Consider the following 121,896-nt stretch of genomic DNA (forward strand, 5'->3'; position numbering starts at 1 on the left):
AAACGTGCCTGTGGTGAAATTTCTGTAAAATTATAATCCATTTATTTTTGCATGTTTCGCAACACACTAAAATTGAAATTGTGGATCTAGTAATAGTTTATTCAGGAGGTGTGGACAGGAACGGGTACTGAAAACAATATAGACCCAGCTGGAGAGGCGAGCGACGACAACCCCGGAAGCTGTACAATCCGGAGGACAGGACCTGGAGGTAACGAAACACTGGCAGCAGGTAATTATGAAACTGGGTCGAAATAAGGTCAGACCTTCGGCAGAACAGAGACTAGGCAGGCAGGATTTGACAGGACAGGGCACGAGGGCTCGGAGACACAAAAGAGACAGAGGTCAGATACGGGCAGCTGCCCACTGTAACACAATAATCTGTAAGAGATGCTAAGGCAGACACAAAGAGAAATAGGGAGGTTAATGAGCGTAAAAAAGGTGCCATCTCAATCAGCGCGAGTGCTGATCATGATAGCGAACAGCTGAGTCTAAGATAGCCAAATAAGAAGTAGAAGGGAAAAAAAGAGACAAGAATCAAACCCGGTTCATGACAGTAGCCCTTCCTCTGGCGCTCCAGTGGGTGGAGTCTGGTAGGAGCAAAGGAAATCCTCGATGAGTGAACAGTCTGGAATGTCCCGGGCTGGAACCCAGCTTCTCTCCTCCGGGTCCATAGCACTCTCAATTGACCAGTTAATTGAATACAGTTAGCGGCATCTCCTTGGCCAACGGGGGCTTGGGAAGGGGAATGATATGGTCTGCTTTAGAAAAGTGATCAATGAGAGTAAGTATTAACGAATTACCCGCAGAAGGAGGCAACCCCATCACGAAATCAAAAGCGTTGTGTGACCATGGACGAGACAGGATGGAGAGAGGCCGAAGTAGACCAGCCAGGTGAGATTCATCAGCCTGGGCACAAACGGGACAAGAGGTCTTGAAGCGGCATATGTCATGGACTAGGGCTGGCCACTAAAATCATTGACAAATACAGGCTATAGTTCCTTTAATACTGGGATGCACAACAAGTCAAGAGGCATGGCACCAACGGAGCGCCATTAGACGAACGGACTTGGGAACAAATATTTGATCTGTGGGGCATTCCCGAGGAACAGCAACACAAGCAAGAGCTCTCTTTACCCTCCGTTTGACTCCCCAGACCACAGCCCCTACCACATGACCCTCAGGCAGAATGGTCTCCATTGTAGAGATGTCCTGAGAGGAATCGAACAGACAGGAAAGAGCATCAGGTTTGGTATTCTTAGGGCTCATTATGTAATGATACAAACGGAATATAAATAACTCAAGAGCGCAAGGAGAAAAGAGTGTTTGCCAACGAACGACTCATCAAAGCTTTGAAATGAAAGCTTCCAAGTTTGGGTTTGCAACTGGAAACAGTTTGATCACTTTCTGTCTTTTATTTCTTAATTTTTTATTTTCATTTTTTAGGTGATGAAAGCAATCAGAATCCCCTGTGATCACAACTTGGAGTTAAGCATGCAGGTTACCCGAATCATGAAAGGAGCCAAGCGATGGCAAATAATTAAACCATCCCTGCACTTCATAAAGGCCAAAGTAATGAGATGCAGGCTTCTTTAGCTCCTTAACCAGACTATTAAGCAGTGGTGTAGCAATATTAGAAACCAGCAAACTACTCGTGTACCAGAGCTACATTATATATTTGCAAAAATGCATTAGTCAACAGAATCATGCATGCCCCCTCCAATTAGCAGCAAAAGCACAAAGAGCTGTATGCTGCTGTATGTTTCAGCTGTGTGTGGGGTAATGAATGCTGTATGTTTCAGCTGTGTGTGGGGTAAAATAACACTGTACTGGTAATAAAGGGTTACAAAATATTCGAGCAGTGAACCTAGTCTTGATCCAAATTAACACTCTCAAACATGAGTAAAAATTGGCTTTGGATGGATAAAAGGGGTTCTTCACCAGTTGACTGATAACTTTTTTGTGAACAGCAGAACAATAGTCACAAATCCAACAGTAAGCATGATAATCAAACCCTTGCTAGTGGAAGTGAACTGAGGGATTCTACTTAAGAAAACATCTGTCATAACACATTTTCTAACATTTACATTAGTATAACATTTATCAATAGAAATCTATCTACGTAGGATGACAAAAAAAATAGAAAAGAGTCTTAAAAGAGTCATTATACATAAGTCATACAATAGTCAACAATTAAATAACTAAGACTTTCACATATTTGTGAAATAATGTATTTGTTTTGTTTTGTACTGTACAACGATCATTATGACTACCTTCCTAATATTGTGTTGGTCCCCCGTTTGCTGCCAAAATAGCCCTGACCCATCGAGGCATCCCCTCAAGGTGTGCTGTGGTCTCTGGCACCAAGATGTTAGCAGCCAATCCCTTAAGTCCTGTAAGTTGCAATGTGGGACCTCCATGGATCATTTGTTCAGCACATCCCACAAATGCTCGATTGGATTGAGATCGGGGGAATTTGGAGGGCATGTCAAAACCTCAAACTCGTTTTTGTGCTCCAAAACCATTCCTAAACTATTTTTGCTTTTTAGCAGGGTGCATTATCCTGCTGAATGAGGCCACAGCCACCAGGGAATACTGTTTCCATGAAATGGTGTACATGATTACGAATTAATTAATTAATTAAAGAGGCATTTGACTGGGCATTGCTGCGCATCGTCATGAAAGCTTATAATTTAAACTTGTTTTTAAGCCTTGCCAATTTAAACATTCAAAAGAGTTTAAAGCATTCAAACACAAGACATGGAAAAACTCAACTGAATACTTGTGCGCACTCAGAGAGTCGTGTCTCACGGACAGCAACATCAAACCAAGCACTCCTTCACGCATCTGAAGGAACATATACAAACCGCAGTTTAAACAAAACAAACAGAAAAAGATGTGAGAGAGCCCACTCAAGCTTCCGCACGCAGTGTTCTCTGCTCACAGGGCGCAAGCAAAGAGACACATCTGAATTTGGCTATTCTTGCTAAATTATTTCAAAATACCCAACTTTGATAGTATCGTCAAAAAAAGTGTACAGTTAAAGTAAACAGTGGAGAAAGAAAGCAATGTGAAATGTGTATCATTATAATGGATGTACTGATTGTCTCTTAAAGTGACCACGCCTAATTTACTAGCTGCTGTCGGTGTCCTCCATGTAAATCCAAGAAAATTAAAGAAATAAAATCACTCACTACTCTTGATTGAATTACTTTGTAGTTTTTTTTTTTTTTTTTTACTAGTGAGCAGGACCCTATGGTTCATTTATGTAAGTGAGGATAACATAATAAAGTAAACTGTGACATTATACCACAAAATTCTTCATACAATGGACTACCAGAAAAATTTATAAATAATTTGGGACCAAAAATGATTCAGACACTTTGACCTGAGCATGTTTTGTTAAGCTTTTTTTTTTTTTCTTTTCTTTTGCTTGGTAATTGGTTGAGCTACATTGGTATAATCTAACTGTGAAATTAAATTTAACAGTTGACAGCAATTCAGCCGAATTCATTATTTACATTTCAATCAAAGTTATCTGACATTATCAAGATGAATTTGTTCAGACAAATTTTAACTCTGAGTTCTTGTCCTTATTTTATTACCATTTTCTAAATTATAGCTATAATAAACTGATAATGTGTGAAATGTCAGAATAAATTTTGATTTGACTGTATATTTCATTTTCACAGTGAAGACTATGCAGTGCCATTTTACATTTGATTATTCAGATTCTGAACCTGGACACCTTCAAACTTGAAAAAAAACTTAAACTGTATGAATGGCACAAATAAACAAATAGAACAAATATACAAATGAAACAATTTCTATAACAGGGCCCAGTGGTACAAGCTGCACTAGGGCCCCGCAGACCCCAGACACTTTTGAAATAATTTATTTATTAGATTTTTTTTTTTTTTGTAATTTAAAATAAAATCATATGTATCGTTTGTTTTATTATTTTCGTTTTAATAGTATTTCAGCAAATATATGTACAGTAAAATTTATGTATATGAGTGATATATATATATATATACCAAATACAATTACCCCAATCCATTTAAGAAATATTCATTGCTGGTAAAAATTTAAATTCTCAGTTCACTCGTCATTGGCAGGTAAGTCCATTAAGGTGATTCTGGCCCCTGATCCTGCTTGTCCCGAGAAGGGTTCTCAAACCTACGCTCTATAATAAGACCAAGAAGATGGACAGGGGAACAGAATGAAGAGATGAGGTGCAGGAGGGAGACAGAGAGAGAAAAGCACAGAGGGTTGGGGATGAGTGTAAGCTGGCAGCATTTTCAGCGCTCTGGCAAAAAGGCTGAGAAGAATTCCATCAGAGTCAGGCCTGCCCAGAGACTCCACTTATCTATTGAGAGCAGGTGTGTATGTGTGTGTGTGTGTGGGTGTGGCATGAGGTATGAGTCAACAGGGAGTGTGCTGTTCCCTTTGAGCCATAGCTTGACGAGGAGATCAGAGCAAAGCAGACAAAATGTTTTTTAATGCTTGGTAATCAGGCAATCAAGTCTTCTCTCATAGCTTACCAAAATATTTCCATGTGAAATGAGCTGCAATGTTCATCTAGAGTACATCTATCCTCAACCGCATAGACATGCGCTCACCCTAATGCACATATGTGACCCTGGACTACAAAACCAGTCTTAAGTCGCTGAGGTATATTTTTAGCAATATCCAAAAAATATTGTATGGGTCAAAATTATTGATTTTTCTTTTATGCCAAAAATGTTAAGAAAAGATCATGTTCCATGAAGATATTTTGTAAATTTCCTACTGTTAATATAAAAAATTTGATCAGTAGTGATGGGATTTATGGCTCTTTGAGGGGATCCGGATCTTCGCGATCCGTTCCTTTCAAAGAGCCGTTCAAAAGAATGGCTCTTTTGGCTCTTTTTAAATATTTAGTCAGTTTTAAGAAGCCAGCTTGGGAGCATCTCAGTTTATCCTGGAAATAATCACTGGGAGGTATTATGAGGTGAGATTTGTAGTCAAATAATTAAAGCTCAGATATCACACACCAATATCTGAGTTTGAATTATTCTGAAATATTGATTATTACCTCATTTCTCATGTGTGGACTATATTCCATAGGGTTGCACAAATCCCTCTGCTTAGACAGTGACATCATTATTTTGATTTACCTTTAGTACAAAGTGTGTGTGTGTGTGTGTGTGTGTGTGTGTGTGTGTGTGTGTGTGTGTGTGTGTGTGTGTGTGTGTGTGTGTGTGTGTAAAACTACGTTGACTTATGTTATTCATACAATACCTACTCACAAATAAACATAAAAAACAAAGCCGGCTGCAATGAATTTCTGTGCAAAACAGCTTTTACTACAAACACTTCCACACAAGAACATTGTTATCACACAAGAACATTTTGATAGAAAACTATTTTATTTTTTAAAGTAGATAAAATTAGAATAAATAAAATGGAAATGTCTACATACTACATACTATTACTACTGTAAACTTTGCAAATAGGACATCAGCCCCTTCAAGTCAATGAACAATAACAAAGTGGGCTGCAATGAATGTCTGTGGAAAACAGCTTTTAGTGAAACATTTCTATACAAGTACAGTATCACAAAAGAACATTTTTAATGATTTTAAAATAAGTTTTAAATGAACACAAAATGCAATGTAAATGCATGCACAACTAATAACTAATATCATCACGCTATAAAGGGTTGGCCTGCGCTGGGTGCGCCCCTCCCCCTATAACTGTTCTGTCTCCTGGAGGAGCTCATTTGTATGAATCTGTGTGAAACACGTATAGGAAAAAAGAATGATAGAAAGAACGGCTCCTCTCCAGTCGCGACTCGGCTCCCATCGTTCATGTTTATGAGCCGTTCAAAAGAATCGATTCGTTCGCGAACGTCACAACTCTATTGATCAGTAATATGCATTGCTAAGAATTCACCTGGACATCTTCAAAGGCAATTTTCTCAGTATTTAGATTTTTTTGCACCCTCAGATTCCAGATATGCAAATAGCTGTAACTCAGCCAAATATTGTCCGATTCTAATAAATCATACATCAATGGAAAGCTTATTTATTCATTGTATTTATTGTTTAAATCTCAATGCCGAAAAACTGACACTTAAGACTGGTTTTGTGGTCCAGGGTCACATATTTTCTCTCTTATATGAACAAAGCACATTGTCTTTGCTTTGATGTTCATTTACAATGGCAGATCGTAAAAAATGTCACTGCAGCTTAGTCTTCTAACTGATATCTGGAATAGAATATAATTCATTATATATTTTAATTAGATTGTATATCTCAAATTTCTGAAAATTAAATTCAAAGAAACTATTGAAATGACTGTCAACATTGCAATACTGGCACATCTATTGTATAAAAAAAGAACTAATTAACACTCTTCATCTCCTGATTTACTTTTAGTAATGCTGTTTGCTTAAAAATAACTTAAAGAATTAAAATAATATCATAGATTTATTTTATATTTAAATTGTTCTGTTATGTTTCTCTTATTTATTCAAATGAAATGTATTCCAGTAGGCAGATGTATTTAGTATTGTATTTAGTAAGGCTTTACTTGGGAGACCAAAAAATACACTGCCATTCAAAACGTTTGGTATTTGTAATATTTATCCTAATGTCTTTGAAAGTCTCTTATGCTCACAAAAGCTGTGTTTATTTGATCATAAATACAGGACAAACAGTAATATTGTGAATTACTGATACAATTTGAAATAACATTGTTGTTGTTGTTTTCATATATTGCGTTTTCAGTGTCACATGATCCTCAATGCTGCCCAGGAAACATTTCGATAATACTTTAGAATAACGGTCCATTAGTTAATGTTAGTTAACATCTCGGTTACGTACGTAACCCTCGTTCCCTGATGGAGGGAACGGAGACGTTATGTCGACCGACAAATGGGGTCTCACTTGGGAGGCCAATCATCTCTGATTTTAAGAGAAAACGCCAATGAAATTGGCAAGTGGATTAACACACCTGAGCCACTCCCCGTGCCAACGGGTATAAATAGGGCGACAGGTGCATCCACTCATTAGGTTTTACGCTGAGGAACCGAGAACGTGTCCCGGCAACAGCGAATGGTTCAGGGTTGTGGCATGGGGACATAACGTCTCCGTTCCCTCCATCAGGGAACGAGGGTTACGTACGTAACCGAGACGTTCCCTATCTGTCGGTCACTACGAGTTATGTCGACCGACAAATGGGGTCCTATGGAAAACGGCATAACCTGAACCTCGTCACAACCCTGAGGCGCTGCAATTGTTGACAAGCCTTGGGGTGCCACAAAAGCTACACTTAAGGTCGTAACCTTCCCAAAGCCCCAGCGCAAATTCACTGACCTTGGTACCGAAGGGGCCAAAGGGTGAGTACATCGCTGCTGGAGAAGGCCATGCTGCTGTTCCGCCCACATAAAGTAAATGGAAGGGATTTCAACCTTCAGAGAAAGATTGCTTCAAATCTTCCCTATTTGTTCTTTCAGCTGGCAAGACAATGGGGAAGCAAGCCTTTAGGAAAAGGTCGCTACGGAGACCACATCCTACCCGTAGGGAGGTGACATGTGGATATACCGCTATGGACTGGCCCAGAGGGCAGTACTACATATGGAAAGGGTCTCTGAAGCAGGTCCTACCTTGGAGTAGGGATGGAACAGCTGCCAGAAGAGACTGACAGAGCGATCTGTCAAGGGAAGACACGGGTTTGCCAAGAGGGAAACCTTACCGTGGAGAAATACACATATGGGATTACCCGTAGGGAACCCAGCCATATGGACACCTAGCCCAGTACAGGGGCTGACCGGCTCCGGGCATGCTAACGCCAGTACTGGGCCTGGCGACAGACTGCTCCGCCAAGTCTGACGCCGAGGGTGCTGGAGGATGCTCGACCAGGGTACGCCAACCGGGGAACTCTACTGGGAGAAGAAGGCGCTCACATCCCCGTGTTAGGGGGAATGGCGCAGCAAGTGAGACACCCAGCCAGCCCTTCCCGCCAATTACCTGTTACCCAACACACGGGAGGAAACTGGCTCTACACGGAGGTTGTAAAACCTCGCAAAGGTGTTAGGTGTCGCCCAGCCCGCAGCTCGACAAATGTCTGCCAGAGAGGCGCCGTGCGCCAACGCATAGGAGGAGGCCACACTCCGTGTGGAGTGGGCCCTCACCCCCAGGGGGCACGGCTCGCCTTGGGAATGGTAAGCCAAGGCGATGGCGTCCACTATCCAGTGGGCCAACCTCTGCTTAGAGACAGCCTTCCCCTTCTGCTGACCTCCAAAGCAGACCAGGAGCTGCTCAGAGCTTCTGAAGCTCTGGGTGCGGTCCACGTATATGCGAAGCGCTCTTACGGGACACAGCAATGACAAGGCTGGATCTGCCTCCTCCAGGGGCAGCGCTTGCAGGTTCACCACCTGGTCTCGGAAGGGAGTGGTGGGAACCTTGGGCACGTATCCAGGCCGGGGTCTCAGGACAACGTGAGAGTAGGCCGGCCCGAACACAAGGCACTCTTCACTTACCGAAAATGCTTGGAGGTCCCCGACCCTCTTGATGGAAGTGAGCGCGATCAGGAGCGCTGTCTTGAGAGACAGGAACTTCAGCTCGACCGAATCCAGCGGCTCAAAGGGACCCCTCTGAAGTCCCGCCAGGACAATAGAGAGGTCCCAGGAGGGAATCAAGGGTGTCCTAGGAGGATGTAACCTTCTGGCACCCCTCAGGAACCTAACGATCAGGTCATGCCTCCCCAGGGACCGGCCGTCCACTGCATCATGATGGGCTGCAATGGCAGCCACATACACCTTCAGGGTGGAGGGTGACAGCCCACGCTCCAGCCTACCTTGCAGGAAAGAAAGCACGACTCTGACCGGGCATCTCCGGGGGTCTTCTCGGTGAGAAGAACACCAATTCGTGAACAGACTCCACTTCAGAGCATAGGCCTGCCTCGTAGAAGGGGCTCTAGTCTGAGTGATAGTGTCTACCACCGCTGGGGGCAGATCACTTAGGTCTGCCGCGTCCCGTCTAGAAGCCACAAATGGAGGTTCCAGAGATCTGGACGCGGGTGCCAAATGGTGCCAAGCCCCTGAGAGAGAAGGTCTCTCCTCAGGGGGATGCGCCAGGGAGGGGATGTCACGAGGAGCATGAGTTCCGAAAACCAGGTGCGGGTGGGCCAGTAAGGCGCAACCAACAGGACCTGTTCCTCGTCCTCCCTGACCTTGCACAGTGTCTGTGCGAGCAGGCTCACTGGGGGAAACGCATACTTGCGTAAAGCCCGAGGCCAGCTGTGTGCCAGTGCATCTGTGCCCAGGGGGGCCTGGGACAGGGAATAGTACAGCAGGCAGTGGGAGGACTCGTGGGAAGCGAACAGGTCTACCTGGGCTTCCCCGAATCGACTCCAGATCAGCTGGACCGTCTGGGGATGGAGTCGCCTTTCCCCGGGGAAAGTGAGCTGTCGTGAGAGCGCGCCGGCCGCACGATTGAGCTCCCCCGGGATGTGGACAGCGCGCAGCGACTTGAGCCACGTCTGACTCCAGAGGAGGAGATGACGGGCGAGTTGAGACATGCGATGTGATCGTAAACCGCCTTGTCGGTTGATGTACGAAACAGCCGCAGTGTTGTCCGTGCGGACCAACACATGCTTGTCCAGCACTAGCGGACGAAACCGTCGCAAAGCTAGATGCACTGCCAGCAACTCCAGGCAGTTGATGTGCCAAAGCAGTCGAGGTCCTGTCCTGTAGCTTGTGTAGGGCCCGATTCAAGACTCGCAGATCCAGGATAGGTCGAAGGCCACCGCTTTTCTTGGGCACGATGAAGTAAGGGCTGTAAAACCCCGTCCTCATCTCGGCTGGAGGGACCGGCTCGATTGCATCCTTCGCCAGGAGGACAGCAATCTCCTCGCGCAAGACAGGGGCGTCCTGGACTGCCACCGAAGTCTCGAGCACGCCATTGAACTTGGGGGGTCGCCGGGCGAACTGAATCGCATAGCCGAGTCGAACCGTCCGGATGAGCCAGCGTGACGGGTTGGGCAGCGCAAGCCACGCTCCCAGATACCGTACAAGTGGCACCAAAGGGACAGTCGACATACCCGCAGTGGTGCAGCGGCCAGTGGCGGAACAGAACAAAACAGAAACTGAAGATTCTCCACCCGGCCCTCCTCCGGGGGAAGGAGTGGCGCTGTCTTCGCCATCTCCTGAAGAGCAGTTCTCCGCATCTCCGAGTTGCCCGTGTCAGGTCCGCTTGGTCGACTTCTTCGAGGACTTCGCAGCCGGGAGTGACACGGGGGGCTCCGCTCTCCTGCGCGGGGCTCGACGCGCCGGCCTCGAAGAACTCTCAGCACGGGGCGGAGCTGGCGTAGAGGACGCAGGGGGGCGCCCACGGCGACGAGCAGGCTGAGGCGCTACCCGCGACGGAACGGTGGCAGCCGGAGAGACACGTCGGGGCAGGATGTGCTGAATGGCCACAGTCTGCTTCTGTACCGCCGAGAACTGCTGGGCAAAGTCCTCGACAGTGTCGCCGAACAGGCCTGCCTGGGAGATGGGGGCGTCGAGAAAGCGCGCTTTGTCCATGTCCCTCATCTCAGCCAGGTTCAGCCAGAGATGCCGCTCCTGGACCACCAGCGTGGACATCGCCTTCCCGAGGGACCGCGCCGTGACCTTCGTTGCCCGTAAGGCGAAGTCAGTCGCCGTGCGCAGCTCCTGCATCAACCCCGGGTCGGTACCACCCTCGTGCATGGCTTTGAGTGCCTTGGCTTGGTGTACCTGCAGGATAGCCATGGCATGCAGGGCAGAGGCAGCTTGGCCCGCAGCACTGTAAGCCTAGGCAGTGAGTGCGGCCGTCAGCTTACAGGCCTTGGACGGGAGACGCGGACGATTCCTCCAAGTGGCGGCGTTTTGTGGGCACAAGTGCACCGCAACCGCCCTCTCCACCTGGGGAACCTCTACGTACCCCCTGGCTGCCCCGCCATCGAGGGTGGTGAGGATGGAAGAGGGAGAAGAGCGGCTTCTGGCCGTGAAAGGGGCCGTCCACGACTTCGTCACCTCTTCATGCACCTCCGGGAAGAAAGGCACCTGAGCAGAACGAGGTAGTGAGCCGCGTCCCGCGCCGAGAAACCAATCATCCAGCCATGAGGGCTTGGGACTGGGCGGTGTAGTCACCTCCAGTCCGATACTCACGGCTGCCCGGGCAAGCATGGCCGACAACTCCAAGTCCGATTCGGCAGCAGCGACAACACCCGAGGGGGGCAGCCCCGCCGAACCTTCATCCTCAGAGGTCGATAACCCATCCCCCGATGCAGCAATCGACATCTGGTCTTCGGGCGGCGCACCGAAAGACACGCTGGGACCGCCATGAGACGGCCCAGCAGAATCAATCGGCAGCTGCACGGGACAGTCGCTGCGTGAGGAGTGAGAGGTCCGTGGGGCGTGGCCCGGCGGAGAAGCTCTCACTGTGATCCTCAGATCTCCCAGAGCGCCAGCCGGCGGCCCTCTGCTCGAGCCAGAGAGACCGGGACGGGTGGCGACAGAGGGGTCTGCTGCACTCCCCTTGAGGAGTGAGAGACGCGATGGCAGCGCTGCCATGTTCATACGCCCACAGTAGACGCATGAATCATCCACGAGCGCAGCCTCAGCGTGTTGGACGCCCAGACACTGCAGACAACGCTCGTGACCGTCAACCGAAGACAGGAAACGACCGCATCCAGAAGGACACGGACGAAACGGCATCTTGAAAAAGACGCGAATCGTCCGTGATTTGCTCTTTTAGAACTGTCTCTTTTAGCCGAAGCGCCCAGGGGAATCGCCGTCTCGCAGGGACACCGCTGTAACGCGCCGCCACACCGACCAGGAACAGTTTAAGCAAAAACAAAGATGATGGCTTTGTAGTGATTTTCTTCATCGACTACTCGGCTCCGAAGCAAAAATCTAATGAGTGGATGCACCTGTCGCCCTATTTATACCCGTTGGCACGGGGAGTGGCTCAGGTGTGTTAATCCACTTGCCAATTTCATTGGCGTTTTCTCTTAAAATCAGAGATGATTGGCCTCCCAAGTGAGACCCCATTTGTCGGTCGACATAACTCGTAGTGACCGACAGATAGGGAACTACTTTAGTTAACATGATCTAAGCAAGAACAATCCTTCTACAGAATTTATTAATCTTAGTTGATGTTAATCTCAACATTGGTAACACTTTAGAATAAGGTTCCATTAGTTAATGTTAGTTAATGTTTTAATTAACATGAACAAACAATGAATAATACATTTATTACTGTATTTATTCATCTTCGTTAATGTTAGTTAATGAAAATACAGTTATTCATTGTTAGTTCATGGTAATTCACAGTGCATTAACTAATGTTAACAAGCACAACTTTTGATTTAAATAATGCATTAGTAAATGTTGAAATTAACATGAACTAAGACTTATAAATGCTGTAGAAGGATTGTTCTTGCTTAGTTCATGTTAACGAAAGTAGTTAACTAACATTAACTAATGGAACCTTATTCTAAAGTGTTACCTCAACATTTACTAATGCATTATTCAAATCAAAAGTTGTGCTTGTTAACATTAGTTATTGCACTGTGAATAAGCATGAACTAACAATGAATAACTGTATTTTCATTAACTAACATACACAAAGATTAATAAATACAGTAATACATGTATTGTTAATTGTTTGTTCGTGTTAATTAATTAATGAACTGACATTAACTAATGGACAGTTATTCTAAAGCATTACCAACATTTCTTATTATAATCAATGTTCAAAACAATTGCACTGCTTAATATTTTAGTATTCAAAAGAACAGTTCAGAATGTATTTACTGTCATTTTTTATCAATTCAATGCGCAATTGATGACACTGTGTAATGCATCCTTGCCCTAAACTTTTAAAAGGCATTATAAATAATAACATTTTTCAGTAACAGTAAAATGAAATTTTGCTTCAGTTCTCATAAGGTTAAGAGAAGTCATATTTTTTCTTTATTTAGCTGTTGGAGCATGAGGGTTAATTAAAAGTAACTTATAGAGCACTTAACAGAACCGAATGTATAGTAAGAGCTGAAGGCTACAGATACTGCTGCAGTCTTATGGGAAGGTTGACAGCAGCGGCTCATCTTCATACTGTAGAGCAGAAATGTGCTTTCTCTGTTTTGTAGAGTCAGGCCAGGGGCTGTAGACATTGCTGCACTGCTAATGTATAGGTGAAGTAAATTTTGAACAATGTTGGACTCACTTCTGAGTAGAGAATTCTGTAAATTCTGCTGTTTTTACTGCACATTTGCTGTATTGTCAGAATGCATTGATCTGATTGCCATCTTTACCCCTATGTCCCCTTCTTGGCAGAAGTTGTAATATAATCCATCATGCCAAATCAAATCAATAAGGCATGAAAGTATTTCTAAATTTTTTAGTGTGGTTTAGTTTTCCTGACAGTAAAACTGTCTGAACTAAGTCCAAGGTTGAATGATTTGAGCTCAACCCTCTGCTGCTCAGGTGTCTGTTTTTGAACATTTCACCCATCATTCTGTCAGAGACCAAGAACATTTTTTACATTCCTCAATTTTCATGCCAGGTTTTCTTATAAAATTGGCAAAGCAGTCCATCCTGTGTATTCACCATTCAAATATTTCTTTATTTTGTCTGACATATTTTTTTTTACCCATTACAGAAAGACCACATGAATTTCACATGTAGACAACATGTGCAACATAATAGTACAGATGTAAAAATTAATTTTTTTTATTAAAAATATATATATATGTTTAAAATCTACTTTGGCTTAGTGTCTTTATTTGTATTTTATTTTAAAGCAGGGCAGGGCTCTATACACTTATGTTTTAGGCTTGTACATGCATTTATACTGCACATACAAATTGCATTAATAATGTTATGAGATAGATATTTTAAATAGAAAAAGCAGAATACCTGTAGGTTGTGGCAAGCCACTGTCATACTGAGTGAGCTGTTAAGGTCATTTATTCAATTGATTCTTTCAAAACAGCTGATTCATGCAGGAACAAAGTAAGAAACTGTTTTTATAAATGGATCAGTGAATCATTGACTCACCCGATTCTTTTGATGCAAATTCAATTATTAAGGAAACACTGCAGAGATGCACAGCATGGTTTTTTTTTTAAACCATTTTCTTTAGCGAAAAAAAAAGACAATATTGTCTCACTTAATATTTCATTTAATATAACGTATTATTAATATAATATATTTAAATATTTCACTTAATATAAAAATAATGTATCATATTAACTAATATTATTAACTAATTATATTAATTAATATCTCACTTATTATAAATCACTTAATATTTATGTCTTGTTTACTGAATTGTTGCCCTGACAGAGAGAAAAGTCAGCCACAGAATGCATTATATATATATATATATATATATATATATATATATATATATATATATATATATATTTTTTTTTTTTTTTTTTTCTTTTTTTTTTTTTTTTTTCTTTGGATTGGTATGTGTTGCGGATTTGTTGTACAGACATTATTCCACATAGAAATGTTTTTATTATTATTATTATTATTATTATTATTATTATTATTATTATTATTGATTGGTCTATTTCTAGCTTTTGGTTAGAATTTTATTTTTTATTTTTCTTGTAAACTTGAGCAGTCTGTCCATGAAAATGTCCGTATTGTTGGTTTCATTAATTCATTAATAAAAGGGCAGGGATCAGGCTGTATCCATTGGTTGTGGATTGGATTTTTTGTTTGTTTGTTTTGTTTGTTTTTACCAGAAAGAACCAGAGAACCAGAACCAGAGAAATCAAACTGTAATAAAAATATATGATGTCAAAAAAATTATAAATAAAAAAAAAGTATATATATTGCATTGAGAACATGAATGAATTTTCATTTTATGCTGATTATGCTTTATTTTTTACTTTTTTGCCCATTCTTTGTCTATTTTTCCTTTTATGTTTTACAAGCTGTATTTATACTGCATAATATTACATTTATCTAAACCCATGTGTAACAATAAAACTTCATATTCATAGGGAAGAAGGCGGACAATCATAATGACAACTTTAATAACAAAATAAACACGAACAAAATCAAAACACAACTAAAGCCCAGGCCTAGTCCTCTCCCGTCCGTCACTGTCGTCGCTCCTGTTTTATATCCTTCCATGTCCTCCGTGGGACTCGTTCCCACGACTCTCGGCCCCGCCCCACTCGTCACACCATGTTTGTTTACATTTTTACGTTTATAAATTTGGTGATTTCAGTAGTCAGCTCTTTCTGTGGTTCTAAACGTAACTATAAGACCTGAAGAACATGTGAACCTCCCTGAAGAGTCCTCTCTGATCCTTCCATTACAGGCCTGAGGCTCAGCAGAAGTGCTCTAACTTATTTACAGTGCACTCAAGATTGTTTCTTTACGGAAGAGTTTGAGTGAGACTCGAGGGTTTCAACCAAATACTTTGTTTGTTCCCCTTTGGGTCTTTATTATCAGGTTGAGTTCTGGTTCTTATAGTCTCCACACAGCAGCATGTTTCCCAGAGCCTGTAAATGGCTGATCAAAACACACCACTCCACACTGCTCAAATACTCTGGTCTGGAACATTTAGTGCTATTCGACTGCAGTCTTGGACCACCAAGTGACCAATCAAATTAGAGGACCAGAACTAACTGTTATAGAAAACTATGAAGGCACTGCATTGCACTGCCCTGCGTCATATTTGTTGAATGAAATCCAACACTTGCTTCTTAATATTTCTAATTCCTGATAATTCCTAAAAATAGTGTTGTGTCATACTTTTTAACAAAATATGTTGTCCATTTGTATATTTAAAAAGTCTATGCCTTAATCAGCAGAAAAACTACTACAAAAACATGATTCCTGTCAGCCAGGTTATGAATGTTTGTTCAATTCTCATCCGATCTATACATATATGAATGATTCTGAAAATTATTTTATGAGTATTTAAAAAAAGGCAAAAATGACCCAGATGTTTTCTGTGAGATCAGTGGGTGTTTTACAACATTTAAACAGCATCATTAAATTAGGTAATATAGGCCTTTTTTTGCAAATAAGCAGAGTTTTTCTAAAGATGCAGAGCTTTATCTTTTAAAATAAATAAATAAATACTCTTTTCCTGACAGTTCTGCAGTTAAGCTCTGTGATTTTCTGCAGTGCGGACTTGCTAATATTGTTACAGCCTTGTGATTAATCACTTTAATCATATTTTCTCAGCTACGTGTCTAAATTCTAAGTGTTCAAAGTTAATGCAGCTACTACTATTAAATGAGAAAGGCCCGACTGCATGCTGCAATCGTACAGAACAATGACCAGAGATATATATCCTCACAGCAGATTGTGTGAGTGTGTGTTTGAGTGTGCATGTGTAGTGGAGTGGCTCTGCTCACATCATTCCTCTGTGGACCGGCAGTTTGTCAGCGGCATGGTAACGGGGTCATGCTCTGAAAATGAGCATCGACTGGATGAGCTCTGTGGTCACGCTACGCTGAGTGTCAAACACACATTCACAAACACACAAAACACACAGCAGTAGACACACAACAAACATAAACTCAAGCAACACAGAAATAAAATAAAAAATAGATATTTGCCAGTTTTGGACTTTTGCACTAACGAACATCACAGTATGTGTGTATCAGTGTGGCTCCATGGTACCTTGTAAACAAGACTCTGTGCCCTGGTGGAGTGATAACGGCTTATGCACCCCGGTGTTGGGGAAGCAATTTTGAAACTGTAGCTTGTTGAAATACAAGCTACCAATAATTTGACAAGCATTAAGCAACTCTTCTGAAAGTTATCTGCACTGCAAGCTGCTAATAAAATATATTGAAATATTAATATAAAATATAAATAACTATATTAAAGCAACTGGAATTATTTACTTCACTGTGAAAAATAAAGGTGATTAATGTTTTCTTTTTTCTTTTTCTATTTTTTTTTATGCCAGAGATTAACTTTTTTGGGGTCCCGAAAGAACTTTTCAGTAAGAAGTTCTTAAAGATTAATTTGGTTAGTGTGCATCGATCTGCATTTTTAATTCTAAATGGTAATATTAGACCATTCGGGTATCTTTGGCATACCCATTTTAACATACTATGATTTGGTACACAACAATTCTGTTTTCGAGTACTATTTAGGATGGATAGCATACAAGTTTGGAAGAACATTTTATCAAACCTCTTTTTCCAATCTACAGAACATTTTGTGTAATAGAAATGTTCCACTGTTGTTAAAAGTTCACGTTAAAAGGTATATGGGCTATTCTTTAGCAATAATAAATAAACAAAAAGTAGTAAGTAAAAATAGATTAATTTAAAGGACATACTACTTTGCTAATTAGCAACATTATAATTATTTATTTTTTAATTGGGAAAAATAAAGTTTCCACAGATTTTTGTTGATTTTTTACACAGATTCTGATTTCATTTGTTTATTAAGAGCCTAAATTATTAGCCTCAATTATTATCATAATTGACTGATTAAATGTAAGAATTTGACTCAGAAGATAATGCTCACTGTTGAAAAAAAAATGGCTTTATCAATCTGAACTTATTGGAAAAGATTAATTTCTATCACTGCTGTGAATTGATCACATAGAATGTAAAATATATCAAAAAGTTTAGAAGTCAGTTGTCCATGGTAGATATCAGCAGAATAACACCAAATATCATCTAATTAGCGTTATAAATAAAATTCCAGAAAATATTGATATATAATTATTTGTATATATCACACACCCCTAGTACTGACACAAAATGATTTGCAATGGTTGCTTTATCACATCCAGTGTAGACAGCCTCAAGCTTTTGGCTTATTTATTCATTTATTTATTTATTGTTTGTTTTGTTTTGGAAGTAACCCAATAATTGTGTAGGAAAATTGGTTGGTGAGTTAAAAAGTTATCAATAAAAGTCAATCCTGAGTGAAAAAGTCAATCCCTGAGTATAATATCTATTATACTTATAATAATAATAAAAGTATAATGATATTACATTATAAACATTAAGTAAATAATAAATATTGTAATGTTATATTGCAACAGAAGGCCAGCAGGCATCTAGACATTCAAAATGATTCACAAAACTAAACAGAACTTCTTAGTGCAGAAGAGATATTTTAGTTTCTTACCAATTGCTGACAATTGCTTACAGTTGTGTGTGAAATAGCAATGTTACAAAAATACATGTGGAAAAAGTTTGTGAAAAGCTTCTCAAAAAAAGCTTTTGAAAACAGCAGAGCTGCTGTTACAATACTGAAAAATGAAGTTAAATTGGAAGCATTGCTACTTTTAGCTGTTCTCCCAACACTGTTACGCACAAGCAGACTGCAGTAAAGGAAATCAGGGCACATGACCTGGTTCACAGAACAAAGACCATTTAAGGACATGTCAGTGTCCATCACTCACATACACTAGCCAGAAGCCATATAACAGCAGATGAGACAGAGACAGAACAAGCCAGGCAGATACAGACCAGAAGTGAGCATTGGAGGGTGGAGGGGTAAAGAAAGTTACCAAGATAAGTTGCCTTACTACAGTGAAAGACAGGTTACATTTCTTTCCAATGAAATCCAAAGGTGGGGTTGTAAGGTCGCTAGAAGCAATGCATGGCTCCTTAATTAAAAGTCACCAGTGTGTGTGTTCAGTGAGTGTGTGTGTGTAGTTTAAAAGGGCTTGCTTGGCTTTCTAATTAGCCTAGGCCAGATAAAAGGCAAAATACCTGCTCCTAGTGACATTCATACTCTCTCTCTCTCTGTCTCTTTCTTGCTATCTCTCTCTTGGTCTCTCTCTCTATTCCTATTTGAATGTGTCAGTGTAATTACGGTTCCTGTGATCTGTCTGACAGCTGTTTAATGTCAGGGAATCAAGAGGGGAAAGGTTATCCTGTTTGTAAAGTGTGTGTGTGTGTGTGTGTGCGCACATGTAAGTGTGTTTCTCTTTCATTAAGCACTGAAATCCTCCTTCTATTGCCTGATACCTTTTGCACTTGTCATTGAGCATAAATTTGGATCACATTTGAGGACGGTGTTGTCTAAGAAACAAGATAACAAAGAAAGATTGATTCTTCTGTCCCCTAATTATTAAACACTTGACACAGTGATGTGAAGAGGTTCACTTACCAACTGATCCCCATCATGTTTCCAAACCCAGTATTCTGCTATATTAGGCAAGGCAAGTTTTATGAATCAGGTACACCTTGCATTACCCCCCTCACATTCATCGCAAATAATAAACTAAATTTCTTTCTTTGACATCCTGCATACTCAACTGAGGGAATTAAAAAAAGGAATGTCTTTATTTATGTATAGATTTTGTATATTTATTTTTGCAGCGTATATATATAACATTGCAAATAACAATAAAATCAGTCTTTCCACATTGCATTGTTACTGCTAATGTGACTCTACTAATGGCTGTCTAATGTAGTGCACAATCTTTCACAGATTTTTTTAACTCAGTTATTTTTATTTATTTATTTATTTATTTATTTTTATTCTGATGTTCATGAGAACAGGACAAAGATTTTAGAGGTGAGCCTTTCTTCAGGCCTGATGAGTATGTGGTAATATGAAGGACCTTAATAGGACCCCTTTAACACAGGGCGCCAGACAACATTCCTATTTCCATAGAGATATAGTTCCCTTTCAGTCGGTCACATTCTACGTTACGTCAGACGTTACGTTACGTCTTTTTAAAGGGGTTTTAGGGTTACTCCATATGAGACTAGGGTTACTCCATATGAGACCGGGTTACTCCAAATGAGACCTCTTCAGCACTGGCTTTACAACCGAGACCCGAGATGGACATGGCAACTGGGCACTCTCTGAGTGACCGTCACTCCGGCCTGCCTCCAAACCTTCACCCCATGGTTGGACCCCTCGTTTCTATTTGCTGGCTTGCCCCTAGAACCTGTGTCCAGACATAATGTTGTGTCCACAGATGCCTCTGCCACGGGCTGGTGCAATGGTCATGCTGCGTCAGGCTCCTGGATGGGACCCCGACTTCAGTGGCATGTCAATTGCCTTGAGTTGCTAGCAGTACGGCTTGCTCTGCACCGCTTCAGGGCCCTGCTGAAGGACAAGCATGTTCTGGTCCGTACGGACAACACTGCGACCGTAGCATACATCAACCGTCCGGGTGGTCTATGCTCCCGCCGCATGTTGCAACTCGCTCGCCATCTCCTCTTGTGGAGTCAGAAGCATCTGAGGTCTCTTCATGCCATTCACATCCCGGGCAGGCTCAATCGTGCAGCCGACGTGCTCTCACAGCACCAGTCTCGCCCCGGGGAATGGAGACTCCAGCCCAAGTCAGTTCAGCTGATTTGGGAATGCTTCAGAGATGCTCAGGTAGACATGTTTGCCTCTCCAGAAAATTCCCACTGCCAGTTGTTTTACTCCCTGACTGAGGGCACCCTTGGCACGGATGCTCTGGCACACAGCTGGCCGCTGGGCCTGCACAAGTATGCCTTTCCCCAGTGAGCCTTCTTGCACCGAAATTGTGCAAGATCAGGGAGGACGAGGAGCAGGTCCTCATGATTGCGCCTTTTTGGCCCAGCCAGAAGTTGTACTCTTCGCGACAGCCCCTCCCTGGCCAATTCCTTTGATGAAAGACCTTCTTTCTCAGAGACAGGGCACCCTCCGGCACCCACGTCCTGAACTTTGGAACCTACATGTGTGGGTTCTGGACGGGGCACGGAAGGTTTAGGTACCTTGCTACCGCAGGTGGTAACTACCATCACTTCAGCTAGAGCCATGTCCCCCAGACATGCCTATGCTTTGAGGTGTAACCTCTTTGTTACTTGGTGTTATTCACTACCATTACGCCTATTCTTTGAGGTGTAACCTCTTTGTTACTTGGTGTTATTCACGGCGTGAGGACCCCTGGAAATGCCCGATCCGGTCAGTGCTTTCCTTTCTTCAGGAGGGGTTGGAACGAAGGCTGTCTCCTTCCACCCTCAAAGTCTATGTGGCCGCCATTTTGTCTCATCATGACCCTGTTGAAGGTAAGTCTCTTGGGAAGCACGATCTAATCATCAGGTTCCTGAGATGAGCAAGGAGGCTCAATCTGCCTCGCCCTCAGCAAGTCCCCTCTTGGGACCTCACAGTGATTATATCGGCATTGCAGAGGGCTCCCTTCCAACCTTGCTCTCAGTAGAGCTAAAATTTCTATCTTTGAAAACTGCGCTCCTGACAGTTTTGGCTTCGGTGAAGAAGGTCGGGGACCTGCAGTCGTTTTCAGTTGACGAAGCGTGCCTGGAATTCAGGCCGGCTGACTCTAATGTTATCCTGAGACCCTGGCCTGGGTACGTGCCCAAAGTTCCCACCACTCCTTTTACGTGTGCTCCACATTTACATAGACAGAACTCAGCCTTAGGACCTCAGACTAGCTCTTTGTCTGTTACGGAGGCCAGCAGAAGGGAAAAGCTCTCTCCAACCAGAGGTTATCCCACTGGATAGTGGATGCTATTGTCCTGGCTTATCAGGCTCAAGACCTGCCATGCCCCCTAGGGGTGAGAGCTCACTCAACTACGAGTGTAGCTTCCTCCTGGGCGCTGGCGCATGGCACATGGCGGCTCGCTAACAGACATCTGTCGAGCTGCTGGGTGGGCAACACCTAACACATTCGCGAGATTTTATAATCTCTGTGTAGAGCCCGTGTCCTCCTGGGTACTCACCCCTTTGGGCCAGTAAGGACCTGCCTGGTGTTAATCCGCTTGCTGCGCCATTCCACTCTGGATGCATGTGATATTCCCCTCATGTGAGTTCCTCAGTTCAGAACCCTGGGTTCCTCCAGCACTGTTGATGTCGAGCACTTGCATACATGCCCATTAGGTCAGCCCTGTTTGGGACTAGGTGCTTCCATGTGTCGTGATTCTTCTTTCCGGGCAATCCCACATGTGTATGTCCACGGTAAGTCTTTTCGCAGCATGTGTCTTTTCTTTGGCAAGCCCCTTGCCAGCTCTGTCATTAAAACTTCCACCCTGCGGGCTGGGTACCTCAGAGTTCATGTGTATCACCACCTTGGTAGATACCTGCCTTTTGTAAGCCTTTTGTAGAATGTGACCGACTGAAAGGGAATGTCTCGGTTACGTATGTAATCCCCGTTCCCTGAAGGAGGAAACAGAGACGTTATGTCCCCTTGCCACATCACTGTCCCGCCGAACGGCCGGGTCACTGGCTAAGCTCCTCAGCGAAGACTTGAATGTGAGTTGATCGCGCTGCTCCTTATATACCCGCTCTGCGGGGTTGAGCAAATTCGTGATGCAAATTCCACAGACCAAGGTACTCAGCGTACCATTGGATTGTTTTGTAACCACGCAAAGGTGATTGGGCTCTTGGGCAAGATTCAATTTCTTCAGTCTTTTTCTGACATAACGTCTCCGTTCTCTCCTTCAGGGAATGAGGGTTACATACATAACCAAGACGTTTTTGAGATTCATTACAACCAGCAGCTTATATTAATAACCTGATGGCACTAAACTGACATTTTGGTCACATTTTGAACCAAATAATTTCCATTGCCAAAGTTTTGAAAACCTTGCCACACATTTATGTATTTTTGGCTTTTGTTACTTACCATTCCTTTTCTTATTTTTTTATGTCAGGGAGTGTGTGTTTGAAATGAATGTCTGTTGGATGTGGTGCATGCTTTTCCTCTTTCATTTCCCAGAGGGCAGTGTGACACTTGTGAGGACTAGAGATTTTTCTGGGAAATGTGTCAGTGTGTTTGTGTGTGTGTTTCTGAGAGAGAGATAAAGAAAGAGGCCTTTTCACTGCCTCATTTCACCAGCTATCTAATTAAATGACTTATTTCTCTGGAGTATATTACACTGTGAAACCATCATACACATAACACTGAGTCACACCCTTTTCATATTTATGACCATGTTTATGCTGTTTACAGACTCTAAACTATGTATGCATGCATACGTGTGTGTGTGTGCGTGTGTGTGTATGTGTGTACTTGTTTTTCTATTCTGGTGGGGACTTAAACCTGAATACACACAGACTCATGGGGACTTGTGTCACGGTGGGGACCTAAATTGAGGTCCCCACGGGTAAACAAGCTAATAAATTACACAGAATGAAGTTTCTTGAAAATCTAAAAATGCAGAAAATTTCCTGTGAGGGTTAGGTTTAGGGGTAGGGTTGGTGTAGGGCGATAGAAAATACGGTCTGTACAGAATAAAAACCATTACAACTATGGAGAGTCCCCACGAGGATAGCTGACCAGACATGTGTGTGTGTGTGTGCGTGTGTGTGTGTGTGTGGTTATGTGTGGCAAACAGATCCTGCTGTTTCAGGAGGCTAATTAAAGCTGTTGTCCTGCCCTGCTCAAGAAAGAAGAAGGTGAAGGAAAGGTCATTCACAGCAGTGAATTTTTACTGAATCAATACAAAAAAAGACCTTTCACCACTGGACCCTCAAACTGGAGTTGAGCTTATCTACAGTCTAATATAAAACCCATAAAATCTACTAAAAGTGTTAGGTTACCCCAATATTTTTTTGTTTTGATATAATTGAATCACCCTTCTGTACTTCCAAAATATATAGGTATACAGCAGAATTTGCGGTACTTGGTACATGTATCTGACATTAAATTCAGTGTGCACTTAAGTATACATTTTTAAAGTATATTATTTCTGCAATACATATATATATATATATATATATATATATATATATATATATATATATATATATATATATATATATATATATATATATATATAAGCTACTTTGAAAATGTCGAATGCAAGGCTACAAGCAAACGTAGACGACTAGCCAGTTTTCATTGTAGTTTATGAAGCTGCTAACCAGAAACAGCTAACCACTGAAGCAACTCAACGGGGTGATGCTTCTTATGCATGATATGGTTAGATTGAGATTCCCAAAGCTACTTGAGAGCAGGGATATTCTCAGAGAGTGCTCTTGATACACTTGTTCAGCTGTGCCTCTGCTCGCTCCATGTACTGTGTGCACTCATTCGGTTGTTGGCTGTGTTCTCAACAGCACCTCTACACACTGAAATGATGCCATATTGTATAATGTGCATGCCATAAAAACAGATATGTAGGTTTTTTTCATGTTATGCCAATGCTTGCTGGAAAAAGACTGTCACACTCTCATACTGTACAACTAACCACCATAACTGTTTTACTGTTTTACCACATTTTGGATTTTGTGTAAACGCGAAGTGCCCAGACTTTTTACTATGAAAGACCATAAGTCATACTCAATTTAGGCCTGGGCTAAAAGTAAATGATGCATTATATAATGATGCATTATATCCAATAATATAATATTAAAATGTATATTTTTAACACATTCACTTATAATATCTACTAGGGATCTCATGGATTGGGATCTGGGCTGATTTAGCATTATTTTTTTACTGATTACTGATTACTCTCAGTACTCTGAGGCTGAGCCCGATCCTTATTTTATGTCAGCTGTCCTGCTAGTGTCATGCTGTAGTTGGAGGTATGCACCTTCACGTAGGTTTGCCAACCACCATTAAAAGGAAAAGATGCTCGTGACGCGTTAGGGGTCAAATGTACGTGACGCGTGAGAAACAATGAGGTCTGTGCTAGCAACTTAGGCTAGCCACACACTTGAAGATTTTAAGACTGATTTTAAGCCCGATTTACAACACCGAATGATGGGGGGGGGGGGGGGGGCATGGCTTGTCGCAAAAAAAGCATCCATAGTTTGTTGTTATTACGATTATTTAACTGCTCCCGATGTTTTATATTTATGACTCTTGATCAGGCTGCCTCTGACGTGATACACGCGATAGCAATAGCTGCGTCCCAAATTACTTTTTGCATTTTTTTTAACAAATACATTTTTGGTTAAGTGCATCATCCGGGTTTTTAAAGTCCACTTTTATTTTTGGAATTTTCTGTGTGAACACAATATTCGCACTATTTATTGTACAAAACATCATAGAACAGTGCATAAGAACACGATTTGGGATGAGAGTAAGCAAGTGTCACCTACCAGCTGTTTCATTTCGGTTGAAACTGTCTTTATGTCTGTGGTCTCCCATGGTTTTAAAATCAGTTAAGTTTTGAAAATCATCTGGTGTGTCCCAGGCCTAACACGCGTTCAAGCTTCCCAATCACTCTGAAGTCATTTATTTACATTTAACTTTTATCTGCCATCAGACTATTTTAGGCGTCATTGTCTTAACGCATTTCAATGGCTTGCTTCTTGCTTCGGACTTTACTGACAGACTAGCATTCTGGCATTTGATGATTTGCATGCTTAATTACTTTGTGCCCACCTTTGTCTTTTTCTTATAGTTTGTTTCCAATGTCTATCATTGTAACATGTTTACATCTACCAATGTCTCTCTCTTTATATATAAAACTACTGTAGTAATTTATAGATATATATATATATATATATGTTTTACATTTGAGCTCAAGTCCCTAAGAAACTCTCTGCACATCTGTGTATAAATTGGATTGAATTTAATAAACTTCATAACCTTAGTGTACTTGAAGTGTGCACCAAGCACTAGAAAAAGACTATCGGATCTGGACTTGTTATCAGCAGATATTCAATATTCAGTGAATTGGATCGGATCAGGGGCACATAAAAACTGATCAGGACATCCCTATTATCTACACTATCTACCCTATGTTTTTTAAAGAAGTCTCTTATGCTCACCAAGCCTGCATTTATTCAAAATACTGTAAAAACAGTAATACTGTGGAAATTATTACAATTTTAAATGTTTTCTATTTGAATGTATTTTTAAATGGTATTTATTCCTGGGAAAATTAAGTGGATGTAGTTCCTGTAACTTTAAATATGTGTCAGTGCAGAAACAGACTTTGAAAAATATTCAATAAAATGAAAAATGAGTGACAACCCTTTCTCCGTCACACACCCAAAAGCACATAGATCACCTACAAATTTCAAATGTCCCAATTTATTTTGTGCCAGCTTATCTAAATGAAGAACATGAAGATGAAATGCAAGATTAATCTTACTGGGAGCCAGACTTTGTACGTTTTTTATTGTATTGATTGTTAACTATGCATAAATCAGAAAGATGTCTAGCCGTACTTGAACTCTTTCGCATGTCAATCTGGTGGCTCAGCAGCGGAAATCGCAGCGGGTTTGTGCCTATCCCAAGGGCTTATCGATAAACCTGCATGGTCATTAAATCGCGAATGAGAGTATTCTTCACCAGCAGTGCTAGTCTCATAGCAATTGGGGCCACCGAGGGAATCAGGTTGCTAAATTAAAGAAGAGCACGTCTGTGACTGCTATCTTCTGTGATAGGCTGATAACTTAATATCTCAAAGGATACTAAACCAATAGAACAGAAACTTTAAACCCCATCAGACAGCAAACTCAGATGTGAATGTATCTAGTGTATTTTGGTTAACATCCACACATGACGTTTAATAAAGAGTATTGATATACGCAATAAAAGAATCCTTTTTCTTCTGTAGTATATAGTATGTTTTCTGACCAGTTGTCATGGTACAGGTACACAACTGTCTACTCAGAATCCATTTCCACGTATAACATTCATGTAAAATTCAGACAACTGAGAACAAAAAAATTGCTTTCTTTTAATAAAACGTTCTCGATTCTCTGTCCTTTGCTGTACACTGTTGTAGAGGAAATGTGCAAGAAGCAGGAAGCAGAAACCAGAAACAAAAGCTGAATTGAAAATAAAATACTGGTCTCAGTATTTCTGCAATGTACGAACACACTGGTTTAAAAACTTGATAAAGTAGATTATGGGGTGCAGGTGTTGATGTTCAGTATCCTATTGAAATAACACAACTTCCTTGTCAGATGCAGGTGATAGAGGTGGGACATTACCATTCTACAGAGCATTTGATTGTTTTTCTTTTTTATGCCTGAATAGATATTGCTAAAATGTTCCCTTATGTTTTTATAATATTATTAAATCCAGTTATGTTTCTATGCACAAAACAATTCAGATGCTTCTGTTACTATGTGAAATCTGGTAATTCAAGTCAGTACTGCATAATGCATGCAAACATTTTGTAGTTTAATGATACATCCATTTGTGGGAGGAAAAAGGTGTGACATGAAATATCATCCAGTGATCATTAAGTGAAGTCACATGGCTATATCAATTTCAGTTATAGGAAATCTACAATGTACACGTCAAAAAATGGACATTACGTTAGCGGCATTCAAGGGTGTTGATGAACAGTTCAGTAGCACTGGGACTTTTCACTTTTGTGTCATACGGCCGTTCCAGACAATAGTGTGGATTTTACACAAATGACAGTCTTTACAAGTTGATAAATCATTAATTCAACCGATTCATTAAAACAAAATGATTCATACAGGAATGACACGAGTGAGTCATTGAATTATTCACTCTACTGATTCACAAATCTTAATTCATTCAGGAACAAGACTGTCTGGGTCGTTCAGGTCAATGTTCCTTCTATCAAGGAACATTTCAGAAATGAGTGTTGATTCTAATGGTGCTTGAATGGATATCCCATTTAGCAAAAATATGCTGTTTAAAATGTAAGTTACTCAAAATTGTTTGCGTGTCCTGAACAGTGGTAGGGGATATTTAGTGACTCTTTCTACAGCTTACAGGTGAATGTCTTTATTAGTTGTTAAATCGTTCACTTGACTGCTAGAACACAATGATTTACACAGGAATGACACAAGTGATTCACTGAACCATTCACTCCACTGATTCAAAAACACAGATTGTTACTGATTAAACTGACTGTATCACTAAAAGATTTCAGGAATTTGTGTTAATTCTAATGTTGCTCTGTGGATCTTTCCATTGCATAAAATGGAAGTTCCTTGATATGAATGTCTTGTTTGCACTTTTAAGACTTCTAAGAAGACTTCTTTTAAGAGTCATTACATCATTCACTCCAACAACCAATATTAAAATGCAATGATTCATTCAGGAAAAACACAAGCAAGCCATTGAATCTTTCACTCCACTGATTCAAAAACATTAATTTGCTTATTTGCATCGTCCTTTGGTGTAGCAAAAATAATATCTTTAAAATGTAATTTAAAATATTGATTGTATATGTGTGTGTATGTATATTGTAACATCTTTTTTTTTTATAGCATTCTCACACACCCAAACACAAACTTCCTGGCTGCTCTATTGCTTCCCTGGAGCAGTGGAAGTCTGTTGCTATGGTTACTTATCAGGAGTAGAACTAAATTGCTAAATGAGTATTGAGTGGATCAAGTGTATGTCCTGGGTATCTGATTTTTTTTTTTCCTGCACCGTAATCTCTCTAGCTCTTTCTGTGTCTGTCTGTCTGTCTGTCCATCTGACGGTCAGTTTTTCTCTGTTGACACTAACCCATCTGAGGCTTGTTTGGTGAAGATGTAAAGTCGCTCATGCAGTACAGTCCTCTCTGCCTCTGCTGTCTGGTGTTTGGGTAAAAGGATATCTGCATTCCTGCCAGAACTAGTGGAGGTTTCACAAATGCTATTGATCCACATTTTTTCTGTCCACACTTTTTTTCTCTTTCTCTCTCGCTCTCTGAGATAAGTGCTCAGGGATTGCCCCTCCACCACCAAATGTCAGGTGTTAACTAGCCAAGCATGAAGAGGAGAGTGAGCCAAGCTTTCTGGGATTTAATTCTGTTTCCCCTATTTTAACCAACTCATATTTACAGGACTGAAACACACACACACACACACACTCACACATGCACACTCACTTGCACATGCACACTCACATAATCACAAAGAACAAAAGCTTTTGCTCACATTTAAAATGTCACCAAAGCATTTCTCTTCCAGGAGACAGAGAAGTAGTTTCTGGCTGAAAGGGAGTGTGAGGACTGATTGGGACTTTAAAGGTTAGTTCTTTGTTCACATGCTTTTGCCAGACTGGAAGACCGGGATATTGATTTGCGCTTTGTGAATGTGTTTTGCTGAGACATCTTTCTTATTTGTCACTGTCTCTGCATTTTTTCAAAAGCATTGTGCTTCAGCCTGTGAAACACAGCTTGGTTTTTCAATCCTGTTTAAAAATACTTTTATAAAGGAAGGCCTGGGCAGGTTGTCACACTCCAGTGAACATGTCTCATTATCTAAGTCAAATTTTGTATAGACATATACTTTAAGGCTACCAAAAAGCTTTTGAACATGTCCATCATTACTAAATAGGGAAAAAACTTTTCTGACATGTTCCAGATTTTAACAATGGGAACCTGTCATTACTTTGGGCTTTATAAGATATGATAGGCTATTTAGCTTTTAAACAGAAAAAAAAAAAAAAAATTATATATATATATGTATATATATATATATATATATATATATATATATAGTTAAAGTTAACCATCCATAGAAATATTTTTAATCTACAATGAAATATAACTTTAGTTTGGAGGACATGATTAATAATTTACATTTAATAAATTAGTATGTAAAATTAAGTTAATTATATTAAAAAAGCATAAAAATAAATTTTGAACTTTAATTTAATTTAATATTTTTTTAACAAACATGAACATTCATGTGTGATGGATATTTATTTTTTATTATTATTATTATTTTAAAAGTGGTTATATCAACCATATATCAACCATTTTATAAAGCGCTGAACATTTTAAGCTTATAATTTTTTTATTTAATTTTTTTATTCAAAGGGTATGTACTTATTTGCACATTAAATGTGAGGAGGATGTGCTTCTGTCTCCAACTGAGCACTGAAGACGCCATAATTAGCGTAATTCTATTCTCTTTGCCCTTGAGTTCAATTAGTCACACTGACTCACTGATGACTAAAGCTTTTAATCACTTCTACTACCAAAATAAAATGACATCTCATACCGATATCTGTCTCCACCTCTAACAATCAGAGAAACATCCCTGTTGACTGCATGGGTGATGTCATACTATCTCCATTCGTGAATATGATGGATCAGTCTTTATCAAGCAGCACAAGAGGATGCATTATTGAAGGATCAGAAAGGTAAGAGATGGCTACCTGCTCATATTTTAACGAACTATATTCATGACTCACCGTAATTGCTCCTATCTAGGATAGAATCAAAAGACATCAAAAGAAGACTGATGACAACATTGATCAAATGGCAAAATAGAGCAGGGGTGTCCAAAATGCAGCCCACCAGTGTTATTAAATTCCTCCCGCACATTAATTTAGAAATGTAATTAGGTTTGGCCCACTAAGAGAAAGAAATAATGCAGTACCAGTTTTGACCACCACTGCAGTAAATTGCATTTAAAAACAGATGTTCCCTTTCAGTTGGTCACTCTCGATGTCACGTCGGGTTACTGACAAATTGGGATCTCATTTAGAGAGACCAATCTACTTCCATTGTAAATTAAATGAGCCAATGCACATTGAGATGCGATTATTATATCCAGCTGTCGCTGATCACAGCGTGAGAATAAGTAGGAAGCTGGTGCAGCGCATATTCGGCTTTTCGCTTCGGAGCCAAGTGAAAACATCTTTCTGCTCCAAATTAGTCGCTTCATGTGATTAGTTCAACGTGCTCTAGAAAGCTTCTTGTGTTGGCGGACGGCGCTTCAGGGGTGGTCGTTCCTGTGTCAAGTGGGTTGCTCACTTCAGGCTGTAATACCCCCTGTTATGCTGCAAGCAGCCATTTCTTCTGTGTGCCTCAGCACTAAAAGAGCATTTCCCTGAAAAGCTATTTCTCTTAAAGAGCTTACATGGGTTCGTCTTTGTGAGACTTTCACCTTTCACTGTAAAAAACCATCCCAGTGGTTCGTCCTCCCTCACCACCCTTGATAGCTTGGCAGCGCGGGGCTATATGGAGATCCCGCCGGTGGAGCAGTCAGTTGCGATGCAATTGTGTCCAAATACCACTGCCGATAAGCAGAGGATGGCCAACTGGATAGTTGATGCCATCACCCTGGGATATCAGGCAAAGGGTGTGCCCTGCCCATTCATGTTTATAGCCCACTCTACTGGAAGTTTTGCATCCTCCTGGGCACTGGATCATGACACCTTTCTGGCAGATATCTGTAGAGCTGTGGGCTGGGCAACCCCCAACATGTTCCCTAGATTCTATAGCCTTTTAGAACCGGTAATGGGCTGGTGTCCATATGTAGAGATCTAAGTGGATCCCATATGTGTAAAGTCCACGGTACATCCTCAGAGCCTGTGTTTCCCCAGCAGACTTCTGCCATTTCTGAGGGTTCAATCACATCTAAACTTCCATATGCACCTAAACAGTCGTTTACATTTTCACAGTGTTTTCAAATCCTACTGAGTGGGTAGTGCCATAGTAGCAGCAGCTGGTTTTCTTGTGGTAAGCCCTGGTCTGCACCAAAAATTAGGGGCACAGGTGGCCTCTGCAGGACACTGGAAGGGGTAGTAGCTATGGCCCTTTGGTAGGGATCCTAATTCGTCGGGGATCCGACGTCATGTCGAGAGTGACCGACTGAAAGGAAACGTCTCGGTTATGAATGGTAACTCTCGTTCCCTGGAGGAGGGAATGGTGACGTAATGTGCCATCACCATAGCTCTGTACCACAGCTGACCAGCTGAGTTTTCTGGCTCGGCTCCTTAGTGAAAACCTGAATATGCGCTGCGCCAGCTGCCTACTCACACTGTATGAAATAATCCAATGCCAATGTGCATTGGCTCGTTTAGTTTACACTCAAAGTAGATTTGTCTCTCTAAGCGAGATCCCAATTTGTCGGTCATCCGATGTGACGTTTCTGTTCCCTCCTTCAAGGGAACGAGGGTTACCATTGGTAACCAAGACATTCTACATCAAAAATGTATTTCTTAAAAGTCAAAGGTTTGATAATGTTATGTTAGCTGAATGAATACCTTTTCACATGGAGGTCTTCAGATATCAGCATGTGTATGTGTGTTTAATTTCCAAGAATATGTTTCTGTAGGGATGTCTTCCAGGAATTTCTTTCAGAAATTGATGATTATACAAGTGATATAATAAACCATTTGGATGTATTGTGGCTTAAGGAGTGGCTCGTTTCTTTTATTACATGTAATCTGAAGTGGTTTATGAGAAAAAAAACCTTTCAGTTAGATGAATATGATATTTTTGTGTTTAGAATAACTGTACACATGAAAACATCAAAAGGATCCAATGATTTTGAGTTTCTGTGAGCTGATTGATAGTTTTTTCAAAAGCTTACATACAGATGAATAAATATGTATCAATGCTTTTATTTAATCATATATTCAAGCAGCAGTTTGCAGTCGTTTATGGGGACTTTAATTTGTCCTCAAGCTCTCTCTCCATTGTTCATTTCAATGAAATCATTGAAAGATTGAATTTGTTGGAGTGAAAGCTGGAACTAAGTGAAATGGATTTTGAAGACACTCTTGACAGTCCCAATACCAGAGCCTGGAAACATTCCAATGTTCACTTATAAGGCATCGCGTCGCAAGAATCTTGGGAATGTTTGGCTACACATACATATGTAAATAAACATTTGCTTCTAATGATGCTCAACACTAACGTCATTAGAACTGTCAATTGTTGGCGCATTCCATCTCCATGAGTTTCAGCAGTCCTCCATTCATTGACATCTGAATGGGCTTTTGTGAGATGTATAATACAGATTTAACTTTAAATGCACAAATTATTTTTCTGTTTTGAGGCCTTGAGATTTTCTTTCTGAGAAAATATACTGATTAATTTGTTTTGTCCTTTTGTTATGTAGATTGTTTTTATTTCATTTCATTTTAATCCATGAAAATTAGAGAGAAATGATATGATCTCCAACATTATAATTAAAAAATAAACATTTTTTACAGGGTTTAAAAAGATGGATGGACAGATTGCATTTACATGAATAGTCATACTAATATTTGTATTTTCATTATTCAGGTCACGATACACAGTGGGTGCCAGTGATGCAAATGATGCGCCAGTGCTACACATCATGATCCACTTAGACAAATATGTCCAATTTATCATCTGCTCTCTTCATATCTCTTGTTGCACCCAGTTGTTGAAGAAATTCACTTGGCAGCGTGCTACATCATCACTATAGCAACAGTTTGGATATAGCCAAAATTTGACTACATTGCCTGGCACACAAATCCGATTAAATTTGAAAAACAAATTGTCTGTAGTGTGAACACAGACTACGTACTGCATGAGCTTGTGCTTTCATCTGCCATAGGTGTAACACTAAGGCACCAGAAATGGAGTTCAGGCCTCACTAATCGCGCTTTCACTTTTTCTATCCTTGTTTCTCTTGTCCCTCACTCCCTGACTTTAATTACTGTGAGCCTGACTTCATACACCTTCACAAAAGGGCCAATTAGGCTCAAGTGTGTTTTTGTATCTGTCTTTTAGAAAGAAATGCTCACAAGCATGAGCAGTTCTCACTGCGTTTACCGTTGTACCAATTTCTTTGTTACTAAATCTGTCTCTCTTTCTTAGGTTTCCTTACTGTGTATATATATGCACTTATTAAGGATTTTTTTAACTGAATTTATTGTTTGCAATTCACACTTTTTGCCCATTCATGCCAAACACCTGACATCTCTTGCTAGAAACGTGGCACTGGACAATCTAAATGTGTCTCACTTTGCCATCTGTTCTCTAAGAAGTCATAAACCAGAAGTTAAGATGTGCACAAACTGTTTCTGGGGTTTTCAAAAATGTGAAAGGAAATCCCAACCCAAGGTGTGGACAAGCAATTTAAAAAAGGTTTTTTTTTTTTTTTTTTTTTTTTTTTTGCTGCATGAGGCTGTATGAGGTATTTCACAAGCAACCTACAATGCAAAAGAAACATGTTGGTGTAATCTGAAATATAAATAGCTTGCTCAGCCATATTTTGACACTGCACCTATAATGTTAAATCACATTGTAGCATCGATAAATATCCGTCCACACATTTTATAATTTTGGGACATTTTAGCTTCATCAGCACTATGAAATAAATATTTTATGTGATTATTTAAAAAAAAAATTATATTTCAAATGTGATAGCATTATGCTCAAATCACTAATGTAACATCTCAAATATAGCACCAGATAATGAGGGGGGCCTCTAGGGATACTTTTTGTTTTAGTCTGTCTTGTTTTGTTTATTGTCTTTGAAAATTTCATCATATTTCTGTTTAAAAAAAATATATATATATATTCCATTATGGAGCTGCTGTGCCAACAACCCAGAAAAGTTTTGGTTGAATAGCTGCCGCATAAATAGTTGATGAGCTGTGATCTGTTTTTTTCTTCTTCTTCCTATGACCTTATTTTTTACATCAGCTGAACCTACTAACTGGGATGGCACATGACACACCCAGTGACTGTAAGGGACTCTCATGGCATCATTAGAAGTTAAAATTTAGTCCTGGTTTGCTATGCATTCACACTTTAATGTTTATCACTGAACCTAAAGTTTAAAAAAAGGCATAAGGTTACGGTCACTACCTGATTGGATATCAATTTTGTGAACTTACTGAAAATACAAAACCTCTGAGCATTGGCCTAAATATGCTCATTATATGTGTACATATGGTGGAATTATTAACAGCTTATAATTCACAAAGAGCATATAAAATGTGTAAAGGAGTCAAAACAGTCAGTGTAATTCCTCTGCTGCACACACAAACAAATAAACGGTACTGAACTGTAATGAGCAAAATCGGTCATATAATGAGAAAAAACAGTTATGCTTGAGCATTCTGTCTTGTTTAGGGTTAAATCTTCTGATGTCATGTCCACTTTTTGGTTTGTTTGCATTCATATTTCAATCGAACAAGAGTTAGCTTGGAAAGATATCGAGACTCACCTTTTCAGAGGGTTATCAGTTTATGGACTCTGAGACCAGAATATTGTACCAGTAGCTCAGTTAGTATCAAAACATATATTCAGTATCAGTAGAAACAAGAGGAGAACACACATGAATTTATAGAAAAAGAGAGAGGGAGAGATTACGGCTAGAGTTTTGATCCTTGTGTCATCATATAATAATTTTAATTTAGAATTTTCATTGTTTTTGTATGTGAATGATTCAGTGTCTTTTGAGAGAGGAGCACTATCAAAAAGAGTCTAAGATAGCGAATCCTGGGTTACTAATTATTTCATAACAGTTACAGGGCTATTTTTGTCTTATTGTTGCATGAATACTGTATATTCTGAGCAGAAGTACTGAAAATTATGAATATTGGCACTTGGGAGAATTTTATAGACAAAGTATTTAGATGCATGTTTAGAAATAGCGATGTTAATTGAATAGCTATCTTGCATAACCAATGGTGATTCAGTGCATTTCATTTTTCAGGAGTCTGAGTATCTCTGGTTTGCCAGATGCATGATTTCAATAACTGTGTGCCTGGAAACTGTGTTTTTATTTACAGTGAGCAGTATGTAGATGTATGTTAATGGATATGCAAATAAGGCCATCATCATCATCAGGACTCTAGCGAACATTTATCATGTTTCTATTTTGATTATGAATCTGCTAGTGTATAGAAATGAACTGATCAAATGACAGAGGCATGAGAGTCTGTCCGGATAACCTCTGTCTTTAATCTGTCCACAGCTGATCCACTGTGAGCCTGATAACAGAGTAGATTATCACTGACCAGGGGTTAAATGTGTAGAGACGCTGAGCATATTGTCTTTGTAAATGCTATGTAATCCCTCTTTCTCTCTCTCTCTCTCTCCTCATGAGCAAACATGGACGAACACACAAGATATATTTACCTGTTTGGTGTCTTAAAGTATTTCAAACTTTGTTTTTACATAACTGGGGTCTCTAGGGCCTCAAACATTTTCAACGACATGATGATTCTTTTTGTTCACATGACGACACAAGCAGCTTGTAGCAAACAAATGGTTCTCTCTTTAGCATAGCTAATAGCTTTATTGTCCAGTATAGCTTTTGTTTCCTGGATGCCTGTGACTTTTTTTTTTTTTTTTTTTCAATTACTAGTCGTTTCTCATCCCAAGCGACCAACCACAAACAAATTCCAAAAGGAAAACCTGGGGTTAAGAGGCTCATGGCAGCTGGGCATGATGGAAAACAGGAGCAGAAAGTGACAGGACCGTGATATAATTAGCTCTCCTACGGTCTCTACTACTTGTTATTGAACCTTTAACCTTAGCAGCATAGATCATCAATCATCAGGCTACCCACCGTATTCAACTGAATTTAATATAAACAAAAAGAGATTATTAGCATATACGAGATTAATTTATAGGCTGTGGTACAGCTTTTGATGATAAATATCCAGCATTCAAAAACCTGAACTTTTTTTTATTTTGCTTCAGAAAGGGAAAAATCTGATAATGTAATTGCTTATGCCTTTACAATTATATTATGGGTGATTTAATTTGCGGAACAAAAAGAAGCAGAAGAATGAGAGAAACTTTAGAGACATTTCTTGAGAGATGTGACTTTGCAGGTAGGCTACATTATGCAAATAACAATAAAAAAAATCTATAAATAATAATGATGATGATGATGATGATGATGAAGGAATGACTTTAAATGAACCAAACAAGCTTTTTCAATTCAAAAATTTAAATAAGATTAAAAATGTTAATGAGTAAACAATAGTTTATATAGTTTAATAGATTATAGTTATATAAAGTACAGTATTTGAATTGGTTTATTATCTAAATTTGTTGCCTTGAAACAACAGAGTAGAAAAGATAAATTAATGCAGGGAATATAGATGGATGTTAGGCACATCTGTGTGTTTCGTTAACAAGTAAAATTCTATTTTTGTTGCAGTTTACAATTTTTAATCAATTGATTTGTTGTTTTGAACTTTTTTTGTGTTTGTATATAATATATATATATATATATATATATATATATATATATATATATATATATATATATATATATATAGATAGATAGATAGATAGATAGATAGATAGATAGATATAGATACAGATAGATATGGAATATTAATAAGCGGGTGGGTTGTATAGAGCCAACTCCTGCCCTAGATGTGAAGAGAACAAGGAGTAGCTACAGACATCAGAAAAGGCCATTTTTGTAATAGCACTACTGTGACAGACTGGAGCTGTCTGTGATTTACACTTGATAGTTTCATAAAAAAAAAATAAAAAAAAGTTAAAATGACAAAAATCATAATAATAACAATTAAGTTGAGCTGTGTAGATGTGATGTGCTTGTTCTGACGGGTGCACCAAAGTACACACACACATGTGTTCTTCACACAAAGGTGAAGAGAAGTCACGGTAATTAAGTTGTTCAGGCAGTGAGCTGTGAAAGACTTCTCGTGAAAGAGTTCTTGTTTCTTTTTTCATCTCAATTCTAACGCCAAGTTCTCTTGACACAATCCCACAATCCTGCTGCCCTCTAGTGCCAAACCCCTTGATTTTTTCCCTCTGCTCCTCTCTAGACCACTGACTGATGTGTCACAAAATATTTGTTTGCTCCTTGCTTTTTTTCCAAATATGCTCTATGGATGATCTCAGTTTCTCTGTGTGGGCTCCACTATTAGTCTTGTTGAATAAATGAAAGTGCCTACTGTGATAATTATGTATTCTGTTAAGATTTGGTTTAATTCACGTTCTGTTTAAATGAGGCCACATTTGAAGTACATTTAGAACATGAATCATTTTTCTGATGTTATGTTGAAGATTATCCCAGTTACAGAAACCCAATTAAATCTTAGAAATAATTATAACACATTGCTTTCTGGAATATCTGATTATGATTTGACAATCATTCTGCTATCACGTATCAGTCCTCTCATTTAGATAAGCAAAGCAGACACTACATTCATGTCTCACATATTACACTGCATACTTTTTATTTCATACAAATGCAACTCTCATCGTCTTGTGTTCTTGATTGTCATGCAAATGGCATAAATAAATAGCTCACTCAAAAATTATTATTATTATTATTTTTACCTTCAGGCCAACCAAGATGTAGATGAGTTTGTTTCTTCATGGGAACAGATTTGGAGATATTTAACATGACATCACTTGCTCACCAATGGATGCAAAGCTGCATGTTTGTGACAAACAAATTTATCATTTATCATTGATTCCAACTAAATTATGAGTTTCCTATCCATAATATAGCTTCAGTCCTCTGGTCTGAATCAGGAGAGAAATATGCACAGATAAAGCGCCCAGTTTTTTACGTTGTAATCGACCATTCTTAGTGTAAGCTTTAAGATATAGAGGTAAGATAATAAAATAATTTCTGATCAATCTTTCATGCACGTGTAGTTTTTAGGTTTTTTATTTGCCGGGTGGCCGCAACAGGCATCAATGTGTACAGTACATTCAGCTGCTCGATATTGCAAAGCAAACCATTTCATGATACTAGACTGTTCCCGTGCACAGGTATTGTAAGATAATTACAGACTGACTGTATTGTTTTTTATTTTTATTTCAAGATGATTTTAATTAGCCACACTGGATTTTCAGAAGTCGTGTCAAGTCTGTTTACAGTGTGACAGTGTGACATAATTTTTTTTTTACTTTCTCTAACACAAAAATGCTCCCTGAAAGGGCTGACATTTTTAAATGCCTGTGTGGCTCCTGTTTGTGCATCTAAGATACGTAATAGAGATTATAGGAGCCGTGTTTATGCGGTACTGTATATGTGCGTATGCTCGCGGGTGTTTGCATGCAATGTGTACGTGATGCTTTCCTGTGGGTGGAATATTTACCTCCTTCCCTGTGGATGAGAAGTTCAGTATAAATCACTCTGCTTACTGATTGGTTTGAGGGACTTCTGCAAAATACAATCCGACCTCAATAACGGTGCAGGCCATTGCTTATAAACAAAACTAATGGAGTATTGAACCTTGATACAGCACCGGCCAGCTCTAATCTAACATACAGTCACACGGCATTAACAGATGAGTTCTGGAGTGGCCCGGTTTAGCCCAGTCAGCCCTGCCGAAGAGAATGTATTCATGCCTCCTGCTGCATGCAGGGGCTCTGTCTCATCAAAAGCTATCAGCAGAAAATCACTTCCCTTTCCACAGCTTTTGCAAACACGCTGTAAATCTAAGATGAATAAAACATCAGACACGCAAACAAACAAACACCCTGATCAATGAGGGTGGGGGGTGGCTGAGCCAAGGGTACACTGGGCAGGGTCCTGTATGAGTGTGTGCGACAGATAATGCGTCCTAGATAAAAGTGTGTGAGGTTGTGTGATTTGGTCCAGTGTGTTTGCAGGACTAATTTTGTCACAAACACACACACTGAGAGATATCACAGGATGCCAGAGATAAACAGCTCACTGAGCTGAAACACACACACACACACTCATGGTTTTGTGACTGCCTGGAGAGATGGATAAAAGGGAGGAGTGTGATATCACATAAGAGAATGTGGCTTTGATAAATGAATCAATCTCTTTTTTTCTCAGCAGTGTTCAGACAGAAGGACAGTTTGGGGAAAATCATGCTGAGAGTTCAAGGATATAAGTATGTGAAGGCGGAATAGTTAAAAGAAAGTTTGTGAGCGATACTTTTTGCCTCTATAAAGCAAACTGCAAAATATATGTCTGAGCTTGAACTCTTTGTTCTATGTGCTTAATTAAAATAGCTCCTGAAATTGTGACATTTGTGTAAACATATAACACATCTGAATAAAGTTCAACAAGGAACATTATTTAAAATGCTCCAAAAAATGAAATATTGCAATATATAAAAAATATTAAAGAGTATTAAATTATTATAAATATAGTTTTGATCTCTAGGAGGCCATCCACAATTGTATTATAAAAAATATATTTTAACTAAATATTTAATTGAACCGTTTCAGTGCAGTTATGAGTAAACTGATTAATATTTTCTTATGACTGACTGATTAATCTTTGTAGTGTGTTAAAAAAAATGTCTTAACACACAAAATCACACAGGTGATGAAAAATTAATTATTCCCATTAATTTGGCTTTCATCACGAATAATCACTTTATCCCGATGATTTGGCTTCTTATTTTTTTAATTGGATTATCTAATTTTGCCCAAACATTATAAACTATTTAATTCATGAATAGTAAGCCAATGAGGAGTCATCAGGCTGAATTAATGAGCTCTAAATATCCAGCACTGCAGCAGAGACGCTAAACAGACCGTGTAGCCAAGAACGCCCCACGCTGAGAGCTATTCAAGATTCATACGGCATCAATAAATGTGTTCTTTTACTTTTTACCATCTGTCGTCTGATTGCAAAGGTTTTATTCAAAGAGTAATGGAAAAAGCAAATGTTGCGTTAAATAGGCTGATATTGACAAAACATTTATAGCCTACGTTCGATAAGGCTGGATTCTCTATATGCCGATTAATAACTGATGCAGTAAATTGTGATAGAAACTATTCACTCTGTGAATCCTTAAGGAGTGAAGTTCTAATCACAAACCTACACACTTTGGGTGAATGCACATGGAAGTTATTTGTATTCATTATGAGTTTTATTGTTCTTTTGTCATTATTTTTATCTCACTTATATTTGCATCAGCACGTTCCATCGCTCTGGGGCACGCGGCTTAAAATTGTGAGTTGAATAAAGTTTAAGCAAAAGCCCCCAGGCAGCCGTGTGCTCTCTTGAAAATTCTCATCAGTAAAACCAACAAAACATCTCTCAGAAGACCAAACCTAAATCCTCGATCGTAGTACGCACTAGTGCTTTGTTTTGAAATGTCCATTTCTGAATGAATGAAGTTGTAAAATCCAATCAGGCCTAAGCAGAGGGAAGCATGTTTGACAGTTTTGGTTTGGGATCAGTTTGATTTCAACAAAGTTGTGGCAGTTGTTGTTCTGCAACTGCCAGAATGGTTAGGCTCTGTATTTTTCTCAAAGAGTATTTTCATTAAAGTTCAAGCAGGCATTGGTTCAATAATTTAACCAAGGTGCAAGAAATTATAATAGTGAACTTGGGGTCTAATCAATAGTCATTATGAGCTGAGTGCTAAAGTACTTCAAATAATGCTGCACGGACACATGGCAGACTGTTTTGAATCTTAATCAAGGTCAAAAGTTAAAACCACTGAAATTGCATTCAGGATTTTCAAAACATTCAGATTTAGTGCCATGAAATGCTCCATTGAATTGATTTCAGGCAAAGATAAGCTTATCTCATGCTAAAGTGAGTGAAACCCCGTCTCCAATCCTATTTAGATCCTATCTACGTAGACAGAATCTTGTCTTTTAAAGGTGATTGATATCAGCGAGTAATACCAAAAACCAGAGCCAACATCAGATTTTAATTCTGAGTGGTATGAAGATGGTTTGGACTGTTAATATGAATACAACTTTAGTGAATAAACTACAGTAAAAAAAAAAAAAGAAGTAATTGTTAATTGAAAATATTATTACAATATAAAATAACTGTTTACTATTTCAATGTATTTTTTAATGTACATTTTCAGCATCATTACTCCAGTTTTCAGTGTCACATGATCCTTCAGAAATCATTCGAAAATCTTGATATGATGCTCAAGAAACATAATAATAATAAATCTAAAAATGTAATGGAATACCATTTATTTGAAACTGAATGTTTTTGTAACAATATAGAAAAAACTTTACAGTTTTTTTTATTATTATTAGTTGAATGCCCTTGTTAAACAAAAGTTTTAATGCACTAAACAAATATTAGATGATCTGTATGAAGAATTTCAGTCAGGTTTCAGGCCCCACCATAGTACAGAAACTGCACTTACAAAAATTACAAATGACCTGCTTCTTGCGTCAGATCAAGGCTGCATCTCATTTTTAGTCTTACTTGATCTTAGTGCTGCGTTGGACACCATAGAACAAGACATACTCATAGATAGATTACAAAACTATACAGGTATTCAAGGGCAGGCTCTAAGATGGTTTAGATCCTACCTGTCCGATCGCTACCATTTTGTTTACTTAAATGGGGTGTCATCTCATTTATCATCAGTAAAATATGGAGTGCCACAAGGATCCGTCCTAGGTCCCCTTCTATTTTCAATATACATGTTGCCCCTAGGTAATATTATTAGAAAATACGGAATTAGCTTCCACTGTTATGCTGATGATACTCAGCTATATATCTCAACGAGACCAGATGAAACTTCTCAATTATTTAAGCTAACAGAGTGTGTTAAAAATGTAAAAGATTGGATGACAAATAATTTTCTCCAATTAATTAAATTCGGATAAGACAGAGATATTAATTATTGGACCAAAAAACACTACACAGAATCTTGTAGATTTCAATCTGCAACTAGACGGATGTACTGTTACTTCCTCTACAGCCAGAAATCTGGGTGTTATATAAGACAATTTGTCTTTTGAAAATCAAGGCAATTTGTCTTTTGAAAATCATATTTCCCATGTTACAAAAACTGCTGCTTTCTTCCATCTTAGAAACATTGCCAAGCTACGAAACATGTTATCTGTTTCTGATGCAGAAAAGCTAGTTCATGCATTTATGACCTCTAGACTGGACGATTGTAATGCACTTCTAGGTGGTTGTCCTGCTTCTTCAATAAACAAGCTACAGTTAGTCCAAAATGCAGCAGCTAGAGTCCTTACGAGGTCAAGAAAATATGATCATATTACCCCAATTTTACAGGCTCTGCACTGGCTACCTATTAAGTTCCGTATCAGTTACAATTTATCATTACTTGCCTAAAAGGCCCTAAATGGTTTAGCTTCTGCGTACCTAACTAGCGTTCTACCACACTACAACCCATCATGCTCCCCAAGGTCACAAAACGCTGGACTTTTGGTAGTTCCTAGGATAGCAAAGTCCACTAAAGGAGATAGAGCTTTCTCACATTTGGCTCCCAAACTCTGGAATAGCCTTCCTGATAATGTTTGGGGTTCAGACACACTCTCTCTGTTTAAATCTAGATTAAAAATGCATCTCTTTCGCCAAGCATTCAAATAATGTATCTCTTAAATTGTGAGTGTAGTTGTGTCTGATCAAATGTGCATTCTTATTCATTAGCTTGGGTTAAACTAATTTTACTTTGTTGGATCAGCAGCTATGCTAATGATGTCTCTATTTTGTTTCTATGTTTTGCCACGGGATTTTCATCTAGGATTTACACAAACTCCAGTCTGGACCCAGAACACCTGAGAAGAGATGATGCTGACCATCAGAGGACTTCAGATGATGCTAACCCTGAATCAACAACAGAACTAACAAATATTGCTACAAGTGTGACTGCATCATATAATAATTATTAATTAATGACGTTAATAATGTTGATCATCTGGCTGACTACGTCTTGTATTAATGTTTCTAACAATCCTGTCAAAACGTGCACAAACTGACAGTCACCACCATAAGCTACTACTAAATATTGTAGAAACATAATTTTCTGTAAAGTTGCTTTGTAACGATTCGTATTGTGAAAAGCGCTATACAAATAAACTTGAATTGAATTGAATTATTGAAAAATAATTCCTTTTTAATTCCATTTGATTACTAATTAACTCTTATATAAAATTTAACGTGTTTTTAACCATTGAGGTGACACCTCTATTAAAGTCAAATATTACTAATTTTAAATAGTAAAATATTAATCATAGAAATAAATATTTAATATATAATAAAATTAGGAAACCGATTGTAAGAGTACCATATCTTATCATGGAAGAGGCGGTCAAACAGGAAATAATGATATTAAATCTCAATAGATAATATAAACCCATGTGTCACTCAACTATCTAAAGCATTGATATCGTGATTCATCCATCTTAAGATGTCATATGGGGGTGTAAATTGATAGCTGTTGTCCGAGCATGTTTTTGTGTGTCAGTCAGAAAAGATTCTTCACAGATTGGCTAGTGTTTACAACAACACAGGACCTGTCTAGCTATCGTTTTATACCTGAGAAGATTGAGGGGAAAGGGCTGAAAAGGAATGAGGGTGGAGGACAGAAAGACGGAGCCAGAACAGAGGCAAAGTGAGAAAGCGAGAGAGTTTGAGGTGAGGGTGCACTGAAGTTAGTGAAGGGTGTACCTGTTACCTGTCAACAGCTTGTCTTGGCTGCCAGAGCCGGCAAGGCGTCCGTGCGAAGTGTGTGTATGTATACATGTGTGTGAGTGATGGGTCAGTCTGTGTATGTGTTGCCCGGTGTGGCCCATCTAAGTCTACAATTCTCCTTCTTATTATATATATATATATATATATATATATATATATATATATATATATATATATATATATATATATATAATAAGAAAAAATTACTGAGCATCAAATCAGCATTTTATAATAATTTCTGAAAGTTCATGTGACACTGAAGCCTGAAGTAATGGCTTGTAAAAAAATTTATTTGCCATCACAAGAATATGTATATTGTGTACATAATATAATATATATTATAATAGTTATTTTGAATTGTAATAATATTTCACAAAATAACTGTTTTAACAGATCAAATAAATACAGCCTTGGCAAGCATAAGAAACTTCAAAAACATCTTAATTGTTACAAATGTACATGTACTGTACATATACTGTATTACTGCAGCCATTACTGAATTGATGCTCAAGAATCATGTCCTTCCTCCTCTTAAGAGATGAAATAGGAGGGAAATCTAAATGTATAAATGCAGCATATAATTTGATAAAAGCACTTACATTATTTTTGATGAACATCTGTCTGTTATTTGAGCTGTAATGCAGTTCTTATCATCGTTTTAATGGTCAGTTTGTGGTTTTAGCTGTTTCTGTAAGTTGTCATGGCAACAACGTTGTAAAATAGGATATATCTTTATACAAAGAAAGGTCAGTGATGTTTTTTCACACTAAAATCATGTTAACAAGCACATTGTTTATGTCTTGTGGCTATACTGCTGAAATGATGAATATTTTAACGTTTGAATTACGTGCCTCACTGTAAGATGTAAAATGTATTTTTTGGTAATGCCCCCAAATAATGCCCCCGAACCTTATTTCAAATGGAAGCCACAACATTTTGAAAGATGAAGTTTTCTAGTGTGTTTGAGCTTAAGTGTGGATGAATGTTGCTGGAGAGTGTGCAGACATTAGCAGGTCTGTTAAGGGACAGAGAGTGGTATAAATCAGTGGATGGGTACCGTCATGCTGGGAGTTGTCTCTGCTCTAGGACTGAGCTCACTCTCAGACCTGCTGGCAGATTTATACACGCACACACACTATTTATTTTGCATTGACAGATTGAGCTGGAATATGAAATCATTCTGGACACGGGCCGCACTGTTGGCAGCGGCCGTGAGTTTGTGTGTGTGTGTGTGTGTGTGTGAGAGAGAGAGAGAGAGAGAGAGAGAGAGAGAGAGAGAGTTGATTTTGGTGGGAAGCAGAGTGGACTGAAGAAGAAAGAACCAAAACAAGGAGAACAAGAGATTTAGAGAATGCAGACAAAAGAAGAAACAGACAGCAGAACAAAAAGCAGACCTAAACAGCAAACGATGAACATATTGAAAACAAAAATAGATTGTTTATTTCTGATTCACAGCGATTAGCACTATAGGGTTATTATTGTAAACTCTCCTCTGATGGAAAAGAAAAGAATTGTCTAAAAACATTAGCAAAATGAAAAAAAACAGTCATTGTGCGCTCATCAAATGGTGGAATAATATAACCTGTGTGGGAGAAGACGTCCCATATGCAGATGGTGGATGGAGTGTGATGGTTACTGATAGAAAAAGTGGAAAGTGAGAAACTGCTTTTATGGATTCAGATTGAAACTTTTTTTTGTTGTTATACAAAGGTCACATTAAAAGTAAAAGCTTTTTTCTACTATGCCTTCATTGTTTATTTTTGCTTGTTTCTAAATGCCTTTTAACTTAGTTTTACACAGAAAAAAATATATAATAAATTGGCTTAGAAGCAATTATTTTAAAATAGAAAGACAAAAAATATATATTTTCTTATAAAACATACACCAGTAATCTTTATTTACAACTTAAATAAAAAAATATATATTGTGTATGTTTGTTCCATATGTTGGCCTAAAATTAAACAACGAAAAATCAATAATATAATAATATAAAAAATAATAATTAAAAGGGTTATTACATGAATAAAAATATGAATTACATGTTTTTAATAATCTAAATAAGACAGCTAAATGTAAACAATTTCCGTTGTTGTTGGTTTTGTTGTTGTTTTTTTCATGTGATTTGTATTTCTTGTGATGTCATTTCAACAACTTTACCACAAGTTCAGTTCTATTAAAACAGTCAGTGAAGGACTTGGGGTGAAATTTGTCCCAAACATATACCAATATACAGTATGTGAAATGAGGAAAACAAAGAAATATCAAGGTAAAATATTTTATAATGCATTTCCATTTATCATTTGCATTCGTTATTTCCAGTCAAACTGTAAGTTTGTCAGTGTATTTATGCATTATTATTATTTGTGCTCAGTCAGTTCGCTGTGGGGTCCGGTGCGGCCGCACCAGTTGCACCCGACTATGGACAGCCCTGTATGAATGTTTTTACCATCACAGAATATAATTAAACAAAACAAAAAACATGATATGAGATCTGGTGGAAATCTTAAAGGGACAATAAGTAACTTTTTAGGTATTTTATTATCTAAAATCAATATTTTTATTCATAAATATGCCCTCAAAGGTGTACAAATACCTATGCCAATGTTTAAACTAATCCTCGTAAATGAAGAATTTATTATCTTTATATACATGGGACGGGTAGGTCGACGGAGGCTTCCATGTAGTTCCGCCATCTTGCAAAACTATAATAGCAGAGAGGGATAAAAAGTACTAAGCCAACGCGTTTCCACAACGTGTTTTCGGTCAGAACCAGAAACGCAGGTGCAGAGCAGTGAGAGGCGCTTGAAACTGCACCGGCAAGTTTAAAAGTCTGGATTGCATTCTTATTATGGACCATACATATGCCGCGCCACAGGAGAAGAAAACATCGTCGCCAAAACAGTCAAAAATAGAACGTAAAAGGAAACGTGACCGTAGATTACAGAAAACAAGAGTTAATGTCGGGGAAGCTTTTTCTAGGTGGAAAGAGCTAATGCTGGATAAAGATTTCAAAAGAGACGCTGAAGTGACCTGTTTTCTTCTCGACAGGTAAGTCAGTGTTTGATGATGATATCTAACAATGCACATAATTCAGAAAATATAACGAATAAAGAAGACATAACTAATAATTACAATATTTCATGTTTTCCACAGTCAGTAATTCATACTGTAACATTCGTTTGTTAGTTGTCATGTTGCAGTTTGTTTGAAATAACACACCTGTTCACCTGAAGGAAAACTCGACGAAGTGCTATTAGAAGACATCCTGTCAAAGCTTTTTGGTACATATCGCCTACCGTAGATGCAACGCGCATTTGAAAAAGCGAGGCGCTGGAGAGCAAAATTAGTTTGAATGCAAAATACAATTTCACCACTAGATGGGAGTAATTCCTACTTACTGTCCCTTTAATGACTTTCAGAAAAATGATATATTTCTCCTGACAAAATGAAAAATGACAGCATTCATGTTTGTCCACCGCAGTCAGTGGACATTGTTAAATTGAATAAACAAGTGTGAAATGTGTTTTTCAAAAGTGCATTGGGCCAAAAGGTTGTAGAACCCCCATAAATTTCAACATAATAAAAAAGCCAGAATTTAAAAAAAACACAATCCAATTTAAATCATTTATCACTTGTGATCATTTTGTACTTCTCTAAATGATCATGTTGAATTATGCCACCCGTGAGGCATGCTGGGTAATGGTGACACTCATTAAGCTTTATGTGGGAGAACATGCACCGATCACATACACTGGTGAGAGCTGTGCTCTCTCATTAGATCTCTTAATGTCTCCCTATATTTAATTCAGCTACCGTTTACATGACACATCTTTCATTTAGGTGTAGAATACAGGCAGGGTGCTTCACTTCAGCTCCAGCTTCCTGTTCATCCTCTGCTTTCTTGGGTTTTGTCTCCATCCTCCCACTCTCCTGATTGCTCCTCTTTAGATGCCTGTCTCTTTTGCTTAAAGTCATTATAGTTCTGTCAGAATCTCTCTTTCTGTTTCTCTCTCTCGCTCTCGTTATCCCTGGCCCTCCTAGAGACTTCCTCTTCCTTTCCTATTAGTGTCGCTCTGTAACCTAGCAACGGAAAAGCTGTTTAATCAACAGACAGATTCAGTGATGATGAAACTCTCCGTCGAAATGTCTCTATACACATATGAGTTGCACTTTTTTGCCCTAGTTAAACATTGATATGTGTGTGAGTGCCACAAGAGCAGAGACAGGACAGCGTGATGAGCAAACAAACAAAAACAACATAAACGTTGTTCTTTTTTTATGTGGTTTTTGTCATGTCTAGTAGGTAAAATCCACAAAAATGAGTGTCACAATCACACACAGACTAACTTATGTTTTTCAAAGAAGCCGTGTCGTTCTTTCTGGCCAGCAATTTATGTTACTCCAATATTTTCCTTGAATGAGATTTAACTTTAACTGCCTGCTGCCAGTTCTGCGCTTCACCTCTATGGACAATCTCGCTCGCGTTGCTCTGTGAAGGAAAGCGCAAGAGTAAATGGTTATCATTTAATTGAGGCTGTTTCTCTTTATTTTCTCTCCTCTCTCCACCTCTCTATCACCCTTTCTGTCCTCTGTGAGCTTGACTGCAACAAATCAGGCTCGACTACAGGAACAACACCAGTCCTGCTGACACACACATAAACACACACAGGCTCTGTTGGGTAAAATATCGAATTTAGAAAATGCACACATTTAATTACTGCAGTATAGAAGGAAAACGGAGCCAAAGCGTTGATGACTCATTCTGTTGGCCTGTTTTATTTAAAATAATATTTATGTATGTAACAAGTCATGCATGCTACTATAAACTTCAATAGTGTCAAAACAAATAGCACAAGACATCAAAATGGATTTTCATTTTGCAATGCAACACCACAGTCACAATAACTTTATGAGAAAAAATTTTTCAAATGGAAATCAGGTTAAATTTTATATCAATTAAAGCATTAAATAACTTACATTGTTAAAGGGGAAAATAAATACAATAAATAACAATAATTTGCATCACACACCCACAGTGTTTATTTTATTTTATTTTTATTTAATAGCATATGTGACTCTGAACCACAAAACCAGTCGCTGGGGTATATTTGTAGCAATAGGCAAAATTATACTCTATGGGTCAAAATTATAGAATTTTATTTTATGCCAAAAATCATTAGGACATTAAGTAACGATCATGCTCCTTGAAGATATTTTGTAAATTTCTCACCATAAATATATAAAAACTTTAAAAAAAAACTAATTTTGGACAACTTTAAAGGTGATTTTCTCAATATTTAGATTTTTTTTCACCCTCAGAATCCAGATTTTCAAATAGTTGTATCTCGGCCAAATATTTTCCGATCCTAATAAACCATACATAATTGGAAATTATGTATAAATCTCAATTTCGATAAATTGACCCTTATGACTGGTTTTGTGGTCCAGGGTCACACACACACATACATACATACACACACACACACACACACATATATATATATATATATATATATATATATATATATATATATATATATATATATATATATATATATATATATATATATATATATATATATATTAAATTATTTATTAATAATTTATCAAACATTGATACAAAATAAAATATATAATTATATTCAGTATATTTTTTTGAAACATTCCACTTTAATTATAGAATATTATAGCATATATAGAAATTACAGTTATAAAACTGTATCCTGCAACTTTCTGGAATTAAAAGGCTCTCTCAGTTCTGAACGGAACACTGCTCTTAAGCTCTGGCCATATTCACTATCATCCTGCAATTGGATTCTGCCTGAGCTGTTTATTTATTTATTAGGCTATTAAAAGTTTATTAGCTTAATAAAAATGTTATTAAAAGTGTATGCATCACAGAGCTGCTTTGTGTCTACATTTAACACACACACACACACACACACGCACACGCACACACAAACACATTTCTCTGCAACCCAGAGGACATACACAGTGCATCTTTTTTATTTACCTTTTACTAACTACAGAATTCACTAAAATAAAAGCAAATGCACAGAGACACAGGCCTCCTCTATAATTCACTGTGGCATTTGTTTATTCTTCAGAGTTTGGACTTGACTCTGAAATGTTTTAGACCTTATCTCGAAAGGTCCCTGAAATCGTTTGAGGAATGTCGACACTGTGAGCTCTGAGTATCTGTGCCTTGTCAATGTGTGTGTGTGTGTGTGTGTGTTCATCTTCAAATTTCTGTGGTGTTAAAGTGTGCTGCTGCTCTCTGGAGGTTGCTGTGAGCAATTCTGACTGAAGTCTTCATAATAATAGTGCTTTATACTCTGTAGTCACTAGGGGCCGCTGTAGAGCATCATTAAAGGCTCTGGAGATTTCTTGCAGGAAAGAAAGTGTGTCAATGTATGTCAGGCTGACAAATCATTAGTACAGCCTTTTCAAAGCACAAAGAAATAATTTTCTATTCTATTTATTAGTATTCTTTCTCTTCCTTCTTTCTGTTCCTTTCAAACAGACTCTTCTAGTCTTCTGTCCTACTTCACATGTAAACCGAGGAGGGAGACGCTGCTTATTGAGTGCTTATTGTCTCTTTGTCCCCTGCTGTGGCTCACTGTGTGGCATTCTCAACAAATCAGAGCCTTGTCATCCTCTTCATGCATGAACTCACAAAATGTATAAACACATCTTATGTCAGGAACCCTGCTGAAAAATACATCCTAAACTAGTTAAAGCTGGTTTTCTGTCTTAGCTAGTGGTGTAAATCATTGGAATAAATGTTATTAGTTACTGTACTTAAGTAGCATATCATTTTAGCTATACTTTGTAGTTTTACTAAATATCTAAGATATTTGAAACTTATTCTCTCATTGACTACATTTTTGAATTTATACTCTTAATTTTTTTCTGTCCATGTTTTCTAAACACTTTAAATTAACTTTAAATGTGTCCATATTTTAAAGCTTTATATTCTACATTAACATTTTGCTCCTCTCATCATTTCTTCTCTTCACAGATTATTCAAAGTCTTTCCTTTGTCGGTTATTGTCTTGTTTAACGTACTGTTCAACTCCTGGGTTCTCAGTGAAGCCTATTTTGAAATGTTAATCATCATTTACATTCCTTATTCCGCGACTACACATTACAGTATTACATTTACTATGGAGTGAGTTTTGGTTCTTTATTACATGCGAGAAAATAAAAGATCTGAGAGAAAAAAAAAAGTTTGAGAGAAAAAGTTTTTCATTCACGCCTCTCATTCACGAGAAAAAGTCATTTACATTCCTTATTCCGCGACTACACATTACAGTATTACATTTACTATGGAGTGTGTTTTGGTTCTTTATTACATGCGAGAAAATAAAAGATCTGAGAGAAAAAAAAAAGTTTGAGAGAAAAAGTTATCACACTGATAGCAAAAAAACATTTCATGAGAGAAAAAAGAATATTTGAGAGAAAAAGTTTTCATGCCAATAGCAAAAAATAATAATATTTGAGACTAAAAAAAGTTTTGAGATAAAGTATTTTGTCATAGAACATAAAAAAATATACATTTGAAATTTTTAAAATTATTTCTGAGAAAAAAAATCTCTCTCAAAATACTTTGAAAAAAACTCTCAAATATATATGTTTTGCTATCAGTGTGAAAATATTTTCTCTAAAAAAAAAAAAGTGTTTCTCTCGAAACGCTTTTCTTTGCTCTTGATGCAATTTCTTGCTCTCGTGTCAGGATTTAGCTTTCACTGTGAGAATTGTGTCATGGGCGGGGCCACGTTCCTATTGGCCAGTCGGGTGAGCATCGTCTTGTCTTGGGAGTCGAACTGAATCATTACACCATTGTTCGGTTCACCTGCATAGAGGCCGCCTCTGCCTTATGGCTAGTTAAGTTGAGCAGTGAGCACGGACACTCCAATGTTTGGGTAAGATGATGACACACAGCTGGCTGAGCAAGTTCAGTATCACTGAAGATTAAACATTAAAAAATAGCAGTCATATTCATGAATGAACGTGTATTATATTATTTGCTTGCTAATCGCTAGTAAAGCTAACCAGCCATCATGCTAGGTAAACTTGCAAACTCACCTGGTTTATACTATGTTTAAATCAAATGCCAAATTAATGTTTTGATTTAGATAGTTTCACGCCTTATTTAGTGAGTAGTGAGCTAGTTTCTACCTTTGCACTTGCTAGCCTCAAAGCACCTGAAGAGTAACTGCTTGTTCTTACAACCTCCCGCACAACTTTCAACTAACGTTAGTATGCATGGAAGGTGGCAACCCTACAACTAGCTAACGTTAGACAGTGATTTATAAACCGTTTGAAAGATTTAAAAGAAAAAATAATTACCATGACAGTACAGGCACAAACATATTTGTGGGTTGCTAATGTAAGAGTTAGTCCTAGACCTGCAATTTACCTTGTCAGCTCTAGACCTCAGCTAGATGGTAAAAAATATTTAGAATAAGCCCCGTGTAGCTGAGTTTGCGAGCTATACATGCAGTGTAGCTAAACATGTGCAACAACCATACAAAGACTATTTTAAACAAAACTAGGTGGGACACTTTCAAACGGTATATCAATCACTGCTCACTGCTCACTACTCACTAAATAAGGCGTGAAACTATCTAAATCAAAACATTAATTTGGCATTTGATTTAAACATAGTATAAACCAGGTGAGTTTGCAAGTTTACCTAGCATGATGGCTGGTTAGCTTTACTAGCAATTAGCAAGCAAATAATATAATACACATTCATTCATGAATATGAGTGCTATTTTTAATGTTTAATCTTCAGTGATACTGAACTTGCTCAGCCAGCTGTGTGTCATCATCTTACCCAAACATTGGAGTGTCCGTGCTCACTGCTCAACTTAACTAGCCATAAGGCAGAGGCGGCCTCTATGCAGGTGAACCGAACAATGGTGTAATGATTCAGTTCGACTCCCAAGACAAGACGATGCTCACCCGACTGGCCAATAGGAACGTGGCCCCGCCCATGACACAATTCTCACAGTGAAAGCAAAATCCTGACACGAGAGCAAGAAATTGCATCAAGAACAAAGAAAAGGGTTTCGAGAGAAACGCTTTTTTTTTTTTTTTGAGAAAATATTTTCACACTGATAGCAAAAAATATATATTTGAGAGTTTTTTTTTCAAAGTATTTTGAGAGAGATTTTTTTCTCAGAAGTAATTTTTAAAATTTCAAATGTATATTTTTTTATGTTCTATGAGAAAATACTTTCTCTCAAAACTTTTTTTAGTCTCAAATATTATTATTTTTTGCTATTGGCATGAAAACTTTTTCTCTCAAATATTCTTTTTTCTCTCATGAAATGTTTTTTTGCTATCAGTGTGATAACTTTTTCTCTCAAACTTTTTTTTTTCTCTCAGATCTTTTATTTTCTCGCATGTAATAAAGACACATTTCTAACTCCATAATTTACAGTTCATATTTTAAACATACTAAATCATTACAAATATTTCACTTTGTGAAATCCATGCTAAAGTCTCAAAATCAAATTATGAGATAACAAGCATCAACGTTTGATTTCAACCATTAATTTCACTATGATTTCAGTCTTTAACATGGTCTTACGCAGTAATAAAGATATCAATGTTACATTTTCACAGAATGTTCTTTTCCTTATGAAGGATGATTTTATATAGAAAACAGTAAATCACCAAAAATTACTTAAGCTGGGTTTTCACAGAAAGTGTTACAAATGTACATAAATGCATTTGTAATGAAATACACGACATTCAATTTCAATAGAAATGTCATTAATTTAATTTACCATATATTATTTCCAGTACATTCAACAGTACACTTTAATCAAGTTTCAAAGATAACTGAAGTAACTATGAAATTGCATATAAAGATGTACTCCGTTCTTAATTGGATAAAAAAACTAAACAGCTTATTGCATTTAACATAATTTAAACTATTATGATAACACATTATAATTATATTGCAGTTAACATCAATTAAGTGTCCTAAGTGCCTTTATATGACATTTATATTACATTAAAGGTGTCATATGATGTGATTAAAATTTTTCCTTTCTCTTTGGAGTATTACTAGCTCTTGGTGCATAAAGAAGATCTGCAAAGTTGCAAAGACTAAAGTCTCAAATCCAAAGAGATATTCCTTATAAAAGTTAAGACTTGTCCATGCCCCTGTAAAACGGCTCGTTTAAACATGCCCCCACATCTATACATCACTATGTGAGAAGATTTGCATAACGCCACCCAGAAGTTCACGAAAGAAAGAAGGCGTACCTTTTATTCTCGCTGTAGTACTGTTGTTGCCGCCGCCGCCAAGTTTTATAGACGCTTTGTGTTTGGTTTTGAAAGTGAAACTACTTTGTTTGGCCTTCCAAAAGAGGACAATATGCGCTTCGTCATGCCTGGCGTCCAGCCCGGGGTCATCACATGTGGTTGCTGCAAGCCCAACGGACGCTCCTTCATAGAATCCACTGGCGGCGCCGTTCTCAAGCCAGCCTCCGCTCACTCTAGGGCTCTGGTCTCCACTTACTCAAAGCCGCAGTGTGTGATGCTGTTTAGTTGAGAAAGCGAAACTACTTAGTTTGGCCTTCCAAAAGAGGACACGACTAGAAATCATGTTTATATCCCTTTTATGATGGGTTTTATATGTAGGTCTCGTCGCTCCGGCAGGACAGGGCATCACAATTTGTTAAGGCGCGTAACATTTCCGTCACACGCTTGAGATATTCGTCCAATCACAATGCACTGGATAGCTGGCCAATAAGAGCACACCTTGTTTTTCAGACCGATGAGCTTTTTAAAAATCAACGCATTTCAGAAGGCGGGGCATAGCAGAGAATTAATAATGTATAGTATGTTGAATATATATATATATATATTTTGTTTTACCTTAAACCGCATATACACATTTCATTACACCAAATAATGTTCTTTTTAGCAGCATCATATGACCCATTTAAGTTTGCAAATATTATATACAGTATATATATATATATATATATATATATATATATATATATATATATATATATATATATATATATATATATATGTATTACTATAATATAAAGGCTAAATAATTTTAAACCATATTATTTCTACTCTTATATGCTAAAGTGTACTTCTTTTTCACAAGAGGAAACTGGTTTAAGATTCTTTTTATTAAGCAAACGTGTTTGCTGTGTATTCATGTGTTTCATCGCTTTGATAAAGCTTGGCATCTAGTCTTGTATCCGTGACACAGTGATGCTGAAATATAAATGTGAGTTAATTGGTGAATTCAGTTTCAGTGCATCATTTGAACTGATATGGAATGCATCCCAACCCTGCAATCTGCTCAGACATCTTGTTTTGAAACCTGTGAGATGAACACAAAGAGAGCGAGACAGAGAGAGTGCTGATTGAGTGCATCATATGAGCTGTGTTGTGGCAGTTAGCCGGCTAGTTCCAGCCAGGTGGTCTTCTGATGGATTTGACACCCCCCTTACAGAGTGCCAGCCTACCTCTGTGTCTAAAAATAATGCTGCTGCAGTTGAAAATCAGATCGGGAACTCACTTTAAAAATAATCTAAGGCAGAGGTCAAGAGTCAAGAGTCAAGAGTGCTCTTCAGACACTTTTAAATGCTTAGTTCCTTCTAATTTTCTTAGCCGAGGTTGGCATTAACAAGTGTTCTTGACCAGAGTTTTTTTTTCTACATTATTTGTAAGAATTAATAAGAATTTCAATTTAAATAGTCTGAAATTAAATAACAAAATTTTGAAGAGAAAAGAGAAATTTAATAAAGTAAGCTTGTTATTAATAATACTATTATTTTATTTATTATCTCTTAAGCCAAAAACGAACCCACTTCTCAAATTAGGCTAAATTTATTTACAGAACTTAGCTTCTGACAATAACTTATTTTGAACCAGAAGATCCAGCTGAATCCTACTTAATATTTTATTATTCACACACTGTGTTTCCACCATTATAAACCTCAAAATAATTACATTAAATTTTTTGTAATTTAAAAAAAAATATTTTAAGTCTAAAGAGTGTAAATATTGTTATATATAATGTTAGTCCAGCGTAATTAATCTCTCGACATTTTTTACTTCTTTTGTAAAAAAAAAAATAGAAAAACTATAGCTACTGCTTTTTTTATTTGCTAATGGGGCGATTGAGAATGCAAAAAAAAAATAAAAAATTTCATAGTGTGGGAGAAAGCAAAATGGTGAAATACTAAATGATTTACCAACTCAAATACATAAACAGGCATTTTTATTCTCACAAGAAGAACATTCCATGTTTTGGAGGACCAATTTATTTCCTTCTAATTAGTTTGCAATTCATTATCAGCCCACTGTCAAGGGATCAATAGCAGTTTCTTCCATTTCCCTTAAGGTAAGGTGCATTTCCTGCCAGCCTGAGTGTGTGTCTCTGGGATTCACGTCTAATATCTCAACAGTGGATCATAATGCATTGCGCCGTAATGCTCCAACCAAGTGACCATTACTATGTCTGTAAAGGTTTGGGGCAGATTGGATGTTGGATGTTTCAGTTGTGTTTGTGGTGTTGATGTCCCTCACGTGGCTGATTGTTCTGTCGCTGCTATTCTGGGAGTGAGTGAGTAAACGTAATTCTTCCACACACTCTGTCCTCAAAATGCTACACGTCTGTGAATAGAGCGCGATATTCCATAAACATACTGTCAGATCCACTGTGAAGTGATACTAATGCAGACTATAGAGTGGAAATGTAACAAAATATACAAGATGTAACAAAATGCTTTCTACCCCCACATACAGTATACTTTATTCAGTGTGCAATTTTATGAAATTCAGAACCAACCCAGTCACATGTCAATCCGTGACTTTTGTTTTGGTGAATTGGTGGCTAATCTACATACACTTTTCATCTACATGGAAACACAAACATATTTCCACTAAGTCCTGATTCATTCTACCTTTCTGATCTATTTATTTAATATGCATAAATCCCAGAATAGACAGTAGCAGTACTTTAAATTTTACTGCAATAAATACTCTTAATGTAAGCATTTGCTTGAGCGGTTCAGAGTGAGAAAAAGAGAGAGAGAATGTAGAGTTGGCTAATTGTTGATCATTACTGCTGGACAGACTTGGATCCTAGCAGAACCTGTGTGGAAATCCTATTTACTCTTGTATCTGAACCACACACACACACAAATACACAATGATGAATTGTTTCTGAGTCTACTGCTAATGAGCACATCAAGCGCTGAGATTAGATAACACATTCATACACTGCCTGTAAAATAGAGCAATAATATTCCATTATTTACTCGACGGATGTCCCAGTGAATGTTCACGCATGTTCAAATAATCCTGCCAATCACAAAAAAAAATAGAGAATTAAACAACTGCTTTACAATTGCAATTCTTTTGGCATCTCTCCAACATCCCAAATCTTCTGCACTAGCTTTTACTCTCTCCAAAGGCTTTTCAAAAATGGTTTAACAAATACAAACCCGATTACAAAAAAGTTGGGACACTGTACAAATTGTGAGTAAAAAAGGAATGGAATAATTTACAAATCTCATAAAGTTATATTTTATTCACAGTAGAATATAGATAACATTTCAAAAGTTGAAAGTGAGAGATTTTGAAATGTCATGCCAAATATTGGCTCATTTTGATTTCATGAGAGCTACACATTCCAAAAAAGTTGGGACAGGTAGCAATAAGGCCAGAAAATATAAATGTACATCTAAGGAACAGCTAAAGAACCAATTTGCAACTTATTAGGTCAATTGGCAACATGATTGGGTATAAAAAGAGCCTTTCAGAGTGGCAATGTCTCTCAAAAGTCAAGATGGGCAGAGGATCACCAATTCCCCAATGCTGTGGTGAAAAATAGTGGAGCAATATCAGAAAGGAGTTTCTCAGAGAAAAATTGCAAAGAGTTTTAAGTTATCTGGAAAACACACACACAGTAGTAAATGCCAACCAATGTTGCCAAGTCTGTGGTTGTTTTTCATGTCCGCGGGTCGAAGCAACAATACCAATAACGTGATATTTAGTGTTTTCTCTAGGCCAAGGCTCATTTAAAATGGACTGTGGAAAAGTGGAAAACTGTTCTGTGGTCAGACGAATCAAAATTTTAAGTTCTTTTTGGAAAACTGGGATGCCATGTCATCCGGACTAAAGAGGACAAGGACAACCCAAGTTGATATCAGCGATTAGTTCAGAAGCCTGCATCTCTGATGGTATGTGGTTGCATGAGTGCGTGTTGCATGGCCAGTTTACACATCTGAAAAGGCACCATCAATGCTGAAAGGTATATCCAAGTTCTAGAACAACAAATGCTTCCATTCAGATATCGTCTCTTTCAGGGAAGACCTTGCATTCTCCAACATGACAATGGCAGACCACATACTGCATCAATTACAACATCATGGCTGAAGAAGAAGAAGGATCCAGGTACTGAAAAGGCCAGCCTGCAGTCCAGATCTTTCACCCATTGAAAACATTCGGTGCATCATAAAGAGAAAGATGCGACAAAGAAGACCTAAGACAGTTGAGCTACTAGAAGCCTGTATTAGACAAGAATGCGACAACATTAGTATTCCTAAACTTGAGCAACTTGTCTCCTCAGTCCCCAGACGTTTGCAGACTGTTATAAAAAGAAGAGGGAATGCCACACAGTGGTAAACATGGCCTTGTCCTAACTTTTTTGAGATGTGTTTATGCCATGAAATTTAAATTCTACTTATTCTTCCCTTAAAATTATACATTTTCTAAATTTAAACATTTGATATGTCATCTATGTTGTATTCTGAATAAAATATTGAAATTTGAAACTTCCAAATCATTGCATTATGTTTTAATTCACAATTTGTACAGTGTCCCAACTTTCTTGGAATCGGGTTTGTAAGTTCAACCTCAGCCAGGTAATCCATTGCATCATCACAGACAGATAGACAGACATTGAATTTTTCTACAAATGAACAGCTATTAACACATACACCACTCCTTTAGAGTCACCCATTTAGTCACTCAATATGTGATGAAACTAATACATTCATATATTGAGGACTTGGCAGAAAAACTCTGGTGGGGGGTTTTCTTCACTTTACACCCTCTCCAGACTTTGGCTCTGTGAGGTTACAGATGTGGTTGGAAATGGCCTGTTGCTTGGTGTCTGAACTGTGTCTGAAGTGGTTACAACTGATTCTATGCATATGAAACAAATCGAATAACTTTTTTCATCCACAGGGGACACATCTAATATATAGTCTAGGTACCGCGAAATGCATTATGAGAAGCCCTTGCATCATCAACAGGACCAGACTTCTTGGATGAGTAAGAATCACATTTGCCTGAGATGTTGCATAGGCTGAATTTACTCATTTGGGTGGGCCTTTAAAAACTCATTAGAAAACAAGAAATTTGCTGTAATAATTGACTGTAATATGTGACCTGCAGCTGACCTCATCTGTGAGTTTTGATAAGGTGCTGAATCAGTTGTAGAGTTGTAACATTAGGCAATACACTACCTAATCCAACTGACATAGAGCCCATGTTTCCTGTAACATCTATCCAAATTGTATAAAATGCCAAGTTTTATGTCAGCATTGTAAATACTATAAGTGATATAAAGATTTTGACATAGAAAACCACTGCAGTAAGGTTAATACAATAGTTGCAAGTAGAATTAGATTTGCAATTAAAATGTTGCTTGTTAAACTGAACTGGATTATTTTTTATTTCTATTCAGTAAGAAATCCTGGAAAAATACATGGTTTGTTTTTAACATTAATAATATTAGGAAATGTTTCTTGAGAAAATCAGCATATTCAAATGATTTCTGAAGGATCATGTGATTCGGAAGACTGGAGTTCAGCTTTACCAGCACAGATATTAATGGCATTTTATTGAATTTTGATCAAACTAATTTATTAAGCATATGAGACGTCTTTCAAATGCATTTGAAATTTACCAAAATTTAAACAATGCACTTATCACAGTAATTCAACCGCAGGCTTTAGACGTAACATGCATGTGACATTTTACATTCAAAGTATAAAGGAATGATTATCACAGAGAATTTAATCTTTAACTGCTTGACCTTTGATAATATTTCAGATTAAAACTAAAACACAGTATATGTTCACTGTGTGTGATGATAAGGATGGAAATTTATTAATTTCAGTGGTGGCAAATGCTTTACCCATTATCTATCGGGATTTGCTATATTGTAAATCCCGATAGATAGATAGATAGATAGATAGATAGATAGATAGATAGATAGATAGATAGATAGATAGATAGATAGATAGATAGATAGATAGATAGATAGATAGATAGATAGATAGATAGATAGACTACTCATATACTGTAATTATGCTGCGTGTGATACAATGAGGCGTGAGTTGTGTGAGACATGCCACTAGTTGTGTCAGTGCTGTCAGATCAGTTGTACCGACAGCTTCATATCCCTGTGCTGTGGTCTCTCAGCTCTGATTTGGCTGAGAAGAGCTGGTAACACAACACTGAGAGAGAAGCACACTGAGCTGCCAGTCTGTCTGTGGAAGGAATGACAAGCTGTGGAGCCCTGGACAGGTTCAGGTGAGTTCAAGAGTATCTATAGATACTCCCATGATCACTAGCATGACACTATTGTACTATATGTTTGTCTGGTTGGTTTATTTGTACAGTCTGTATTATGAACACAGCTAATCATTATTACTTTCAAAAATATTTTCAAATGTAAAATTTAATTTAAAAAAATGGCCTAATGGCCAAAGGGTTTACTTTCAAACAATTTTCACTCAGAAATGGCTAGTCAATTTCAGAAATAATTACATAGAAATTAAGAAATATTCACATTAAATTAAACATAAAAGATTGAAATAGAATTTTCTTGTAAAACATACGCCAATAAAATTCTAAAAGAAAACATTTTTTTACAGTGTATATGAATAAAAATAAATTTGAAGAATAGCCTGTGCTTGGTCTGATCTCTTTTCAAATAAATTGTATTGATGAAGAAATTTTATAAACTTAATTATAAGCTGTTGTTTAGAAGCTTGAAACGTTATAATACATAATTAAATAGAAATGGTTAAGTGAGGTTCACAAACAGGTCCCTTCATAAATCAAAGATAAATAAGGATTATTTTATTTATTCATTCATTTATCAGACGCTTTTATCCAATTATGGATTATTACATATAAATATACCTAGAGATTGTGAAATGTCATCATATGAAATGTCATATGCAAGTTCCTCATTATACTCATCAATTACTGTTTGAAATCTAGTAGCGTGTTTTTAGTTATTTTATATTGCCGTCGTTGTTTCTGTGAATGTACTATAGTAATAAATTCATAAACTAGTATTTATTTATTATTTTAAAGTGCGTATTGCGTCAGTCGACCTGTTTCTCATGCACCGTTCAGGGAATGAAATGTTGTGAGAGAAGCACGACGCAAAGGCATGTTCCAGCTATAATTAAAGCTGTCGTTTTCATTGAACTTAGTTTTGATCAGAGCACCGGGGAAACGCGTGTGTGTGTGTGAATCGGAGGGGAGGAGATGCTGAACACATATTGATCGTTAAGAGAGCGCGAGATTAGTAACACATCATCACGCGGTCCTATGCTTTAAAACTGTTTTGAGGTCGACTTCTCCCTCTGAGAGGATGCTTGTTCAGGGATGAGAAAAGGTCTCGGTTCCGAACAGAAGTTGTGACTTTATTCGGTAAGTTTGTCGAATTTGGCTCTTGACAGTGATGTTTCTGTTTTTCTAGCACACGGGGTTAAATGTTCACATTATTATGAACATTAATATTATATATTATATTATATTATATTATATTATATTATATTATATTATATTATATTATATTATATTATATTACACTAAACCACAAGATATTTTAATCTTTCTTCATAATGTGCATAGTATTGCTAATGATATGTACATTGTTTGTATATGCATGTTTCTGATGTATACTGAACAGCTGCTGTGTGGTTAATAATACATCCACTTTGTTTATGACTCTTTCTGGAATTTTTCTGAGCCTGTGCTCTATGGAATGTTTGTAAGGAAACTGAGGCCACTCTAATTGGATGAATTTCCAGTTGGAAGGAGCGCACAGATTAACTGCATGAAGAGACACTTTAAAACCATGCAGATAGAGATAAGACACTATTACAATCTTTTATAGTAAATAATAGATGATTTAAAATAGTTTGCCTGTATGTTTTTTTCTCTCTTTTGTATATTATTGCTCAATAAATGCAATAATCTTTTGTTTTTAAAAGAAAGATATGACATAAAATCTAGAAAAAAAAGGTCAGATACTACACTGTTAAGTCAAATAAGTAAATCTGTGACAGTGACCATGCAACTCTTTGTACAGATGGTCAGAAGCACAAGATGCTCTTTCGATCTAAAATCATGCTGGATCATATAATCATCAAGTTTACAAAGTTGTGGATTTTATGCGGCTCAAATGCTGCTGTCATTAAAGCAAAAGAGAGACAAACCAAATACTGAAATTCAGTTTTGTAAACCCAGACATAATGTATTTTTTATGTAGTTCACATAGTTGATAATAAATAATAGGATATATTTTCTCTCTTTTTGTGTTTACATATATATATATATATATATATATATATATATATATATATATATATATATATATATATATGTATGTGTGTGTGTGTGTGTGTGTGTGTGTGTGTGTGTATGTATGTATTTATATATATATATATATATATATATATATATATATATATATATATATATATATATATATAGTATGGTACAAAAAAATCTTATTTAAATAATTTAAAAAAAAATTTGTCATGTAAATTACACTACAGTTTGTAAGTAATCTACCCAGCATTGCACATATAATTTGTTTTGGGGAAAAAAATGCGTTTTATATATATATATATATATATATATATATATATATATATATATATATATATATATATATATATATATATATATATATATATATATATATATATATGTATATATATAATTTATTTTTATTTTTTTTCATGCAAAGGAGAAGCATTTTTAAATTTTTACTCATGGTTTATATATACTCTCTTTTTTTTTCCTTTAAGGAGTTTTGGTTCATCTTGCTCATGCAATACCAGTATCATGGCAGCCTTCAAGGGTGTGTGGACTCAGGAATTCTGGCGAGCTGTTTCAGGGGAGTTTTTAGCCATGATAATATTCGTACTGCTCAGTTTGGGCTCCACCATCAACTGGGCAGCAACACAGGAGAAGCCTCCGCCCGCTGACCTTGTCCTGATCTCTCTTTGCTTTGGTTTATCCATTGCAACCCTCGTCCAGTGTTTTGGGCACATCAGCGGTGCCCACATCAATCCGGCCGTCACCACGGCGATGGTTGCTACTCGGAAGCTGAGTCTGGCAAAGGGAGTGTTTTATTTGTTGGCGCAGTGTCTGGGGTCAGTGGTGGGGGCGGCCATCTTGTACGGAGTGACACCAGCATCAGTCAGAGGAGGAATGGGAGTGACTTCTGTGAGTATTTTATTTGGTAACACTTTAGAATAAGGATCCATTAGTTAATGTTAGTTAACTACTTTCGTTAACATGAACTAAGCAAGAACAATCCTTCTACAGCATTTATAAGTCTTAGTTCATGTTAATTTCAACATTTACTAATGCATTATTTAAATCAAAGGTTGTGCTTGTTAACATTAGTTAATGCACTGTGAATTACCATGAACTAACAATCAATAACTGCATTTTCATTAACTAACATTAACGAAGATGAATAAATACAGTAATAAATGTATTATTCATTGTTTGTTCATGTTAATTAATACATTAACTAACATTAACTAATGGAACCTTATTCTAAAGTGTTACCTTTTATTTGACTGTTACTTTAAACTGCTTTAAGTGCTGTCGCTGCTGAACATGACTCAAATCTGACACACATCATATTTTCGCATAACTCTTTACCTTTTCTGACCCACTTGAGGTTTAAAGTCTCTATTATCGAGACTATTGACGAGTTAAATCAGGAGTTGTTCTGTTGTTTTACTGAACTAGCTTTGACTAGCTTGTTGCGAGTAGTGCTTGCTTCAAAGTCTTCCATTTGATGTGATCGTAAAGAGGTTTTGCATCCAAATAAACACAATTCTTGTTGAGAAAAAAAAAAGAGACAGAAGCAGCAGTTGTGAGTGGGGTGGCCAATCCTAGCTCCGCCCCTGCATTAGTTGCGTAAAATATTTTTAACACATTTAAATGAAAAAAATGTATTGCATCTGTTAACACGTTAATTTTGATAGCACTAGATTAAGCTCTTTACAAAAGCACACAATAACCTAAATTAAGCATTAGTGAGACTTCTAAAATGTTTAATTGGTAGGGGCCTCCAGGAGAATAATTGGGAAAAACACTGGTTTAGAGCAAGAAGTTCACGCTCGCATAAATATCTCACTATCTCACTATCGCCTCCTGCAGGTCAATGCTGAAATCTCCACTGGTCATGCATTTGTGATAGAGCTCATAATCACTTTTGAGCTTGTCTTCACTGTCTTTGCCACCTGCGACCCCAAACGCAATGATCTCAAAGGTTCAGCAGCACTGGCTATTGGTCTGTCGGTGTGCATCGGCCATCTGTTTGCTGTGAGTATTTACTGATTTGCACCATTAGAAAACAGGTTATTAGTTGTGTAAAATCCCATTGCTAGACAATTCAGGTGCTTTTCAAGGCATGTTTCTAGTGAGCGCGTTTAACAATATGGAGATAATATTTTCAATCCTGCACTAATCAGTACTTGAAGATCTTTAGCCTATAAAGATTATCCTCTTGAGGTGTATCTGCTTAGCTCTCCTTTGGAGAATTTGTATCCTAGCTACAATCCCAAGTGATGGTGTTATTTCCATGCCGATAGTCCCAGCAGAATCTGCAGATGAGGTGTTTATATGAAAGCTCATTTGTGTTGCTAAGGATGTTGGCATGAGAGCGGGATGCCCTCTACATGCCCTCATGTATTTAGGCCTGGCACTGGTACAAACACTATTTAAGACCCTTTAGAGCAGATTTATGATTTAAAAAGCCAAACCCCTGCCACTCAGCTCACTCGTTCTTCTTATCTTTTCATGCTTCATCTTCTCTCACATTGTTTCTTTGCATCTCTTCTCAACCCCAGGCCAGGTCGATTGTTTATTACAGTGGCGTTTCTGAAATTGAATGCCCTATCACGTTAGAAAATAATGTAGCGCCTACACAAAACTTAACACAAACAAATGTGAGATAAAAACAAAACAAGTAACAATGCCATTTTAACCTATTTCTCATTACGTTTTATTGAGTGTCGGGCACCAGGTAAGCTACCAAGTAAGTTTACTAAGTAAGAAAATCCATACATATGGAGCTGGTTATGAGATGTAAACATAAAAATGTATTAGTTTACAATTCATGCACAATGGTAATAGTCTTTTGAGGCCATAACATAGTATTTTGCAAGAAACCACACAAAATAATAATAAAATTCCTTACATTTATATAGTGTTTTTCTATGCACTCAAAGCACTTGACATAGTCAGGATGTATCTCCTCATCCACCACCAGTGTGCAGCTTCCACCTGCCTATGACCTATGAAGTCATTATTAATCAGAAATCTGCCCCATAATCATAATTTCTGTGAAAAGGAATAGGTTCATATCTACTGATAATGGCAATTAATTCTAAGTACTTTCTGGAGTTCTGGAACATTTTTCCATTGAGCCTATGTTTCAGAATTCATGTAAGTTTATAACATGTGTAATCATTTTTGTGTGTTTGTTTCAGATCCCATACACTGGAGCCAGTATGAATCCAGCTCGCTCTTTTGGGCCTGCAGTCATCATGGCAAAATGGCAGGACCACTGGGTAAAATTTAGAAGCAGAACATTTCAAATCCACTGTGTGTAGAAAAACAATGCAAAGGCTCATACAGTTCTTGCTACAGTAATTCCTGCAGTGATATTTATATACATAAAGATTGAAGGTCATCTTGAAGGTCACAAGAATTTGATTCAAGGCCAAAACGTATTTAAGGAAATTTTGGCTTTGTTTCACTCTTGCAAAATAGACTGGACTACATTTGGAACAACAAGGCATTTATCTCTGGCCGACCCCAGACCTTTGGCATAAAGCTTGAAATACTGCCTTAATTCATTTTGAATATCTAAGTATATCATAACAATTCTTGAACTGCTCTGTAATCCCGATCCTGCTGCTGTACTGAATATCAGAAAGGTTGTGATTACCAGTGCCCAGTGCATATACTGCAGATCTCTTGCTTATGTGTTTACATCTCATTCTGCTTGCACAGCAGTCAACATTGCACTGCAGTCAGAAACCAGACAGATGTGGCATTCAAAATAATGCCGGGACATGACACTGGTTGGTTTGATCCCTACATGAACATATGAGTGTTATGTATCATCATGAGTGGTGCATCTGAGTGACTGCTGCTGTCATCACGTTTGATACAGGGTCTCCTCACTGGCGCTGTAACATTAGAGAGGTCAAAACATTTCTGTCATGCAGTGTTTACCGCACTTGCAGAATGCTATACACAGTGCCCTTTTCAATGAGTTGGTGTGAGTTACAGCAGTGAAAGATCTTAGAGATTTTGAATGAAAGAAATACATCAAGGGTGAATCCACATGAAGGCCAAAATGGTACTGTTACATTAATGAGAGGTGCTGGTGATCATTATACTGTATATATAGTAGTTTGGAAATAATGAGATAAAGCAAATGATCTACAAATGAGCATTTTTTGGCTCAGGTTTTGTCAGCGCTGTCCAGGTTTTTGAAGGGTAAACATGTCCGTCCTGCACTATGCAGTGGGTGGCCCCCACTTCTATTTCTGTCATCACAGCAGCCAGTAATCCAGTTCTGGCCTCCAGTTTTCAGTATCCTTTTCATACTGATAACATGTATTTATCAGGGAAAGACATAATTTATACTGTAATATTTACAAAAAAATTCAGAGATTTAAAATAACTAATACACAGTGGGGCCCAGAAGGAAAATGTTTCTGTTTTCTCATTTTTAATTAAATACATTTTTCATAGCAAAATTATATTACTGTAATAATTCGAGTTTATTTAATTTAAATTTAATTCAAATTTAATTAATTTAGAAAATCTGAATCTTAAATCAGAATATTAGTGCAGAATCTTTAATATTTCTTAATTATTTTTGCCTAATAACCTTTCTTAATTTTTTCCAAAAAAAATTTCAAACTAAAATGTCAATTTGAGTGAAAATTTTAATTTAATTAAATTTAATTAAATTTAATTTAAATAAATCTCATTTAAATCTGAAATATTATAAGCAAAATCTGAAATCATTGTTATTAACATTTTATACAATTTCTTGATATTTTTTTAAAATACAATAACAATTAGAGTAAAAGATTTAATTGATCATTATTCATTTAATTAATAGAAATAATTAATTAATTACAGAAGTTAAAATAAATTATTAACATAAATTATAAAATACATTTAATTAAATAAATGATAGTTATAAGTTATATACTGGTCCAGATTTTGATTTAATTTTTTCCATTTAAATGAAAATAAATCAAAAATTTCATTGTAGTCTCAGTGTTTTTTTTTTTTTTTTTTTTTTTTTTAAACCAGATTTATTGTTTTTCTTTCTCTCTCTTTAAGGTGTACTGGGTGGGCCCTTTAATAGGGGGCATCCTGGCTGCAGCTGTGTACGAATATCTATTCTGTCCTGACCCTGACCTGAAGCAGCGCTATGCTGACGTCCTCTCCAAAAGCCCCTTTCAAACTGACACGTATCGGGTGGTGGACACAGATTCGTACCCCAGAGATCAAGCTCAGTTCATGACCAAGCAGGCGGCGTTCAGAGTGCTGGACCTGGAGAGGCCAGAGAAGAAAGAGAGGGAGCTGGCTGGAGAGGTGCTGTCGTCGGTATGACTAGTGAGAGGCACTGAGGAGGAACAGCACAGCACTTCCAACATTAATGAGCTCAAAGAGACAGATCTGATCTAGAGTCACACTGCTTTTGTGTACAGAGCCTCTACTGAATGACTCACAACACTTGACTTTAATCATTAATGAGCTATTAACCACCGAATGGTCTCGCTTAAAACACTCTTCCTTGTATGCCAGTCACAGGCCATAAACCTTGTGTCCAATAGAACCCACTTTGAAAATTTTAGTCAGTCGATGAACATCCTTTAGCAGATGTACCTCATGGACTACTGAATCAGTAACTAAGTGGGATTCTCACATCTAAGCAAATGTAACACTTTTGTTTGGTCCACTGATTATTACCTGGCCATCAGGGTTGAGATTAGATCATCACCATAGTAATGCAGATCATGCACTCTCTATGAATTAACCCTTTCTGTCCTCATGGTCTCCCTTTTAAATCTAATGTTGTTTTTCTATATATAAGTTTTTTATTGTTGTTGTTTCTTTAAGGTTACTAATGTTATGTCTTTGAATGTTGCTGTCAGAAATATGTGCAAAAGTGCAACCCCTGAATGAGTTTTATTTTCTGTTTGAGCCGATAATGCATGATTTATCCACTTATAATTTTACTTGCCATTTTCCCCTTTTAAATCTGATGTTGTTTTGAGTATTTCCCTATTTCAGATTTTATAATGTTATGTCTTTGAATGTTTCTATCAAACAATTGCAACCCTGTGTGTTTTTTTTTATATTTTATTTTTTATTATATATATCACCTAATCAGTGATTTTTTTTTTTTACTAATGTTTGAGATTCATTTTCTTTTAAGTGTTCAGAAGTATATTTTCTGATTGATACACGTCACAATCAAGAATAATCACATTCTCAGTTCTTTCATATTAATAGCCAATTTGTTAATAAAAGTATGTTATTTTAAGCTTTTTATTTTACTAATGTGTTTGATCCATAAAATTAAGTAATCATGTATAGAGATTTTTCCATAATTATTTGAAAATGGGATTTATATATATATATATATATATTAAATAAACAATTTAACAATATTAAATAAAGGGAATGTTTTTTTTTTTTTTTTTTTTTTTTGTGCCCATTCCACCCTCAAGAGTTACATATAAAGAGCTTCTATAATTCTGGTTTGCATTTACATCTCTTTACCAGCAGAGGGCAGCACACCCTTAAATTGCGTCGTTACCCCGAAGCTCCAACATTGCCGATTTGTTTATCTGTCAGTAAAAAAAAAAAAAAAAAATGCCTGATATTGTTTCAGGGAGTGTTTAGCTCTTCTCTCTGGTGAGTGGTCAAACCAAGACTCTTGCAGAATGCAGCAGACATGCAGTTTGCGAAGTCGTTCACCTTCTGCTGGCCTTATTCACTTTTATAACTCTCCCTTACTTTCACTTCCTGGAGCATGAGTTTGTACGTGTATGTGATCATGCAAATTACAGAATTCTTGTTTGAATAATTTTGATTTATTTATTTATTTATTTATTTTATTTTATTTTTTATGTTAAGACCTTAAAAAAATCATACAAATTTTAATGGAAATTTCTGTTAAATATAATTATTAAAATGTATTGCCAATCATTTATTATTTCTATTTGCAATGTTTTATTATTTATTTTTTAACTAATTGATAAATCCTCTTAATTCATTGGTTAAAAGGAGCAGGAATTCTACTCTCAAGTCAAGTCACCTCATTTATATAGCACTTTAAACAAAATATATTGCATCAAAGCAACTGAACAACATTCATTAGGCAAACAATGTGTCAATAATGCAAAATGCTGTATGTGTATAAATCAGAATGGGTGGGAGTGAGGACGAGTAAGCACTGTTTATATTTTTATTTATAATTAAGAAGGAAGGGGGTTAATCCCAAGGCTTTGACTGAAGCAGAGGCAGTCCCCCGTTCTTCAATCCCTCCCTCAGCTATTTATGGAAATTTAAGTCTTAATTGCTCCATTTAAATTAATTGGAGAATGAAAAAAACTCAGCAGTTAGTCTGTTAAAATATTTATTTTCCCATGTGACTACAAAGGAGATTCTCCATCATAATGCATATAGAAAGCTACCCCGACGACTGACTAGCAGCATCAAAGCCTTTTTGAATGAGTGTGCATTAATCCAACTTCACAGACTTCACAGACTTCAAGTCATTACAGACATTCAACTCCAAAACAAGTGATGAACAAATGAAAACTGCCAAAACAGAGTCAGTCATTTAGGCCGATGCCTCATAAGAAACACACACACAAAGCATACATGTGTATGCACATGCACACAGGCACAAAAGTTTGATGCAGTGACAGCTGAAGCCAGGACCAGAGGCTAAACACAATCAACAATCTGACGATGAATATTCATGCAAGCTCACACTGTGGTTTTGTGTAATATTAAGCAGCCCTATGAATATTCCTGGAGACAAATTACAGTGATGGGCTGTGTGTGGAAGGTTGTGTCTACATCTTCAAGAATGACACTCTCTGATCTTCCTGACTGTAACTAACCATGGTTTGAGTGTTAAATAGTCTGAGGACTTGATTTAAATAAAGAGGCCTTCTCCTGCACAACTTACTGTACTGCCCTTTCTGGAAAGTCTCTTTGAGTGACAGAAAACATAAATAAACGAATCAGATATACAGTAACTTTATTGGGGCCTGTCTCAAGTCCTGAGGATGTTATTTCATAACTGATTTTGTTAGTTATTTATATTTAGCTCACTCTCTTTGGACATGTCACCTCAATTGAGCTTTTATATTCTATGTGTCATGTTACAAAAATATTTATTTTTTATTATTTTTATTTATTTTACCTTGTGGGCTGACAAAAAGTCACATAACGCAGTAGGGCTGTCAAATTGATTAATCGTGAATAATCTCTTAGAAAATAAAACCTTGTGTTGATATATTTGTGTGTAATCATGTATATGTAAATACACAAACATAAATTTAATTAAGAAATATATTATATATTATATACACACATCATTTAAACAAACTTTTATTTTGTATGCGATTAATCGCGATTGATCGATTTGACATCGATAGATGGCTGCAAATAATAAACTGTTAGGAGTTCTGCCAAATAATAGTTGATTAACCTATTTGTTGTTGTTGTTGTTGTTGTGTGTGTGTGTGTGTGTGTGTGTGTGTAGGCTATATATTAGGTTGAAAACAGGTGAAAACGAGGCTGTGAGTTTTCGGATGACACAAACTGTAAAAGTATTAACTTAATCAAGATCGAAGCTGAATGGGACTATACGGTCCATCTTTTAACTGTCCAGGGGTGCATTTCCCAAAACCATGGTTGCTAACCTGTTTTGCAACCACTGCAACCAACAAAGTTGCTAACTTAGTTGGCAACTATGGTTTTGGGAAACGCACCCCAGACTTGTTTCACTGATATTTTGGCAGGAAGTGAGATTCGATGTGTTTTATTCCTAATTTTAAAAGTGGTTAAAATGTAATCTGTTGCGTGTTTTTATTTTAAAATGGATTGGAACGCGGCTCAGTCTTTTAGAATTGAAATCCGTTTTATTATTAATGTTTTAAAATTACCCAAAAACAATTCCATTTGCATTCTTACCTTATCATGTCAACCTCAGGAATTTATATCCCTTCAAATACACACATATTCACGCGTCTCTCGCAGGCACGCGCGCGCATTATGCATCACACCATGCGGAAACTCCGAGAAATAGCCCTTACTTAGGGAATTTTGAATTTTAAATGGCAAATCAAGCATTTAACACTTTCACCCTTCTAATAATTTATACAATAAACAGGAGCCTAAGTCACTTCCTTAATAATTTAGACATAAGCTAATGTTGATTTATTCAGCAGGGCTAGTGCCAGCAGGAGACCCGGAGGAGCTGAAATGTGTATTAAAGTAGGACAGAGGCAGCCGGCGCCATAATAACATTTGGATAATTTTATTATGGCTCACGGCTCAGTTCATTTCCCCTTCTGCTCGCTGCATGAAATTGTTTGATTCTCACAGTGCCTGGAGTAAACTGAGAAGGTGCCACACGCGCGCATAAACATATGCAAACACACTTTTTCGCGCAGTTCGCTGCACACCTCTCTCATACCTTCTCACTCTTTGCCATGCGATCCTGACACACACGTTCAAGCCTCTCTCAAACACACACATCAATGGTTCTCGCGGCTCTGACTGACACGCAGAGAACAGGCAGATAAATGATGCGTCTCATCACCAGAGATGCAGAAGAGTGGCAACACTTTCAATGAGAATGGACTGAGATTAATACCCTCTATCATCCCTTCTTCTGTCAGAGAGATAGACAGCAAGAAATGGAGAGTAAGGATGAATACGAAAAGAGAAAGAAAGCAAGCTGCCTACATTTGATTAGCTAAAGATAAGATGCTAATGGTGAAGTCTGTCTCCATAGAGAAATACTATGTATTTCTGTATACATCCAGAGTGAGGAAAAGGGCTCAGAAAATCACTCTGGATCCCTCACATCCAAGATACCCCATCTTTGAACTTTTGCCATCTGGCCGGCGCCTCAGAGCCGCAAATACCAGAACAGTCAGGCCCAAGAACAGTTTCTTCCCCCAGGAAATCTACCTTATGAACAGTTAAATGTTCCCCACTTATGCTTATGCAATAAAAATGTGCAATATCCTTATATTTATTTGTTACCCCTCCATCCTAGAACCCCTCCATCCCTGCATCAATCCTATCCCGTTAACAATTATAGCACAATTGGTAATACACTTATTTATTTGGCTAATTGTTTTTGTTGTTGTTGTTTTCTCTGTGTGTTGTTGTCTCTGTGTACTGGAAGCTCACTAAAACAAATTCCTTGTATGTGCAAGCATACTTGGCAATAAAACTCTTTCTGATTCTGATTCTAAAACAGTGGAGTCAGCCATAATGCTCTGACCTCAGGGCTGTGTGTGTGTGTGTGTGTGTGTGTGTGTGTGTGTGTGTACGATGATTTGAAATGTCCCGTTGTCATTCACTATCCTGCTTTTTCCCATATATCATGTAGCTAATATGTCACATCAACTGTCATTTTATCAAGGTTGTTACTGTGTGTGAGTGAGTATATATTGAATAAATGAGCCATTTTATTAATATGACAGTTCCAATACAACCAAAACTGGTGTTAAATTCACATTTCGGGTCATATTTTATATTTTGTACGAAAATGACATAGAGTTTCCACATCTTTTGAGCAGTGAATCTCTATATAATTTCCAAGACCTTCCCAGTTAGTTGAACTGGATAAGAAAGAATTGTATAGAAACTGCACCCAGAATGAGCCATTTATAGCTCATACAATTGTTTAGGGGTTTTCAAAACTATAAACAAAATGCAATATTTAATACATGTAAAATAAGATTTTTTTTTTAAGGGTAAGAAGTTTTAAGTCACAGTTTTAAAATCACCTCATTTTGACAGGTTTTCATAGCCGTGCCATAGGTTTCAATCTGTGTAATGGCCCTCTCCCCCGCTGTGAGCGCGCCCGTGCGCGCGCACATCATCCATTTGCAGGAAGCGCCTGCGGCAGCGTTCCATCAAAACTAATCATAACCATTCAAATCTGCGTCCCCGCTGAAAGATGTAGGAAGGAAGACGACTGTTTTACGCAGAAAAAAATCACCAGATCTATTTTTACATCCTAGAATAAGAGAAACGGGACATTTCTGTGTATTACAAATAGATCTTTCTTGTGATCGGTTAATTCACTAGTTGTCCTGAAGTGAGCAGAGATCTGCAGGGGCGTTTGTTGGAGATCGCTCTCTCTCTCTCTCTCTCTTTCACTCGCTCTCTCTCTCTTTCTCTATCCGGGTCTGGCCCAGAGGGGTTGTGAAACCCCTGGAGCGACTCTCTGTGAATTCCGCTTCAGCTGGGCTCCATTCCTCACCGCTTGAGCGAGGGGCGCGGACAGGAGCCCAAACACGGAGAGGTGACACGTCGCTGGATGTCCCATGTTCCAGGTGAGGAGGGCCAGATTGGGCTTTGTGGGTTTTTTCTACAGAGAGAGGCAGTGGGTCTTCAGAGCGCAGCTGCATGTACGCATGTGCCAGAGGAAGAGCGCGTTTGGGACAGAAATATTTATCTTCTCCCAGTTTACATCCTGTCGCTTCACGATATGTGTAATGGCAGCGCAAAACGACACTTGAAGCAGTTTGTACGTTGTCACATGTAACACTGTTCTGTAGCGCAGCTTCGAATAATTGACTGATATCGTAATGGCGTCCTCGATTAGGTTTCGCGATGCGCTACAATAAGTCGCACGCTCTTTGCCCGCGATGCGAATGTGGACATACGTTTATGAAAATGTGTTCTTCTACACCGCGACTGCGTTTGCATTCATTTAGGTTTTGGGTTGCCAAATGGCAAATTTGATCGCAACTAGAGTGCGTTTTCAGGCATTTGTAACACTTTTTGAATGATGCTGAGGATGTTTTTCTTGTTTATTTGTGTTTAGCGGCGGTTGTTATTTTTAACAGCGATGTTAAAGTGGAATATTCCTTCATTCTCGTCGCAGGCTGTACGCTACAGCTGCTGCACGCTCAGAGCGCGCGAGGGAAGAACAAGACGCACGTGCGCGTGCTACAATAGAATCGCATTTTAAGTGCACCGAATGTCGCGTCATTCACTTTAAATGTTTTCTTTTACCAGTGTCCTGTACCTGTAAGTTGTATTCTGTCGGCTCATAGCTGTGGCGCCACATGCTATCAGCTCGTGGAATTGCCAGTTGTTGTCCAAGTGGAAGTGCGTGGTACTGTCACCTGACACGAGTCTTTAGATATGCAATCTAATTAAGTTACCTTGCCAAGAGAGGTATCAAAAAGGGCATTCTAGTGTGCACTAGAGAGGGTTTTGCTTCGGTATTCTGTGCTGTATGCTTACACATTCCCAAATCTGTTCTGTACTGCAAATTGCTTTTATCTATCTATCTGTCTATCTATCTGTCTATCTATCTATCTATCTATCTATCTATCTATATGGGCTTATTTTATCTTATTTTCCTCTAAAAGGTGCATATTAATACCCTACATTAAAGGTAGTAGTACCTAAGTGATCAATATTAGTAACTTTTGAAAGGGTATACCATCCCAGTTGCACCTTACTTTCTGAGATAGATAGATAGATAGATAGATAGATAGATAGATAGATAGATAGATAGATAGATAGATAGATAGATAGATAGATAGAAATCATATTTATGTCTATCTACTTAAATGTGGTTTTCATTAAAAAAAAAGAACATGTTTCCCCAAAAATCTTGATAAGCTTTTTTTCACTAAAAATATACCTTAAGAAAGTACAGTAACATGAAATCACAGTGGTGGGGGGAAAAGTACAGTTATGATACAGTTGGCAGAATTCTCTCTTTCCGAATTTTCATACTCAGAATGAACTAAAGTTATTTATTTATTAAAAAAATGTAATTGGATAATGTTTTCCAAATTTCAGGGCTCTTCAGTTCATGTTGCCTCAAGCAAGGTGTCCTTTGTCTGCACATTTCGGAATCCCTGTTCATCAACTGTGGCGTGAAATTTTTTGGCATCCTAACAATTAAAAAAAAAATGACATTGTATTGAGAAAATGTCATGCTAGTGAATACTGTCATGATGGAAATGTGCAGACAGATCTGAGCTCTGTAGTTGGCCTATAAAACTACAGGTTCCTGTTCTTCTGAGAAAACAGACAGAATCGTCATGTGAGAAGAGAACGACATAGTCGGCACCAGCCTCATCTGTTAAATCTGGAAAGAGTCTTGTATAACTGTAGGGGATCATAAAGTACAAATGTAATTGGTCTCATAGAGAACACAAGCATTCCTGTACAGAACACCATCACCCACTAAAACGCACACAATGGATCGCATGCAGCGAGCTGAATTGCTGCCCACGGACAGGGCAGAGTTGCTGAATTTTCTGACTCACTCTTGTAGATTATTCAACATGTTAATGTTGGCTTGGAATCACCTCAAACACAGGTTACTAATCCTCATGCTGTCTTCAGCGCTTCACGCCACATCCATACTTTGCATATGCGCCCATGAATATGGATAAGATTAAGCGCAGAATGTCATGTAAGTCTTTCCATCTTCCTGTCCCTTGTGCCACAAACATGTGAAATGAACTACAGCCTGATGGTCAGACTTATACGGGAACCATCCATAACCAGTTTTTCTTTTTTTGTTGTTGTTGTTGTTGTTTTTTGTTAACTAACTTGAAATAAAATGTATATAAATAGTATAATACACATATTTATTATAAGTAATATATATTATATATTTATATACATTAAAAATATTTTTAATACATAAAATTCTACATTATAAAAAAGTAAACTTATTTCAGCTGGTTGCCAAAGCAACATTTTATATTTGTTTGACTTTGAAGACTTAAACATCAGGGTTATAATCATTCACTAAAACCATTTAAAAATTGTTACTTGAAATAATAATTTTAATAATAATAATAATTGAAATTAACTGAAATAAAAACATGCTTAAATATTAAATAAAGTTTATATATATATATATATATATATATATATATATATATATATATATATATATATATATATATATATATATATATATATATATATATATATATATATATGTGTGTATGTAACATTTCTCATTCATTAATTTTAAGTCCTAAAATTTGAAAAATATTTGAAAAATAAATGACAAAAATACCCCAAAAAGTTACTAAAACTTTCAAATAAAAAAGGGAAAAAAAATGTATAAAAAATATTGTTAATTAAACATATTACTAGCAAAACTGGTGTTAAAATAACATTCCTGCACAGTGACTGTTGAATATATCAGTGCATTATTGAAGCAGCAGCAAAAGAGGACAGACACGTACTACAGGTGTTTGATACGATTTACATCTCTCCAATACCGGATGGCACACAATGTTGGCATGCTCCAAGATGGTTTCTATCTCTCTCCGAGCCATACATACCCAGACACATACTCACACATTCAGTAGTTCCTCTTTTTTGGCAGCCCGGGGCTCTGGCAGTAGGTTCAGCTATATCGCACCTTGGTGTTCCTCTCTCTCACTCGCTTTCATTCTCTCCCAAGCCTCGGAGGTAGAGGCGATTTGCGATGCTGCGCTCACACTGTTTTTTAAAAAGTGCTTCCTCTGAACTTCTCTATCTCTTCAGATTAGTCAGGGAACAAATTACCTGCCTGCACATAAAAAGCCCCTCTCCAATCCTCCGCACAGCCATGTAACGAGCCTGATCTCCCTTTTGAAGAGTGGGCATGTTATTTTCCCTCTCGCCTGCAGGCTACCCTGCCATGCAAATGATTATGAAATTAAATTTAAAACTATACATGTATTCAGCCTCTCTCTTATCGCTATCTGCACAAAGCGCATACAAATCAGGCCGGGATCAGGGCCTCGGCTCAGGACTGCACTTTAAAGCTGTGCTAATTGCTAATTGGGTATCTAGGTGTGAAATGGGCTCTGCTAACGAGAATTTAAAATGTGGAAAGGAGGGTTTCTTTTTTTTTCCATTTCTGCCTGAGCTCTCTCGCCCTGTCTTTCCCTCTCCTTCTCTTTCCTTTGAGAGATGTCAGAGCTGTTTCTGGTGACATGCCTGTGGGCAGAAATGACAGAATGAGACAAAAGAAGAGAGGTCTCTCGTTTCAAAATGGAGGCTCATCCTCACACAGGGATATATGTGTGCTGTGCAGAGGAGAGAAATGAGATACAAGTAAATCTCGGCTGTGTAAGAAAAAGGGTCCTGGGAGATAGATAGATAGGGGTAACTTGAATACTTGAGTTAGCGAGATCACAATCCAGTTGTACTGGCATTGTGGCCTCAAGCGAGGGACTGTATGGCAGATTTCTCCCAGGGAACTGTGAACCTCGGGAACTATAGCACTGCACATTTAAGGTCTTTCTCATTTGACACACCTCTTTCAGGCTATGGAGCACTTTACTAATGAGTAAAGACTTGAATCGAATATGTTAGATGAGGAAGATGTCCAGAATGTTTACCCAAAGTTTGCTTATAGCAAGCAACTAAAACTAACTACAAAAACAGAGTCTGATTTCATGTTCGTTGTCATCTTGTTTATTCAGAAAGTTCTGTTAGTGGTACTTTATGGCAATTTTTCCCCCTCTGAATCTATTTATTTATAAAAAAAACATTAAAAAAAAAACATTAATAGAGTACAGTTTGTACATACAGTGACTTAAATATATATTTTCCAAGTTTTTAAATTCTTAATTGATGTTAATTATTTTAATCCTGAACAGTAAAAAAAAAAAAAAAAAACCTCTTACAACTCATTTGAGGAGAGCCATGTGGTGCAACCAATCTGCATAAAAAATAAGTCAGGAACTGATATCATAGAGAGGAAATCTTCAGACCCATGACATCATCAAAACTTCATAATTTGACAGTTGTGTGAAAAGGCAAGGTTAGTTTATGTTCCCCAAACTTCAATAAACTTAATGTAATTTCTAAATGTATAATTCATGATATAAAGAAATATAATATCGATACTTTATTAATTTACTTTATTTTTAATTTATTTATTTTTGTAATTACTGTCATATGTGTAATATTTATACATATATATATATATATATATATATATATATATATATATATATATATATATGTTTTTTTTGTTTGTTTTTTTTTCTTTAAATTATGTATTCAATGACTAATGTTGTAATGAAAATTATTTTTACTTGGTTATGCCACATGACATATTAGACTCATTATTTAAACTTTTCTTGAAAATACTATAAAAAAAAATTCAAAACCATCACAGACACTGTTACCTGCCATTTACTCATATCTTTTCCTTAAAGAAATGTTCACAAGCCTGTGGAAAGACTCTGACTTTATAGGTTAATGAGTCAGATGATCGCTGTTGATTTGCTGATGGATGAATAGAGCTTTTTTCATCCCTCCTCTAGCTTTGAGCCCTACTGAGCTCTAAAATCCGCTTCCTCATGCGTTGCCGCTCTCTGAGGCACAGCGCCGGAGACAAACATCTGCCTTATTCTCCAGAGCCAAACCTCAGCTCTGTGCTGTTCATACTGAGACAGCAGTTGCCTCAGGGTTTTCACGACACACACACAAACACAGGGGAGAGGAGAGAGAAGCACTTAGGAATGTGTTCTTGATCAAGGTCACCCATATAGGATGATCTTGTTGGATGTATGTAATGAATCAAATGGAAACTGGCATATTTTGCCATTTATATTTAGAGATGTGCATGGATCTTCATTAACAGGGCCAAATGCAATTTTATACGGAGTACTCTAGAATCATTCATACATGAAAATATCCATGCCATGATGTAGTTCAGAGAGGCACTGTTTACATTACAATAGCCTCTAATGGACACATAGGAGAATAAGAGAGGAAAATGAAAATCTGCTTTAACCTGAGAAAGTCTGCAGTGAGCTCAAGCAGAGCTGCATTTGCAAATCGCAGCAAATAAATACATATCAGAAGAGTAGAAGTTAAATAGTCCAGTCACACTGGCACATCATAAACAGAAAGAAAAACCGTGGGTGATTCAGTTCATTTATTCACCTTAAAGACCTTATTGATTTTGTGGAACAAAATACAGCATTTTGGGAAAATGATTACTCTTTTACCATGCAATAACAATGAATGGGGATTGGATGCAAAAGACTATAAATGTATCATAAAATGGTCCATATGACTCAGGTCCTATACTGCAAGTCTTGTGAAGTCATAAAGTGTTCACTGATAATCTTCCAATCAGTGATTCAGTGAATTGATCTGAACCAGAACTGAATCAGTCCAGTCTGTAAACTGGATCAACTGGTTTATTAAAATAAGTCAACACAAAATATATAAATTATTCATACTCTCATGAATGTGCCAATTAGAGCTAGAATGGCTCTCAAGACTTTTGGTAAATAACAACTAAAAAGTGTGCAGGACATTCTGTGAGCTACACTCCAAAAAAAAAAAAAAATTGTAGAGAATATTTTAATTTAGCATTTTTCAGAAATTTCTAGTAAACTTTACAAATAACATAAAGAAATGCCAAGTAACACATTGAATTACACATGAAATCCTCAAGTAGAAAACATTTAATAATATTTTATTGTAAAAAATATATATATTACTCAAAGATTCTTTACTTACAACTTTGAAAAATCGTTTTTACGGTATGAGGTTGGAGTGCGAAAGTAATGACAATTTTTTTATTTGTGAAATGATCCTTGTTTCACCTTTTTTAGTGTTTTTTTCTGCCTTCTGGCCATCATTGCAATTGCACACACAAACCCAAGGTGTACATCTCAATTAGCTAACCACACCTTCACCTCTCTCTCTCTCTCTCTCTCTCTCTCCCTCTCATCTGTCTCATTCTCTCTTCCTCTCACATATACACAAAAGACTGTACACACTCAAAAGTATATGGATGTGGCCTCAGGGTTAGACATGATCACAGCTGCTACTGGAAACTCCCAAACCAAGTCAGCCTGCCTGAGTTTCATAGTCCTTTAATAATTAGCAGGTGTGTGTCTGTGTGGGTGTAATAAAGGCATAATTTAGTGCTTAATTCTGCAGCAGTCCAATACAGAGTATAGCTGACTGTTTGCCTCTTTCTCTCGCTTTATCTTTCCATTCAAGTGTGTGTGTGTGTTAATTTGGGGCAATCTAGCTCCCCTTTCCCTGCACCTTTAAGAGCGCGTGCCTGTTTTCGTTGCTGAAGGTCACTAAAACGCACAAAAAGCTCTCAGCTCTGCGGTCCAATATAGCGCATGCGCAGTGCCTCGGGACTCATACACTGTCAGACTGCAATATGGCGAGAATGCCTGGCAGCGGGGACCACTGCTGTAAAGATGATGAACCGGACCCGATGGCGGGGGAACGGGAGAGAGATGGAGGCTCGGACGAGGAAGAGGAGGAAGAGATTCAGGAGATCCAGATCACAGGGGAAGAGGGAGAAGTGTCAGAAGAAGAAGCCGAGTTAGAGTGGGAGGAGTGCGGGGAGCCCGACAGCTGCGCTGCTGCCGTGGAAACGGGGGAAGCGGTCCTTATGCGGAATACGGACCAGCTCGAGTCTGCGGCGGGGGACCCGCTTTTAGCCGCTTTGGACTCGGGACTCGAGGGAGACATGCACCGCTCCAGGCTCAGCGAGAACACGCGCCTGGCAACCCGGTACGCAGTGCGAATCTTCCGGGAATACCTGACGGAGAGGGCGCAAAGTACGGACTTTGAGAGCATGGACAAGCACGCGCTCTGCAAAGTGCTGCGCTCGTTCTACTCGGAGGCGCGCTCCAAAAGCGGACAGCTGTACAGCAAGTCCTCCCTCATCAGCATCCGGAGCTCGCTCAACCGCTACCTGAACGAGCCCCCCTTCTGCCGCACTCTGGACCTCACCAAGGACCCCGAGCTGCGCAACGCCAACCTCGCGCTCGCCGCGGTCATACGCAAGCTGGAGGAGCAGGGCGCCGGTCCCGTGGTGCAGAAGCAAGCCATCACGCGCTCCGACCTGAGAAAACTCTACAACTCGGCCGTGTTCAGCGCCAGCTCGCCGTTCGGGCTGCTCAACAAAGTCTGGTTCGAGACTTGCATGTACTTCTGCACGCGGGGGCGGGAGAACCAGCGCGAGCTCGAGGAGGACTCTTTCGGGCTGGCCGTGGACGAGGACGGACGCAAGTTCGTGTACTTCAAAGCGCTCGGGCCGTACCACAAGTCTCGTTCCGCCTCCTGGACGAAAAAAAGATCGGACACGGACGATGACAACCTTCCCCGGATGTACGAGACCGCCACGGAGTTCTGTCCCTACGCGAGCTTCGTGAAGTACCTCTCGAAGCGCAATCCTCTCTGCAAGGCTTTCTTCCAGCGCCCGCGGGATCACTGCAGCGAGACCGACACGACGTGGTACGAGAATAAAGCCATCGGTAAGAACCTGCTGGGCACGAGGATGCAGATGCTGTCGCGTGCCGCCAAACTGTCAAAGACCTACACCAACCACTGCATCGGCGCCGTCTCCATAGCGACGCTCAACGGCATTGCGGGCATCGGGTCAAAGTTAGCGCCTCTCCACGTCTCCCCGGAAACGGACAACGGAGGAGTGCGACTTCAGCGCGTGCTGCGCTGCGAGGACGAGGCCGAGCTCAAACCGCAGAAGGTGATCAAACGCCCGCGGGCGCTCGTCTATCCAGTAAGCGTTTCGGGACCGGGGGCATCGCCGAAAAGACTCTGCGCGCGCGCAGAATGCGCGGACACTCCGACTGTCACCGCGCTAGTCTCCGCTCATTGCGAAGCCAACGGAGAGAGTCCTCGTGTGCTCCCCTCACAGGTAATAGCGATTTCATGTCTTTAGCACGTCGGTATCAAGACGAAATGTTTTTGACACGTGACACGGGCTTAGAATAGCGCTTCAGATCAGTTTTACAAGCGGCCCTGCTGTCTGTCAATCACATCAGTCAGAGGACAATCGAGTTCTCACACCGAGTATATTTATGCAAATTAACGATTTAAAACAACATGTGAAAGTTGACTCATCTCTGTGTGTGTGTTTGTGTGTGTCATTTTGCATGGAACATTTGTCAGCAAATCCCTGATTTACCTCATTATAATGTCAGTTTGGGCATGTGATTAAGATTGATGCCTTCATATGCTGGTGAATATTTTTATGCTTTGTAAGTAGGCTGCACTAAAAGAGGCACTGATTTCTTCACCCTTCAACATGAAGGTGAGTGTGAAAAATAAAAACATTAATTGCCTGCAGATGAATGAGCTAATATTGCACCTGTGCTGGGCTCAGAAACCAACGACTCCTAAATATAATGCCTGCGATGAGCAGGTTTAGTGTGTTGTTAATTAATATAGTGTAATGTTCTGCATTCCATTATATTAATTAAACAGTGCTCAACAGTCCTCGTAGTACACTAAAATATTCATCCTAAAGAGTTTATACACACACACACACACACACACACACACACGGTTGTTTTTGTGAAAAGTGGGGACATCCCACAGAACCTGATTTTACCAAGTGAGACATGTTCCTGGGACAACATCTTTGTGAAGTTTACGCATAAGATCACTGTTTGGTGCTTGTACATCAGTGTCTTCATCTATCATTTCCTCTGATTTTAGGGATCACTCATGGTTAAGGTTAGGTTTAGGTGTAGGGATATGGTCAAGAATATATTTTTGGAGAAAAATGTTGTTCCAGGGTAAACAAGATATGTTGACCTAGGAACACATGTAACTCAGCAAAATCAGGACGTGCGGGACATCCCATGGGCGTAATGGTTTTTATACTGTACAAACTGTATATTCTTTGGCCCTTAACCAACCCTACACCTAACCCTAACCCTCACAGGAAACTTTGTGCATTTTTACTTTCTCAAAAAAACTCATTCTGTATGATTTATAAGCGTTTTGAAAAATGGAGTTATGTCCTCATAAGTCACCCTCTCCTTGTAATACCTGTGTCATACCCATGTCATTATACAGAGTTGTGTCCTGATATGTCACAAAAACAAGAGCATGCACACACACACACACACACACACACACACATATTTATTTAAAACTGTTGTGCTGCAGGTGCTTAATATTTTTACATTTGATATAATAATTTTTTCAGAAACACTGTACTAGCTTCTGACACATGTTGCTTAAATGATACTCCATTATAACCCTGACTACTGTTCAAGAAACCACTGATGACACATTGTAATAGATGTTTTCATACTCGTATTCAAAAGCAAGCAATGACGTGTGGCCTCTTTTTAATACATTTTCTTAAATCAAACATTTATTCATGTATTTATTTATATAACACTATAAGTCCTGCTTAAACAGTGATATGTAGTTATCCATCACAACATTTCCATTCACTTTTATTATGATGTTTTTTGCTAGATCTATAGGCTTGTATACTGTATATCTTACCAACTCTCTTTCTGCCTCTATCTCTGAAATCAAAAATAATCTACAGAAATATTCCATTATGTAGATTTATACATAATCATAAATACTGCAAAAAGCTCAGCTCTGTTTAAACTCTCTCACATAAGTATTACAATTAATCAATCTTCACTGCTTGTTTATTTGGAGCATCCTCGGTTCCAGAGTATAAGTTGGTGTCAACATCTTTTTAATTAGCTAATGGCAGAGCCAGTAGCTCACCCTGCTCTGGCTGCCAGCACCATCCATGGCATGTAACACACATTTTAACTTTATTGGGTTGAACTTATTTACTGCTTAGTTCACTTAACCAGCTTTGTTATTATGTGTGTTGGTTGTGTATGTTTGTTCACTGTACAATTTTATTTTTTTTGTCAAAAGCCCCTGCCAAATCAATAAAAAAATTCCACCACATGCTCTCATTCTCTCATTGTCTACAATGCAAATATAAAAATTAGCCAGAATTTATTATTAATAAGAAAATGTCTTTTTGACCTAAGTTAGTCTTCCCTAGGCACAACTCCCCATTCAGCCACCATTAGAAATCTGTAGCCGCTAAAACACCCAGTTGTGCCAGAGATGTTTATCATTAGTGCTTTAATCTGCTAGCCTGGATGCATGTTTACTTGCACATTTTCTGTGTATTACCAAGGGTTGATGCTTATTTTTTTCAGGTCGCTGTATAAGCCAGTCCGCTGAACTCATTCTCTCAGCAAGTTTCATTCTGTAAGACAGTCGACTCAGATAGTGTTACTCCACTCTGGGCAAAAAATGCATTGATAGTGCACAAAGTACACAAGTATACTTATGTTACAGTTTACTTTTTTTCAATTTTTCATCTTTAAAGGAAATTCTGCCCATGGCTGTTTCATGACCATTGAGATTTAGTAAACAGTTATTTCTCAGCACAAGCAGATATTATGTGAGACGAAGCCCATGGAATGAGCCCCTACCGATGCTAATGAGAGTGTTGTAATGACAGCCAAATCACCATTAATATCATAACAGGTCAATTTAATTATTTCCACCTATTTTGTAATGTAGATGTCAAGGTAAAAATGATTATCTGTGTTTATTTATGTGTTATTTAGCACTGTGCTCCTATTCCACACTCATTCCACCTTAACTAAATGAAGAGGCTGCTTGAGTTGTTCTGTTCAAATACTTTCCCATTCTTGTTTAGTGTGCAAAGAGTGATATAAGTGAGCAAAGTTGGTTCCCAGAAACACAGGGCAATGGGTGATGGGAGTTTGAGGCAAAAGAGGCTATTTAAGTATTCAGGAAACCTGCAATTCTGTTTGGTTTCAGCTAGTGACAGAGATTAAGTCAAAATGAAATCAAAATTGATACCCTTTTATGTAATACACATTACTTGCAAAATTGTCAAATTTAAACCAGTGTTGCCCAAATTTTGTTACAAAGGTCTGAACATAAATCTTGCATTATATCCAATTATATTATTAAAACAGGTATCAGTTATATTCTCTACATTTCAATGAAAAAAAAAATATATATATATATGTAGTACTCCCTATACAGTAAGGAGAGAGAGAGAAACGGTTAGTGGTTGCCCTAGTGGTCCTCTTTGTTGTCCTTAATTAACACTGTATTTCAGAATATTTAAGAAACTTTGAATCACAGTAGATACTTTGAATCTACATATACTTAAAGCGAATCACAGTAAGCAACTAAATAAATCCGTATAGAAATGTTTTAAATCTTCCACACATGTGACTTTACTCATAAATATCTCAGGTAAGTAATACAAGTAACAGTAAATACACAAATGACTCAGATAAATGATACACATGAATGCATTTCTCTATGACACATGTATCTTAAAATGACTAATAACACAAATGATCAGTTGAAACAAATGTATTATGACGAAGCAGAGACCAAATCAAAGGTCATCGCAGGCCATCAACTTTCACCCATGGGCCTGTGAAATGTCTTTTCTGCTGAACTCACAAATGCCTTTTACTTGTTTAGCCCTTCCCTTCCAACCACCTCAATCCATTCTGGTCCATTCAATCCCCACTTTTCATGATCCAATCAAATCTTGTTGGATTAATTCAGTCTCTATGAAAGTATCAAATGCTATTTTCCTAAGGCAGTATATCTATATTATCAAAGCATCTGTTCTGGTGTGTCAGTGTCCGCTTTTCATGATCCAATCAAATCCTGATCCATAAACAAAGTAAAGTGGGGTTCAAATGCCATTTCATGTTGACTCATTTAACCTCCTACTGTGAATATTCATCTTAAAATTGCCTATCTTACCTATCATCTTTATTTTTTCTCAGGAGAATCGCAGTAACAGTGTGGGCATGTCGACTCGGCCGATCTTGGCACATTCGCCGGTCTCCCCGCTGGGTACAGCTGGCATCCCTACACCTGCACAGCTCACGAAGACCAATGCACCGGTCCACATTGATGTAGGGGGTCACATGTACACCAGCAGCCTGGCCACATTAACCAAATACCCAGAGTCCAGGTAAATTTCACATATAGACACAAAACATATAGAAATGAACACCATAAGTGTAACAGATAGGGGTGGGAAATGATTCCAAAAAGGAATTCTGAGGTACATGTTGCGAATAGAGAATTAAATTATTTCTAACAGATCGATAAAACATTCAAATAAATCATATTGCCATTTCTTACTTTTAATTAATGTAACGAGTTGTTTCATTTTGTGATCCAGCATGTTGAAAAGCATACAACTGACAAATATTGATTAGCCTATGTTTTGGATAAGTTTCTTACATTCAAGTTTTGCACCTAAAACACACAATACAGACACTGATGCACATGGATTTGTTCTAGGTCCTTATATAATAAGAATAAACTCCTCTTATAAACTTTAAGCACTGTGAACTGCATGAAAAGATAAGGAATGATTATTATCAGCTTCTGTTGATTACAGGATTTAAACGTTTCGGAAATCTGCCCTAGTAATAGATGACTGAGGTGTTCAAAGGAAAAGGTGTTCTTTTTACCAATCACAATAATACATTTGGCAGTCAGCCTAAAATTTCATGACATCCTCTGAACACGTCTGTTCACACACAAGTCCGTTATGATGTGTGTTAGCTCCATATGTGTGTGTTTCGTGTGTATGTGGGGCTTGTCTGTGCTCATTAGCTCACTGACCGGTGTGTTTCTGCAATGCCAAAGAGCATTATTGTCTTGTAGCTGCTGACTGAGTCAAACATCAGAGCACAGGCCAAAAGGAGCCTGAAGCGCTTTGAGCCAGACTAGCACCCTGTTTCACAACTGCTCACATGTCTCATACAGTTTCTGCCTCCCACTGTCCCTTACAGTGGCATAGAAATACTGAGTCTCACACATAATTGTCTCATTTAGAATCAAACGGTTCTGGTATTATCAAATATAGGCCTCGGAAAGCCTTTGTCATTGTCAAATAGATGTTTCTGAGAGCATTGGCATCAGTGACAGTTGTGATCCATTCCCCCCCGTGGCATCTTGATCACAAACAACATCAATATGACAACGTACTCATCTTAGAGCCAGGAAGCAGGGCGCTGGATGATGACATTTGTGTCGTCAGGAGCAATGATGTTTGCCGCCTCCAGCCTTGCCCTCTGTGATGCTGATGCAGACACAGGCTACAGTTCAGCCAGACTGTGCTGACCGAAAGAGCTGACAAAGTCTGCTGTTGGACAGTTATGTATTTACATGAGCACACTCAGATGATTGTTTTTAATTAATATATTATATTATATAGTATTATATAAGTCTCAAACTGAATTTCTCAAACTTCAGTCGAAGTCAATAACATCAGAGCAGCACCTAGTCACTACAATTTTTTTCTCCGATTGTTTCGATCAATTCTTTTCTGTAAACTGACATCTCTTTAAGCGCAAGCAAAAAACAGTACATTGGTAAAACCATTGCTATTGTAGTTAAGATACATTAGTCCATTAACTGGCCTTTTGGAAAGGATCACCATGCATTCATTTCCCATGACAACATTTGTATATTTGTATAGAAGTGGAATTTGGGTTAGAGCAGTTGATCTTAAAGCTTACTCTGTCTAGAAGCACATGAAACTGCTGTCAGACTGATAGAATGTGAGACTGAACTTTGAATTAGTCTTACATAGTTAATTATAGTTACTTTTTATTGTATTGTATATAGCATTTATTGTATATAGCATATACATAACAATTAGAAATAAATGTGAGAAAAACCTGAGAAAACAACATTTTTTTACTTTTGAACTCCAAGCTTTGACTCTAGATTTTTGGAAAACAGCATCGACAACAGAAAACTAATGTAATTAAAAAATAAGCTATATATGTAATTAATTGTGTTTACATGTGTGTGTACCTGGTATTCCTTTACATTGTGGGGACCAACAAGGAAAAACTACTGAAAGTTTTGGGAGGATTAGGTTAGGGGTAAGGGTATAGAAAATAATGTATAGTGTCCCCATAATGAGAATACCTGTTTGTGTGTGTGTGTGTGTGTGTGTGTGTGTGTGTATTCTGCATAAGAAAGCAAATCATTATTGCTGTTCGATTACATCTAAATATTTTAGCATTTGTCTGTTCCTCTCACAGGATTGGTCGTTTGTTTGATGGCACGGAGCCCATTGTATTGGATAGTCTGAAGCAACATTATTTTATAGATCGCGATGGACACATGTTCCGCTACATATTAAACTTCCTCAGGACCTCAAAACTGCTCATTCCAGATGACTTTAAGGTAGGAATTAAAATCTTATGCTGCATTTTTATTGATGTTAAACTGAGGCATTTAAAAAAATTATTTTTAATCAACATAGTGTTGCTCCAAACCCATATGCTGTTGTTAGATTTTTTCATGAAACAGAAGTAAAAGTACTTTTGAAGAATCACTACACAATTCTTCCCATACAACAGTTCATAGTGACCAAGGGCTGTCCAAAAACAAAATAAATATACAGCCATAAACACTGGTTTTTCATTTGTAGGTGAATCTTTCTTAGCAGTTGTGCCATCTATCTGTGTATCTGTGTGTGTAGGACTACTCTCTGCTGTACGAGGAGGCCCGATATTTCCAGCTGCAGCCTCTGCAGGCTGAGCTGGAGCGCTGGCGGTCGGAGCAGGACTCTAGGTACACATCACGCATGTGTGAGTGTGTGGTAGTGCGCGTGGCCCCCGAGCTGGGAGAGAGGATAACACTCAGCGGTGACAAAGCCCTAATCGAGGACATCTTTCCAGAGATAGGAGACGTCATGTGCAACTCTGTTAACGCAGGCTGGAACCACGATTCCACTCACGTCATACGCTTCCCTCTAAACGGATACTGCCACCTCAACTCTGTACAGGTGCGTGACACCTCAAACACCACTCACACACCAGCCGATTCCAGTTATTTACTTATTTTTATATTAAAAATTCATTTTTAGGAAATGTTTTGAGGCATGCTAGCCATAAACAAAGTAAAAAATATTACACAAAAATGTGACACAACTGTCCTGATATCATGTTGAAGTAAAAAAACTGTCATTAAAATAATTACATTCTTGAAAAGAAATCCTCAAGTACACTATAAAAAAATTAATTTTCCAAAGTTCAAAGTACATTTGGAGTATATTTACATTGCAGTTTTATATACTGTATATATATATATATATATATATATATATATATATATATATATATATATATATATATATATATATATATAGTTGTTTGTTTATTGTTTGACATAATTAACGAATGAACATGAAATGAATTTAATGTTCGAGAAGTGTATACTCGCATGTATCTACAGTGTTAAGAATATATATAACTTTTTACTTCATGGTTACACCATATGTAACCACTTCAAATGAAAGTTTTTTTTAAAACAACCTTGTCCAGAAATTTTGAATTACAAACTACAAACACTGGCCTATGATTCATGTCAGGAATGAATGTACAATATGAGCTCAGTTTTTCCTATACTGTGCTCTGTAACCATTTCATACTGTTTGTGTTGTGTTGTGTGTGTGTGTGTGTGTGTGTGTGTGTGTGTGTCTAGAGGCTGTCTAATCCTGTTTGCTTATTAAATCTTTTGGCCCCTGGCACTTGCCGTCACACTAATGGAAGCAGGAGATTGAGAAAAGTAGAGGCAGAAGACAGGAAAGAAAAATGAGGGAAAAAGGGGGTTGAAGGACAAAAGCATGATGGAAAGTCACACAGTGCAGACAAACAGAAACTTTGACCTGTAAATGAGAGGTTGGTGGTGGGGGTGGGGGTGAAGGGAAATTAGTGAGGCAGTGCTGGAGAGAAAAAGATGAAGGGACATCCTCAAGGCACACTAATGGAATGTGATCTCACAGTTCTATGGAGCGAATATCTGCAGGACCGGAAGAAACTGTGAGAGAGAGTGAGACAGAGAAATAGACAGATAGAAAGACCGAATAAGCAAGTGGTTTAAGTATCTCATTTTATTCAGTTGAGAGAGCTGCTGGACAGATGGTTTCTAACACTTTCGCTGTGTTATGTTTCTAAATGAAGACGAAAGTTATTTTGTGCCAGGGGTGTTCAATTAAAAGGATAGTTCACACTAACATGAAAAGAGTCACAATTTACTCGTGTCGTTCTAAATCCATATGCTGCTTTTTTCTCTCTCTGTGAGACACAAACGGTGATTGTTTTATAGTAAAGCATCTTTACAGCTCCACATCCTTAGCAAGAACATGTGCATCCCAACAAATAAAGCATTCTGCAAATTTGTTGCATTTGAATCTCAAGCTGTATAAAAACATTTGTAAACACAACCTGCCAAGGTTGACGGGAAAGTTGATTCAGAGGCAACGTCTGTGCCTCTAGACATCTTAACTATTCGTGTGGAAAAAAATATTTTCACTACTGTCAGATTTGTATTTATTTATTGAAAGAAACTAATACTTTTATGCAGCAAGAATGCATTAAAATGATCAAACGTGACACAAAAAAATTGACTTAAGCACTAAACCCCAGCATATTATAATGATATCTGAAGGATCATGTGTCACTGAAGACTGGAATAACGGCTGCTGGAAATCCAGCTTTGCCATCACTGGAATAAATTACATTTTAAAATAATTTAATCAAATACATTTGGCCTTGGTGAGTATAAGATATTTCATTCAGAACCATTAAGAACTTACTGACCCCACATGTTAAAACAATAGTGTATATTAATTGGTTACTGTTTGTAGAATATGAAAAGATGATAATTTGGTGTGTGTTTGGGAATTTTTGTGTTCCTCAGGTTCTGGAGCGACTGCAGCAAAGAGGTTTTGAGATTGCTGCTTCTTGTGGAGGTGGTGTGGACTCAACCCAGTTCAGTGAGTACGTTCTGAGGAGAGAGATCAAAAGAAGTCACCGTGGGGTCACGACCTCCGTCATTCGAATCAAACAGGAACCGCTGGATTAGCTGCCCGCTCTCACAAACAACAAACTGGATGTGGTATTTTTAACTGATTATAAAGGGATGTTTTGATTTATGTTGTAATCCTCTGAGACTTTTTTTCATTGGTACTGTCCCTAAATAAACTGTTTCAAATAAGGAAAAAGTGTTGAAATTCAAACGGGAACTTTTTCTGCACTTCTCTGGCTGTATTGAGTGGTCTCCATTTGATTCTCTGTGTGAAGCTTTGTTTTAAAACTTGAAGACTGTCAGACTGCTTTTGCTGGATTTGTCTTGTCCTATCATGACTGCTAGAAGTGGAAGAGACTAAACTAATGTTACACTCTATATATGACATCCTGTAAAGAATTTCAACTGCCATACTTATTTAATAAGCTGTTTGATGAATATTTTATTTTGCTAATCTTCAAGTGTTTCTCTCATAAATAGCATATCACACCAGAGAGGAATAGCAGCACTTATTAGAAACACACACATAAACACACACATATGTAACAGGAAAATCACAGCTGTGGGTTTCTGAGGGATCATATGACTTAGACAAACCCCAATTTTGCAGTTGAATGATCTGAAAGATTACAAGTATATTTATTTCCCCAACTGTTCTTCATTTTTATAATTTTAGCAGACAAGTTCAAATTGGAAAAAAAAACTGTCAAACCAGTCAGATGAATATATGTTGTAACATTCAGTATTTTTTCTTTCAAATATTACACAAAAAATTAAGATTTTTTTTTTAATCATAAATTTACAGTGTCTGGCTACACTTAAAACTTGAGGCCAATCCATGAGATTAAAGTTTTAGAAGAATGTAATGTGACATTGTTAATAAAAGTTTTGAAAAATCACCAAGACTTGTGTATTAACATATGGAAAATATGCCTACAACAGAACACACAAGTTTCAAGGGAATGTCTGCTTCTTGAAAAATTTAATTTAGAGTAGGCCTACAACGACTAAATCAATTTTAATTCATACTCTATGCTCAGGTATTAAATTCGACTGTGAGATCCTTTTATGATATTTGTTTGTGAATCATTCTCCACGCGCTCACTTTCTCTCATTTCAAAGATTGGCCCTGAGTCCCAATGTTCATTCCATCCATCGTAAATAGTATGTGAAATTAAAATAAGTATTTCCCAAAGCATAGTATATCGAAACGAGTGTGCCAAAAGTCTGCAGATGGTCTACTATTTCAGGTAGATTTATTTAATGTTATGTTTGTTATTTATGCCAACAAAAAAAAATATGAGCAGAGTTTTCTGCATAAAGACCAACAGCTGGCAGATCAACATACTACCTAATTTCTCTCTAAAACTGTAAGAAGTTAAATTAAATTAAATGTAGAGGATGTTAACTGTGAAAAGGGTAGTTTACAGTGTAAGGATGCGTGTAACCATGCACAGAGCGGTCCGTTAAAGACCTAACTGGTGTTGTAGTATGTCCCAAATCTTGCCTAGTCTTCTACTACACACTCAAAAGTATATACTTTTCTGCATCGAAAGTGTACAAACTTTAAGAGTGTACTTTATAAGTAGGCACGGGAAGTCGTGGCCTAATGGTTAGAGAGTCGGACTCCCAATCAAAAGGTTGTGAGTTTGAGTCCCGGGCCGGCAGGAATTGTGGGTTGGGGGAGTGCATGTACAGTTCTTTCTCCACCTTCAATACCACGACTTAGGTGTGTGTGTGTTCACTGCTCTGTGTGTGTGCACTTCGGATGGGTTAAATGCAGAGCACAAATTCTGAGTATGGGTCACCATACTTGGCTGAATGTCACGTCACTTTCACTTTCTTTCACATTGGGACGCACATGGCTGTTTCAAAAGTCAAGTCAAGTCTGCTTTATTGTCAATTCTTCCACATGTACAGTACATACATACAGAGAATCGAAACAGCATTACTCTCAGACCCTCGGTGCATACAGATAACACTAACAGTAGACCCTAAAAATCTAGATCACATATAAAATATAAGATAAAACTATACAATAAGGGAATGTAAAAAATGTTTAATAAAATTAAAAATAAAGTTAAATAAAGCAGCGCAAGATAGAGTGCAAACCAGTGAAGTGAACAAACAGTGCAGATGAAAAGATTTTTAGTGCAAAAAAAAAAACAGCTTATTCACTCTGATTAAAGTGACAAAGGGCTCAAGAGCAGTTATTTTATTTAATGACTGATGAGGTGGTAGAATGACGTCAGTTTCATGGTAAATGAGGTAGTGAGCAGACCAATGCTGCACAAAGTGACTGGTGCATGTCATCGTATATTAGTGGGGGGTGGGGGTGGAAGGACCTGGGCATGTGGGATTTGGGGGGGGGGTGTTCATAGTTCAGTGGTGCCTGGGGCAGAAGAGGGATGGGAGGGGCACGTTCGGGAGCGAGTTCAGCTTCCTGACAGCCTGATGGATGAAGCTGTCCTTCAGTCTGCTGGTCCTGGCCTGGAGTCTCCGCAGTCTCCTCACTGATGGCAGCAGGCTGAAGAACATGTGTGATGGGTGGGTGGGATCACCTGCGATGCAGAGGGCTTTGCGAGTGAGAAGGGTTCTGTACATTTCCTGGAGGGAGGTGAGAGAGACACCAATGATCTTCTCAGCTGCTCTCACTATGCGTTGCAGAGTCTTTAGGCAGGACGTGTTGCAGGCGCTATACCACACAGTGATGCAGCTTGACAGGATGCTCTCAAAGGTGCCTCTGTAGAAGGTGCACATGATGGGGGGTTGGGGTCTGGCTCTTCTCAGTTTGAAGAGGAAGTAGAGACACTGTTGTGATTTCTTGGCCAGTGCTGCAGTGTTGTTGGTCCAGGAGAGGTCCCCTGCGATTTGCACACCCAGGAACTTGGTGCTGAGTGTGCGCTCTCCTGAAGTCCACAACAACCTCCTTTGTCTTCTCCACGTCCAGAGAGAGATTGTTGTCACTGCACCATCCGACCAGGCGTCTCACCTCGCTCCTGTAATTTATCTCATCTCGGTTTCTAATGAGACCCACCACAGTCGTGTCATCCGCAAACTTAAAGAAGAGGTTGGAGTTGTGTGACGGTGGTATTCAAGTAAGCATTTAATTGGCTTGATCTGCTGAACGAATACACCCTTGACTGAAGGGGTCGATTAAGATTTTTGAATCTAAACGAGATTCGGAATGGTGTGAACAAGGCATCTCATTTACAAACACTTGTTTCCCTCATGAATGACTAGCGAATCAGTTGAGTGATTCACTGACTTGCTCACATACAAAAAAAGACATTCGCTTGTCTCCACCTACTGGCGTAACCGTGTAGCATACAGAAACACTCAACAACCGAGAAATCAAGAATAGTTGGGAGTTAATTCAAATGATTCAGATCCTTCGGGTGAATCAAAATCATGTCACCTGCGTATTTGTACACGTAAATAAAATTTTTCAACCAAATAGATGGAAAAACATTTCAGGGTTATCCTCTCCACCAAAATATTCCATCTGTGTTTAATCCATCGAGAAAGTAGACTACATAATGTGTGAATCATCAGGTTCAGATAAATTTGACAGTGATAAGTCTCACGCGTCTTCAGAGAAAAAAAAACAACAACAGGAAAACAAGCAACACTATGGAGTATGTGGACACTTCATTAGACAAGAAAAGAGAAACGTCAGACTCAAACACTAAAGTTAACACCTCTGAAAACAGCAAACCAGATTTAGCTTCTCCTAATGGGGAAAGAGTAAAGCCGAAACCAAAGGCAGAGGCTAATTCATCAAACTCTGCTAATCAGCATCCTGTAACAGTCATGAGCTCCAGTCCAGCCACATCTGAACCTGCTCCAATGATCTTATCAAACCCTGCAAAGATCAGATCCACCACACCAGTGCTTGTGGGAGTCAGGGTGGTGACGTCTAATATTCAGGGAGCAGGGGCCTGGAAGGGTCTCTGTTAGCTCTGTGGCCATAAATCAGCCCAGAGTCACCACACTGACCACGGCCAAAGGGGCAGTCGTGACATTGCCAAGGATTTACACCCCATCACAAAGTGTACCAATGACAGCACCCTTCAGACTGTGCCACTGCAGCTGCCTGCCAACTCCAAGGTCCCACACCGTGAGTTACGGGTGGATTCAGGATCCACTATTTAAATTCTTTGGTCTGTTTGTATATTCAAACTGTAATACTGTACTGAACCATCAAGCCTACTTATCAATCTTGGCGATGTCTTACTCTCTCTCTCTGCCTCTGAAGGAATGGAGTTAATCCACAGTGACAGCGGGCAGTTGATGTTGGTCTCTCGGCAGGCTCTGGCCTAGGCACAGGCTCAGGGAATTCTGCCAAAACCAGCCAGTGCCAATGCTTCTGCTTAGACCCCCATCCTCACAGGTGTGTTATTTTGGTCACTTATTTTTAATGCTGGGAATAGAAACAAAGATCCAGTGAGATAAACGTGGTTTTCAGACTAGGGTCTTTGGATCACCAGGGCCAAAATGTTTTTTTTTTTTTTTTTTTTTTTTTTTTGATGCATGAGCAGGTATGCAGTTTTCTTTTTCTTTTTCTTTATGTATGATTATCTTATTATAAAAAGTGTCATATACATATTTTGTAATGAATTTAAAATGTAATATATAATTATTTTAATTTTAAATATTAGCCTTTATCTTAAAGTATTCATATGTTAATATTAATACAATTATATTTAATTTATAATTTATAATTTAATTGTGTATAAAAATACATTTAATGCAAAATTAATATTTTTTAGATAATATTTAAATTTAATTTGGCCGTATAAGAAGTATTCAATAAGCATGGAAGCTTGTTAAAAAAAAAAAAAAACTATCTCACAATTCAGACTGATTATTCATATTCAGAACTCCGAGAAACCATGTCCGAATTTTTAGATAAATAAATAAATAAATGCATCTGTCAATGGTATTTCAAAAAGCCATGAAAAGCCGTCATACAAGATACCTTACAAGCATTTGATTTATTATGGAAATGCACCTTTTTATCCTCCATCTCTTTTTTGCAGTCAACTGTGACCACTACACCAATCATCAGAGTGTATCACCAGTGTATCAGCTACTACCAATATTAAACTTAATTCCACTACAGGAACTGCCATTCAGAAACCACCCGCCGCTACAGGAACTGCTATTTTCACGCCATCAGTGGGAGCTACCATCATTAAACCAGCCGGTGTTACAGGGACAGCCATCAGAAAACCCAGCTCTACCATGGGGCCTGTTATCAAAGCCAGTCAAATGACTCCAAACAGCAGCACACAGGGGACCTTTAATCAGAGGACTAATTCTGTCACTGCAACTATCATAATTAATACCTCTGCTGTAAAGGTATTACTCACTTTGGCTGCGTCAATTATTGATCCGAACAACAAAACAAAAAAATGATTCATACTCTGACTTCAAGGCAAGATGTTGACTGAAATGCATTGTTAGCTTTCCTTCAGTGATTTAAATAGAAATGTAGGTCATTCCGTGTTGCACTCATCTAATCATGTGTATGTTTAATTTTCTCTGCAGTCTGTGGTCAAAGGTGTTCTCTCCACCGAAGGTAATGTCCCACGTATGGTGTCTCCTAAGCACCTTTCGCACTGCGATTCCGGCAAATACACGGGTAATGTATCCCGGTGTTGTGCCCAATTTTGACCCCCTGCCAAATTATTACCCCCCCTCGTTCAAATTGTTACCTGATTGCCTAATCCTAACCCCTCCCCCAAACCTACTCCTAAACTTACCAATACTAGAGGGATAATAATTTGGCAGCGGTCAAAATAGGGACGTGTTTGCTTTCACACAGACGACGACCTGGCAATGTTCCGGCAATTTGCCGGGTCCGACATGCAGTGTGAAAGGGGCTCTAATGTACCGACTGGATCCAGCACAAACACATCATCAACCCCAGTCACTGTTACAGCTTTAAGTTCATCTTACAAGTTTATATTAACCCTGGAAAGCCTGACTTATGATAAAGTATTCAGAAAAATATATTTTTTTTAATGGAAACTTTGTAATATTTGTTATGTCATATATTGTATGCCTGGCTTTTATGATTCATATAGTATGAAATAAATGAGAATATGGAGTTTGCTGATATTTATATGGCCAGCAAGTACGATGAAATTCTGATTGCTTGTAATGGAAGTTGCTTTAATCCAAGCAGTGTTCATCTTGAAACATTACTAACAATATTCAAGTTATTCCTCCATTTACTTTATAAAACGTTGGGATAAAATTTGGCCAGTACGGAAAAGCAGATAAATATTTTGTGTTATCTCCAATAAATGGCAGATATAAAAATGTTGCACTTTTTTTGTCTAAATAATCTAAAAATAAAACACGCATTACAACTTATATGTACAGTATGATAAATGTATATTTGCTAAAAATGTGACTTTTTTTTTTTTGTTATTTGAATATTAGATGATGATCGTTATTATTAGTCAATACCAGTTTTTTATATATTTTAAATATGTGCATAATAAAACTGGTAATGTTTATTTTTTTATCATTAACAGAATTAAGAAATGTAAAAGGTTCTGGTTAATCTTATGAAGTCACATCGACTGGCTCAGAACGTCAGAAGTATGATGTCACTTTCTGCTTTCAAAATCAGTATATCACAATACAGTACATTATGTGTTTGAAAGGGCTTTTGTTTTCTTCTCTATAGGTAGGATGGGAAAGTAGAAGCAGAAGAGTTTACTGAAAAACGACATGGAGCTCAAATCATCCCCTCAACCATATCTAGTGCCTTCCTGAAGGTGAATGCAGTTTCTTCACTCATTTAGATATTATGAGCAACTTCAACAAAGTCAAATGGGTATATATGAGGGTACTGACCTCATTTTTGACCTGATTTTATAATGAAGTCTATTATCAGACCTTCATAGCTCATGTATGAACGAGACACGACCTCTTTGGTATGAGCTAAATTAAAGACATCTAACCAGAGATGCTGATGTATTCATTCTTTCAGAGGAGCCTGCCAGCTGTCCGTCAGCTCACCCCAAACTCTCAGGTCTTTCTTTAAGCAAGTGCGACCAACTCACGCCCTCAGATTCAGCATCAACCAAGGCCTCAAACCAGAAGTCCACTGCTTCGGTCAGCTCCTCCCTCAAGCCCAACCAGCCAACCAGAATTGCTCAGCTGGCAAACCCCGGCCCATTTTTAATCCCGGCATTGTAATTCATCATGATGATTTCAGGGCTTTCCCTATATGAACCAACGGAAGAGTAATTTGATCATATGAAAAACAAATGATCATTCAGTGTTTGTGTTTCACTGAGAAAACAGACCTGGATGTGTATCGTTTTAATGTTAATCTGCAGGTGTGATTCCTCTGTCAGTATTTAGAGTACCATATGGTTTCTGGAACTCAGGTTTGTATCTGAGGATCCTGAATACACCATTTTGATGTTTTATGTTATAGTAGACTCGGTAGTGTGTGTGTGTGAGAGTGAAACACTGTAATTTCCCGTCCCAGCACACTGGTTCATTTTTATGACAGCCTCTCTTCACTTTGTCTTCATTTCCTGGTTAACTCACCACCGCCCACGGTGTACAGGCTAATTCACTTAAAACCACCAGTATCCCACAAGCCCAAGCGGAGCCAAATTAGTTTTACACTAGAGACAAAGATGCATGAGTCTTACCCCATTTCTTACCAGGAATGTCATGTTATCATATTCAAATAATGTCATGATTTGTTTTTCTGTAATCTAATCTCACCATTTTATTGGACGTCTTGATGGATTTCCACTGAAATACAGAAGCTCATTTCCCATACACCTGAATAGACTTTAGAGGTTTTGATTACTTCAGAATCAGAAAGTGCTCTGAGGGGTTGCAGAAGCGCTCCTGTCTAAAATGGTTTCTACAATGCCCTCGAGTTGGACTAAACCCAGCATACCTTATATGAATATTTGCTGTCGTCTTATAGATTATTTTTTTTTTTTTACTTTGTCAGGTGATCCAGCAACCTAAAGGAGTAATCGTCAAACAGTATTTGACATCAGCTCTTGCAGACTTAACTGCACAGAACCAAACTTAACCCAAACAGATGGTCATTCAAACCAACACTCACCCAGCAGGTGTAAGCTGTTTCTGTTGTCGGCCCAAAACTTGAAAACAGTCACACAATGCCACACATTTCTACAGCTTATTTAATCTAATATTTTTATTTTGCCTATTTTTGGTATAGTGTTTTAAAGCACTTTGGTCAACTCCAGTTGTTTTTATCCTGTGCTATATAAATCAAATTGTATTGTGTATATATATCTATATGGGTTACATCAACATCGTGCCTAATTGAGCTTCCTTTTTCTCAAAGGCAGAGAAAGATAGCAAAATCTCAATTTACACAGATTAAAATTTCTAGAAACTTGGGGACCATATACAGGCTAGGGGAACTCATATTAATGTAAAAAAAACCTCAAAGTGACATTTTCATGTCAAGGGACCTTTAAAGCTCAATACACTGAAAGACTAGATGATCTTTTATTACTTTTGTGTCTCTTAAACCTCCAAGTGTCCCAATTCATTCTGAGCTGATAAAAATATCTGTATTTTTATTCTGTCCCCATAGGTGCTGTTGTGCGGCAGTCCATCCTTCGGGCTTCTAAATCACCCTTTTCCCAGCCGCCCCTTCCAGTGCAGGCACACGGCTTCAAGGACAGCACCTCGGGCTCTTTCCGGTAATAGCTCTGACTCGCGGCCATTCCCTGCTGTACAGCGGGTGAATGTGCTTACTGGTTCTTTATAGGATGAATGTGAATAGAAGGCAGTCAATGTTGCTATAGATTAAGATTTCTAGATGAGCTGTACCATTAGCATATTCATTTTAAGACAAAAACTGAAATCTGAAAACAGAAAATATAAAATATAAAACGATGATAATGATGTGGCCTCCATGGCTGGCGTGGCATCAGTGATCTGCTCCTGTCAAGAGGAGCCCTTTTTTATTCCCATCAGCTCTTCAGTCACGATTGCTGCAGATCAGTAACTTCACCCAACCCAGTTCATTACTTTCCCAATGTACACACACATATGTTTTTCATAATTGACAAATATATTTTTCAATATTTTCAAAATGAATTTGCTCTTGGCCAATCAGTGTCTTGTTTGGCTTTGAGTTTAATTAAGAGATTAATAATAATACACAATTAGACATTTTTCTGGAACATAATAATTTTTCTGGAACATAATGCAGTGTCTCCTTCAATTGTAATTTCTTGCTGGTTTTAGAAGGGTTTTCAATGTTTTTCAGATGGTCAGCCTTGGGGAAAACTTGCCGAACAGCTAAACCAACTTGTCCAGTCTGAAAGAGTTAACCATGAAGTCCTAAGTTTACAAAATTTAACAAATTACTTTTCATGTACAGTAATAAGTTACTTCTAAATAAGTAATTAATAACTCAATATTGCAGTGTTTTAAAACTAACACTCCTGAACGCTGTATTCCTGCATGTTTCACTGACCTCAGCTCTAGCATTAAATGCTTTTTTTTGTACATCAGTGTATCTTTACTCAAAGTGATATTGCATCTCTGTTTGTCTGTTCACCTCCCTCAGCTCTGCCTCTACGGCAGGCATCCTGTCTGTGTTTTTTTGGGGCATATGTTGCGCTGTTGTGTTGTGACACACGAGTGCAGTCTCGGTCTTTGATCAGTGGTATCTCTGACGAGCCTGTTCTGCTTAATCAGTATGCTAATGACTGCCGAGCCGCGCAAAGTTGCCAGAGTGGCAGGAATCCACTCTGCTGCACTGATCAAAAAAGCGTCGGTACAGGGGAGAGAAAGGACGACAGAGGCGGAGGGAGGGAGAGAGGGAGATAGCCAGGAGGTAGGGGAGTCGTGCGGAGGAGGAGGAGGAGACGAAAAGAGAGAATGTGGAAATGAAAGAGACAGACTTGGCCTCGCAGGAACTCAGTCCGCATCAGCAGAAAGGGCAAAAATGAGATGGAATTGGAGTGTTTGCAGATGTCTGTCTACTCAACAAGCGTAACAGGCCAACAGGAACAAAGCATGTCTGACATTATGGAAATGTGAATACAATATAAACAGCAGAGGAAAAATATAGCTGGATTCCAGCTCTAGGAAGATATTTGCCTCTAATTCTCAATCTCCATTTCTTTCAGGCAGTAAATAGGTCTGTACAAATGCTGAATTAGAGCAGGATTCATGTGATTCTTGAAGAACTCGCTGTGATAATCAGGCCCACATCCAATCTGTGCTCACAGAACTTCAATGTGCCATTCACAAAGTTGTTTCCCATGTCCCATGTGTGATTGTGTGTGCATAGGATCTTTGAGTATTACAGAGGTCTGTCTTGATGTTCTGGAGACCTGCTGGAGAAGATAACCATTGTGCCACAACATCGACAGATCTTTCATAAGATAAACTTACTTAAAAAAACACACAGTAGACAAAGTAATTGAGAAAATAAAAATACAACTTTCATGATTTCTTATTAAAGCTTGTTTCTTAATAATAATAATAATAATAATTATAATAATTTACCCACTCAGTATAGTGTTTTTTACTGTGTACTTAGATTTAAATGAATATGTGATACAATGCACTTATTGTGCACATACATGTTTGTACACTGTACGTACATTTAAAATACCTTCCTGTAAATATATCTTTAATTAATTTCTGTAGTTCCATCTGTAATTACCCCATTGACCCTCCCTCTATAACTTAAATCTACTCAATCTACCAAAACTATCTCTAACCTTAACCTTATCCCTCCTCAATAGCAGGAAGTCTTTTGTAATTCATCATGAACACAATAGGTACACTGTACTTAAAAAGAAAAATACAATTTTGGCATAAGTACATAGTAGGTAAACAAAAATGTGGGTTCAGAGAAGATGCCATGAAATCAGAATGGGTCCTTATCATGCAGCATTGATCAGTACACTTTGATACTATATCAGTCTTTCTAGAACAAACAGAGAGATGTTAGATGCTGTTCATTTAAGACATCACATAGGCTACATGGGCAGGAATAATAACACAGCCCTGCATCTAAAAAAGCCAAGTATTACCTGTTTTGATTATGCAAAGTTCAAACATTTCAATAAAATACAGTTGTTGTTTGTTTCCAGAAAATATCAGCCAATATTTTATCAGCTTTAATGCACTTAACAAAATAACAAATGTCTGAGAATTTCACAAATGGTTGTAACCTGTCTCAGAGGAGGATAGGAATGATTTTTTTTTATTATTATTTATTTATTTTTTTGTGATTAAGGGAAAATAAAACACTTAACCTTACAAATGGTTGTGGAAAGTGCTACAAAATGCACAAAGTGTGACATGGAATCCGCACCACAAAATGGTCAAATATCAATGCTATGGCTGGGTCTTAATATGCATGTTTCCCTGTATGTAGTAGACAAATAACAGTATGTAAAATGATGACCTACCTCCAAAGAGATTCTGAAGTGCACATCAAATGGACACTTAACTATCTCATGGGAGAGGAATTGTGAATGACATTGAAGCAACACAACTGATAACACAAGTCACATGACAATAATATACATTAAGATGAAATTCATAAAACACATTCATGCTTGAACATACTTTAACGGTTGCAAAGTACTTCTTCAAAAGAAGTACCAACTCAGAGAAAGTATGTGTTTTTGGATGCAGTTATTGTTTAAGGCAACTATTTATTTTCCTGCAATTACACTGCAATATGGATGCACAAATGGGTAGTTACTGTTGTTTGATGTTGACTGACACACTCAACGTGTGTGTCTTATTGGATGCTAATGTTTTCTGTGGTGAGGATGATTGGCACTGCAGTCAGACCAATGATACTCGCTCTCAGTTGAAGATCCTGGAGCAACTGAAAAGACTGGAGAAACAGAGGAGGGAGGAAGAGGAATGAGAAGCACTGCTCTGCATTGACCGGGTAACTAGCAGACACAAAAAAAAAAGAGGAAAAAAAAAACACCAGGAATCAGTCTACATTTAAAATGTACTGCTTTTCCCCCTCTATTTGCGTGTAGAGTTGCACAAACAGCTAAGACCCAGAGCAACAGCATCTGAAACAGCAAGGCAAAGATGGAGAAGAGATTTCTGTGTTGGTGTTAATAAAAATACATACGTCCCTCCTCCACAATCTGTTTTCCATTCCTTCTGCTCCTTTGTATAGCAATGAGGACGATCAATACTCTTCATAAAGTCCCATTTGTGCCCCACATAGACAAATCCACACACATACATACACATACCCTGGAGACAAGGCTCTCTAATTGGGGGCTCATTTTAATTGAGTCTAATATTGGGTCTGGAATTGAAGCCTACGGCTAAACAGGGGACAGAATGTAATGAAAGCCCTCTGGATGAGTTGTGTGTCTGTTTACAAGGTAACGCTCATCTAGTCATGTGTGTTTTTGCAAAGGCCTCCGACTTGGGTTTCTTTGTCTGTAAAATCAATAGTGCTAAAATGAATGATTCATCAGCAACAACAGCTTTCCGTTTTTTTTTTTTTTTTTTTACAAACATTCCACATGGATTTGGGTGAGCCAATGGAAATAGTTATTTTATTTTGGAATGCCTCTCAAACGCACATTCTATTTTTCCTTGCCCTTGTTTAGAGGCAGCAGTTGGAGTTGGCACAGATGGAGCCCAGAGATGCAAATTTGGCAGCGCTTTTAGCCCTAGGGCCACATAAGAGGAAACCTATGGAGGTTCCCGGCCTGGTTGCCAACCAGGTACCTGCACATGTCCATACATTTACCTTTGTTGTGAGTTATCCTGTGTACTGTCTTTCATTCTGTGCAGATGTGCAAGAAACGCTCACATGTGTGTTAAAAATCAATCACATATATAAACAGTCTGGAGGACAGAGCATTTTGTCATATTTACATTTCTGCTGTTTTGTTTTTTATTAAGTACATGTGTAAGTCTTCTTGTGTGGCTGTATGAAATTGCGCAATTGCTCTTATGCCACTTAAATGTTAGTAAACTCCTTTAGAAAGGGAAATGGTATATTATGTTTTATTTCATTATTGAGTTTGAGGCCATCACTATCTCTCAACCAAGAACATCAATCTCTTCGATTCATTTTTCTTTTCATGCTATAAAATCAGTAGATACTCTGCTGTTCAAATATTGTGGGTCTGTAAGATTTGTAATTTTTTAAAAGAAATTAGTACTTTTATTCAGCAGACATTTATAATGCTGTTCTTATGTACTTTCCTCATCAGAAATTCCTGAAAGAAAATGAATCATTTCCACAAAAATGTTAGTCAGATAAAATTAAGAAATGTTAATATTAAAAATGCCAAATCAGAATATTAGAATGATTTCTGAAGGATCATGTTACACTGAACCCTAGAGTAATGACTTTATGTAAAAAAAACTTTATGAATTTACAATCACAGAAATAAGTTACACTAAATAAAAAGTTAAATATTATAGAAAATGGTTGTCCAAATTTTTATTATATTTCACAATATTACTGTATTTTTATCAAATAAATGCAGTCTTGTTGAGCATAAGGAACTTCTTTCAACATCAAAAAAAAAAAAAACCTTACTGACCCCAAACGTTTGATGGTGATGTACTATTTATGCCTAAAGGGAAGGATTTATCAGTATCTGTAATATACTGTGTCTTATTGTTAGTGATTGTATAAAATATATGAGAAAAAAGGACAAGGACAGACTGAACAAAAGACCAGATGATTTTACATTAGTCTAGTTTAATTAGTTTTTACATTTGTGAATTCCTGTTCCTTTAGGCAGTGAGGAATGCTAATAAGTGAATAGATGGTTTTGAGTTTTTGTGCTTAAATTGCACAGGCCTTTTAGAAAAAAAAACTAAAAAAAAAAAAAAACGCCTCAGCCTTTTCGGGTTCAGAAAAAAATGGTATAAAGATGCCAACCTTGTGTTTTCACACTGTAATTCACCCAAAAATGAAAATTTTATTTTTATCTGTTTACCCCCAGGGCATCCAAGATGTAAGTGACTTTGTTTCTTCAGCAGAACACAAACAAAGAATTTTAACTCAAACCATTGCAGTCAGTCAGTCTTATAATGGAGGTGAATGGGAAACACAGCTTTGAGAGTCGTAAAACATACACAAACAAAACCAAATTAAACCCTGCGGCTCGTGACAATACACTGATGTGTAAAGACACAAAACAATCGGTCTGTCCAAGAATCTGAACAGAATTTATATTGTATTGTTGACATCTGATTCTGTCTACCCAATTTTACTCCTTATAAATGACTTTTTTTTTTTGTTGATACAGTCATTCTGAATTATTTTTGCACTAGCTGTCTATATGCTCCGGGGCATGCCCTGAAAAAAAAACACCACTAACCAATCACACAAATACAGCCTTAGGCGACAAAATCCACCAGTCACAGCTAGACACTGGGCGAGAGAACAATACTGACCAATCAAAGCCCAAATGAAGTGAATTCGGTTTGAGACTGACCAACCAATCAGTTTGTGACACTAGAACTAGAGCGGACCAGTAGAAAAGTACAAACAGCCAGAGGGTTCGAAGCTGAAAGAAATGGGACAGTAGATACCCTCAAGGTCTCTTGTGCAACAAGATCAAGATAACCAGGGCCAAAATCAACAGATCAGGGGCAGGATGTCTCTCTTGATTCACTGCTGCCCGATCATCACTCTTAAACTGAGATTAAATAAAGGGTAACCCACAATGTCATAATTCCAGGGTTTACCTCTGTTCAGTAGCATTGCCAGGCTTCCGCAGCTGTCATGCAATCCTTTGCATTTGTAAGGTGAATTGAAGTTCTCGAAAAAAGACCCGCTTGATTGTATGCCTCGCCTCAGCCTCAGAAACTTAAATACTCTGTGTGCTTGCCTGAGGTACAGGATTCTGAAATATTCCATTACCTCTGAATAATTATGAATGAGAAGCTGGGAGCTAAATATTGATATGCCTGCAGCATTCACAGTCCCCTCAGAGAGTGTGAGCGCATACTATTCAGAGGTACACAGCCTCACATGCCAATAAAGGCTAAGGAAAGTCAGTGAATGTAGCAAAGAGTGATTTTTAGGCACAGAATGTGCATTTTCTCTAATCAAAAGGCAGGTTTTTACATTACATTAAACACTTTTTTTTTCATCTCAGTGACAATCTGTTTACCAAAAAGAATAATTTGGATTCGTTCACTCAGTTGTTTAGTTTACATTGTTATACCTGTAGGTGAGGACAAGTGATCTTCTTTTTGGATGTTAGAATGAATCCCTAGCATTTTGCTGATGTAGATTGACATCACACTAACATTGAACCATGTAAATGATTTGTGCGTCCACTTAGGAGCAGGAAAAATTATTTGAGCGAGTTTGACAAGGGCCAAATTGTGATGGCCAGACAATTGGGTCAAAGCATCTCCAAAACTGCAGCTCTTGAGGGGTGTTCCCAGCCTGCAGTGGTCAGTATCTATCAAAAGTGGTCAAAGGAAGGAACAGTGGTGAACCGGTGACAGGGTTGTGGGTGGCCCATGTGGTCCGATGGTGTGTGCTGGTTCTGATGAAACGTTGTCAGAAGCACAGTGCATCGCAGTTTGTTGAACTGGACCACGGAGCAATGGAAGAAGGTGGCCTGGTCTGATGAATCACAAATTCTTTTACATCATGTGGATGGCTTGGAATGAGAATTCAAGCCGGCGGATGCAATATTCTGCTGGGAAACCTTCGATCCTGCCTTCCATGTGGATGTCTTTGACACGTACCACCTACCTGAACATTGTTGTACTGTAGACAATGGACACCCTTTCATGGAAACAGTATTCCCTGATGGCTGTGGCCTTATTCAACAGGATAATGTGCCTTGCTACAAAGCAAAAATTGTTCAGGAATGGTTTGAGGAGCACAACAACGAGTTTGAGGTGTTGACTTCGCCTCCAAATTCCTCGGATCTCAATCCAATCGATCATCAACAAACAAGTCCGATTCATGGAGACCCCACATCGCAACTTACAGGGCTTAAAGGATTGGCCGCTAACATACGTGTATACAGACTGGTGCATTTTCAGTGGTAGTGTAGTGTTTGGAGGACATTAAAAAAATATTGTTTTAGTCAGACTTAAATCGAACTTCTAAAGAGCATGTAGACATATACTTAGCTGTGACTCGGGGTTCTCTAGTCTAGGACGCTTGAAATAAGCATTTCAAGGTGCTGCATTCTGACTAATGCGTAAACATTTTGTGCTCGCTGGACTCATTGAGCAGCCAGTGAAATTGTTCAAATTAATTATTGATTTGATCATCATCTGCATGCGCTGCTGCTAACTGCCTCAGATCAAAGGCACACAGAGTATGTGTGCGTTCTAGGTTTCCGTCCCTCTGACAGCTCGTCAAATGGAGGAAGACAGAGGTAATTTACCCGTCATTAATATTATGCATGAGTGCGCTCGTGAAAACAAAGATGTTTTTAATGTTATCTGAGGCCTAGTCTCGATTCATACTCTTGGGCACACAGTCATTTTCCCTCCCAAACCGCCCGCTCCAAAACTCCTCTCAGGCAGAACAGCCTGAACATTGTAAACAACATTTGAGCTCGTTGAGTTACTAAAGCCCCATTCGGACGGGACTGGTTCTCCCAGAGGAGGTCAGCTGAGGTAAAAGTGGTTCATAGACGTCAGAATTAAACACGTCCATTTTATTGTCCCACAACATCAGTAAAAATTTTAAGAAAATAACCCCCTTTTGGCTAACTCGGAGTCCTCTAACAAATTAAATCATAGATATCAGATAATATGTCTGTGAATCTGCTCATGTATTTTCGTCTTTCAGTGATACTGGAAAAGTTTATGCATCGAGGAGTTGTTTTGGATTGATCAACTACAGAAGATTCAAAATGTTTAGAGGCGTTTGATGGGATGCTTTTCTCTTTTTCTTATTACTCAAGATGATTCAACACAGTAACATCTTGTTTGTCCATTTTTTTATTGAAAAAAAATTTGAAATCTAGCTTTCACTTCAATGAATAAATTGAATTGCCAGTATGGGTTTCACATTTTAATCTCCTGAATTGTCAAAAAATATCACTTTTAAATTTGAAATGTGTTATTAAATCCAGTAGCCATCACTATGATTATGACTGTATGCAGACTGCATGTCAGGACTTCATCAGTAAAGAATAGTAGGTAAAAACAACTTGGAGCACATTCCCAACATCATCTCTGAAGTAACTGGTTAATGTTTCATAGACAGCTTTCAATTGGTGACTATTCAAATCTTGTATAACTTTATCCTAAAAAAGTTGACGGCTGTATTAAAGGCAAATGGTACTAAAAATGTCTTCTTGCCCAACCTTGTGAGCTTGTATAACTCAGAGCAGGTCAAATATTGAACCCTTGCAGATGAAGGCTGATTTTTAAATTGTCATAATTGTCTGATTGAGCTGACAGAAGCAATTACCATTGTCAAACTGGTAAAGCAGCTGTATAAGACAACTATTGTACAATAGTACAATATTAAACAGTTATAATAAAGCTTAGAACTGTATTCTACTTGTTATAAGCCATATTTTAACATACCAGTATATTCCTGTGATGGCTGCTTAATATTTATGTAGAAAAAAATATATACTGTATATTCCCCAGTCTTGATAAAACCATGGTAGTACATGAATTCGCATAAATCCCACATTAATATTGTAAATCATAATCATCAAAGATGTTCTTAGGTTTTCATCACCTCAATATAAAGACATCAGTCCATTTGTACAAACCAAAAGAGTTTATTAGGAAACATCAGTCAAGAGCACATTCCCCCAGAATTCTCAGCAGTAGCAAAAAGCAGAGTGTGAAAACTGAGCAGGACCTGCAAGTGCATGCTTGGTAACCCCCAAACCTGAACATGCTTTTATTACTTGATTGATTATACAAATTTTTCCTTGAACAAAAACATATTGACAGATACTGAGGGTTGAGCAGAAGACTGAGAGACCGTGCTCTTAACAGATGAGAGGCCGGAGGGGAGGAGGGTACAGTGTGGGCCTGAGCTTCTGCCCATATAAACAAAACTAAGAGAGGAACTACACAATTATATAAGTGATTTATGAAGATTTCTTCTGCTTCTTCTTCTCTGCCTCCTCCTCTTTCTCCTTTTCTATTTCGGCGACCAGCGTCTCAATCTCTTTGGACTCCAGAATCTGTGAAAGAAGAGATGAAAGGAACGCGCCAACATTAGACGAATTACAAGAATGTCGTCAAGACAACTGTAAATACTTGAAGAAAAAAAAATCAAATAAATCAAATGTTTTACCTTTAGGGGCTGGTTTCTTCGAATCACAGCCAGCTCGATGTTCTTGCCCCCGGATTGCACAACCTGTGTATCACAAATCATATACAGTTGCAAACATGTTAGATCCTGTCAGCTTCACGACATGAGAGTGTTTTGAATGCATGTAACTATGGTATATGGTGTTTACCTCTAGTAAGGCTTTGATGGCCAGTTTGATGGCATCATTATCGCTTGCGATGGCTTCATCCGTGTAGTTTTTTTCTAAAAACTCCCTCACCGTCTTCGCACTGCGTCCGATAGCGTTTGCCTGATGACAGCGGTGAGGAGAGGTTCAATATGGTCACAAAAAGAGGTACACCTGAATTTCATAGAGACAAACGGCTCTCACTTTACCTTCCATGCGTGGTATGTTCCAGAGGGGTCCGTCTGATACAGGCGTGGAGTCCCATCGTAGTCGAAACCAACGATCAGGGCCGAGATACCAAAGGGACGGCGTCCGTTGCTTTGAGTGTAGCGCTGATGCACGAGCACAACAATGAACACAGAGAGCAAAATATCCAAAAGAGTGAGTTACTGTAACAGTTTAAACTACTGCAAAGGTCATTTCTGTAAATTCATGATTTACTCCATGATTAATCACGATCAATCAAAGCGCTATGACCTTGCAGTTATCGAATCACAAAGGCTGCAATAGACTTAAATAATTTCCATACAGTGTTCTTTTAAACACGAGCAGATCATTTTCTTGTGTTTTTAGTATCTTTGAGTGGCTAAAAACCTTTATGCCTTTCCCTTTTCTGCAAAACACCGATAATAATATTCTGAAGAACTCTGGTGTCCAAATAAATTTGGACGGCACTGACTTTCACCGTACAGATGAAAAAAACAGAGTAATTTTTCAGTCTTGTTTTTTATATTCCACAGAATACATTTAACCATACACATCCGTAGTTCAGTGGATTTGCCCTACCCCCGTCAGATTTTGCTAGCTCCTATTAAAACACTGGGTATTACTATTCGAAAATGAAAATGCTTCTGTTAAGTTATGGATTAATAACGTCTACACCTATAACAACCCTAAACCTACCATTACAGTAAACCAAATTAGTAATTATGCATTATATATTGTAGCTAGAAGGGATACAGCTACAGGAAACCAGTATATATTTTTTTCTTTCTACATATTAGATTGTGTTTTATTAAAGTCTACACCTACACCAACACTAAACCTACCCTTACAGTAATACAGATACATTAAATATTGTTGTTCAGCATGAGAAAAAGGACGCAATATGATGTAAACACTGGTGGGAAAATCTGACGGGTAGGATAAAATAGCAGGGCACCGGAAACAACATGAAGGTGAGTAAATGACAGGACTGTGTATTTGAGTGAACTACACCTATAAATGGCCTGTTTGTGAACTGGATGTCACCTGTTTGAGTGTGGCGATGTAGCGGGTGATGTACTCCACAGTAACGGGGTCCTCCACTGTCAGTCTGTGGCTCTGGCACTCTACTCTAGCTCTGTTTATGACAATCCTGGCATCTGCGGTCAGACCTGGACAAACACACATGTAAAAACATGATCAGATCACTCATACGCATCGTAGAGTCCAGATGAAGAAACGATTCTGTCAAGTCAATGGTTTTTAATTAATTATCAAGTGGCCTTGGTTGTGAGATCTATTTTTATGCATCATTTTTTCATAAAATAAAGTGAATGGTGACTGATAAACTTCAAAATGTCAGAACTATCCCTTCATGCCACTGATTACAAGCACAGTGCAGGTGGAAAAGAATTAATCTTACCTGCAAAGGCCATGCACACATGTTCATCTAGAGCACAGATCTTCCTGACTGTCCTCTCCTCCTGAAGCTTTGCCACAGACTTCTTCTCAACACCCAGCACAACAATATCCTTCCCCCTGATGCCAACCTTGTATGAGAATATTAATAAAAATAGTCAAGGTTAGCTTAATATGCAGCATTTGAATAGTTTAACGTTTACAAAAAAGAAAAAAAAACGTAAAAGTTGAGTTGAAGTGAGTTTTGAAAACATATTTTTATACAGTCTATGGTTTAACTATGGGCACATCGCCATCTACCGAGACTTTTGTCCATCACACCCACACAGCCTTGAGAACGAAACTACAAGAATTATAGTTATAGTAAAGCCCAATAAAACGTAATATGTCAAATAAACTGAAAAAAAAAACAGAATTTTATTACTTATGGGGGTTATTTAACAGTCGTGAAGTTTAAAGGAAGCCAGACTTGTAAATTAATTGATTAGTTAACGAGCAAAATGATAAAAAGAAAATTAACAGTGTTTAACATTCTTTTACATAAATATGTGATCAATATATATATATATATATATATATATATATATATATATATATATATATATATATATATATATAATATTTAGTTTACATCAGGACCGTCAGTCCATGCTAACATTAGCTGCAACATGCAAGTCACGCTTAGCTGTAGCATATCAATGAAATCGCTGCGCTAATAAAGCCAACGACCCAGCTGCTTCAAAACAGTCATAATCAAACACAGTATTTAGTTGTGTATCAAGCCATGTTTCGTCTATAATCATCGATCAGTTGGCCATGAGTGTATAATTGTGTAGCTGTTAGCCACCGCGCTAAAGCTGCGGCTCAAATGTAGCCAAATAAACACACTCACGGCTGTGGAGCCCTTCTTTACTGCTTCCTGCGCATATTCCACCTGGAACAGGTGACCATCGGGAGAAAACACTGTTATAGCTCTGTCATATCTAGCTGCCATTTCTGCACACTAGATACAAAAGCACGAATTAAGGTGAAATAGTTGCCTCGACTTCAGACTCGCAGCACAAGAGGTTTCGAAATTGATTTGCGCATGCGCATGAACAGCGCGCATTGAATGGTGGGACTTGTCATCTTCAAAGCACGAAACTCAAAAGTAAAGTAAATATTGTACAGACAGAGACTTTGATAATGATGATGGCCAGCACTTTTTCTCCTTTATAATATCAAGGGGCCAGATTAAAATGTCCTTTTAATTAAATTAAACAAATACGAATACATTAAATATATTGCATCTGGGAATAGAGGGTTTTGTGTTCAGAGACCATGGAGCAGTGTTCAAAGAGACAGAAATGCCCACCCACTAGTATTCCTTAGCTGTGTATTCCCTGAAACCAAGCTAATGAAGACCTTTTGTAGTGCTTGCTAACTTTCACTACCTCAGCATTTTTTATGGAGTCACTGTGTGGGACATAAGGGGTCTCTGAGCAAAAGTGTGACCTAGCTAATGACCCAATGCAATGACTGCTCTGAAGTAAACCAGCTTGTGGGGGATATAAACATATGGAAAAGTGTATTGGGGAGCGTCTGTTCAGAATGATATTCTGCATATTGTGTTACGGTAAAAACCTGCTACTGTATTTCACACATTGCTCATTCTGTAATTTAACTATAAAAGGGGTGACGTATCCTGGATGATACGAACATCTGAGAAGCTGTGTGGAGAAGCAGTGAAAGCGTAGGTCTCATTTCATTGTTTCATCTGGAAAGGGTGTTTGTTGTGTGAATATTTAGATGAGGTGACTTTTGTTTCTCCATTCTTTCTTTAGCTCACGGGCAGCATTTAAACCTGCATGGCTGCCTGCAGTGGGAAATCTACTCATCCTCCGGTAAAATTTAATAGTTCACATATTTACACGTTGGAGGGGACTTTCCTGTTTAAAACACAGTTGTTCAGCATTAGTTTATTAGGTTTATGTTGACATTTTATAAATTAAATGCTTTTATTTTTTGTAAACTGTCTCTAAATGTTTTTATCTCAGGGGATATGTCGCCCTTTTAGGGGTATAAATCAAGATATAAAACATTGCTTGTGTTTTAGAAAATCTAATTTTTTTGTAATCTTGACAAAACACATATTGTTGGAGGTCTGACAGTCAGGATTCCATATTTGGTGACTATTTCGTAATAGAAGTCATATTGTGACAGAAAATAAATGATTTGGGACTTCATTAGAAAAATTCAATAGAGCTTGGGTGTTACCCAGTGGTTGTTTTTGGTATAGTGCCCAAAAATAATCTCACAGGAACCACAATTTTTATGATATAAATTTCAAATTTGGAACATAAATCGGTTTTGATATTATAGCTATTTTAAACTGCAACATTTTTAATAAAATATTTATTTTATATAAAATAAAAACAATTATTGTACTATAAACAAGTCTTTGAATGAATGTATATATTATGTGGGATACAAACATTAAAATATAATATAATAATATAAGACAATATGAGACAAGTAAGTGAGATTTAATTGTTAATTTTTTTTTTATTTTTTTTTTGCAAATCTAATGAAGATTTTTCGTTTTTAAATACAATTTTCTGTGCACATATTTTATTTTTATTTTTATTTTATTTTTTATTTTTTTTGAATGCTGAACAATTTCAGGAGGTCAGTTACAAAGTAAACATCTTCTTTTTAGGCAAAAAAAATACCTTGCTACCACACAACCCTATTACCACTGCTTGACCTTAACTTCAAGCAGAGAAGCACTGAATTGAAGTCTTTTTTCATTCCTGATTCAATCTAGATCAGTCGGTTTTGTTCACCGACTGAGCTGGGATCATCATCATTAGCAATCAGCTTCATCTCTGACTCTGTAATTAGCTGATTAATAAAAATTAACCTTCAAAGTTCATTAATAACACACAATAATTAATCTTGATGTCCTGATTTAAAAATGCCCCAACTCTTTTTTCATTTCCTTGAACTGGCAGTAGTAAAATGTTCATAAAGATAATTGGCTCATAAGACTGAATCCACTGTACATAAGATGATAATGCCCCTCGTGAGCACCCTCTGTTGGAATGCGTTATGAAATCTCTTGAGAAAACAATTTTTAAAGGGACAGTTCACCCAAAAATTAAAAAAAAACCTGTCATTTATGCATCCTTATGACTTTCTTTGTCACAAAAAGAAAGGACAATGGAAACTGACATTAAATAAGTTTCTATGGTTTTGTGAAAGCCTTTTCTAGGATGAAAAAGTCATTTTTTATATTTTGTCTTTAATCCTCAGAAGAAAAACCATCTGGCACTAGACAAGCTTCTCTCTTTCTCTGTCCAGGTCTTTTCAAAAGTGAATCAATCAAAAGAACAATCTAGGGAAATAGCTTTTTTTATTATTATTATAGTAGTTCACTTTAAACTATTCGTTCTAGGACAGTCTCATAAAACCAACTGTAAGCTTGAGGATATGAATCAGAACTAACAGTTCTCCTCCCTTGAGATACTATGATTGGCTGATCCATTATTTCCTTCAGGATCTCCTTTGCGCAAAGGTTGCTTTTGCATGTCAATACCGTCTATTTAAAGCTACACTATAGGTCTATACACATTCACAAATGGCCTAGCTCTTCATACGACTTATTCAGGTTGAGAGTGATGCAGATTCACAATGTCACCTACCAAGACAGTTTAAATCCCTACATGGGTCCTTAAAAGTAAAATCATCTTAAACTATACATAACTGACCCAAAAAGTTACCACCTCAGAACATGTGATGCTGTTGTGTCGTCAATGCAACATCCCCTCCTTTATTCACAAAACAGTCACAGTCTCAGAAGTGTCTCAGCAGCTAATTCAAAACTCATTAGAAACATGCAATTGCAGAGCAGACTCCCAAAGGGATCCAGCTATCTAATCACGTTCCCTACTGCAAAGCCCATCCAACAGGGCGGCTCATGACTACGTTTCCACAGAGAAATTAAACAGAGGTGTCATTATGAAATGAGACACTCCTCTGATGATTTCATTATAACAGTACCATATGTTTGATGGTATGTTATAGATATTAAGGATGTTAAATGAACATTTTTTTTTGATAGGTTGTTTAAGAAATGAAAGCAATAATTAATTAAAAAACATTCAGGTAAAATTAATCAAATGTCATGACCAGATGTACAATTGTTTATAATTTTTTTTAAGAAGGCAAGAATATCTTAATTGTATATGCAATTTTAGCAAGTCAGCAAGTTTAAAGGAATAATTCACAAAAAATAAAAATAAAATTTGTTGCTGAAAATTTACTTACCTTCGGGGCATACAAGATGTAGATGAGTTTGTTTCTTCATTAGAACAGATTTGGAGAAATGCAGCATTGTAACTAACATGCATCGATGGATCCTCTGCAATGAATGGGTGCCGTCAGAATGAGAGTCCAAACAGCTGATGAAAACGTCATAATAATCCAGTGCATCAATTAACATATTGTGAAGTGAAAAGAAAAAAAAAATCCATTATTAATGCATTTAACTTCAGACCGTGCATAATCAATTATAATTCTTCCTCCAGTGAAAAAGGCAAATTTATTTGTTTTAATTTGTATTTCATTTTATTTTTCTTATTTAGTTGTTATTCTTATGGTGAACTATATTCCTTTAAATGCAGGTCATTTGTCCTGTTCCTGAGGACATAACCCATCACTTGTGTGACATGTCTCTTTCAGAAGTGATCTCAACAACTTCTCAAACTATGCTCAGATTTGTCAAGATTATCAATCAAAAGTCAGATTTCAGTACAAACTCAAACATTTATCATCATATTCTTCTAAAATCAAACTATTTGAGCTATCCTAACCACATATAACAAATATTCTCATGTAAACAATGTTTAGTGTTCTCTTTTACTGCCTTTCTTTGAGTGTGTGTGTAGGCTACAGTGATTACGCATCTCGAGCGCGTCCCCGGTGGCGCAGAGCGTGTCATCCCGCCACTGTAGGCGGACGCGAGCCCGTTTGCCCGTTATATTTAAATGCTTTACCGTTATTCCAATCCCCGAATCAGTTCGCAAGTATTTGCTCTTGTTTGTCGCTTGTGTTGTCCTGCATTTACAAACACTGGACAGAAACTTAACCTGTTTGTGTTGACAGCTCCTCAAGTCCTGTGCAATGTCTCGTCGAAAGCAGGCGAAGCCCAGATATTTGAAAGGTACGAAAGGCTTTTTATTTATTTAATCACTTGCTTCCTTGTTCACTGAGGCGAAACCCGAGTGCGGGATAAACCGACTGATAGATTGTAATTATTTGCAGATCATTAGGCTGAAAATCTTTGATTATGGAAAGATCAAAACAGGAGACAAGTTGTTTTGGAGGAGAACTTTAATCGCGTTTTTGAGTAATGTAATTTCATTGAGAGAGGTTAGTCATCACTCTTGTATGTGATGCACATACGGATTGATTTATTGATTTGTCATGTGATATTAGTTGGCTAGTGCGTTTCTAGAACAACAAAGTAGTTTCATCTGAAGTCAAATCTAAACCTGTGTTATGTCACCTTGAAATCACAGAATACAGATACGGAGTACAAGAATAAAATGAGTTAGCATTTCTGTATAAATAATAACAAATAATTGAATTGAGCTTGGTGTGAAACGGTTTCCCTATCTGTGCACTTACAGGAGCTGCACTTTATTTGCTTATTTAGTTTTCCCGATTGAAATAGATGAGTCAGTCCTCCACTTATTATAGCTCATAGCATTTTATTATAAAATAAAAAAAGACCCCATGAAACCTTTGAAGGCTAGGTATTTAAATTCTTTTCAGTGCACCCTTTATTTAAAGAGCAAACAGAAGCGTATTCCCCTGCCGGATGAAAATAGATCAAAATGTTGATATTTGTTCACACCTTGCCCTTCTAGTGTACTGTTATATTTTGTTCCTATTAGTGGTAGGTTGTTAAATGTGAATGTCTTTGTAACTACCTGTCACTCTTTCTTGCCGCAATCTTTTCTCCACAGGTCAAGACAGAACGTTACATAAAGAGGAAGATAGCATGATAGTGGAGAAGAAATGTTACTCCTGGGAGAGGAGGAAAGAAAACAACGAGGAGAGGGAAAGAATTGAAAAAGAGAAGGATGAAGATGCTAAAGAGCACAAGTGTGCAAGCCTGCAGCAGCCTGAATCATTCTCCCAACAGAGACTGAAGTACGGTGCAGGTACACACTCCCACACTATCCTTCATTTTATAGTATCATTTACATTGATAAACTGAATATATCCATCTCTCTCTGTATCTCTCCACAGACAGATTAAAAGGAATAAAGGTTTCTCTAGGTTTTATATTCAGGGTTTAGTGTTTCTGCGTGTTTGTGTGACCTCTGAATTGGGTACATTTGCAATTCCCTGTTTGCACACTAACAGAATGCATCATGCCTTTACAAATCGTTTTGGATTTAGGATATTGCAATTGCTAATTTTGTGAAGACACATTTTACGTTTTTAATATGTTTTATCCTTTAAAGCAGTTAATTCATCCTTTTAATTTAGCGTATAGTTTGGTAGCATGGTTTCGTTTTTGGTTTCCTCTTGTACATGTTCAGTATACTTTAAAGTAGCAGCACTCCATTTGTTCAAAATGTGAATCTAGTCCTCTCACACTGACAGCAATTTTATCCACATTAGGACTGCTCATTATGTGGCCACATACCGAGCTAATAACATCTAAAAAAGTGTGAAAAAGAGCATCCAATTCATATTTTCGGCGTTTAGTTTGCTCTTATGAAGCTGAATTATATTTTAACCCGTCAGACTTAGCTAGACAGCCCTCTTGAAACAGAAGAGCAGAATTCTTAGCAATAATATAACATAACATTTTGGTTATAGTGCAATTAGTTACGTTTTAGTGTGTTACTCCTCAACAGTGCTGGTGTATTTTCAGGTTTTTATGTTTTAAACACATTTTCCTCTCTTCTCTGTCCAAAGTAAATCATAATGTGGAGAAAGTTGAAGCATGTTGTCTGGCTTTGCCTCTTTCCCCTGGTCCTTTCTCCTCTGACCATGAAGATGGATGTGACCTTGGATTCATAAGAGACACATATAAAGATCATCAGAGACTTGGTCGGTGTCAGAGGTCAAACACGACTTTGCCTGCCAACAGTTCAGTACCTCTTAAAATATCCCAACAAGATATCAGTAGTGAGACCTTCATGAACAGTAAAAAGAGCTTGAGTATTCAATATGAACAGGGTAGTGCCATACCCTCCCAACATTTCTCTCTTTCCAATGATCCACTGAAGTACATGGGGGTCACTGAGAAAAGACAACCTCCAAATTGTGCTGCTCAAGATAAGTCAGCCCTCTCAATAGCAGAATGCACCTGTGCCACATCATACATGTCCAGCCCAGCCACTAAAAATACTGCAGAGGTGGCATATAAGCCAATGGCTTCTGCAGAAAAGAGAAAGTCTTATTTTAACACAAACAGTTGTTTAGGAATCTCCAAAAAACTCAAGGCTTTCAGTAATAGTGTTCATTGTCACAACCCCATGAACCCCCGAGGACATCCACAGACCCAACACATGGAAAACAAGTTCAGCTGTAGTTCTGAAAGCCTAACTTTTCCATCTGAACTAACGGAGCACCAGAAAGAGGCTAATGTCATGCTAGGCCACTCAGTTTTGCTTGAGGCAGCAATCACAGCGGCCGTTCAGACAGTCCTTCAGTGTAGCTTCTGTCCTACATTGTTAAAAGACCTGAAGGCCCTTCAAGAGCATGTTCGGCAATCGCACAACTCTGCTTTAATCGAAAGCAATGTCTTTTTCTGCTCGCAGTGTTTCCGAGGATTTCTGACAAAGGACACGCTAGATAATCATGTGCAGCAGGCCCACTGTAAAACCCAGAGCATTGATCTTGATCCAGATCTGGAAGAAAGAACAGGACAGAAGTCTTTGATAATCTGTCCATACTGCACTCATTTGCCTACATTTAACAGCAAGTTAAAACTGATGCAGCATATCAGAAAGACACACAAGAACATTCACTTTATGAACCATAAAAAGGGAAGGATGACAATGGGTTCGATGTCACCCCAGTCTATCAAGAGTCCAGGCAAAAAAAACGCATTATCTTCAACTGACTTCATCTGTGACTATTGTGGAGCTGAATACAACGATCCGGATTTGTTTCAAACTCATTTTAGTTCTCACCTGAATGGTATGCTTCCAAAATGTACGTGTCCAGAGTGCTTCAAGGATTTCCCAAACCATGAATCTTTTACGAAACACAGAGTTTCTGATTTTAGCAATACATCTACGCTCTACATCTGTGGAAGCTGCAGTAAGCCCGTCCCCAGCGTCAAAGACTTACATGGACATCTACTTGAGATGCACACCATTGTGTTTTACCATTGTTCCCTTTGTCAGAAGGTGTTCAGCTCCAAGATGTCTATTCAGGTTCACCTGGCCTCCGAGCACAGTAACAGGAGAACCACGTTCCACTGTACGTCCTGTGAATGGGACTTCAAGCAAGAGCATGACTTGCACCTGCATGTCAAACAGAAGCATCTTGACAAACAGTGCAATGTGTACTCTTGCATCTTCTGCACAGAGTCCTTTACCACAGACATAGAGTTGCAGTATCATATCACAACACATAGCGACAAATGCAGTCCCTGCGTCTGTACCAAGACCAGATCTCCCCTTGAGGTGCCCTTACATGAGAAACTCTGTGCCAAGAGCCAGAGCAATGAAGGTAACAACGTGACCCCTCCACATGTCTCTGAACCAGTTGCCAAGGACAGTGCTGGAATGCTGCCAGTGAATAGTGAAATAAGAGAAGGTAAGGTAGAATCGCTGTTCAGTCCTCCCACCGAGAGCAAAGGGAAGGCGAATCTGAATGATCCTATGTTTGCCTGTGAAATCTGTGGAGCTTCTTACACCATGCAATCCTTGCTCGCCAACCACCAGCTGCGAGATCACCACATCCAGCCCGGGGAGAGTGGCACTCTCAAGCGCAAAGTGGAGGCAATCCAAGGGAGCCACAAATGCAAAGACTGTTCCAAGACCTTCTTCACTGAGATGGCACTGTGGGAGCACGTCCAGACTCATCTAGGCCCCTCCAAGCACTGCCAATGCCCCATCTGTGGAGAGCGCTTCCCTTCACTGCTAACTCTGACTGAACACAAGGTCACCCACAGCAGGAGCTTGGACACAAGCAACTGCCGCATCTGCAAGCTTCCACTTCACAGTGAGGAGGACTTCCTGGAACACTGTCAGAGGCACCCAGACCTGCACAACTCACTGACAGGCTTCCGCTGTGTCGTGTGCATGCAGACTGTCACCTCCACTCTTGAGCTGAAAATTCATGGAACTTTCCACATGCAGAAGGTCCAATGTGACGATCTGATCACCAGCTACACAGATCCCTCCAACCTTAATCCTGACCTTAAAATCTCCTCGAGTGTTGCTCAGCAGGAAACTGTGACTGTGAACGTTAATACATTCAAGCATAAACTCAGAGACAATAAGACTAGCATTTCTGTGGTCAACTGTTGTTCAGCTAAAGCTCTCATACTGAAGGAGAGAAGCAATAAGTACACTCTCACCCAGACCACACCAGTTTGATTCAATGGCAAACCCATAATAAAGGACCTCAATAGATGTACTCTTCTGATTGCTTGTGATCTGGAATATCTGTTTGTATTGCATTATGTATTAATGCCTTAAATGTGTGAAGGCATATGATGTTTGTGTGAGGCTTATTTTTCCCATCCAGTTTTAAAAGTATTTTGTTTTGAGATGCTCTGCAAATGACTAATTCTCCCAAGTTCAAGGCTAATCTTCATTGGACACTTCTGAGGTTCTGAGCTCAGATTTACTGCCGTATTTGGAACATTTCCTCTATGTTTGTTGTGTTTAAGATAAATCCTTGTTTTAAGAAATGGAACTGGATCTAGACGGTAATGAGTTGCTGATGACTGAAACTGCAGATCACAGTGTTTTATCTAATTGAAATCTAAGCAGGCCTCTTGATATACTTTACGGATCAGAAGTAAGGCTTTTGGACAATGACATCTGATAATCACAAAACAGTTGAAATGTTCTGTATTTTTATTTTGTATTATGTCTTTTTAGTAAAATATCTTCATCTCTGCCTTTTTTATATTTTTGATTCAATATTTCAATTATTTGTCCCGTTAATTGTGTATCTGCATATGATACTCTGTTGCAGAAATATAAATGTGGGTGTAAACAAAATCATGAATAAATAATACAAATAATAAAGTGATTATAAAAAGTAATACATTTGAGAAAATTACACTTTGAGGTTGGCAATGTTTTACTTGATATTGTTATGTATCGTATCAAGGCTCAGTAATGCATCTTGGCAAGACATTTTTACGTTTGGGAGAACAATGAAATTGAATGGCAGGATTTGACTTCCTTCATACTACAGTGTTTCCTCACACTAGAGTGTTTGTGCATTTGCTGATCATTTTATAAGCAGTACAACTACCCAATGATT

At 38.0% G+C, this 121,896-nt stretch overlaps 4 protein-coding genes across 6 annotated transcripts; 3 read left to right on the top strand and 1 right to left on the bottom strand.

Annotated features, from left to right (window-relative positions):
• The first annotated feature begins 60,411 nt into the window (after window positions 1–60,411).
• Window positions 60,412–68,937, top strand: LOC127938129 (aquaporin-4). Of its 2 annotated transcripts, none has more exons than XM_052534556.1 (5): window positions 60,412–60,580; window positions 63,103–63,523; window positions 64,475–64,639; window positions 65,809–65,889; window positions 67,688–68,937. In XM_052534556.1, exons 1-5 carry the CDS (start codon window positions 60,549–60,551, stop codon window positions 67,958–67,960), a joined length of 972 nt encoding a protein of 323 aa, XP_052390516.1. In that variant the 5' UTR covers window positions 60,412–60,548; the 3' UTR covers window positions 67,961–68,937. The 2 variants fall into 2 exon arrangements, with proteins under 2 accessions (XP_052390516.1, XP_052390517.1); XM_052534557.1 differs by lacking the exon at window positions 60,412–60,580 and adding an exon at window positions 61,461–61,714.
• Window positions 68,938–73,547: 4,610 nt separating this feature from the next.
• On the top strand, window positions 73,548–92,190 carry LOC127938038 (BTB/POZ domain-containing protein KCTD1). Of its 2 annotated transcripts, none has more exons than XM_052534418.1 (5): window positions 73,548–73,950; window positions 86,233–86,423; window positions 88,519–88,663; window positions 88,962–89,267; window positions 91,184–92,190. In XM_052534418.1, the coding sequence occupies exons 1-5, from the start codon at window positions 73,942–73,944 to the stop codon at window positions 91,346–91,348; spliced, it is 816 nt and encodes a 271-aa protein (XP_052390378.1). In that variant the 5' UTR covers window positions 73,548–73,941; the 3' UTR covers window positions 91,349–92,190. The 2 variants fall into 2 exon arrangements, with proteins under 2 accessions (XP_052390378.1, XP_052390377.1); XM_052534417.1 differs by lacking the exon at window positions 73,548–73,950 and adding an exon at window positions 80,752–82,304.
• Window positions 92,191–109,048: 16,858 nt separating this feature from the next.
• On the bottom strand, window positions 109,049–112,513 carry LOC127938961 (proteasome subunit alpha type-7). The gene is made up of 7 exons (XM_052535896.1): window positions 112,274–112,513; window positions 111,386–111,512; window positions 111,010–111,134; window positions 109,968–110,090; window positions 109,762–109,881; window positions 109,596–109,658; window positions 109,049–109,482 (listed from the first exon to the last, which is right to left on the bottom strand). Exons 1-7 carry the CDS (start codon window positions 112,373–112,375, stop codon window positions 109,387–109,389), a joined length of 756 nt encoding a protein of 251 aa, XP_052391856.1. The 5' UTR covers window positions 112,376–112,513; the 3' UTR covers window positions 109,049–109,386.
• A 3,910-nt stretch (window positions 112,514–116,423) lies between these two features.
• On the top strand, window positions 116,424–121,632 carry LOC127938610 (zinc finger protein 521-like). The gene is made up of 3 exons (XM_052535329.1): window positions 116,424–116,584; window positions 117,393–117,590; window positions 118,357–121,632. The coding sequence occupies exons 1-3, from the start codon at window positions 116,545–116,547 to the stop codon at window positions 120,993–120,995; spliced, it is 2,877 nt and encodes a 958-aa protein (XP_052391289.1). The 5' UTR covers window positions 116,424–116,544; the 3' UTR covers window positions 120,996–121,632.
• Window positions 121,633–121,896: the final 264 nt, after the last annotated feature.

The sequence above is a fragment of the Carassius gibelio genome, chromosome A20 (assembly GCF_023724105.1).
Source record: "Carassius gibelio isolate Cgi1373 ecotype wild population from Czech Republic chromosome A20, carGib1.2-hapl.c, whole genome shotgun sequence".
Lineage (NCBI taxonomy): Eukaryota > Metazoa > Chordata > Actinopteri > Cypriniformes > Cyprinidae > Carassius > Carassius gibelio.

Excerpts from the sequence above, each read along its gene's own strand:
- LOC127938129 (XM_052534556.1), top strand. The coding sequence starts at position 60,549 with ATGACAAGCTGTGGAGCCCTGGACAGGTTCAG. Across the intron at positions 63,524-64,474 it reads GAGGAATGGGAGTGACTTCT|GTCAATGCTGAAATCTCCAC; the intron begins GTGAGTATTTTA and ends CGCCTCCTGCAG. Across the intron at positions 65,890-67,687 it reads CAAAATGGCAGGACCACTGG|GTGTACTGGGTGGGCCCTTT; the intron begins GTAAAATTTAGA and ends TCTCTCTTTAAG.
- LOC127938038 (XM_052534417.1), top strand. The coding sequence starts at position 80,799 with ATGGCGAGAATGCCTGGCAGCGGGGACCACTGCTGTAAAGATGATGAA. Across the intron at positions 86,424-88,518 it reads ACCAAATACCCAGAGTCCAG|GATTGGTCGTTTGTTTGATG; the intron begins GTAAATTTCACA and ends TTCCTCTCACAG. Across the intron at positions 88,664-88,961 it reads TCATTCCAGATGACTTTAAG|GACTACTCTCTGCTGTACGA; the intron begins GTAGGAATTAAA and ends CTGTGTGTGTAG.
- LOC127938961 (XM_052535896.1), bottom strand. The coding sequence starts at position 112,375 with ATGGCAGCTAGATATGACAGAGCTATAACAGTGTTTTCTCCCGATGGT. Across the intron at positions 111,513-112,273 it reads TAAAGAAGGGCTCCACAGCC|GTTGGCATCAGGGGGAAGGA; the intron begins GTGAGTGTGTTT and ends TTCTCATACAAG. Across the intron at positions 109,882-109,967 it reads GAACATACCACGCATGGAAG|GCAAACGCTATCGGACGCAG; the intron begins GTAAAGTGAGAG and ends CGCTGTCATCAG.
- LOC127938610 (XM_052535329.1), top strand. The coding sequence starts at position 116,545 with ATGTCTCGTCGAAAGCAGGCGAAGCCCAGATATTTGAAAG. Across the intron at positions 116,585-117,392 it reads GAAGCCCAGATATTTGAAAG|GTCAAGACAGAACGTTACAT; the intron begins GTACGAAAGGCT and ends TTTTCTCCACAG. Across the intron at positions 117,591-118,356 it reads GAGACTGAAGTACGGTGCAG|TAAATCATAATGTGGAGAAA; the intron begins GTACACACTCCC and ends CTCTGTCCAAAG.